The sequence below is a fragment of the Lepisosteus oculatus genome, chromosome 13 (genome assembly GCF_040954835.1).
Source record: "Lepisosteus oculatus isolate fLepOcu1 chromosome 13, fLepOcu1.hap2, whole genome shotgun sequence".
NCBI lineage: Eukaryota > Metazoa > Chordata > Actinopteri > Semionotiformes > Lepisosteidae > Lepisosteus > Lepisosteus oculatus.
Window position 1 is genome coordinate 35714670 of NC_090708.1, and position 144179 is coordinate 35858848.

Below are 144179 nucleotides of genomic sequence, written 5' to 3' on the forward strand. Positions count from 1 at the left end.
GGACATCTGGACTGCATTCCTAAGTGTCAGGAGTAAGTGACTCATATCTCACCTTGATCAACCAATCAGGGACTGGTAGGGCCGAGTAACGCACGTGGGACTCTGATGCCCATGGAACTTTCAACCAATCAACGAGCTGAAGTTCCTCCAGGTAAAAACAGGCAACACAGAGGGCCTGAGAGGATTCTGAGGAGAATTCTGTGGACTTTTCTAAAGGGAATTCAAAGGAGAATTCCAGGGCAGGACGGCCCAGGAGCAGAAGGCTCCCAAGGGCAGGACATTCTCGCAGCGCGCCTCCTGACAATGCTGAGACTCAGCCCGGACAACCACGGAACGGCCAGTGTGTCCGAGTGCCAGAACTTTCCTTTGTTCTAAGAGTCTAGAGCGGAGGGTGCCAGAGAGTAACCAAAGGATCCACCCGAGGTTAGCACCAGCTGCAGGCCTCGTGAACAGGTCAGAACCGTGGACAGCTGAATCACTATTCAGAACTAGCTCTTCATCAGGAACGAACCGGTCCTCTTCCTGACTTGCTGGGACCCACAGTCATCTTTTCTCCTGTGCGCAAACTTTGCTAGTTAAAGCCAACACTAACTAGCCGGTCAGTGAGCATCAGCAGTGCACCGTCGCAAACCGCACAGCACAGCCTGGCACCTAGCCAGAGAGCGCGGATTGGACAGCAACAAACCTGCAACTGTTTCTTTGTGCCCGCAGGAGATCTGAATCCCCAGAGATTGGATGAGTATTCAACTTCAATGCATTACAGCTAGAGAATTATTCAATTGTAATCCCAACCAGTTGATATCAATTTAATTCCTAAGAGTTATGTACTTGTTTTGAGTATCTAATGTAGAAGTTATAACCAAGTTCATTTACGAAACGGTCTAAATGAATGATATTCTGAACGTATGTCCTCTTGATATATGTAACTCTTTGTAACTGACGGAATATATACCTTTTGTATTCTGATAACCCTCTCGATAAGATCTGTTAGGTTTATATGCATATTCTATGTATTAATAAATGTATCCTCGTGTATTAGTACCTGTGTGTGTGCGTTGTTTGAGTTATATCGCATGGTTGGATTCTGAAGCCATCAAAAAAATCAATGTTGTGATTTACTGCTACAATTAATAATTGTCCCAGTAAATGCTCAAACCCTGCAGAACCAGTGCCTTCAGAGAGCACACTACACCGGGATACATCTGCCAGGACAGGGTTGTAATCTGTAGTTTATATCTAGTGTTTTTAAACAGCACCATGTACTTTGTATTTAATGCTATGGTTCTACTTTTCCAGCCTTGACAAAACACATTTTGGATGATATACATGATGCTGAGGTTTCGGTGGTGTACGTATTTGGTAAAAGCTTTTTCTATCTCATTATTTTCACACGCAGACTCCATCAAATCATCAACTATAATCAAATTTACTCTATCAGGTGGCAGTAGCTGGTCGTCGGAAAATGACGTTGGTAGTCCTTCCATAAACTGAATGTATGGAAATTTCACAAGCAACTCAGCGTATAGAGGTTGCCAGCAGCTGTTACACCAGACTATGTTTTCGGGTTTAAAAGTCATAACGGTATCACCGTTCTCCAAGAGTTGTTTTATAAAATAACTTTAACCGCAATTCGAGGGTCCGGACAAAATGCACGAAAAAGGGTGTTTAAACTTGACATCCATCGTGTTAATATCCGTAGGGCAACAATGTCAAATTTTCTTGCAGCACCCGCTTGTTGTACACCACCTTCTTTTCTTAAAGGTCCGGGTCTCAATGCGCCAATCCTATTTAACACGCACGATCATCGGCTGTTGAATAGAAATGTGTTTAAATTCCTGGCACTCTGCATAAGGGTTAACGCCATAGTCAAAAACTAAGTCCCGCAGACTCTCAAAATTATTTTTTTCACAATTGTTCACATTGAGGTAATGCCTTTCACCTTTAAACAGGCTTTCCCACCAGACAGCTTGTACCCGTACGACCTGGGTCCTGTTGACACAAACTCGGTGATGTGTTGTCCAGCATCAATTTCGCTGGTCAGCTCACCCAAATAGTCACCCAGCCCCAAGCGGGCATAGGCGGTTGTAAATGAAAATGAAAATGTTAGTGTTTGAATGGCCTGTATAGTGGCCTTTAGTGTGTTTCCACGTAACAGGCTGTTTTCATCGATAAACTCGCAGGCTGAAACCACATGATATGGCGTAAATAAGTACCTGAACAATTCATAGGGGTTTCTCACAATGGTGGTCTGTGGTAAATTGTCTCTTTGCCCATACTTGCCCCACAAACTGTTCAAGGCAATTCTTGAAAGGTATCTTTTGGCTGGATTCTTTTTAATGTTCCCGGGGTCCAGCCGGACACCCTTCATAATATCGCTGATATATCTTTGTTGTTTCGGACATTTGTACACCACTCTGGAAACCCGGAAGCTTCCTGTTTCCCTTTCAGATGCAGTTTGATGTAGTCGGAAAAAAAATTGAGTGAGGCCTATTCGAAATACCAAATTTTATAAATTTTACACACTCTATACCCCAGATCTAAGTCCATCTGTAATTCAGGGGTGCACCAGACACGAGTCAAGGCGCGATCTTTATCACTGTGTTCACAGGAAGTGGTCTGTTTTGTTTCAGCACACATACGACACAGTGTGAAAAACAGTTTTTTGACAATTTTGGTTGGAAGAACTGGAAAGTACAAACCTCTGGGTGGATAAACTTTCACCTTCGCTAAACCAAAATACCGTTTTAAATCTCCAAATTTGTTATAAATTATTCGGGGGTGCCCCAGTGGGTATTTTTTAGTTTTGTTCGCAAACGGATACAGACTGGTGAAATCATAGTAATGGATTTTTTCACCGGGCTGCGCTGTGTAATGCAAACAAATAGCATTTGTTCTCCCCCCAAAAAGCGAATTGCGCAGTTACAGAGGCTCTGGTAACTGTGCAGCTGTTAGAAATTTACCCAAGTCTCCATTTTCAACAAGCATGTCTCTGAACTCATGTTCCCACAAAACACGTACGTTAAAACCTCTCATTTTGAGAAAATTAATTTTCACCATCGTCTTTCTGTACAACCAACCAAAAGTAGTGTTTGTCAGAGGATTAAAATTGTTTTCACAATAACAAACGCTACAACCATGAAAAAAGCAACCGTTGAACTCAAAGGCTGTCTGCACTCCGTCAATTACAGCATAACCATCCAGAAAATATGGTCCAAACTTGAACTCACCGGCCGTGGTTAACGCGTGTTAGATTTTAACGGGCTCTGTGTGTTCGATGTACATAAGCCACTGAATGCTGGGTGTAGAAAATTGTTTTTGCTGGCGGTGGTAATTGTCATGGGGACATAAGTCTGAATATGGCCATGCCTTCTCTTAGAATTGCCACATCCAGCTGGCAGTATCTTTTCAACTCTCTCTGTAAGTTAAACACACTTCCCTTGTATTCTTCATACCAAACCAAAAACTCTGCTTTCTCGCTCGGCAGCATGTAGTTAACGCCGTAAAGTTCTGGCGGCGGCATCGGGCCGACATAATTTTGGTTTTCTGAAGTGTTCATCAACTGTTGAAAATGACCCTTACCCCCGGGGAACCCCATGGCTGCTGGCAGTTTGCTAATTTCATTGGTAGAAAGTTAAGAGAATCGATAAATCTGATGTTCAGAGCTTTTACGGTCATACACATTATCTTACCACCATGATTAATTACTTCAACGTTCATCTTTTCATCTAACAACTGTCTGATTACTAGGTAATTGTCATATCCCTTGCCATTGTGCGATATGAAAATATGTTTTTTGAAACGTCTATTGATAAATTTACACACAAAATCCTCTAGACAAGTTTCACCATAAAATTCCCAGCTTCGTTTATTGTTAATATGAAGGGCGTGAACGTAATTTGGTATGTGTGTCCGTGTTTCTTGCATGCATTCAAAGTCGAAAAAAATGTACTTGTTTGAAATTTTGGGGTTGTCCAAAGGCAGTATGTAGCACAAATGTATGTCAGGGGTGTCGATCACGTTGTTACAATGCGAGCACAGCTTCTCTTTACATTTGTGACTTGCGAGGTTATAAACCCCACATTTCTCACAAATGACCCTGCGCTCACACTTATTAACATCCGTCGCCGCATTCTGAAAGTGTCTCACCAAACACTGAGAGCTACTACAAAAGACCTTACAGGCCGGGCAATTCTGAATTTCTGCATCAATTTCACAACACTGGGGATTTAAACAGGTTTTACAAGCTTTAATACAGGCGTGTGCATTCTTGTGGCTAGACGCCGCATGGCAGTTAGTGCAAAAATACACCGCCCCCACAAAAACTTTAATATTTAAAACCCCGTATAAATGCTCTTCATGCAGTAGAACAAAAAGTATTTTCGAATTTGATGGTGTGAGCCCCGTTGTAAAATATTTCTAATCACCCTGGTCGTGGTACAAAATTTTAATGACCACCTTTAAATGTTTTTCAAAAGCGGTAATGTCTGAAAACCTAATTTGTTTTGGAAAACCCAACTCACTGTGCATTCGTTTAGCGCCCTGTAACATTTCCCCATTGGTACAACCTTCATTCAACAAACCGTACACACTCCCGACGAAACACAGATTACCGCCCGTGTAATGTAAGTCGATAAGGTGCGCTTTTTTCCGCTCAATTACCCTGCTGTACAGAATGGATTAAAATCTTCTGCGGGCACCCCCCTGCATATTCCTAACTATCGTCACCACTAATCAGAGGCTGTCATTGGTGGGAACTTCTGTTTGGCTCTGTAAGAGGTCTGAGATGTGGCTTAAAAAATCGGCTGCATTTAATTCTCCGGGCAGTCTCCTGCGTGAGAACAAGGGTTTGTTAAAACCACCCACAGTCAAACGCAGCTGTACAAAATCATTCGCCCCGATGTTTGGAGAAAGTTAATCCAATATTCTCTGGACTGCACCATGCACAGCGTCTATAGCCTGTACATACGAGGCTATTCTGTCAAGATTAACAAAACAAAATTCTTCATAGTGCTCTGTTGTTCTAAAATTATTATAAGACCGGTTATAACTACGTATACGCTCCAAGAGGACTAAGGGGTCTCTATTCGAACCATCACCAACCTGATTCACAACATTCAGCACAACCGGTTCTTGGTTTTCAAAGTTACCGCCATCCTGTTCTGCCACAGCACCATGGCGCGCTAAGTTATATTCCACCAATGCATTCTCATTGTTTGGTTCGGTCTGCCCTTGTGAAATCTGAGGCCTCGCTCTGAATCTTTTACGTCTCAACAAACATGCTTTTGCCAGTTTAATTCTTTTATTAATGTACAAATGCTTGATGTTGGCAAGCGGTCGGTCTTTTAAACACTTTTTAGACCGCATACTTAGTCATTTATCACCAGAGATCTGCGCCAATGAGGCATGAAATATCATCATCATGTTCTGAAATCCTGAGCTTGGAGGACATCCTCTGTAGACATTACATCTAAGAGGTTAGCGGTGATAACCAGGATCGGTTTTGGAAACAAGGCCTGTACACCGGCTAAAGCCTCTCTTAGACGCTCTACAGCTCGTTTTTTAGACACCTCATTAGTGATTGCCGTTGATAGTGACTGAATCTACCACATCACTCAACACCAAGTCTTTAGTCGCGTTATGATTTATCTCGGAAGGCTTGACACGTCTGGCTTTGGTCGGCGTCTTAAAGGTCGACTTCGATGCTGTCACCACCTTAGAGCCCGACGTTTCCACCACACTTTTTTTATCGCTCGTCGATACAGTGGCTGTGTGAATAAAAATAAAATACTTTTTAATACCACGCCAATGCTCCATATCTCAAAATCAGAAAACTACACTGTGATAAAAATAAAAAACTTTTCAACACAACAATCAATGAAATCTAAACGGTCAAAATCAGAAAACTATGATAACTAGGATAAAAATGCCACACATGTGGCGCATCCTTACACAAAGGGCTGTGGGTGAATGGAACAAGTTACCCGGACATGTTGTTACACCGGTTTCCTTTAAGACTGTGGTGGTGCTACTGGGTCAAGCGGTATGCTTAACGGCATATAGACCCATGGCACAGACCAGTGGCTTTTAACTTTAAAGGCTAAGCAGTTTTAAAATAAGGCTTTTTAATAACCCCAAACAGAAAACTATGTGAACTAGGATCTTTCAACGAATTAATATTCTAACAAAAGAAGTAACGTTTGCCGTAAGTGGCTCATAACACATCTTGACCATAATTAAATTATATTAACCTTTGTTGATTTGAGATGTTTGGAGTTCGTTGATCCCGTTAACGTCTTGGCGTTGCGACGCAGTTTATTTTTTTAAAAGTTTCTGCACTGAGATGGAAAATACCATTAGTGAAAAAACTCAACACCGCAAATTACCAAAAAAATAGAAAAACGGTGGGAATTTTTATTATAGACACCTTTAAATGTGCATGCTAAAATAATGTTTTATATAAAACTGACCTCTTCTCCCAGGCGATCTGATAATATGCTCCGCACCCTCTGGTATAATGTGAACATCTGCATGTGTCTCCACAAGGTTTTACAGTGGTATTGTAAACCCCAAACAAGGTTTTTTAAACGTGTATTGACTTGTCCCTTTGCCCGTGAAGAGGTTTGATGGTTTTACTGAGACAATTATTAATTGTAGCAGTAACGAGGTGGTTCGTTGTGGCTTTTAGAAAATCAATCATCAGAACAACTAACAACACACACACATGGGTTCAATACACGAGATACATTTATTAATATAAATTGTGCACCAAACATATACTAATCTGCCTGGATACAAGCGGCAGACCTCACTGTGAGGGTTATCAATATACAAGGTATATAATCTCTAAGAGATGCAAACACAAAGAGATACACAACAGAGAATATATGTCAATATATATCGTTCGGTTACCAAATCGCTAATCAGTGTTATTTTCCACTGTTACTCTAAACTCGTAAGTAAATACATTACTCATGAATGAAATTGATAACAAGTTGTGTTGAGGTACAATTGAATTCTCGAGACGCAATGTAGAACATGGGGTTTACTTATCCACTGTGTATGGATTTGGAAATTCTCAGCACGAACACCAAACCAGCTGACAGGCTCTGTTACAGCTTCTGTTCCAGTAGTTGGCCAATGGGCGTTGTCCAGGCATCCTCTGGCTACCGGCCAACCAGTGGAGGTGCAGCTCAGAGTAGGACGGGCGGAGGAATCTAACTGCAGCGCGCAGGGCAGTCGAGTGTGACCGCGAGTCCTCACAAGTCACTCTTTTGCCCGGGAAGAAGCTGGTTCGTTCCCGGTCCAGTGTTGCTTCTGAATAAGCTATTCAGGTTGTTGACGAGAGTCCAACTGTAGGCTGCCATTGATCAAGCGGAGCATTCACATTGGTAGAATTCTGAGTACGTACGGGATCCTCGGCCTCGCGCTTAGAACAAAGCCCAAGTCCCAGTGCAGACAACAGCAGTTGTCATGTGAATGTCTCTGAGGATGCGCGAAAATGGCCAAGGAGAGCCCCGATCTGAGCTTGCGCTCACTTTTTGACCAAGACACAGATGTGTGTTGATTGGTTGAGAGTTTGGCGGGCATTGGAGACCCACGTGGTGTTACTACGCCCTGCCAGTCCTTGATTGGTTGATCAAGGTGAGATATGAGTCACTTACTCCTGACATGCAGTCCAGATGTCCATTTGGCACTCCCTAAACAGATAGGCGCCATTGGATGATCATGATAGCAAGGCTTAGCTAAGTGCATCCCCCTTTGGGGGCTGTCCCTTATCAAAGGAAACCTTAAATCAGCCTGCATGAATACTTTCTCTGTGGCTGCACCACAGAGATGGAGAGTGAGATTGGGCCTCATTTAGGAAAGCACAGCATTGCTTAATTCTGTCTTATTAACAAGCATTGCCGCTACACCCGCGTCTGTGGAATAGACACATACGTGTATTGATGTGGAGAAAGTAACCGTGTGTCTTTAAGACTCACATGGTCGTAAAGCATTTTTCAAAACATTGTCGTAATTACTCACCAGTGTTGGGTTGTGCCGTAACTGGTCTTTTTACAGCTGTGGTTTTCGGGGCTAATGGAAATGAATGGATACACACAGTCACGACCACATTACGGAACATCTCCCTGGTAATTCCATTATAATAATACAATATTGCCTAGTATACAAATATTATACAACGGTTTGCAACTATAGCTAACAGCACGTCAACATGAGACATGCACCGTGACGTTGTAATTTTATCTCACAATAAGCCAGATATACATACCGCTGTAATTCGTGAAGTCCTCATCTTCATCTATCAAATCGAACAGTGTTAAGTCTGTAAATAGATTATCTTCAGAATGTTGAAATTGATCGATGTGATCCATTCTGATGAGTTAATCGATAACGCAAGACTATAAGAATTGGAATCCAGCCAAAACCTTGCCTGTTACACCGCTTGTACTTATACCCAAACCGATAAACATTCTCTTCTAAGAAACACACATGGCCCCCATAAAACCATTAATCTTAGGTATCATTGGGGCGTGCACTTACTAGGCTGTAGAAATTATTTTAAGAAACATTTTAGAAAACATTTTAGACTGTTATAATGTTAAAATCTATATTATTTTAAGACATACTACGGTGTCTAAATTTCATAGCGGTTAAAACGTGGTGAAAATGTGCCCCAGTGTCTGTGTTTGATTCACCAACAGACCGCTAAGAATATTATAAAGCAAAATGTTTTTTATTAACGGTATCGCTATAAGAAAAGGTATCTATTCTTTATAGCGACGTGTTCACAAACCGAGCTTGACGTTTTGAGGTTTTATTTTTTCACAATGCGATGTTAAGAACATTTCTGCGTGAAATACATGTGGTGATTATATATTAGAAAACTTTACATTAATATAAAATGTATATACAAAACAGCATTTAAAACAAGTGAAAAACTATAAGTCCTATATCCGTCCATTTATTGTCATTGTTAATTCTACCTGCTTAAAATTAAAAAAATTTATGAACTTTCACTCTGAGGTCAATTTTACCATCCCCTTCGCTATGTGGTCAATTTTAGCATATCCATTCTGCATTCCAGAGCCTTTAACTACTTTGACGCCAACCCCCATTGCAAGTCTCCCAAATATCTCTAATACGTAAGTTTAAAACTTTAAGATCAATCCGTTAAAATATAAAGAACAACACCCCATAATTTGTTGCCTGTTAATACTTTAAAGACTTTTACGCGTGCGGTGACTGGAAATTCATTTCAAACTTTCGAAAAAGCTGTCGCGAATGTGTTATTAAAAATAAGCTGTGTCTTTTACATTATTTTAAAAACTTTAAGACTAACCCCGCATGTTTAAAATGTATTTTCTGGGCAAACACATCATTTGTGTTTGTGTTGTGTGTTAATACTTTTAAAGTTTAAAACTTATAAACTGATAAGTGAATACATTTCTATTTTGTTAAGCCTTCCTTTTCTTTTTCCTTTAATAGAATAAAGAGGAGGTCGATGCATCAATCTTCAAACTACCAGTGCAACTGAATGTTTTGTGTCCATGCTTGTGTGTTCGACCAAATGTTAATAAACCTGATGCCCAACCAGGTTTAGCTAACGATGTCCCTAATGAGCCCAATGTTGTGGCCCAGATTGTGAAAGCAGTAGTTTATTGTATCTTCAAACACTGTTTAAAGGGGGTTCTGATTGATGACAGCCTGGCCTGTTTGATTGACCATCCCGGTCAGCGGGGTCACACATGCCTGTCTGTCGGCTACACAGATGGGTTTGAAGATGTGACGTTTGCTGCTTTAGAAATGTATAAGTCTCTCAGTTTAGCCCAAATTTTATCAGCTGTTCTATACACCGCCAGGTGTCTGGGTTCGTGCATCATTACAAATAACACTGAGCGGGGCATAAAAGAGTTGCTGAAAAACATAATTGATGACATCTCCCCATACGCGCATGTACGCACCCTAGTTGAACAGCTGGATGAAAAATTAGTAGACGTGACTTTTGATGCGTTGCAAAAGAAACACTATTCTTATTTTTACAGAAGCAAAAAAAAAGATCTATGTAAAATGTGAATAAAGCTTTCACTCTGTTTTACAGACCTGGGTGAGCCATTGTCCGAAGAATGAAGAATTTCGAATGTATACATCTGAATTCTTACTAAGAGTGCTTTACACACTTCTCTCTACAAAGCTTGATATGAAAAACAGAGTCGAATGCTAATGTCCTTAAATTTGTTAAAGAGATAGATGTGTATGTCAAGAACATGAATGAAATTATTACGGATCTGATGTTTTCAGATCAGAAACGGAAGCCTTGGGGGTTCTACAGTGTGTATTCCAAAATACAGCATGTTTTGCACAGAACTTGTGGTAACACCATCCCGCTGATTACTCAGGCCAATTTTTTTGCTCTGCTAGATCGGATCGCACAGTGTGGTTCGCGTGGTTTTAGACACTGGGAGAGGAAGGGGATTATGAATGCTTTTTCAGATGCCTCAAAGTTTCTCAGCAATGTTGGGGTGGTGGTTACCTGTACCGAACTAATTTTCCGCACCAAAATTTAATTGTTGAATGCAAACAGGAGCCGGTAACACGTGTGTACTACAATGTTTCTGTGTTTGAAACCCCACTGTTGAAATAAAGCGGTTCACATTTCACATACTTGCAAACAGGAGTATGTAACTTGTGTAAAAAGTGTGTGCTGCACTGTTTCTGTATTTGAAAACCCACTGTTGAAATAAAGCGGTTCACATTTCACATGGTGTTTGTCCTGCCAGTTCTTTCCATGAGGCTTTACGCAGTCAGTGTGTGTGTTTGCTTACAACCCTGATGCTTTTGAGACACAGCTTGTGCAGCATATAAGCAGCCTGGCCACCTGGTCGGCTTGGGGCTTTTGGACCCTGAGGCTCTGGACCGACAGCCGGGGGGAAGGCGGGAGTTCTGACCCTTAACGACACACGATTGGCTCCTGAGGGGGCGGAACATGCCCCCATAACAACACACCATTGGCTGGCAAGGGGGCGGGACATCCACCCACCGCGGACTCCCATTTGCTGGAAAAAAGAGGCGTGGTACCTGTGAAAATTTTGACGAAAGGTGTCACTTTATACTACTGTACTGTGAGATGAAAAATTATAGAGGAGACACATTGAGTCTGTTCTTTTCATCTTGGAATTAACTTTTACATATTCCATTGAAGTCACTTCATGTAATGCAGCTCCGTACTTCGTTACCAAACAGTTTTCACAAAGGGTAGGAGTGTTAGATCCCACTGTGTTTGTTATGTAGAATAGACAGTTTTGTTTGGGGGATGGGGATGGAATATTCAGTAGCATACCCTCTGTTGTATTTGTTGCTCTTTGACATAAGGCAATCAGCAATCAAATGTCCAGTTGTTTCTAAACACTCATTTTTCTATATTACAAAATTTGGGCATTTCATTGCCTATTGCAAAAGTATTGACAGCAATGTAGTTAAAAGGAACATGTCAAAATGTTTCCAAAATAAACACAAGTGAACGGGTTGAGTTGAGTTGAGAGATTCAATAATAATAGACAAATTATAACAATCATCCCGAGTTGTTTCATAAAATCATTATTCAATGATTGTAGTTGCTGCAGCCGCCGGGCTTTGAGCTCTGAGCTTTGAGTTGAGTAAATAATACAGTGTGTATTCTTATAATTATAATCGAGAATAACAAAATGGTATTAAAAAGACAGCTGAAAGTGAAAAAGATAGAAACAGTTTGAAATTATTAGCTGTTATTAATGCATTCATATTGTTAATGATTATCAGATACGTTATTATAGTTCAGTCATTTGTTTTCTCCAGTTTTCATAACCTTCGCTTATTAAAATGCCTATGAGACCACAATTTTTCAGATGTTATTAACTGTGAAAAATTATACAGAGCCTTCAAACCACAGGCATTTCAAATATCGTAATTTGTGGAAATTTTTACAGCTTTTATTTAAACAATATCTAGTACCTGTTTGCATTTTTAGAAACCTTTGTTTGAATAAAGCGGATCCCAGGTGTAAGCAACTTCATAATGCAAGAACACATTATGATAATTTTTTAATGCATTAGTTGAAGCCTTCTTGAAGTCTCTAAAAACCTAAAAATGTAACGTAATTGTAAATGTAACCTCTATGACTAAAGTGCCAAGGAAGAATGGCTTAACCATTCCTTAAACAGAACAGAAACAGAAAATACAAGGTCAAAAACGTTTGGTGGTGTTTGTTTTTTTTGCTTTAAAGGTACCCTCATCGTTGAAGAATTTTGACTTTGAACGTTTGCCCACCAACTAACAGTCTCTGGTGCCGTGGCTCGGTGAAAGTGCGATGCATGGATCCAGCGATCTCATCCTGTCACTCAGATGGCAGAGTCAGTAGTTAGTGGCACTTGATATTCCCTCCCAGCAGGATCGCAACACCTGGCAGGGTATCTCTTCTTCACCTACACCCACTCGCCAGGTATTCGGTCGTGTCTCCCCTCTAGTGGAGGTCCCCAATCATCCATACCTGTTCACGAGCCCTGTGCACCACTTCAGTTAACAAACCTGCAATACTGTAATAGAGAGTTAGTAAATTCAACAGTCCGTTAGCCAAACTTGGCCTCCAGGGAGTTTCTTTGGCTGCCCGTGATGATCTCAAATGGGCTCAGTCTCACAGTTCCGTTTGCTCCAGCCTGCAAACTGCACAGGACCGCAGGTAGAGCATCTACCCGCGGTGTTCCTTCAGTTGATATTTCCTTAGTTGGTATTTCAGACTGTGGGTGATGGGAACAATGTGACTTCCACCTCACCCCTAGGGAGGCGATTACAGCCTGTCACACCTTCCCAGTGTAGTATGCCCCTTGATCAGTATCCAAGGGGCAGGGCAGTCAGTACCACGGGATCATCTTTGCCATACACCTGGGTGTCCACCAGCATGAATTTCTGGCTACAAAATGGCATTAAGCTGTGAGCGCATGCAGGGCATCTGGTGTGCTGACGGCCCCACACCCCATCATCATACAGCCCCACATTCTTTTCACATTTTTTCTACCCACATCTATTAGAGACCTCAACCTGAATTCTCCCTTTTCCCCAATAGAGGTTTCACAGGAGTCTCAGACTCCTGCTCTCCCAGTACCGCTTGCCTGGTATCTGCATCTGCTTGGTTGGTACCTTGAGTTACTGGAATTATTTATTGTGTTATTTTCACCTTACTTCAGCTGCTTCAGTCGGCAGCTGTAAAACTTCAAATCAATTCAGAGACAAGCCCAGTATTCTTAACTGGAGTCCCTGCTGTTGTGAGAGAATCCTATTTCTCCATAGCCATCAAGAATTGTGGCCTACATGCAACAAATACATACATTATAAACATATACAGTAACCCTTTAAACTGGCTCTAAACTGGCTTGCTGCGCTGAGGCAGTGGAGGGGCATTTTTCTGATCGTTAGCACCTCGAATTCTGTTGTAACAGCTCAGCCTGTTCTATGTTCTCCCTCATGCATTAGAGAGGACCCATCAGTTAACAGTATTACATTTTCTTAAATTTTCATGGTCCCCCACCTTTTGGGTACAGCATCTAATGGTATAATAGTGCCTACTTCCATGCTCCTGTGTCAGCACAGCTGCCCAGAACCCATTTTCTACAGTTACATACAAATTAATGGTTTCTGAGGAAACCCCAGTCTCAGCACCTGTAAGAGAGCTTGTTTCAAAGTATTACAGGCAGCTTTTGCTGCTGGACCCAAGGCAATCTTGTCCTTGGACTGCTCCCCCCTTAAGCAGATCTGTTAAGAGTTGTGCTCACCCCATAAAAACATTGCACCCAGGCCCTGTTAAAATTACACAATGCTAAACACAAAAGGTCCTTATCATAACTGCTTACTATTAGACACTCTAAAGCTGAAGCAACTCAGACTTGTGGGTTTCCTCGGCAGGGGAAGCACTCAGAATACCATCAACATACTGAGTGATCACAGTCAGATGAAGCCACGTGATACCCTGTTCTGGATAGTCATTCCTTGTAATGCATAATATTCCAACCCAATAGATCTGGGATAAAACCACCCACTTTCGCATGATAAGTGCACGTGAATGTAAAAATTTGGTACTCGGCAAGTAAAACTTGCTGCCCCAATACTCCTGCGGCCTCCTGCTGTCTCCCCATATACATTGATCTATAGCACACTGTGAAGTGAGACAAGCATGATAGTAGTGCTCCAGTATCCCATAACAGAGAAACCAACACACCATTAACAGTAGATTTTAGGTTTAACTCCTTTTACACACTGGACTGGGACAGACTTAGGGAGGCTACAAGATATTTACAGGATCTAATTTTCAGGTAAACAGATCTCTCAAAAGACTATTTATTCTCCCCAGACAAAGCTCTTAGCTGGGTGATAAATTTTTCACTGTTCTTCCCTGTCAGCCTGTTTATTTTGTTTCTAAGATTTATCCAATTTCTGTGGAATATACCCTATGTAAACTGCTCACACCTATTTACCTCACACCTGCATATATTTCTCCCTATCTGTTGGTGGAGATTATTCAGTCCTGCAATTCTCACAGTGGTGTTATCCCCAGACATGATTCTAAACATACAGCATTTCAGCATGTCTGGTTTCAAGACATTTGAATAAATCCAACTTTTGTTTCCATTATTACAACTAATGGTATATAAATACAGAAACTGTTTATCTAACTCCTTTTAAGTCCACCTGTACTGTACTGTACAATGTGCTGTATTTTGATTCACTTCTACATGAATTATTTTTAATTCCTGAAGTGCACTCCAGGTTCGCTGCATTCCTAATTTCGGATGCAGTACTTCTTTAGCCCACCGGTCAATATCTTCAGGTTTTGGATTTGATCGTATGGGGGAATCAGGGAAGGTAGGTGCAAGTGTGGACCCCCTTGACAGGGTGCGAGACAGTTAGAGTGATACTGTAATCAACAGCGCCAGCCCCCACTACATCAAGTCCTTTCCCACTTAGGGTGAGAGTATAGATCTGCGGGCACCCTGCCTTTAAGAGGGGAGTCCCTGTTCCGTCTCTATCACACTCGTACCATGTGTCATCCCACTCAGACCCCCCGTCTCCATATGGTTACCCTGGGAATTGATCCCAATTATTTTCATTTCCTGCCTGTCTGTTCCCCTATGGGAGAGCAGGTTATAATTTAGTTGACGGTTGTAACACATTAACTAGTGCAATGCGACCAGGAACTAATTCTTCCTTCAGTTTCTGATTCTCCTGCACTGCCTCTTTTCGCTTTTGTTCATACTCTTTCGTAGCGAGTAAAAGTATATTTTCTTTCATTTATTTTGTGTTTTTTTTTCCCCCGTAAACACACTTTTAAGTAATCACATCCCAATTTCTCTTTTTTTTCCTCATGTATCTGCCACCACTGGTGCCGGCCGCGCACCAGGGTGGCAGCTACATCCTTGTGCTTTTGCCAATACTCATATGCTTTCTTTACAGGCGTCTTCGCCCCAAACTCCCTCTGAGAGACTCAGCTTTCCCCATATTTTTCCTTCTTTCCCATCAACTTGCACTTTTCCGATATATAAACGGACCCTTCCACCACTTTCTCAAACCACCAGTTAGCACGCATGTTCGGTCTCTTTAAGAGTTACTTTGTCGTGTGTGAGGTAACAGCTCATACAGTAGGGGGATGCTTTCACTTGAAAAACCTATGCATTCCTGCACTTATTCAACTATGGGCGTCTGTTACCTCCAGATCTAAATGCCTCTCAGAGCCTTTAGAGAGGACTTACACCACACAGGCAAGGAATGAGACCTCGAAAACCCCCTTCCTTGATCAGTAATTCATCATCCCCAGAACGCCAACATCGCTGCTTTTGCTCCGGGGTGGACTTACACACTGAGCTCAATCAGGGTGATTCTCGGGTCTCAACGTCCTTTAAATCCTCTTAGTGCTTTGCTCTTTTATTATGAGGTGTGTTTATGTATTGTGCATGTGTATATGTTCACAGACAAGAAATACACCAGAAACATACATCTATATCTACATCTCTGCTGCTCCCTTTAAACGGAGGAAAACTCAAAAAACATACATGTATCATCTACGTCTTTCTTGTTCCCTTTAAAACAAACCACACCACGCCTATCTGTGCACAATCAAAGTGTAGCTACTCTCAGGACCCAATCCTGAATTATATGTGCAATCAAAGCACCACTCAAGCCTCAGAACTTCAGCGCAATTAAGGCCCACACCAGTCCTGGATTACTTGCCTAGCTTAAGGCACCACTCAATTTCAGAACCCCGGGGTACAATTAAGGCCCACACCGATCCTGAGCCTCACGGTAAAGGTCCAAACCCGTTCAAAAACCCCATGCAATTAAGGCATACACCAGACACCAGTTTCATACGTGGAATTAAGGCATACACCCGACACCAGTTTCGAACGCCTGTACACAATACCGCGAATCACCACCTGCCAGACCAAATTTTGGGCTTACAGCAAAACCACCCATTACATACACCGGTGTCTTCCCTGGGCCAGAGGTATCCAGGAACTCACGTTTACTCCGTCATCTCGGGAGATTCTCGCAGGGAGCAGAGACTTCCCAATCGGTCAGAGAGAGTCGGGACTTTTTTTTAAAAAGTCCTTACCTCTTAATGCTTGAAAAAATAAACTGCGATTTCTGTTTAAAGGTACAGATGCAGCCATTCAAAATGCACGGTACAAACCCGCGGTACGGTAAACTACCCACAAGCCACCGCAGGGCACCACGGTAAGTGATTGGCTGGCCAAAATGACCGACAGGGGCACTTGTGATGCATTGGTTGGTAGTGAAAAGATTTAATCATTTAATCTCTTTATTGTGCACATTTTAATCCACTTAGTATTGAATATTTATATGGAATTTAACCACTAAAGGGAAATTTTAGTAGCTGAGCATAAAAAAAGAGGAGCATAACGCATCTGAAGGTCATAAATGATATTAATTTAGGAACATAAACATTACCGTATGTACATAAACTGTACTGTGTATGGCTGGTCTTGGTAGTTTAAAGAAAAAATACACACCAGTCTTCCATTTCTCCCTAAACATTTTAAGCATGAAAGTTTTATTAAACGGAACCCAAACATGCGATTGCTGTATAGAATGAATTTTAATTTTAAAAAAAATATATTTAACACGAAAATTAAGCTGTTTACATCTTCCGCCTGAGAACAGTAATCCGTTGCTACCCAACGCAGAAACACAGCCACTAACTAGCAAAGAGAGGACATTAGCTAGCCAATATGATAAAGAAATAAATGATTATTTTGTTTATTTCTTTTGCACATTTATTTGAACATTTCCATCGATTGTACAAGTACTTGGAAACTGTCCAATCCCTAGTTCATCAGGCATTTTCTTTTACGCTGCGGGCATTCTCCCGGTCTGGCACCGGTCTGTGTCTTCTAGGATATAATGCCAGCGAACTCTTTATGTTCACTATAACAGACAATCTCCTTTGCTTTTAACCGAGCGTTTAATAATTTCCTAAGTTGAAAATGACTTACTTTATTTCCCTCACGGGATCAATAAAAGTATCTATCATCTATCTACATAAACTATCGGACAGAATTATGGTGTCTCCCTATACCAGAGATTATAGTAGGGCTTCAGAATGTTGATTGGCTGACACCATCTGACACCCCTCTGATTGGAGAAAAAAGACGTGCTGGTTTGCTATATATACTGTACCAGGAAGAGGATTTCTTTCTTTCAAAACATGTATTTTAAAAGTTTAATTAATAAGTAAAACCTTACAGCGTACACAGATTTCTAAAAAGATCAGGAAGAAGAAAAATCACCCGTGTTTCATGCATAAAAAGTGGTTATTAACTATTGAAACCTGTTTTATTTATTTTATTTTTATTTAGATTAAGAGTTCCCATCACCCCCATTCCCATTTAAATCACAAACCCGTGTTTAATTTAATGTCTTTTAACATAAATCGTTATCTTTGTCTTATGCATAATAATGTTCACCACTCTGTCCAGCAAATTAATAATAAACTTTATTTTATATAGCGTTTTAAACTAATAAGTAATTAGATTGCTCATAAACCTAATCACTTATTCTACATAAACACAGCATAATTGCTCTCTGAAAATGCTTTTTCTTTTTATTTAGGCTCAGATTTCAACTATAGATCGTATTATTAATAACCATAATAACGACCAACCAACAAAAACAACCATATAAACATAATACAAACCAAAAACATAGATAACAACCACAATACAAAATCAAATATATCAAAACATTAAACTCTCTCAAATTCCTCCAATTATCATAATCCCGCCCTTTATGCAAAACCAAACCCTCCTCCCATCCCAGTTTATCCTCTTTATTATAAACAAAATCCACCTCAATTTTCAACATAAAGCATTACACAAAATCAATACCTCAACATTCCATACTCAACAACGATAATTCACAAACAGCCAGAACATGTAACTCCACATTTCCAAATAGACCTCATTTCCATACCCACGCCCCTTATGCAAAACCAACATCCCTCCCCTGTTCTCTCTCTCCTCTGGCTTTTGTAATCGTTTTTATTTTTAAATAAATTTGAGCAAAGTCATGTATTTTAAAAATCTTAAGACTTCTATATTTATTGGTTTCATTAGTGACAAAGGCTTAACTTTCTTGGAAAAATGTATTTTATGTAAACCATGTTTGCTATTAATTCATTTAGAGCTAGAATATGTTCATTGTCTTCCAATGAAAGAAGGGTTCCTTTCGCCGTAGTCAAGTTGACATTAGAAGCTTTCCACGCCCGGACTGTTACACCAACGCATTAGCATGTTAAAGCGATTTCATTGAGGAGCCTAGCTTTCTTAACTAGTAAGTACTGTACTTACTAGGTTTTTGAGGGGGGGAGGTGTCTTTCGCAGGAAATCTCGCCCCCTTCTACTTTGAAAATACCTGTGAAACTGGTTTAATTCGTCACAGCCAGCACTCCCGCAGAGAGGGGGGTTGTATTTGCAGTGCATCAGTATACAGTAGAAGGGAAAGCCAGAGTCGACCGCTACGCCACCCACGTGTTATGCTCTTCGTTAATGTCTAAGCCGGAACACATCATTATATCTCATTTTGTATTTCTTAAAAAATAAATGTTTGCCCAGCCTAACAGTATTGTTGTTATTGTTTTTAACCTGTAAAGAGCTTTGAGGAGCCACCTTTAAAGGCGCCATATACAATAAAGTTCATTATTATTACTATTGTTAAGTTGCTGGACAGAGAGGTGAACATTATTACACAGAAGACAAAGATAGCGATTTACGTTACATTATGCATTGTGCTGCTGTAATACAGTTTAAAATAATTAAAACTCTAAACAGTATCAGCTTTATTTATGGGTTTTAAATAAAGGTGATTTAAACGCGATTTAAATCAATATAAATGTTTATATTGTAACGCATAGGTGACTATTCATTGTTATTAAAATGACTTAAATTCGATCATGTTGTGATATTTAGATATCTACATTTGTTTGGTGCGAGTGACGTTTTATTTAATCTCTGAGCCATACTGATTCTTATGGAAGCCAGTTTCCACCAGGGAGTAAAAAAAAAAACACACTATGGTATTCTCTCTGATGCAGCGCAGTTAAAAACATATCTCTGATGCTGTTCCTAAATGAATATCGTTTATGACCATCAGATGCTTTATGCTCCTTTTCTTTTTTCCAGTGGATTGAACAGGGAGAGGCATTTTATTATGTAACAATTCACTGATGAAACAACAGTGGCTCTGGAACAGTTTTCAACCATGTCGTTTTATAAAAAGGGGAGATATGTGAACAAGTAAAACCCAAAACAAACATGTATGCCATACGGCGTACGCGTTACTGAAGCTAAAAGTTTAGCCTTTGTCACTAATGTAACCACTAAATAAAGACATATAGAAATCCCTATGTTACAGACTGTATATGGCTGGTATTGGTAGTTTAATGAAAAAATGCACACCAGTATTCCACTTTCTCCCTAAACATTTTAAGCATCAGAGTCTTACATGTGGTTATTTCGGAAACATTTGTACGTGCTCCTTTTGACCATGTTACTGTTTACTGTTACTGACAATATTACGTTTAAGTGCCTGTGGGCACTTTTCCTGTCCGTGGGGGGGGTGGTGGACTGTCTTTCATTAGAAGGTTAGTCTGTTCTACTCTGAGAATGTAGAGGGGGTGGAAAGTGCCCACAGTCTTTTAATTAGTATTAAAATTTGCACTGATTCCCTTGTGAAGATAAGTACATAGAAATATTCATGCATGGTAAAAAAAATGGCATAAAAACAACAAAGTGAAGGCTGTGAAAACATTCACAATGTACTTTATACACAAAGCAAGTGTTCTCACAACTCTAGGAAGTTTCCTGAAAATGCTACAGGCGTGCCAAAATCATTTTTTTAAATTCAAGGTGACTTAACCGCGGTTTTCATTTTCAGATTGTGAATCAAAAAAGGCATTTAATTAAACATGCGATTGCGATTTTAATCAATTACTGTATTGATTGAAACACACATTCTGTACAGATACAGTCAAGTCACATTCTCCTGTCGTCTAGTGTTGTAAAACGAATTAGCAGGTGATTGAGATAACAATGCACCGCCCACTGAGTGGAATGTTCTCATTTGTTCTCAAGTGTAAAAAGAGGTGATAATTCTTAATAATTCCATGTCGCATTAACAAACTTCTTCAGTTTATTCCGCCAGACAGTACATTAATATAATTATATTGTTATTCATTTGTTTAGATACGCAATTCCATATTATATTCCCTGTTATTCAAATTCTAAAAGTATGCATTTGTTAGATAACAAGCGAATTCACAGAAAAGGTTAAAAGACTATCACTTTTCACAAAGTATATAATTTGTAAGACTTTGATGCTTAAAATGTTTAGGGAGAAATGGAATACTGGTGTGTATTTTTTTCTTTAAACTACCAAGACCAGCAATATACAGTACAGTTTACATACAGTAATATGTTTATGTTCCTAAATTAATATCGTTTATGAGCATGTGAAAGGCATGGTGAATCGGAAATTCTCAAGAACTACTTTGTATGATTGGAAACGAATGCGTGATCAGATCAACTAAATGCTGTGGTGTTACTTTTTGTCAATGAAAAAATAAACTCTTTTCGTTTACAAAGACAGTTACAAAGAATGTGGACCAGGGTAATACTTTGAGCTTACAGCTTGTCCAAGGTCATTCATTATTAATACTATTAGTAATATCTTCGGTAAAGACTTTGATGCATAAAATATTCCTGCATAATTAAAATATTTATGATAAAGGTGGTAGGTTGTGTACTTTTGTCCAACAGAACAATCTTGCTTTTATAAAATATACCGCCTTTTTAATGTTTAATGTTTAACATGCTATAATACACTGTTTAAATTTAAAAGTCTAAAGAGTATACAACTTAAATTCTTAATTGAATAAAGATTGTCCCTCAGCAGTGATCAGGATTCGAAACCGACGTTTTCTGGTGACAACTCAAATGCTGTACAGGAGAGGTTAACCTTTATTAGCTCCACCTGGCGGTTTTACAAGGTGATTCCGGATACTATTAACATAATCTAATTTGCATACGGTATGATGCGGTATACTGCGACTTGCCCACCGTGTTATACGGCAGCATACCCCGCTTGTTTTGAAGGGCTGCATCTGTTTCTCTTCTGTTTCTGAGGTACCTTAGGATTGTTGGTCTGGAGGTTCATTCATGTTATTACTTATTATTCAGATATGTGAAAAAGTTGACCAATTTACTTTATTTTCAGAAAGTGTTTATTATGCCCAAGGAGCAAATTGTTAAAACATAACTCTGGTTAGAGCTGGAATGAAAATCCAGATTCTATGGATGATAGGACCTAATCCTACCACGGAGCCACCAATATATTTAAAAGAACATTTCACTTTCCCCAGATAACTACAGCAAGTGACAGAGTTAAAGATGTTAATGCATAAAATGTTTATGAAGAAGGTGGAATACTAATGAGTACCTTATTTTTCTCTACTTTTAACTATTTACAGATCCATCCATGCCACTACATACTGTGGATTTAGTCTCATTTCATTACTGACTGCTACAGATGCAGCCATTCAAAATGCGCAGGCGATACCGCATTATTTTCCGGTACGCTGTACGCAGTCTACCGCAAGTTACCGGTAAATACCGCGAGTTACCGGTAAATACCGCTAGTTACCGTAAATTCTCCTATAATACGACAAGGAAAATAATAGTATTCGGAATTTCCGCAAGGTGGGGCTAATAAAGCTCAACCTCTCATGTTTGAGCTGTGGCCATCACAGTCTTTAACGAAGATATTACTAATATTATTAATAATGAATGACCTTGGAAAAGCTGTAAGTGTAAACTCAAAGTATTGCCCTGGTCAACATTCTTTTTTTCATTGACCGTCTTTGTAAAAGTAACACCACAGCATTTCGCAATCACGCATTTGTTTCCAATCATGCAAAGTACAGTAATTTTTGAGAATCAATTCACCATGCCTTTCACATGCTCATAAAAGAGATTGATTTAGGAACATAAACATATTACCGTATGCAAACTGTACTGTATACAGTATGTATATGTATATTTAATGTCTTAACTGTGCCCATTTAAGTATTGAATATTCATATCTAATTTTACCACTGAAGGGAAATCTTAGTAGCTGAGCATAAAAAGAATAGGAGCATACTGCAACGCGTGTGAAGGCCATAAACGATATTAATTTTGGAACATAAACATACAGCATATGGCTGGTCTCGGTACTTTATAGAAAACATAAACGAAACATGATTTCATTATGACCAGAATCGATCTTGAGATATTTTTAACTTGATTTACAGTATTTGAGAGGTATGTCTTAACACCGATACTACAGTGCGTAAATACTGCTCACGTATATGTTTCTTGGTTTATATTATGCATTTCATACAGTCAAATTACTTTTGAGCAACTAATAAGAAGCGCGAAACGGTATGCGTTTTAGTTTCGTTTTTTGCTGGGACTCTGCTTTTAACAATGTCGCCGTGGATTGATTAGAGATATCAAGTACATACAAGTCAATTTTTAAATGTTGTAGTTCGTCTTGTAAAAATGTTACGAGTACATCATCTATCAACAATTACACAGGTTCTGTTTCCATATTGCGGATTTTGGTTACATAGTATTTTTTTCTAGATTTCACGTTGTGAATATATGATTTGGGCAAACAGAGCCGCAAAGAAGTACATTATGGGTTGTTGTTTTTTTTTTGCAGTTTTATCTAGAACAAGCGATGCTTAAACCTTGTTTGATTCTTGTGAAACTATCCACACGACAGTTACCTAGGAGTTGACTTCAGTGATGTCACTGATGGGATGTTTCTAAAAATCCATCCTGTGTAAAACGTCTTCTCTATTTGTCCTGCATATGTATTCGCTAATGAAGCTGTGTGTTCTGAGCCTGGATCTCTACATTTCTGTATGAACCAGCTTAGAGGGCTAAAGACAGCTTGTGTTTAAATTGAGTGTAAGGTAATTTATGCTTCTAAAGTCATGGTCAGCATTTATTATTGTACTGTGCTGTAAACTTGTTCTGTGCCTAGTCACATTATTTTATAGCGTTTTTATAGCGTTGTCAAATCTGGTGGCGCTGTGTGTTAGTTTCCTGACTCCTATGTCACATGGTCTGTGATTGAATCCCATAAAACTATGACTTTATTTTTTAACAAACATTTCTTTGAAAAAATGAAACGTTTCCCTTGGTCAGAGATTAAATAAAACCTCACTCGCACCAAACAAATTTATATTTCTAAATATCACAACATGATCGAATTTAAGTCTTTTTAATAACAATGAATAGTCACCTATGCGTTACAAAATAAACATTTATATTGATTTGAATCGCGTTTTGATTTAAATCGTAAACGCGTGTTTAAATATATGTGTTTAAAGGCGATATACTGTATAAAAGTGCTGATTCTTATGGAGTGTGTTCCGCCGGGGATTCAAAAAATTTATTTTTTTTAATCGTGTATCTAAGGAAAATTGCAGTATAACTTTGTTCATGCACAAACAGTGGCATGTTACATTATAATTTGGGTGTCTCCTCTTGCCAGAAAGCTCTAAATTGCATTTTGAGTGCTGTTTTTGACTTTTTCTAAATTGCAACCCATAAATAAAGCTGATAAAGCTTAGACTAACTGTATTCTAAACTGTTACAACAGCACATTGGACAATGCAACGTAAATTGCAAAAATGCACTTGGAATCTGTCCAAGCCCTCCTACGAAAATTATTTAAACTGCGACACTGATCATTCATCTCTAAATAAACTTTATTTTATATAGCGTTTTAAGCGAATAGGTAAATAGATAGCTCATAAACCTAATCGCTTTTTCTACATAAACACAGAGTGATTGCTCTCTGAAAATGCTTTTCCTTTATATTTAGGCTCAGATTTCAACTATAGATCGTATTATTATAAACTTTCTTGGAAAAATAATTTTATGTAATCCATGTTTGCTATTAATTCATTTAGGGCTAAAATACATTCATTGTCTTCCAATCGAGTCGAGTTGACATTGGAAGCTTGCCACTCCCGGACTGTTAAACCAATGCATTAGCATGTTTACGCGATTCCATTGAGGAGCCCAGCTACCAGTTAACACTGTACTTCCTACTTTGAAAATACCTGTGAAACCGGTTTAATTCGTCACAGCCAGCACTCTGGCAGAGAGGGGGTTGTACTCGTAAAGTAGAAGCAGGCGAGATTTCCAGCGAAAGACACCTCCCCCCTCAAAAACCCAGTAAGCAGTAATGCTTTATGTTGAAAATTGAGGTGGATTTTGAGGATGATAAAGAGGATAAACTGGGATGGGAGCAGGGTTTGGTTTTGCATAAGGGGCCGGATTATGATAATTGGAGAAATTTGCGAGAGTATAATGGTTTGATATATTTGATTTTGTATTGTGGTCTTTATCTATGTTTTTGGTTGGTATTATGTTTATATGGTTGTTTTTGTTGGTTGGTTGTTATTAGTAATACGATCTATAGTTGAAATCTGAGCCTAAATAAAAAGAAAAAGCAAGTGATTAGGTTTATGAGCAATCTAATTACTTATTTGTTTAAACGCTATATAAATTAAAGTTTATTATTGTAACGCAACAGGGGCTCAGGCAGGCGCCCTTGCCACATTAGGTCGGCCCCCCACCGTCGGGGGCTCGAACCCAGGACTCCAGCATCTCTCTGCAGGGACCCAGCCCGATGAGCCAAAGAGAGATCTCTTTACAGCCCAGTAGCTGTAGTCCTGCTATCACAGGGAAGGGCGGTGACGTCACCTGTTCTGGTACGCTGGCTCTTACACAGTGCCTGTCGGACGTAAGCGTTACAATATTAATTTGCTAGACAGAGCGGTGAACATTATTATGCATAAGACAAAGATAACGAAATCTGTGTACGCTGTAAGGTTTTTACTTCTTAAACTTTTAAAATACAAGTTTCGAATAGAAAGAAATCCTCTTCCTGGTACAGTACTGTATGTATAGCAAACCAGCATGTCTTTTTTCTCCAATCAGAGGGGTGTCAGATGGTGTCAGCCAATCACCATTCTGAAGCCCTACCATAATCTCTGGTATGGGGAGACCCCAGAATTCTGTCCCATAGTTTCGACAGATGATAGATACTTTTATTGATCCCGTGAGGGAAATAAAGTAAATCATTTTCATTTTAGGAAATTATTAAACGCTTGGTTAAAAGCAAAGGAGATTGTCTGTTATAGTGGACATATAAACAAGAGTTCGCTGGCATTATATCTTAGAAGACACAGACCGGCGCCAGACCGGTAAAATGCCTGATGAACTAGGGATTGGACAGTTTCCAAGTGCTAGTACAATCGATGGAAATGGTCAAATAAATGTGCAAAAGAAATAAAACAAAATAATCATTTATTTCTTTATCATATTGGCTAGCTGATGTCCTCTCTTTGCTAGTTAGTGGCTGTAGTTCTGTGTTGGGTAGCAACGGGTGACTGTTCTCAGGCGGAAGATGTAAACAGCTTCATGTTCGTGTTAAATAATTTAAAAAAATTAAAATTCATTCTATACAGCAATCACATATTTGGATACCGTTTCATAAAACTTTCATGCTTAAAATGTTTAGGGAGAAATGGAAGACTGGTGTGTATTTTTTCTTTAAACTATCAAGACCAGCCATACACAGTACAGTTTATGTACATACAGTAATGTTTATGTTCCTAAATTAATATCGTTTATGACCTTCAGATGCGTTATGCTCCTCTTCTTTTTATGCTCAGCTACTAAAATTTCCCTTTAGTCATAAAATTCCATATAAATATTCAAAACTTAGTGGATTAAAATGTGCACAGTAAAGACATTAAATGATTAAATCTTTTCACTACCAACCAATGCACCACGAGTGCCCCTGTCGGTCATTTTGGCCAGCCAATCACTTACCTCGGTGCCCTGCGGGTAGGTTACTGTACCGCAGGTTTTTACCGCGCATTTTGAATGGCTGCATCTGTAGCTACTGAGCACAGAACATCTTTTCAGAACATTATTATCTGAATAAAACAGAGAATACCAGGGATCTGCTTTATTCAAACCTGTGAGTAATTGCGCATAAACTAAGGTTTCTAAAAATGCAGTCAGGTACTAGATGTTGTGTAAATAAAAGTTGTGAAAATTTTCACAAATGTAGATATTTAAAATGCCTGTGATATGAAGGTTCTGTGTGTTTTGGTCGCAAAGTTATTGACATCTGAATCATTGTGTGTCAAACTAGGCAGTTTAATAAGAAAACAAAGTTTGTGAAAACAGTAACAAATCACCCTGAACAAAATACAATATTATATTATTATTTATTATTAATACATTAATAAGAAGAGATAAGATAAAATCACTTTATTAGTCATATGAAATGTCTTGCATTAGGAAGTTGTCTTTTTCACATACCCCAAATTGCTCTCCATGAGACACACAGACAGGGAAAGAAGCTTGGGGTCAGAGTGCAGGGTCAGCCATTTATACAGCGCCCCTGCAGCAGTTGGGGTTAAGGGCCTTGCTCAGGAGCCCAGTGGAGTAGGATTCCTCTGTTGGCCATGGGATTTGAAGTGGCAACCTTCCAGGCACAGACCCTTACCCACAGAGTCACCACTCTACCCTATTATTGTCTGCCCTAACAGTATATTATGTTCATTATTATACTTCAGTTTCAGTGGTCCTTTTAATAATGCTTGGTAACAGCTAAAAAAGACACATCAAAATGTTTCCAAAATAACCAAAGAAATTTCAAAGATACTGATACAGATGTTTACAAAAAAAGTGGATTACAGTACTACTACCAGCTCTATAAGTATACAGATCCATTAAAAATAATAACATATTCCATATTATGTGGATTTAAAGATGATACTTGATGTACATGTACATTATGTACGTAGTAAAGTCAAAACATGTTTCACTTGTATATTGTATTTTTAACAAAACCTTGAAATAACACAAAAGTATTTTATTCTATTACATATGGCTTTTCTCGCAACCCTGAATTGGAAGAGGTCATTAGTATAGTTGTTGTATAGTAAAAGGAATTATAATTATTATTTCATATTTGACCTTAGGATGTTTCGAACCTCAACTGTAAAGAGGAATGGTGCTTTTGGTACTATAGGAAATCTACTGAAATACTAAATGTGTAAACCTGTCTGTTGCATATTTATAATAATTTGAGTTCCTTGCTGTTTTTCTTAGATTACTGTCCATTTTATACAGTATGTAAAATACATTGACAAAAATGGGTCTCCAAAACAGGAATCTGTTAGCTCCGATATCTTAAAACTGTATTCTAGAAAAACTCTTAAAGTCCTGTTTAATATAAGGTAATATGCTACTAAGTATTTTATTTAGGTATCAGAAGTAATTATCAATTTAAATTTTAATATTTTCCCAGGCTTTACTGTTCTTCTGTAGACTGTTCTTCATTACAACCATTACAAAAACCATCCATCTATGGAAACCCCAAAACGTAATGCACAGCTGCATGAGTTCAGCAAGGTTTACTAACTGCTGTATTCCTTTCTGAACCTATTTAACAATTGGTTTTCTTGCATTTGTTTTTATTGTATCACACACCCAGTTTTAAATCTAGGCTACAGTACACTAGCCAATGACTTATGATAAGTTTTTAATATAGCCATATTTTTACATATATATATATTTGTGTTTATTACAACTTACAAATAAGATTAACTTGCAACACCATGATAATTCACACAAGGGCAAAAGGCAAGTTATCAAGCATGAGTAATTCTTCATTCTTCTTATACACTAAATCAGGCATGCTTAGTAAAAATGAGTGCTATCAATAATTGTCTTTTTGTATCAAATTTAACATATATTTTACTTTTACATAGTTTATACATATAAATATTTTTCCTTTTTAAACTTAATTTTAATTTTACACATCTTTTTTTTAAGTGATGCAAGGCCAATAGCATAATTCTAGAAAACATTCACACACTGACGCCAGAGCCAATTTTCCCAAAAGCTAATAAACCAGTCTTTAGACTTTTGGATAAAACTGGAACACCTGGAGGAAACTCACAGAAACACGAGAGAAATTACAGAACAGATTGTACCAACAGAACTGAATACAGAATTGAAGGCTCCAGCGATGTGACACAGCAATGCTAGCCACTGCACCACCATGCTGCCTACAGTAGTAGCAGTAGTGATATTACAGCTAAATATGTAATATTAATGTGGAATTTTACAACTAAAGGGAAATATGGTAGCTAAGCATAAAAATAACAAGAGCATAATCTCTCTAAATGTCATAAAATATATATTTTACTCAGACACTTACTGAGCTTATTTTGGAAACGTTCTTATATGCTCATTCGACTATGTTAAGTTTATATACTTTGTAAATAGCTATAATGTTTTAACCTTTTCCATGAATCCTTACTGTTGTTATATCAGTTAAAACAAAATTATAATTTTAGAATCCTCTTTATAGGGAATATAACATGGAATCACGTAACTAAAGAAATTAAGATTTTAAGGATCTAGATATAACATACAGTATTTATATAGCTGGTAGCATTACCGTAGTCCACTTTCTTTGTAAACGTTTTATTTTTTCTTTGACTCATTCACTCATTACTTTCAAAACATTGTTTTCGAGCAGTCTGTTGGTGCAGCAGGTTTGTCAGTAGGGCTCTATCTAGAAGACCTGAGCTCAATACCCGCTTAGGGTATTCTTCTTAAAAACAAAGAATCCTTTAAAAAAATATTCAATTCAATTCAATTTATTTTTATATAGTGACTTTCACAACAAGGTCGCCCCAAGGTGCTTAAGAATGCAAGTGACCATACATTTCGTGAATACAGAACAGAAAAGACCAGTAAAACAACAGAGGAGAGAAAGTTCTTAGGTTAAAAAAAAACCTTTAGGGGTCCAAGGTCAACTGGCTGCCCAAGTTGCATTAGATAAACAGGTGCCTGACCTCTGAGAGCTTTATAAGGGGTTATATGGTCGTACTTTCTGCTCCCAATAACAAATGCAACTGTTATATTCTGAATTCGCTGTCAGGTGTTGAAAGAGTGATGGGTGCTCACTGATATTAGGGCATTACAGTACTCGAACCTGCTGCATCCAAGAGCATATATTCATTCCTCTGTGTCTTGAGTGGAGTGAAACTGCCTTATTTTTGCAATATTTCTTAACTGTAGGAAGCAGTTTTAACATGAGAGTTAAACTAGAGCCTTGTGTCTCATATGAGCCTTTGAGGCAAATTTTGTTTGAGGCAATTTTTTAATCCTCTGAGTTAAGTGCTGATGTTATAGTAGTTCTATCTATCTATGTAATCCTGAAAGAGGCACATTGTTTTATCAACAAGCTATAATAGTGGACTATTTTTATAAATTTGTCTATATAAGAAACAAACGTAAATTCTCTGATCAGGATTTGAACTCCTGGTTGCAGTGCACTACATTATAGTCCATGAGTGCTTCATTGTCCATTACCACTATAAGGACAATAAAGTTTTTTTATAGTAACAAGAAGTAGTATTCTTACTATGCATTCTTAGAAAAGGATAAAACATAATAGCTTTTTATGAAGTACAGTATATAAACTTTATAGTTCAAGTGGGTCAGCATGCATAGACTGCAAAGGAACAAGTAAAGATTTATTCCATGCTGAAAGGAGAAGAAAAGAAACAACGTTTTGGCTGTGGAGCCTTCAGACATCTGAAAAGTTGTGTTTCTTTTCTCTTTTTTCAACTTTATAATGTTAGAACAAGTATGTTAAAACCTTTCCAAAATACCCACCATAAGTAACCAAGTTAAAGACTTTGATGCATAAATAATTTATGAAGAAGGTAGAATACTGTTGTTTGTTTTATACTGTTGGTGTTTTTTAATATTTAGTTACCACAGTCATCTACTGCATGTCCATTAGGTATATATTATGTTTTATTTCTTTTTATTTTCCGCTACCAAAATTTACCTTTAGATATTCTCAATGCGGATGTAAAGCTTGAAAGACACAAATCATGCTCATAACAAACTATGGTATAATAATAAAATGTTTTTTATATCAAGTTCAACGTCAAGTTTATTGTTAATATACTCATATAGAGGTATATGGTATAACAAAATGCTATTTAGTTAGCTCTGAGATGGTAAGCAGTAAAAAAAAACAATAAAATTGTATAAGAAAAGAAAGACAAAGACAACAGGCAATGTGCAAAACAACAGGTAACAGGTAATGTGCAAAACAACATCAAAAATGTAAAATCGTACATCAACAGTATGAAATAAAGAATAGAAAATTATGGGGAGTGAACTTCTTGACATGTGAGGTAGAGCTAGATTTCAATGTGTGTTTCAGTTTTGATAAAGAGAGAAGGCACTGTGAGGGTTCGGATCATAGGTGAGTCTGGTAGTATGGGCCTGAATGCTCTGGTACCGTTTTCCAGATGGTAGAAGGTCAAACAGTCTTTAGCTGGGGTGTGTGGGGTCTTTGACGATGCTTAGAGCTTTCCTCAAACACCGTCTGTCATAAATGTCCTGGATAGACCGGGCAGTTTTCACTGTTCACAGTTTCACTTAGGCTTTAGGGTTATGCGATCAGCAATACTGCAGTTGCCATACCACACTGTGATTCAACCTATCATTGTGCTTTCTGTATTGCATCTGTAAAAGTAAGTGAGGATCTGGAGACATATCTTAGCCTTCTTTAACCGTCTTAGGAAGTACAGGTGCTGTTGCACTTTCTTAATCAGACAAGTGTTTTTGAGAGACCATATGAGGTCCTCGGTGATATGAACTCCAAGGAATTTGAAGTTACTGACCCTTTCCACTTCAGTCCCATTGATGTGGATAAGGGCATCACCATTTTGCTGTTTTCTGAAATCAACGATCAGCTCCTTGGTTTTGCTGACATTGAGGGTGACGTTGTTGTCTTCACACCACATTTTAAGGAGATTGACTTCCTCCCTTTAGGTCATCATACAACTGTAGTGTAATTGGCAATCTTGATGATGGAGTTGGTGTTATGTCTGGCCTTACAATTGTGGGTGTAGAGGCAGTAGAGCAATGGACTGAGCACACACCCGTGGGGGACTCCCGTGTTCAGAGTTAGTGTGCTGGAGGTGTATTTCCAAGCTTGACAGTCTGAGGTCTGCCTGTCAGAAAGTCCACATTTCTCTGGAATGATGGTGTTAAAAGCTGAGCTGAAGTCGATGAATTGTAGTCTTGCATATGTGTTCTTTTTATCTAGATGGGATAGGGCAGTGTGTATGGCAATGGAGATTGAGTCATCTGTAGATCTGTTGGACTGGTAGGCAAATTGGTATGGATCCAGTGTCTCTGGAATGGTGTCCTTAATGTGCCCCATGACCAGCCTCTCGAAGCACTTCATGATGACTAGTGTTAGTGCCACTGATCAGTAGTCATTAAGGCATGTCACTTTGGTTTTCTTTGGTATTGGGATAATGGTAGTTGTCTTGAAGCAGGTGAGGACTACAGCTTGGGCCAAAGACATGTTGTAAATGTCGGTGAATACACCTGCCAGTTGATAGGCACTCTGAGGACACGACTGGGAATGCCCTCAGGTCCTGCAGCCTTGCGTGTGTTCACTTTTAGAAAAGATCTCCTCACCTCATCTGTAGATACCTAGAACACCTGGTCAATTGTAGATGGTGCAGCTCTGTTGACTGGTTCTGTGTTGCTGGCTTCAAACCAAGCATTTAAGGTGTTGAGGCAGGGAGACATCATGGGCTGTGATGGCCTGTATACCTTGCCACATGCACCGTGTGTCATTAGTGGTGAAGTGTTCCTCTAATTCTTGTTTGACTTGTTTAATACCAATCTTTAGATTGATCCTGGCTAACTTTAGTTCTGATTTATTTCACGATTTGAATGCTGCATCACTTGCTTTGATGAGGATGCGAACCTCACTGTTCGTCTATGGTTTCTGGTTGGGAAAAGTTCTAATTTCTTTTGTGAGTGTAACATCATCAGCACATTTCCTGATGTAGCTAGTGACTGATGATGCATATACCTGTATGTCAGTGTGTGATCCCTGTGTGGCTGCAAGTTTAAACACATCCCAGTCAGTGCATTAAAAATAGTCCAGCAGGACTAATTCAGCTCCTTCAGGCCACACTTTCACCGTTCTGATTATTGGCTTCACTTGCCTGTGCAGCTGTCTGTATCCACATCACAGACCACATCACTCTGTTGCTCCTCCCGGGATCTCCCATATCTTCTATAACCTGAATAATAAACTGTTAATAAAACAGTGAAGGATCATGAAACTGTCATCATGAAACCACCCGAACTTGGTCCATAAACTGGTGTTGCTTAACTGAATTCCCTTGTAACCTTGATGGTAAGAGAGAAAAAGAAGGCTACTCCCTTCTAATATAAGTCAAATTGGAGAGTGTACAGAATTCTCCCATTTAACCTATTATCAGGACAGATAACCATTCTTGATCCACTTTAAACTGTTAACTATTATGGAGAGCAAACCATGCCTTTTTTAACCTAACAGGGAAAGCCATCTATTACCCATAGTCTAATTGTAACCCTAAGACCAGTCTGACTCCAAGAATAGATGATTAGACATCTGTGTATCTCTCTATTTAAAGAACCAAAAACTGCAGTGCAACTATATCCATGCTGCACACTTGCAAATGTAAATGGTCACAGTTTACAGAGACAGTTAGTCTAATAACATGAATATTTAATGAAAAATAACATGCAAAAAAATTCACATTATTTCAAAAAACATTATTATAGTACTTTATATGTCTATTCTTTTCTTACAATATAGATATAAATCTTTTTCTAATTGTAAGCTAGTAACTGTCATCTTTCTGAATTTGATCTCTGCATTAATCTCCGTGTGTATAATTTGTATCAACAAGAAACGATGCACAGTTTATTGTTTTTAGAAATGTTTTGCATCTTGTTTTTCACTCACTTTGTTTAGGAAACATTAAATCAACTGGCCTAGAATTTCCTGACCATCTTCTTTCACTTTTGTAACACTTCTTTTGTTGTTGGGATCAAAACATTTAGCTTTCATAGTTCAAACTTCTTGCTAGCTCTACACTCAGAGCTACTTATAATAATTCCTGTTCTCCTATGTTTGCTGATAGTAGCTCAGAATGATTTTTGATAAGTTGGGTCATTTTTGTATTTTTGGGTAACTTTTCCTTAATTTATTCTTGTTTTGAAAATCAGTGCTGTACTCTGTAGTTTTTCAATTGTTATTGTTTTCCTAATTTACGAATAAAACATTTGTAAGTTACTTTTCTATTATTTATGGTATAATAATCACCAAGGAATTCCATTATAGAATTATGTAATTTCCCATAATGATTATTTCAGAAATTTCTAACAAATGGGTTTAATTTAGTTATGTTTACTTTTCAAATATTTTTCTAAAGTGTTATATTACTTTTTATATATATTATTATTCATCTTGTGAATGTGTGAATGTCACTTAATATATGTATAAACCCATATAAATCTATCTAGGTTTGAGAGCAGAACTGGGGAGCTGTCAGCTTGTTGACCTCTTAGGAGCAAGTACAGGTTTCTCACACTGAAAAGTAGAAAGAAAAAATACAGTTTTAGCTGATACGTCATCTTAGGTGTGAGACAGTTCAATAGTTGAAATGTTTTTTTTTCTGTTTTACAACAAGGAATCAGCCTGCAAGTTTTTGTAGCAGTTTTTGCAGGGCCAGGTATCAATCCTATATGTCTTATTGACTATAGATTCTCCAGACTCTCATTCTTGAACCAGACATTAAGCAGGCTCTCTAAATCAGATTTGGCCACTTAATATGTGATGGTATGCATGGGGTTAAAATGAGGCTGAACCTAGTGCTTACAGGTGTGGCTGCTGAGCCATTTGAAATTTTGCTGAGCCATTAGCTGAAACTGTTCTTGCTGCTATTCTCTGTCGATCAGAGAGGGATGTTAATGCAAGCTATTATTTTTAGGTTGCCTGTGAGGTTATTTTCCCATGGATGAGACATACATACTACGCCTCTCTATTAATGCAGACCTTTTCCTGTCATTCACTAGGAATTCCTTCCTTGCTCCAAACAATTGGCCTGTGAAAGGCTCTATTTCTCCAGCACCATCCTGTGTGTTCAAATAGGATAACAAGATCAGTTCTCAGTCTGGTCACATATGTATCACCCTCCATTAAGCTGTACACAGAGCTATGTGCTCATTTTTGTTTTTAGGTATTCTCCTTCATTGTTTTGCTTTTATCATATATCATTTGTGTTGTAATTATTATTGTTTTGATGTTTACTAAAAGAATAACAGAAAATAGAGTAAGGTTTTTTTTTCTACAGTAACACCACCTACAACTGTAAATGAAAAAAAAATAATATATAATTTTGATTCTTTTATAACAACTGAAATAGGGGCATGAAGGGGTATTTTTTTAATTCTAATGAAGGAGTTAACTGTTTTAAAAAGTATTATACTATTATTTATAAAGTGTGTAAAATGTTATTTATATGTGTAGATTATGGCAAGTTTTTCTGCTTTGAACAGAAATCTAAAATACTAATTTATGTAGATTTGACTGTGAAATATAAAAAGGCTATACATGAATTTTTACGCCTTGCTTTGGGTGTCACAAACTCAAACTTGTGAGTTTCTTATTGTGAAGTATGAAATGAGTAAAGTGATTACAAGTTATGAATTATGAACTTTTCTTAAAAAAAGGGCAGTATATTACATGATCAGAAAATAAATAATATAAATCACAATCACATGATCTTTTGCAAGATTTGCATATGTTTTTATGTACTGGGAATACAGAAGTCAAATAGATGGGTCTTGCTGTCATGCTACTCAATAGATGCCATTCCACCCAGTATTGACTGCATGCTTGATTCAAACTTGTGATCTCTAGGCATTAATCAATTGAACTCCATAGTGTAGCTAGTATTTAGTTACAAACCTAAGGAAAAGCTAATAATTATAATCATTCAAATTTTCAAAAAACATAATCAAGTGCTAATAATTTGATTTAAAAAAATTGATATCTATTTGCTATTTGTGAACTTAACTTAATCAAATAAAAATATTTTTTAAATGAGAAAATAGTGAGACTGAAGGTAGTATGATCCAAATTAACATATGAACATTATTTAATTTAAGAGTTTGCCTCAAGTATCATCAATGTGATCTGTGATGATACATATTTGACACAAGTGTTGTAATTCTCAGCTCTGTGATGCAAGTCACATTCAACATCTGTTCACAAATTGTGGTGCTTATTTTTGATAATCGAAAACTTCACTCAGTGAAGTGAGTCATAATGACTTATAATAATAATAATAGTAATAAACTTTATTTATATAGCCTTTAAAGGGCTTCTCAAAGTGCTTTACAGATTGACAACAACAATAAATAAAAAGAATAAACAAGATAAAACACAATCACAATATACAGAGGAGACCGTGGATGGTGGTGATAAGAAAAGTAGAAGCAGAGGGGTAAAGAATGGAACCAGTTAAGTAAAGGCTCTTCTAAAAAATAAAGTTTTGAGCCACGATTTGAAGGAGTTTAGAAAAGGTGACTCTCTGATATCTTTGTAATATCTACCTATATAATGTATAGGGGCTTGGGGTACAGTTAGGAGACCTGAATTAGAAGAGCGAAGGTTGCAAGGTGGGGAGTAAGGCGATAATAGTTCAGACAGGTACTGAGGTGCCAAGCCATGCAAAGCCTTATACAGATGCAGCCATTCAAAATGCGCGGGCAATACCGCATTATTTTCTGGTATGCTGTACGCAGTCTACAGCAAGCTACCGGTAAATACAGCGAGTTACCGGTAAATACCGCTCGTTACCGTAAATTCTCCTATAATACGACAAGCAAAATAATAGTATCCGGAATTTCCGCAAGGTGGAGCTAATAAAGCTCAACCTCTCATGTTTGAGCTGTGGCCATCAAAGTCTTTAACGAAGATATTACTAATATTATTAATAATGAATGACCTTGGACAAGCTGTAAGTGTAAACTCAAAGTATTGCCCTGGTCAACATTCTTTTTTTCGTTGACCGTCTTTGTAAAAGTAACACCACAGCATTTCGCAATCACGCATTTGTTTCCAATTATGCAAAGTACAGTAATTTTTGAGAATCGATTCACCATGCCTTTCACATGCTCATAAAAGAGATTGATTTAGGAACATAAACATATTACCGTATGCAAACTGTACTGTATACAGTATGTATATGTATATTTAATGTCTTAACTGTGCCCGTTTAAGTATTGAATATTCATATCTAATTTTACCACTAAAGGGAAATCTTAGTAGCTGAGCATTAAAAAGAATAGGAGCATACTGCAACGCGTGTGAAGGCCATAAACGATATTAATTTTGGAACATAAACATACAGTATATGGCTGGTCTCGGTACTTTAAATAAAACATACACGAAACATGGTTTCATTATGACCAGAATCGGTCTTGAGATATTTTTAACTTGATTTACAGTATTTGAGAGGTATGTCTTAACACCGATACTACAGTGCGTAAATACTGCTCACGTATATGTTTCTAGGTTTATAGTATGCATTTCATACTGTCAAATTAATTTTGAGCAACTAATAAGAAGCGCGAAACGGTATGTGTTTTAGTTTCGTTTTGTGCTGGTACTCTGCTTTTAACAATGTGGCCGTGGATTGATTAGAGATATCAAGTACATGCAAGTCATTTTTTAAATGAAAAATAAAAATGTTACGAGTACATCATCTATCAACAATTACACAGGTTCTGTTTCCATATTGCGGATTTTGGTTACGTAATATTATTTTCTAGATTTCACGTTGTGAATACATGATTTGGGCAAACAGAGCCACAAAGAAGTACATTATGGGTTGTTGTTTTTTTTGCAGATTTATCTAGAACAAGCGATGCTTAAACCTTTGTCTGATTCTCTCGGGTCACCTGATCATTAGCCCGATCTTGTTACAGCATGTTACAGTTTACTATTATTAACCATATTAATTTTAAGTGCTTAATGCCATTTTTGGACCAGGCACGAATATTCTTAAGTCCATATCTTCGCAAGGGAATCAGTGCGAATTGCAATACTAATTAAATGACCGCAGGCACTTTCCACCCCCTCTGCGAGCAGGAACATTCCTATTCTTAGCTCAGCAGCTCATTACAATATAGAGTGTTCAAACCGGGTTTTTTTACACAGCGATACAGCTTTGCGTTGTGAAGCTGTTTTTCCGTGTTTACAAAGAAAGTGGAATACAGTGATACTACCTGCTATACAGATACATATGTTTAGATATTTAGACCCTTAAATTAATATCATTATTAATAATAATGATTATAATGATAATAATGATAATCGGCCAGTGAAAGCTCTGTTGTCCTTCACATCAATGCCTGAAACATTTTACCGAACCCACGATTTTACAGAGAGGGAGGAGGCGCGGAGCTCAGCAGTACAGAACGAACATTCTGCTGCCTGGACCGCTTATGGCAGCAATCGCGTCTGCATTTATAACTTAGTTTTTAAAATTAATCAAGCAATATGAAGCATCTCTTTTTACTTTTAAGTCCCTTAATTATCATTAAGCACAGCTTTCTCACCACTTAGACTACTTTGTGATACCATCCTTAGTCAAACCAGAAACGTGTTGTTCTGTCTAATGACATTACAAGTGGAAAGTTTACAGATTTTAATCGTCTTTAATTTTGTTACGTTATACATTTTAGAAACGTTTCATCCATACAAACACCACAAAACTATTTTCGATTGTATTTCTGAATAGTATGTAACACTTAGTTCACTATTTTAAATTAATCTAATTAAGAAAGTTAGGTGTTAGCATAAACTATTAGCGATCAATAATATTAAATTTAGCACTGTAATAAGTTGTTGCACTTTCCCCCGCATCTTGTAAAAATATATTTTCATTGCTCAAATATACATTAAGTCTGACTATCATATAATAAGTTAAATACAAAACTAAAGAAAAAATAGGGTTAAATATAATTCAAAATATTTTGCTAACAATGTTAACTGTTTATGAATAATAAAATGTATTAACTAAGGAGTAGGATGGCACAGTTGTTAGTATGTTTTTTGTTTTGTTTCTTTTTCATAAATACAACAGTAGTACCTGATGTCTCAGTGGCTTTCAAAATTAAATTATGCACGCAAACCTGTGAGCTACAAAGATAACTAAGATATCCATCCATTTATAATGGTGGCAAAGTGGTTAGCATTGCTATCTTGCAGCACTGGGGTCCTAGGTTCAATTCCTGCCATCCTGTGTGTGTGGGGTTTACATGTTCTCTCTGGGTTACATGGTTTTTCTCCATATGTGTGATATGACTCCCTCTGGCACTCCAAAACATACTGGTAAGTTAATTGGTTTAAGGGAAAACTGCCCTGGTGTGTGTGTGCTTGTGTCTGTCTGTCCTGTGATGGACTGGCGCTATGTCCAGGGTGTATTCTGCCTTGTGTCCGTTGCTTACTGGGATAGGCTCCAAATCCTCTGTACTGGATAAAGAGATTAGAAATGGATGGAAGTAAAGGCACTGTGTGGATGGAACTATACACAGTGTTAGAAACCCACTAAGAAATGGCAGCATCTCACTGAGAATAAAATATTTTATAGTGCTGGCTTAAGGAAACAGCCTTCCACCTCTCTTGCACATCAGTATCCATACCTGGTTATTTAAACAAATTGCCTCTAATTATAAACATCTTTAATGGCTCTGTGGATTATTGTACTTGACATGACTTCATTCAGCCTTTCCTGAACGTCTATGACAGGGAGAGAGAGTGCTGTTTCTGGTGCGATCTTTTGCAGCTGACATTTCACTGTTTTAAACGAATAAGAAATTAGATTGCTCATAAATCAGTTATTCTATATAAACACAGCGTAATTGCCCTCCGAAAATCCTCTTTTTCTTGTTCGTTTTAGAGACCTTGATCTTAACTGATTTTAGATGTCAGAAAGGATTTATTTTCTCTGTATTTCCTACATTGCTTTGTCAAGATTTTAACTTTATATCTAACTTTATATCTAGGCTCAGATTTCAACTATAAATCGTACAGTAATTAATAGCAGTAAATACTGATGTTTTGCGCCCTCTTACCACAAAAATATATGTTTTGTAGTTGGGATTAACTTTATTTTGTACGCGTAGCTACTCTGATTCGGACACCGAACAGTTAAAGATGGCGGCAAATCAGACACCCAGAGCGGGGGGGGGGGCGTCTTCTCGCCTCCATAACTAAAATGCCAAATAGGAGTGGCTTAAGCGACATACACAGTCATGTAACTGACAGTTTGAGGTAGCCTATCATGTAAATTTCGCTTTGTTGCTGATAGGTTAAGCTTTCGAAACTCTGCCCCAAAGTCATGTGACTGATTTTTCCCCCTGTTTTGTTGGTTTAACGCAATGATCACAAGCACCACCATGGTAACTGGGATGTGTAGTTTTTAATTCCGTTTTAATTATAACTGTACGTACTGTCTTCATATTTGGCCAGGGCTTTAAAGAGAAGGCGCGCCAAAAAATTTCGGTGCCGTCGTTTCCGCTTTAAAGGTACCCCCGTGCTGGAAGAATTTGACCTTGGAATGTTTGCCCAGCGTAGTGGACATAAAAACAAGAGTTCGCTGGCATTATATCCTAGAAGACACAGACCGGTGTCAGACCGGTAAAATGCCTGATGAACTAGGGATTGGACAGTTTCCAAGTGCTTGTACAATCGATGGAAATGTTCAAATAAATGTGCAAAAGAAATAAACAAAATAATCATTTATTTCTTTATCATATTGGCTAGCTAATGTCCTCTCTTTGCTAGTTAGTGGCTGTGTTTCTGCGTTGGGTAGCAACGGGTGAGTGTTCTCAGGCGGAAGATGTAAACAGCTTAATTTTCGTGTTAAATAATTTTTAAAAATTAAAATTCATTCTATACAGCAATCACATATTTGGGTACCGTTTCATAAAACTTATATGCTTAAAATGTTTAGGGAGAAATGGAAGACTGGTGTTTTTTTTTTTCTTTAAACTATCAAGACCAGCCATACACAGTACAGTTTATGTACATACAGTAATGTTTATGTTCCTAAATTAATATCGTTTATGACCTTCAGATGCGTTATACTCCTCTTCTTTTTATGCCCAGCTACTAAAATTTCCCTTTAGTCGTAAAATTCCATATAAATATTCAAAACTAAGTGGATTAAAATGTGCACAGTAAAGACATTAAATTATTAAATCTTTTCACTACCAACCAATGCACCACGGGTGCCCTTGTCGGTCATTTTGGCCAGCCAATCACTTAAGGCGGTGCCCTCCTGTTACTGTACCGCGGGTTTTTACCGCTCATTTTGAATGGCTGCATCTGTAGGTGAGCATGAACATTTTAAAGTCCACACGGAATTTGACAGGAAGCCAGTGCAAGGCCTCCAGGATAAGAGTAATGTGTAATGTGTAAGTAATCACTTGCACTAGACCTGGTCAGGATTCTGGCTGCTCAATTTTGGACATACTGCAGTATGTTCAAAGTCAATTTAGATACCCCAGCAAGTAGAGCATTACAGTAATCAGTTTGAGAGAACACAAATGTGTTGATCAGCTTTTCAGCCACAGTTAGTGATAACATAGGGCTTAGTCTAGAGATATTTCTGAGGTGAAAAAAAGATGTTTTGACAATATGCTGCACATGTGGGTCGAATGTTAAGCCAGAATCTAATATCATGCCAAGGTTTTTCAATTTAGGCTGAAGCTCAAGTACAGAACCATCTACATTTGGGGTTACAGGATTGGCTTTATGAAGTTAATGGGGGGTACCAATAAGCATAACTTCAGTCTTGTCACAATTAAGATGAAGTCATCCAAGTTTTTACGTCAGAGATGCAATTAATTAGAATAGAGACAGCCACATCTGTATCAGGTTTGGTATAAATGTATATTTGAGTATCATCAGCATAGAAATGATAGCTGAGGCCATGTGATCTTAAAAGCTGAACATGTGGAAACATATATACATAATGGTGGTGTTTCTCCCCTGGATCATCATAAATTAAGATGTGACATTGATAGAAAGAATATATAACTTTGCTTAGTTCTTAGTATTGCCACTAGAGTGAATTTTGTTATGAATGTTATTGTGAGATTCAGTGCCTGTATAAAATCTGCTTCTGTGTAACTAACAGCTCTGATTAAGATCAAACAGTCACATGTTTGACCAAATCCAAGTAACTGGCAACCAAAGTAAATGCCGTCTTCATGAATGGCAAAATTAAAGTTTTATTATTAAATTACTTTGATGGATCAGGTGAGGTTTGTAGGAATCGACTGTGACATAGAGGCACTGGTCAGAAACTATGAAACTTGTCTTCTTATTGGGAAACCAGGAGGGTCTGCCCTGCCTCCTCTTCTAGACTGTCTGACCAAGTCCTGGGATCATCTTCAGCTTGACATCTGTGAGGAACTGCATGGGTTTCTGACCCCTCAACACTTCCTCACAGTGGCCTATGACCTACATCCAAAATAGCCAGAAGCTGCATCCACAGAATCAGTCCCAATCCAGGCTGTCACAAACTTTCTGGACTCCCTCTTTGCCTGCTGGGTGCTGTCAATTGCCATCACCACCGACAATGGATCAAAGTTTGTGTCTTGATAGTTTGAGTCTTTCTTGGCTGAGAGGGCATTTGACATACCTGCACTGCATTCTACAACCCAAAGGTGAATAGGGGTGTTGAACGACTGAACCAGACTCTCAAAAATGGCATCATAGCTCACCTGGATGAGGGCTGCTCCTTATCAGTCACACTCCTCCACACACTTCTTCACTAAAGGGCCACACAGCACACTACTAGCAATAGATTTCCAGCCTTCCTCATGCTCAGTCATAAGTTACAGATACTTTGGAACAGGCTATGGGCACACCCAGCTTCAACCCTCTGGCATGCACCCACAGCAGTATGGGAGAACACCAGGCGCCAGATGAAATGGTGGTATAACAGGTCAAATGGGTGAAGCGACCTAGAATCACTATCCAGGATTAGGTCTGGATCCATCAACCTTATGACAGAGGAGCCTGTCACTAGGTACAGATAGCATGGGAAATACATTTTCATACACCTCCCGTTGAGCAGTTGCTAGATAAGTTCCTGAGGGTGCACACTCAGGGCTTGACTAGTAACTGCTATTACTTAAATTCATATACATTCACATACTTAAACACAGGTATGAGTGAGTACTGTGGTGTGAATGGAGAGTGCTCTCAAAATGGATGATACTCACTGTTTGTTTGGTGTCGGTACTTCAGGGGTGGGTCAGCATATGGTGGCCTCAGAAGGCCAAACCTAACCTTAGTTCTCAAGGCTTATTTAAGGAGATGGGAAAAAAACATGCATAGAATTAGAGAAATGGTTTGTTCCAGAGGGGGAGGGGCTTACAAGCTATTTAAGATGGCTCCTCAGCCTAAGAGGTTGTGGGTTGTGGGTTGTGGGTTGTGGGTTGTGGGTTGTGGGTTGTGGGTTGTGGGTTGTGGGTTGTGGGTTGTGGGTTGTGGGTTGTGGGTTGTGGGTTGTGGGTTGTGGGTTGTGGGTTGTGGGTTGTGGGTTGTGGGTTGTGGGTTGTGGGTTGTGGGTTGTGGGTTGTGGGTTGTGGGTTGTGGGTTGTGGGTTGTGGGTTGTGGGTTGTGGGTTGTGGGTTGTGGGTTGTGGGTTGTGGGTTGTGGGTTGTGGGTTGGGGGTTGGGGGTTGGGGGTTGGGGGTTGGGGGTTGGGGGTTGGGGGTTGGCGTGACTGAAAACAGAGAGAAAGCAATAAGGAGGATTTATCTTCATTTCAAGAATCAGTTCTGTTTCTTTTTGGGGTTTTGTTTTCTGGTGTGGGGGACTGGGAGCACTGTAAATAAACTGCACTTAATTTACTTGAGTGTTTTGCGGCAGAGCCATTTTGTTATAAAATGGACCTACTTTGGCCTTCCTCAGGCCATTGTGTGACAAACCTCATTGGAAGCACAAGCTCCAGTCTTTTTGGTCTTTTCCTTTTCAGGTCACAGAGCAGTTGGGCCTCTCTACTTTCCACCTGTCTGATGTACCACAATGGCAGGCCAGCTTTCTCTGCAGAGTGATGATGCCCACACACTCTGTCACTGAGGCTGAGGCTGCCCCTTCTGGACTGCCAATTAAGGTCGATTTCCCTATGGGGCCAGCTGTTCCTGTGGGAGAGCAACCTGTAGCCCATTCTCCACAGCCAGCCAGTGTCTAGTCTAGACCAGCATAATTTCAGGACTTCGTCACTGAGTTTTAATATATTTTGTTATTTGCCTGATCTACTTCCAGCGGTCTGGGTTTTTGGCCATTTTCTGAGAGTTATAAGAGATCCACAATAAAGAGCAGACATCTGCAAAACCTTTCTGCCTCTGTTCCTGGTTTTCTATGTCATAACAGTAGCTACATAGCCTATGCTTTTCAGTTAACATTTCAACAATCTGCTATGAAAGACTTGTCAATTTTATGTTGATTAGGGTTGTAATGTAGAAGCTGACTATGAATAGATAACAGCAATTAAGATGATTTAAAGAGACATATTTTGAATATTTTGTTTTCCAGAGCTCTAACTTTCTGGATTTTATTACGACTGCTTTTTAAACATATCCACAATTACAACCAAAAATAAGTTTTCTCAATTTATTTTGTGATAAGGACTCTTTTTTGTTTGTTTTTTTTCTGATCCACTGCAGATTTTTCTCAGAGATGAAGAAACAGTACCATATTTGCAGTATCTTGTCTGGTCACAGATCCTTAGCTTATATCACCATCAAAGAGGATTTCAAAGTTCTTTTTGCACATATCTTTTTTTCTAGCTGTAAGCAAGTTTAGTTAGTAATACATAATATACAATTTTACCTTTTCCTAACACGCAATGTTTACACACTGTAAAAAATGAAACTTAAAACTTTGAACATTACTTTTGATTTTATTAAATGTGTATTTCAGTGTAAATATAATCAATGTCCACTTGTCTGGTACTTAGTAAGGTTTAAGATTATATGTTATTTTGTTATTAAGAAGCCAAAAAGACAAATCCACTTTTATTTTCCATTGTAGGCAGGCTAGCATAATTTACTGATTCTAAATATACTACTGGTAAAGAAACAATCATATAAAACTGACAAGCTTACAGAATGCAGAAAGGGCTTCCAAGTGAAACAGCAATAACAAACCCACTGCAGGACATACTGATAAGATTTCCAAATAATAACATGGTAACTGGCAATGATGCATTTCTCAAAGTAGTTTATAAAGCTTTCTCTGAAAGAGGGACAATGTTGCAGATTATTTTAGACCTTGAATTCTTGTGATGTTTGTAATCAAATCACCACTTTCCATTCCCAGTGGCATTGAGCTAGAAAAACGTTGTATTTGCTTAACATATAAAATGTGACTGTTAAGGTAATTGTGACAGGCCTACAGCCTGCAGGTGGTTGGCGTGGCCGGAGTACATGAAAACCACATAAGAAAGAAAAATACTGTGCAATGAAAGATTATTTTGCAAACATTCTTGTAGATAACTAACAAAAACCTACTTTCAGCAACTCATCACCAGGAATCATTTTGTATAACAAACTAGTCTAAATTACCCATATGGTAATGTGATTCTCTGTATTTCACCAATTATCTAATAATCAACTAGTTCACCACATGTTCTTATCCAGTTTAGAAAACGTAATCTGTGCTCACCACTACCTAGCCTTCATTTTTCAAATGTCTGCTCTCTATCAAAACTTGTTTATTCTATCAAGATAGGATTGCACTAACTGCTCTGTGCTCTGTCTCACTGAAAGTTCAGGACTCTGCAGTGGATCTGCAGAGTTACTCTTTACTACGGGTGGGCTGGACAGCTGATTCACTTAAGTTAAAGGCGGAGGTGTGTGTTTCCATGTGAATCAACGATTGTGCTACGGTACTTCTATAATACTGCTTATCATAAATTGAAAGCTTTTTTTATCTGCCCAGAGATTTTACCTCAGTTGTACTAGCATCAGTTTATATTTCTAAGGATACAAATGCAGCTTCTGCTATCCAACAATTAGTGGTGAATATCACTGAGGTTGAAAATTCCCGCCGTTTTGGGGGGAGATATTTAATTATGGCAACACGAGGATGTTCTCCTCAGATATAAACAGCAGGTATAAAAGTAGCCACTGAGAAAAATAATACACTGGACCTTTGCTACTGCACCATCTCTGAGACATATCTAGTGTTAGTTCATGTCCCTCTCAATCAGATCATAAAGGAGTACTTCTTGACCCAATATAAGAATAGAGATCTAAAGCATGTAAAACAGCCAGCTGAGCTGGTTATAAACCAACTGAGACTAAGGAAGTGATAACGGATTGTTTTAAGAGCACAGATGGGAGCCTGTTTAAGGGGGCCTGCCTTGATCTTAATGATGTCACTCATACAGTGACGTCATATATTCTCGTCTCTGAGACCATATGTGTTCTTTGCAAATCAGTCTCTGTGAACTAAAATAAAAAGCCTGGTTCAACAGGGAAATTAAAACCCTGTGGAAAAATAAAAATAGGGCTTTCAAAGGAGGAGATGATGCCAACTTCAAAACCAGCAATTATGAATTCCAACTTTCAGTAAATAGGGTCAAAGCTGAATCACACATATTAAACTAATAAAACTAATTAACAATGAACACCTTAGAATGTCAGTGGGGTCCCTCCAGCCACCTTATAACATTCAGGACCATGATGGAAGATGATGTTTCCACAACCTGAACAGTACAGAAGCATCTGGGCTTGGCATTGTATCAACACCTACAGTGAAATCTTGTGCCACTCAGCTTTCTATTCTTTAAGCAGGCAAAGGTACCACACTTTGTGATGGCTACCATAATGCAAGCACCTACGAAATCCACTATGAGCTGTCTCAACGACTAAAGACCAGTAGCCTTAATATCTATAATGTAGGTTTTCGAATAACTCATAGCCATTTTCCCTTCTGATGTGCAATTGAACCCAAGCCAGTTTGCCTTCACAGCAAACAGATCAGTAATGCAGTCTCCCTGGGGCTCCATGATACATCAATGGCTAGGAGCACCCAGCACATATGCTCATATTGTTACGATCCCTACATCTCGGCAACGAAAGAGGCAGAAGAAGGCGTAGCCTTAGTTCATCAGTCCACCTATCAGTGTACGCTTTCACCACCACACCTCCTTCTCATCTGGTATTTAAGCATTAGTCTTTCCCTACCCCCTCACTCAGTATTGGTTTCCCTTTCGAGTTACTTAGTTGTGCTACGCCTTCTACCTCCTCGTACTGTTCTGGTTCCGACTTTGGTTTATCCCCTTTTACTACGTCTTTTGGATTACGGCTCGGCTTCGGTTAGTTTCTCCTAGTTTGGTTCTCTGGCTTCCCCTGGACTCTCGGCTCTCTCCTTTGTCTACGGTTTTGGATAACGGTCTGGCTTTGGCTACTCTCTCCCTGTTTGGATCATTGGCTTCCCCTGGACTCTCGGCTCTCTCCTTCGGCTACGGTATTTGGATCACGACTTGTCTCTGTCGGCTCCCGCAAGTGGGTTCACTACTTGGTTTCGGTTTCACTGGCTGAAACCGTAACACATATCCTCTTTATTGACAACTGTTCTGCTTTTAACACCTACTCCCCCCTTGAGCTTTGTGATAAGCTAGGAGAGATGTGTATTAATCAGACTCTGGAAGCAGGTGGTAAAGCTGAAGGACACCATCGTTAAACCTCTCACTCTGAACACAGGAAGCTCCTTGGGTCTGTGTCCTTCACCTTTTCTTTGCACTCTGTACACAAATAACTATTTTACATTCAGATTCAGTCAACATGTTCAAGTTTGCTGATGACACTACTCTCATAGCGCTCATCGTAAACAACAAGGAGTATATAAGTATATGGTTATATGAAGTAAATGAATTAGTTAAATGGTGCAGCCTAAATAACCTAGAACTTAATTAAAAAAGGCAAAAAACTTTGTGGTGGATTAATTAATTAATTATTAATGGAATTAATGTATTAATTGTAACAATAGATCACAAGGTGATTATTTTATGGCTATTAGATGATCAATCGTCAAAACAATCAGCAATGCACTACCATTGCACTACACACACAGATTCAAATACACGGAATACATTTATTTATACATATAACTGTGCATATAAGAACATATAACTGCCTGGATACAGATGGCGGATCTTACTGTGAGGGTTACCAAAATGCAAGATACAGTATATAATCACGAAGAGAAAATAATATACAAGGAATACAAATACAAACAAGGAATATATTTCAGTATATTATTCAAATATACTATATTATTAATCAATCTTAAGAATATAACTTCTACATTAGATACTCAAAAGTAAATACATTACTCATATGAATTAAATTGATGTCAACTTTTGTTAAGGTAACAATTGAATTCTCGAGATGCAATGTAGAATATTGAGTTACTTATCCTGATACGGATTTGGATTTCCCAGAAAATGGACACAAAAGACTAGCTGGCAGGTTCTGTCACAGTGACATCCAATTGGCATCCTCGGGCCTAGAGTCGTGGGAGAAGGAAGGAGAGATTTCTGCCACAACAGCATGCTAGACAGTGTTCTCTCCAAGGACCTCTCTCTAGCTAATGTCTGGGTTGGGCTAGGATAAAAAAAGTCTGTTCACAAAAAAGTGACTGCAGTCCAGGGCAAGTCACTCTAAAATGGGAAGAAGACCAGTTAATTCCTGGTAGAGTGCTACTGCTGAATAAAACTTATTCATATTGCCGACAACCGTATGTCGCTCTGGTGTCCAGAGGCATTCACGGTGGTGCCAGGAAATTCACAAGGTCTTTTGTTGCAGGCTCGACCTCGAGCAGATCTGTCTTTACACAGGGGCTTCCCCCTGGCACGGCTTGGAACAATTTTGCAAATCCCACACTCAGACAACAGTAGCAGTCACATCATTAGGTCTGAAAGAGTGCAAGAGTGGTTGGAGTAATGAGGTTTGAGTACTGTGCATCGCCTTTAAACGGGGAACAAGGTGGCTGTTGATTGGTCAAGAGCTTGGCGGGGATTTGAGACCCACATGGGGTTACCACATCCTGCAGGTTCCTGATTGGTCGGTCAAATGTAGGAAGGAGTAACATTGACCTCTTGACCCTAGGACCATAAACCAGGTGCTTGTAAGGTGTGAGTGGGCCTGAGCAGACATCCCGGTGCCAGAAGTATCCCATCTATTATGATAGCTAGAGAATCCCTAATGCTGGGAACTTTTCCTTATCAGTTAGAAAACACTTTAAATCAGAAACCTTATGGGATGGCCTCTGTGTGTCCTGTAGATAGAGAGAGACCTCTCTGGAAAAGCACAGCAACAATTAATTCTGCTTCATTAATAAGCATTGCTGCTACAGTGGTATGGCAACACTTTTGCCAAGGACAAAAAGCAGCTAGAGAGTATACAGTATACTGCTTTGAAGAGTTTTTTAGGATGCCATCTTCCATCTGTTGACACACTCGATCTCTCCAGACTGAAATTCAAAGCTCTAAATATCCTTGCTGATCCTTCCCACCCTGCCCAAACTACTTTCCTCCCCTCTTGATAGATCTATCAAGACCAGCAGTACCAGGTTTTGGAACAGCATCTACTTGGAGAATCCTAGGTGCTTAATGTTTAATTTCTACATTTTTGCATGGCTCATTGGTATTCTGTCATACCCCACTGTAATTTATCTCACTGTTATTTATTTTATGAGTTGTGTGTGTCTAGTGTGGCTTGTGAATGCATTAGGTGGATGATTTATTGGTGATGTATTGGATGTTTGTAATTGTATAAGGTTACCAAACAGAATTCTATGTGTAACCAGGTGATAAGGTACGGACACAATCAGATTTAGTGTTTTACATGGGCTGGTAATTAGACCCTCCCTACCAGCTTGCTGTATTCCCAACTTGTAAATATCTCTTAAAACCCTCCTATTTTCTTTTTTAGGAAAGACCAGTAAACAGGAAGTTTACTGGAGTAATAAGGTATATTAAAGATCTGTAGTTTTATGTTAACTGATGTCACTGATGTCTCATTGTTTCAGTTCCAAGTGTTTAGATTTGTTTTTAAGGTATACAAAGTGTATTTGGGGGCTGCAGGTTGTTGAGAGACAAATACGAGCCTTTTTAGCTAAATATGTTAAGTTGCTAGGTTTAAGATAGTCACAGTGTTTTGAGTTAACTTTATTGTGATACTAATGTTAGAAATTAGTATTTATTTATTATTTAGTTATTATTCACACATTTATGGTGTGCTGTGTTTAAATGTGTTAAATAACACTTACAAAGGGGTAGTGAGAACCTTGCTACAGATGCAGCCATTCAAAGTGCGTGTCTGTACCGAGACCAGCCATATACTGTATGTTTATGTAATTGGCTACAGCCTCGCGCAAAATACCGCGGTACGTGATTGGTTGACTGACAGGGGCACTCGTTGTCCGTTGGTCGATCGTAGAAAGATTTAAATGTCTTTACTGTGCCCCTTTTAGCATTGAATATTTATATGGAATTTTACCACTGAAGGGAAATCTTAGTAGCTGAGCATAAAAAGAATATGAGCATACTGTAAAGCATGTGAAGGCCATAAACTATATTAATTTTGGAACATAAACATACAGTATATGGCTGGTCTCGGTACTTTAAAGAAAAAATACACACCAATATTCCATTTCTCCCTAAACATTTTAAGCATCGAAGTCTTTAACTAACATGATACCAGAGTCAACAAGCATACTTTTAGAATTTGATGAAAAGGGAATATAATATGGAATCGCGTATCTAAAGAAATTAATAACGATATAATTATATTCATGTACTGCAACACAAGAATAGTACACGCTGTACAATGTCTTTTGATAATGTTTGTAGGGCTTTTTCAACACTCTGCATGTGACCTTGCTGGTGGAGCTGTGGGTTAGGTTCCTGACTCCCACATCACACGTTGCGTGTTCGAATCCAGCCGAAGTTATGACTTTTTTTTTAACAAACATTTCTTTGAAAAAATAAAACGTTTTCCTGGGTCAGAGATTAAATAAAACTTCACTTGCACCAAACAAATTTATATTTCTAAATATCACAACATGATCGAATTTAAGTCATTTTAATAACAATGAATAGTCACCTATGCGTTACAATATAAACATTTATATTGATTTAAATCGCGTTTAAATCACCTTTATTTAAAACCCATAAATAAAGCTGATACTCTTTAGACTTTAATTATTTTAAACTGTATTACAGCAGAACAATGCACAATGCAACGTAAATCGCTACCTTTGTCTTCTGCGTAATAATGTTCAGAAATAAGAAATAAGATTGCTCATAAATGCGCCTTATGATAAGGTTATTTAATGACAAAGTATTGTTTATTTATGGCTAAATAGTCAAGTCTAGCCAAAAAGAGAAAACTGTTTCTATTTACACTCCAGCGAAAGTGTTAATGGTTTTAAATTACCATACTTTTATGGTACATGACTTTGCTAAAATGTATTTAAAAATAAAAATGATTACAAATGCCAGCGGAGAGAGAGAGACACACACACAGTTTTTCATTGTCAAAAAGTAATTGTTTTTAACTTTGTCAGCACCCAGACAAATGCAAACGCGTTTTTAATAAAATGACTTTTATTCATTCTTAATCAGACTCACATTCCCGAATGTCCCCCGCCCGTCAAAAAAGGGAAATTTTAGTAGCTAAGCATAAAACTCAGAGGAGCATAACGAAGATCATAAAGGTCATAAACGATAGTAATTTAGGAACTTAAACATATTATGTAAACTGTATGTTGCTGTTATTGGTATTTTAAAGAAAAAATACACACCAATACTCAATTTCTCCCTAAACAGTTGGAGGGGGGAACCCCACCGCTGGAGGGTACCCACCACCACCGGCGCAGCACCCCGTCCCTCACGCCCAAGTCAAGGCAACCACCCACCTGCTGCAACCAGTCCAATCCCAGGATACAGTCCTCATGGACTGGGGCAAGGTAGAAGGGGTGTTTCACCATCACAGCCCCAAAGTGCACAGTGAGCGCCCTGGGGGTCCGGCTGCCACGGTGCCAGGCAGGACACCAGGCCGCAGCAGGGTGATGGTCGAACCGGTGTCGATGAGGGCCTGGGAGGGTCTGCCCTCGGTGAGGCAGGGAAGGTATAAGCCAACTCTTCCCACAGCAGGCAGGGTGAAGCGCTCCTTGCTTAGAATAGCAATATTATGGACAATCAATTGAAAATAAAATATAGAAAAGCACATATTAAATTTGGGAAATTTGGTTTCAAAAGCTCTCATATCAACGATGCCTGTACTGTTTTCCTCTACAGTATGCTAATCTATTGTAGTGCATTCGTCCCCCTCTTAGGCTGCGCAAACGATCTTTTCAATTTTTATAGAGAAATAGAGGTTGTACAGTATGCGTTACAATATAAACATTTACTGTTAACCTTTAAATCAACAATTGACTTATGGACTCCCGGTCCCGCCAGGGATTAAAAAATAACATGGAATTGCGTATCTAAAGAAATAACAGTATACAGTTACTATGTTCATGCACAAACAGTAGCATGTTACATTATTAATTTGGGGGTCTCCTCTTGCCAGAAAGCGCTAAATTGCATTTTGAATGCGGTTTTGGATTTTTTTTTAAAATTACAACCCATAAATAAGCTAAAACTGTTTAGACTTTTTTTTTACACAATTACAGCAGTACAATGTGCTTTTTCACGAAACCTCCTAGAGTAACAAAATGTTTTGCGTTGTACAGCTTTTCAGCTAAATACTGTATATTTATCGCTTATGCCTGACATAAGAGGTGCCAGATAAAAAATGGTTGAACAGCTCTGTTATGCTCTTCGTTAATGTCTAAGCCGGAACACGGATCATTATATCTAATTTTGTATTTCTTTAAAAAAAAAAGTTTGCACAGCCTAACAGTATTGTTGTTATTGTTTTTATCCTGTAAAGCGCTTTGAGGAGCCACCTTTAAAGGCGCCATATACAATACAGTTAATTATTATTACTATTGTTCATTTGCTGGACAGAGAGGTAAACGTTATTACGCAGAAGACAAAGATAGCGATTTATGTTGCATTGGGCATTGTGCTGCTGTAATACAGTTTTAAATAATTAAAGTCTAAACAGTATCAGCTTTATTTATGGGTTTTAAATAAAGGTGATTTAAACGCGATTTAAATCAATATAAATGTTTATATTGTAACGCATAGGTGACTATTCATTGTTATTAAAATGACTTAAATTCGATCATGTTGTGATATTTAGAAATATAAATTTATTTGGTGCAAGTGAAGTTTTATTTAATCTCAGACCCAGGGAAACGTTTTATTTTTTCAAAGAAATGTTTGTTAAAAAAAAAGTCCAAAACCGCACTCAAAATGCAATTTAGTGCTTTCTGGCGAGACACCCAAATTAATAATGTAACATGCTACTGTTTGTGCATGAACATAGTAACTGTATACTGTTATTTCTTTAGATACGCGATTCCATGTTTTTCTTTAACTCCTGGTGTAGTGTGCTCTCTGAAGGCACCAGTTCTGTAGGGTTTGGGCATTTACTGGGACAATTATTAATTGTAGCAGTAAATCACAAAATTGATTCTTTTGATGGCTTTAGAATCCAACCATGCGATATAACTCAAAAAACGCACACACACAGGTACTACTACACGAGGATACATTTATTAATACATAGAATATGCATGTAAACCTAACAGATCTTATCGTGAGGGTCATCAGAATACAAAGATATATATTCAATCAGTTACGAAGAGTTACACATATCAAGAGAACATCCGTTCGGTATATCATTCATTTAGACCGTTTCGTAAATGAACTTGGTCACAACTTCTACACTAGATACTCAAAACAAGTACATAACTCTTAAGAATTAAATTGATATCAACTGGTTGGGATAACAATTTAATTCTCGAGCTGTAATGCATTGAAGTTGAATGCTCATCCAATCTCTGGGGATTCAGATCTCCTGCGGGCTCTCTGGCTCCGTGCCAGGCTGTGCTGTGCGGCTTGTGATGGTGCGCTGCTGATGCTCACTGACAAGCAAAGTTGTGTTCAGGAGAAAAGATGACTGTGGGTCCCAGCATGTCAGGAAGAGGACCGGTTCGTTCCTGATGAAGCGCTAGCTCTGAATAGTGATTCAGCTGTCCACAGTTCCGACCTGTTCATGAGGCTTGGTGCTGGTGCTATCCTCGGGTGGATCCTCTGGTTACTCTCTGGCAACCTCCGCTCTAGACTCTTAGAACAAAGGAACTCGGACACACTGGCCGTTCCGTGGTTGTCCGGGCTGAGTCTCAGGATGGTCAGGAGGCTGGCTGCGAGAATGTCCTGCCCTTGGGAGCCTTCTGCTCCTGGGCCGTCCTGCCCTGGAATTCTCCTTTGAATTCCCTTTAGAATTGTCTGAAATAGTCTCAGAATAGTCTTGGAGCTCTGTGTTGCCTGTTTTTACCTGGAGGAATTTCAGCTCATTCATTGGCTGAAAGTTCCATGGGCATCAGAGTCCCACGTGGATTACTCGGCCCTACGAGTCCCTGATTGGTTGATCAAGGTGAGATATGAGTCACTTACTCCTGACACCTAGGAATGCAGTCCAGATGTCCATCTGGCACTCCCTAGACAGATAGGCACCTATGGATGACCATTGATCATGATAGTCAGGCTTAGCTAAGTGCATCCCTAATTGGGAGCTGTCCCTTATCAAAAGAAAACATCTTTAAAACAGCCTGCATGAATAGCTTCTCTGTGGCTGCACCACAGAGATGAACAGAGAGATGGGGCCTCATTTGAGAAAGCACAGCAACACTTAATTCTGTCTTATTAACAAGCATTGCCGCTACACTGGTGAGAGCGGGCGTCCATAAGAATCAAGTTATAGGTTTCATTGCGCTTTGACAGAAACCAAATTATATCGTTATTAATTTCTTTAGATACGCGATTCCACATTATATTCCCAATTAATCAAATTCTAAAAGTATGCTTGTTGACTCCGGTATCGAGCATATTCGCAGAAAAGCTTAAAACTACCACTTTTTATACACGTTATTTCACGTTAGTTAAAGATTGCGATGCTTAAAATGTTTAGGGGGAAATGGAATACTGGTGTGTATTTTTTTTTTAAATTACCGAGACCAGCCATATACTGTATGTTTCTGTTCCAAAATTAATATCATTTATGGCCTTCACACGTTACAGTATGCTCCTATTCTTTTTATGCTCAGCTACTAAGATTTCCCTTCAGTGGTAAAATTTTATATAAATATTCAATACTAAAACGGGCACAGTAAAGACAAATCTTTCTACGACCGACCAACGGACCACGAGTGCCCCTGTCGGTCAACCAATCACGTACCGCGGTATTTTGCGCGAGGCTGTAGCCAATTACCTCCAGTACGTGTCTGTTCCGCGCACTTTGAATGGCTGCATCTGTAGCGGGGTTCTCACTACCCCTTTGTACGTGTTATTTAACACATTTAAACACAGCACACCATAAATGTGTGAATAATAACTAAGTAATAAATAAATACTATTTTCTAACATTAGTATCACAATAAAGTTAACTCAAAACACTGTGACTATCTTAAACCTAGCGACTTAACATATTTAGGTAAAAAGGCTCATATTTGTCTCTCGACAACCTGCAGCCCCCAAATACACTTTGTATACCTTCAAAAAACAAATCTAAACACATGGAACTGAAACAGTGAGACAGTGACATCAGTTAACATAAAACTACAGATTCCGAGTACCGAGATCAGCCATATACAGTTTACATACTGTATGCTTAGGTTCCAAAATTTATATCGTTTATGGATTTCACACACTTTATGGTAAAATTCCATATAAATATTCAATACTTAAACAGGTACAGTAAAGACATTTAATATACATATACATACTGTATACAGTACAGTTTTGCATAAAGTAATATGTTTATGTTCCTAAATCAATATCTTTTATGAAGATGTGAATGGCATGGTGAATCGGAGATTCTCAAAAATTACTGTACTTTGCATGTGTAGCGGCGAGGCTTAATAATAAGGCAGAATTAAGTGTTTCTGAGCTTCCCAAATGAGGCCCCATTTCTCTGTTCATCTCTGTGGTGCAGCCACAGAGAAACCATTCATGCAAGATGTTTTCTTTTGATAAGGACAGCTCCCAAAGGGGGATGCACTTAGCTAAGCCTGGCTATCATGATCAATGGTTATCCATTGGCGCCTATCTGTCTAGGGAGTGCAAGTTGGACATCTGGACTGCATTCCTAAGTGTCAGGAGTAAGCGACTCATATCTCACCTTGATCAACCAATCAGGGACTGGTAGGGCCGAGTAACCCACGTGGGACTCTGATGCCCATGGAACTTTCAGCCAATCAATGAGCTGAAGTTCCTCCAGGTAAAAACAGGCAACACAGAGAGCCTGGGAGATTCAGATTGAGATTCCGATTCAGATTCAACAAGATTCAGTAAGATTCTAAAGGGAATTCAAAGGAGAATTCCAGGGCAGGACGGCCCAGGAGCAGAAGGCTCCCAAGGGCAGGACATTCTCGCAGCGCGCCTCCTGACCATCCTGAGACTCAGCCTGGACAACCACGGAACGGCCAGTGTGTCCGAGTGCCAGAACTTTCCTTTGTTCTAAGAGTCTAGAGTTGAGGTTGCCAGAGAGTAACCAGCAGCAGGCCTCGTGAACAGGTCGGAACTGTGGAAAGCTGAATCACTATTCAGAACTAGCTCTTCATCAGGAACGAACCAGTCCTCTTCCTGACTTGCTGGGACCCACAGTCATCTTTTCTCCTGTGCACAAACTTTGCTAGTTAAAGCCAACAATGAGCATCAGCAGCGCACCGTCGCAAGCCGCACAGCACAGCCTGGCACCGATCCAGAGAGCGCGGATTGGACAGCAAAAGCCTGCAACTGTTTCTTTGTGCCCGCAGGAGATCTGAATCCCCAAAGATTGGATGAGTATTCAACTTCAATGCATTACAGCTCGAGAATTCAATTGTTATCCCAACCAGTTGATATCAATTTAATTCCTAAGAGTTATGTACTTGTTTTGAGTATCTAATGTAGAAGTTGTAACCAAGTTCATTTATGAAACGGTCTTAATGAATGATATACTGAACGTATGTCCTCTTGATATATGTAACTCTTTGTAACTGATTGAATATATATCTTTTGTATTCTGATAACCCTTTCGATAAGATCTGTTAGGTTTATATGCATATTCTATGTATTAATAAATGTATCCTCGTGTATTAGTACCTGTGTGTGCGCGTTGTTTGAGTTATGTCGCATGGTTGGATTCTAAAGCCATCAAAAGAATCAACTTTGTGATTTACTGCTACAATTAATAATTGTCTCAGTAAATGCCCAAACCCTACAGAACTGGTGCCTTCAGAGAGCCACTATGATTACATAGTTGGCGTCCCTGAACCGGCTTAATCTACATTATTTGGCGTCCCTGAGTCGGCTTAATCTACATTATTTGGCGTCCCTGGGTCAGTTTAATCTACACATGATTGGAAACAAATGCGTGATTGGATCAACGGAATGCTGTGGTGTTACTTTTACAAAGGTGAATGAAAAAAAGAATGTGGACCAGGGCAAGACTTTGCGTTTACAGCTTGTCCAAGGTCATTCATTATACTGTAAATACTATTAGTAATATCTACGTTAAAGACTTTGATGGCGACAGCTCAAACATGAGAGGTTGAGCTTTATTAGCTCCACCTTGTGGAAATTCAGGATACTATTATTTTACTTGCGGTACTATACGAGAATTAACGGTAACTCATGGTAGGCTGCGCAAAGCGCACTGCAAAATAATGCGGTATCGCCCGCTTGTTTTGAATGGCTGCTTCTGTACGTGCTTGCTGTACTGTAAATACTTGTAAATATCTCTGGAACCCCTCACATGTTTTTTTTTAATATTGTTTTAGAAAACAAAACTTTAAAAAAGGAATTCCATGTGAGTTTATCCTGTATTAACCGGAGCCGATCAACTGCGATGCTGCCAGAACTGTGAGAGACCTGCTCGATGTTACCACAGCCAGGCAGAATAGGTACTGTGATGTAGATGCTGTCAGGAAGTCGCTCAGTGCTTTTATGGGAATTGTAGTTCTTAAACCAGCACTACATCTGTGAACAATTATAGCCAGTTTTAATACCCTGCTCCCCTTCTCTTCAGAAGACATTACATAATCAGGCTCCCTGACCTTCCAAGATTTGGCCTGGGAGGTGCAGTTGCTGGAGTAGGAAAGCTGGGAGGTTGAATACTAAGCTACAGCCAGTGCCACCATCACCACACTCCCCCTGGCCTCCTCATACCCAAAGAGAATTGCAGGATTGCCTTTCATAGAGAGTTCCAAGAGGAGGTACAGGATTTGGCAAAGTTGCTATATTAGTAACAGAAAAAGCTCCAGTAAGAACAGAACGGGCCAGTTCACTCAGAGGTTGAAATAACAAACAGCAGAAATCACACACTCACCAATTTGAGAGGATTGGAGGGATTCCTTCCGTTGAGAAGTCCGACAAGAACTATAACAAAAGAAAGCTAATCTTGGTCAATCATTGGGGGGAGGGATGCGGAGAGTTTTTTCTTCTGTTCCTTCTAGGGCCCTACAGAATGCTGTACACAGGAGACACCAGCAAGGACTGACTATAGTGTCTCGTAAGCAAGCACAGTGGGACAATTTAGGCCACCTTATCTGTCTGCCCCCCAAAACAGACACCAATCTGATCCTTTAAACTACCAGGCCCAGTCACAGTAGGGCACATAGATGGGGAGATAGAGGCAGACCTAACTGGAGCAGAGCAAAGTCCATGTGTTGAAGTGGAGGTGGATGGCATCATAATCCCTTGCATGCTGGATACCAGATCCCAGGTAAACTTGTTAAGTGAAAGATTTTTTTTTTTCAGAAACACTTGGGCTGCCGACTGCAAGAGAAGGAAAGCGAAGAAACAGAGTGTAGCAGTGGTCTGCAAATGGACTGCAGATTCCACATATCAATTACTGATTATAACCCCCTAATGCATTTGGATACTGCCCAGCTTGGTTCCAAATGATGAGTGGCTCAATTGTTATACCGATATGTTGTCAAGAGGGCCCATTGGTATTCCCATGGTATCAGCTCTAGCACAGCAGGCAAGTCCAGAAGAGGCAAGAGCAGAGATTGAATTACTTTTAGATTTCTATCCTTAAGGGCCCTGACAACAAGAGAATCCTACTCTAGAAGGGATATGGGAAGGGATTGAGTGGGATCAACCCAACGAGGAAGTAAAGCAACTGAGCTGTCAAACACAATTCCAGAAATAACTGAAGGTTTGATGGGGGAGTGCTGCTGGGAGAGACAAAGGGGACTGGTGGGACTGGTAAGAGTCTGCAAGATATAGACCAGGGGTTCCCAAACATTTTGGGTCTGTGCCTCCCTTGACCTGTCAAATTTTCCACATGCTTCCCCTGTGTCAATAATAAGTTCTATGGCAGTGTGTTATTTCACAAAATATTATAAATTTGAAAAGGAAATGATAGGTCAAAATAAAAACAAAGTGATCAGTTTTTATTATTTTTAATCATTTACAAAACCAAAATATTCGTAAAAGCTCAATCAAAACAGTAAAAATACTTGACAAAACATTTTATTCAAATTATTTTAATGTGAAAACAATAAAAAATAGTAAACATCTTCATAAAATACAATTGACTGTTAGAAAAAGCAAAAATTTAACATGAATGTTATTTTAGAAAGGGGAGCATACCATTGCCATATAAATCATGGAACATACCAAAGGGGAACAAAAAGAAACATAATTCATCAAACCTGGGTAGTGTTTTTGAAATGGCAATGCGCGTCCTTCTAAACAGTTACTCTTGATCTGTATTTGGATTTGATGACCACACATGCTCAAAACCCAGCCTCACAAAGGTAGGAAGTTGCAAAAATGAACAATTTGGAATAAATTAATGAAAAAAATATCCATAGGTGTAATTACTAATATGCCAAGACTAGGTCACCAAAGAAAAAAAAATAAATGCAATTGATGACAAAAAAAAAGCTGTCACAGAAAACCCTATAATAACTGTCAATGAAATCACCAACAGGTGAAGGCATCAAAATCCACAGGTCTAAGACAGAGATAGCAGATTTACATAGGTAAATAATATAGTAAAATACTATAATACTATAGTAATATAGGTAATACTACAAGACATAAAGTTCTCATTGACACCAAGAACAGAAAAAAGATATTTGAACCTGTTGGGAATTAGCACAATATGCACAATAAAAGTTTAGCTTCAGTAAGCAAGCATGCTTGCAAGCGTTTCCTCCAATTCATGTTAATTCTCATTGTAGATATAAAATGGAAGGCCCGCATGTTTCCTAAGAACTCAAAAAAATCATACATAGATAAAAAAGATGACAAACATTTGTGTTTTCTTACCCAAGAACTTTCATTATAGAAATACTACTTTTTATGAGTCCACTTTTTAATATTTATTTTTTCTCTTTAACGTGGGTATTTTGCAGAAGTTAAAATCAGAGTAGTGTGTTCACTTCATCCACCAATGACGTTCTGTGGGGAGGAGAAATTTAAAGAATAGCAAAGGATAAACGGTGACAAAATAATTCGTAATCTCTCTCCTGGTTTTCACTTATAAATATGCAACTTTTTAGTTTATTCTCCTGGCTTGCAGTTTCAAAAGTGATAAAAGAAACCTATAGTTGGTAATTCACAGTGGTTCTCATATGTTGTAACATGTTGTAGACTAAAACATGTTGTAGACTAAAGTATTTCTGATCTGTTACTGAAAGTGGTGATAGTTTATATTTTTTAAAACAACAACGAGATCCAGATGCTGTCCATATATCTAATCTTTTAGAAGTTCATAATGGAGAGAATATACAGATGCAGCCATTCAAAATGCACGGGCGATACCGCATTATTTTCCGGTACGCTGTACGCAGTCTACCGCGAGTTATCGGTAAATACCGCAGGTTACCGGTAAATACCGCTAGCAAAATAATAGTATCCTGAATTTCCGCAAGGTGGAGCTAATAAAGCTCAACCTCTCATGTTTGAGCTGTCGCCATCAAAGTCTTTAACGAAGATATTACTAATAGTATTAATAATGAATGACCTTGGACAAGCTGTAAGTGTAAACTCAAAGTATTGCCCTGGTCCACATTCTTTTTTTCATTGACCGTCTTTGTAAAAGTAACACCACAGCATTTCGCAATCACGCATTTGTTTCCAATCATGCAAAGTACAGTAATTTTTGAGAATCGATTCACCATGCCTTTCACATGCTCATAAAAGAGATTGATTTAGGAACATAAACATATTACCGTATGCAAACTGTACTGTATACAGTATGTATATGTATATTTAATGTCTTAACTGTGCCCATTTAAGTATTGAATATTTATATGGAATTTTACCACTGAAGGGAAATCTTAGTAGCTGAGCATAAAAAGAATAGGAGCATACTGCAATGCGTGTGAAGGCCATAAACGATATTAATTTTGGAACATAAACATACAGTATATGGCTGGTCTCGGTACTTTAAAGAAAACATACACTAAATATGGTTTCATTATGACCAGAATCGGTCTTGAGATAATTTTAACTTGATTTACAGTATTTGAGAGGTATGTCTTGACACCGATACTACGTAAATACTGCTCACGTATATGTTTCTAGGATTATATTATGCATTTCATACGGTCAAATTACTTTTGAGCAACTGATAAGAAGCGTGAAACGGTATGCCCAGGGCGTTTTAGTTTTCGTTTTGTTTTAAAGCAGTGCAGGGACTCTGCTTTAACTATATCGCCGTGGATTGATTAGAGATATCAAGTACATACAAGTCATTTTTTAAATGTTGTAGTTCATCTTGTAAAAATGTTACGAGTACATCATCTGTCAACAATTACACAGGTTCTGTTTCCATATTGCAGATTTTGGTTAGGTAATTTTATTTTGTAATTTCATGTTGTGAATATATGATCTGGGCAAACAGAGCCGCAAAGAAGTACATTATGGGTTGTTGTTTTTTTTTTCAGATTTATCTAGAACAAGCGATGCTTAAACCTTTGTCTGATTCTTGTGAAACTATCCACACGACAGTTACCTAGGAGTTGACTTCAGTGATGTCACTGATGGGATGTTTCTAAAAATCCATCCACTGTAAAACGTCTTCTCCAGTTGTCCTGCATATGTATTCACTAATGAAGCTGTGTGTTCTGAGCCTGGTTCTCTACATTTCTGTATGAACCAGCTTAGAGGCTAAAGACAGCTTGTTTTTAAATTGAGTGTAAGATAATTTATGCTTCTAAAGTCATGGTCAGCATTTATTATTGTACTGTGCTGTAAACTTGTTCTGTGCCTAATTACATTATTTTATAGCTTTATCAAATCTGTACATTGTTTGTCGATAATGTTTCTGTAGTGCTTTTTCAGCACTCAGCATGTGACCGCGCCGGTGGCACTGTGGGTTAGGTTCCTGACTCCCATGTCACACAGTCTGATTGAATCCCATGGAACTATGACTTTATTTTTTAACAAACATTTCTTTGAAAAAATGAAACGTTTCCCTTTGTCAGAGATTAAATAAAACCTCACTCGCACCAAACAAATGTATATTTCGAAATATCACAACATGATCAAATTTAAGTCTTTTTAATAACAATGAATAGTCACCTATGCGTTACAAAATAAACATTTATATTGATTTGAATCACATTTTGATTTAAATGGTAAACGCGTGTTTAAATATATGTGTTTAAAGGCGATATACTGTATAAAAGCGCTGATTCTTGTGTTCCGCCGAGGATTCAAAAAAATTATTTTTTTTATCGCGTATCTAAGGAAAAATTGCAGTATAACTTTGTTCATGCACAAACAGTGGCATGTTACATTATAATTTGGGTGTCTCCTCTTGCCAGAAAGCTCTAAATTGCATTTTGAGTGCGGTTTTTTACTTTTTCTAAATTGCAACCCATAAATAAAGCTGATAGAGTTTAGACTTACTGTATTCTAAACTGTATTACAGCAGCACATTGGACAATGCAATGTAAATTGCAAAAATGCACTTGGAATCTGTCCAAGCCCTACTACGAAAATTATTTAAACTGCAACACTTATCATTCATCTTTAAATAAACTTTATTTTATATAGCGTTTCAAGCGAATAGGTAATTAGATTGCTCATAAACCTAATTGCTTTATCTACATAAACACAGCGTGATTGCTGTCTGAAAATGCTTTTCCTTTATATTCAGGCTCAGAATTCAAATATAGATCGTATTATTATAAACTTTCTTGGAAAAATGGCACAGAACAAGTTTACAGCACAGTACAATAATAAATGCTGACCATGACTTTAGAAGCATAAATTATCTTACACTCAATTTAAACACAAGCTGTCTTTAGCCCTCTAAGCTGGTTCATACAGAAATGTAGAGAACCAGGCTCAGAACACACAGCTTCATTAGCGAATACATATGCAGGACAACTGGAGAAGACGTTTTACAGTGGATGGATTTTTAGAAACATCCCATCAGTGACATCACTGAAGTCAACTCCTAGGTAACTGTCGTGTGGATAGTTTCACAAGAATTAGACAAAGGTTTAAGCATCGGTTGTTCTAGATAAATCTGCAAAAAAAAAACAACAAAATCATATATTCACAACGTGAAATTAGAAAATAAAATTACGTAACCAAAATCCGCAATATGGAAACAGAACCTGTGTAATTGTTGACAGATGATGTACTCGTAACATTTTTACAAGACGAACTACAACATTTAAAAAATGACTTGTATGTACTTGATATCTCTAATCAATCCACGGCGATATAGTTAAAGCAGAGTCCCCGCACTGCATTAAAACAAAACGAAAACGAAAACGCCCTGGGCATACTGTTTCACGCTTCTTATCAGTTGCTCAAAAGTAATTTGACCGTATGAAATGCATAATATAAACCTAGAAACATATACGTGAGCAGTATTTAAGTAGTATCGGTGTCAAGACAAACCTCTCAAATACTGTAAATCAAGTTAAAAATATCTCAAGACCGATTCTGGTCATAATGAAACCATATTTAGTGTATGTTTTCTTTAAAATACCGAGACCAGCCATATACTGTATGTTTATGTTCCAAAATTAATATCGTTTATGGCCTTCACACGCGTTGCAGTATGCTACTATTCTTTTTATGCTCAGCTACTAAGATTTCCCTTCAGTGGTAAAATTCCATATGAATATTCAATACTACAACGGGCACAGTAAAGACGTTTACTGTAAATCTTTCTACGACAGACCAACGGACCACGAGTGCCCCTGTCGGTCAACCAATCATGTACCGCGGTACCCCACGTCATCTTGCGTCACGATGCCCGACACTGTAGCCAATTACCTCCAGTACGTGTCTGTACCGCACACTTTGAATGGCTGCATCTATATATAGAATGAAGTAAAAGAATAGTTCTAAGAGAGATTTTCAGTCAGAAAATGCTGAAGCAGCCTGTCCATTTGTATGTGTTGAGACATTAAGAAATAAACAACAACGTTGCTTGTTCACCTATATATGCAACCTATATATGCCAGCTGGAACTTAGATTTAATATTGTGGTTTTAATTAAAAAATGAGTTTGATTTGGACTCACAGAATAGGTTATTTTTAAACATTTTAAGTGAACCAAAGAGGGTCATGCTGTGATTGATCTGAACATCATGAAGCAAATGGTATACAAAGCATAAACAGAAACCAGTATGTCAGTTTGAATACCATGTACATGTTTATTTTAAATGTAAGAGTTTTATTTATTAATCACTAAACACTTGGCATGAGTGTTTAGTTTTCTGATGAAAACATAAAATGGTACTTGACATTCGTGATTCACTATTCTAATCTGATATATGTATATATTATAGAGTATGATATGATGCGTAGTTCTGGACCCTTTGCAGACGACATAATCCGGAAGTAGGTGGAAAAGGACAATGGGGAAGAGACGAGGATAAGGGCAGATTAACAAACAGGGGGGCGTGACGATGGTGAACTGGTGCTCGGGGGGCATGACCATGGCAAACAAGTCTTAGGGAGTCCAGGGGGGAAATCCGGGGTGAAGTCCAAGAGTCCAAAACTGGGAAATCCAGACGAGATGGAAACAAGACACAGGTAAAACCCGGAACAGGATCCGGTGCAAGGAGAGGGAATAAAAATGGGATGACAGAGCCAGGCACTCTGAGCCCCATACTCAGCTGGGTCAGAACTCTGTTAGGAGGCCTGTGCCCTCAACCCGCTGGCATAGGGAGACTTTGGTGGTTGGCGGGCCTCTGGGCATCTGTCTTTCAATGTAGAGCTGGGAGTAGCAAGAGCGACTGCCTTAAATAAGGAGAGGCAGGATTGGAGGCAGGTGCATATAATCAATTAAAATGTGAAAAAGCCTGAGCGCCCTTTAGAGTAGGGATATACTGGTGACAGTATACCTACTGTATGTATCTACAAAATTGAATCAATTTAAAGTATTTTTATACATTTGGAATTTTTCAAATATTTTGTTTTTCCTACCTGATTTGAAATAGTTGTACTATATGGGATTCAATGTTTCACCCGAATCGCAGGTGGATTCTGTTTTTTGGTCTGTTATGGTCTGTAGCTCAAATCCTGCTTAACTAAAAATGAGACACGAGAAGAGTATTATTGGACAATGTTGTGAGGCTCTGGCGGAATTTCTCTGTAAACTGAAGAGTTATAGAGGAGACAGGTTGTGTATCGCTTCTTTTGACACTTGTAAAAAAAACATTCCAATGTTAATGCGACACGGAAGATAATGTGGTGTATTGGTCATTAGTGAAAAGATTTAATAATTTAATCTCTTTACTGTGCACATTTTAATCCGCCTAGTATTGAATATTTATATGGAATTTGACCACTAAAGGGAAATTTTATTAGCTAAGCATAAAACGCAGAGGAGCATAATGAAGGTCATAAAGGTCATAAACGATATTAATTTAGGAACATAAACATTATGTAAACTGCATGTTGCTGTTATTGGTATTTTAAAGAAAAAATACACACCAATACTCAATTTCTCCTACAGTATATTGACATTTTTTATATTTCAAAATAACACATGTTCGTACTGTATGTACAGTACACAGCGGTACCGGAGGTTGAACTGTAGGGCGCAAATCCACCCGAGCCCAAAAGCCCAACATATTAATGTGCATTCGCCTGGCGCTGCGCGGTTTTCATCACTCTCTGCAGGAGTGCTGGCTGTGACAAATGAAACCGGTTTCACAGGTGTTTTCAAAGTAGAAAGGGGCAAGTACACCCCCCGCCAAAACCCCTTTTTTGCTTACAGTAGTAGTACTTAAGTACAGTACAGTAAGTACTTACTGTACAGAACTTACTAACGGTAGTACTTCTCGCGTTAAGGTGTTAACATAAACTATTAGTAATCAATAATATTAAATTTAACACTGTAATAAATTGTGCTAATAATACATTCTATTCTGCTCTGAGAATGTAGGGGGGAGGAAGAACCCCCGTGGACTTTTCACTGATAAACTTGTGTCAAGCTGTCAACAAAAACCAGCTGTCAAAAAAATGTTTTTTTAAAAAAAAGACAATTGTGTGTCCATAATACTGCTATTTTGATATTGCTAATTGCTATTGCTACTGAGTCTCTTTGTCTACAGTACATTGTTTGTGAACCAACCAGTTTCACAGGTGTTTTCAACCCCCAGCTACTGTTGTTTCATCGGTTGTTATCCTGTAAAGCGCTTTGAGGAGCCACCTTTAAAGGGGCTATATAAAATAAAGTTTATTATTATTATTATTAATATTGATCAAATTTTTCCTCCCAGAACTTGTAAATTGTTGTTGTTATTGTTTTTGTTATCCTGTAAAGTGCTTTGAGAAGCATACTGTCCAGCTTGTCAGGTGCATTCTCTTGAAAAATAATAAGTAGAGCTTTGGGCTTATTAGTGCTCCACTTACAGCAACCCAATGTTAATACGTTTTGTCTCCAAATCCACCACCACTTGGATGAATCATTGCTCTGCCAAACGATGCAACTTCCGCTGCAATTGTTGTGTGCAGGAATTATTCAGTATGGCATCTCCATGTAAACACTGCTCTGTGTGCAAATGCAAATGCATTTAAAAAAGTTTTTTTTTAAAAAAAGCCACCTTTAAAGGCGCTATATAAAATAAAGTTTTTTATTATTATTATTATTATTAATATTGATGATATTCTTCCTCCCAGGACTTGTAAAATTGTTGTTGTTATTGTTGTTATCCTGTAAAGCGCTTTGAGAAGCATACTGTCCAGCATATTATATTTCATTGTACTTTGACAGACCGTCTTATAATCACTCGTTGTTAGAATATCCCACAAGAGGATATTCCCCCCAAGAGGATATAGAGGATATCCCCCAAGAGGTATCCAGGTAACAGTGAAACGGGCGTACAGTCTGGGGAGATTGCCCGTTTTCCATGTAAATAGTTCCCTTGTTCTGCACCCCTTGGTGTCTCTCTCTCTTCGTTCCCTTCTCCCGCAGCAAACTATCACCCAGCTTCAATCTTCACCCCAACAGCTCACTAACCAGTCGCCTGGCTTTTTTCTTGCCCTGTTTCGCCAGCTTCAGCACCAATTCCTGTAACGCCGTTTGTGCAACACCTGCTCCAACCCTCGAGGCCCCGCCCACCACTCACTCAACCTTACCATTTGTCCTCCCGGAGAAGTATGATGGCAACCCTGCAGGCTGCAGGGGCTTTATTGCTCAGTGCTCCCTGGCTTTTCAGCTGCAGGCTGAGCATTTTTCTACTTACCTACCCTCTTGGTGCCCACCCTTCCACATGCACCCCTGTCCTTGGAGGAAAAGGAAAGGCGTCGTCAGGAGGGGCTGTGTCCGTACTGCTCTGCGTCAGGTCACCTGCTCGTTACTTGTCCTTCGAGACTCCCACATCCAACTCGAGCTCCCTTACTGCCTATTGTTAGAGTCAGTAGTGCTGTTTTTTCACAATCCTCTTCGGGGCCTTTATTCCCAGCTGAGATTTCTTGGATGGACACGCACCTTCCCCTTTTGGTTTTGGTGGATTCAGGGGCAGCAGGGAACTTTGTGGATGCCTCTTTTGCTAAGAAGTGGGGTATTCCTCTTGCTCCGGTTTCACCCCCAGTCTGCATTCAAACTTTGGATGGGTCACCGATCGCTCCTGGACGCATTACCTGGCAGACCATTCCCCTATTCCTTACTGTTGGTGCCACTCACATGGAGGACATTTCACTCGTTCTCCTGGATTCCCCTGCTTAACCTGTGATCCTGGGCCTTCCCTGGCTCAAGAAGCATGATCCCCACATCTCCTGGGCCAAGAATGAGATCATCGTCTGGAGCCATGCCTGTCGAGACAACTGTTGTCGCCTACCGCTCAAGGTTGCTACTGCAGTAAACCCCTTGGAAGAGCACTCTGTTATCCCCCCCCAATATGTACATCTGAAACAAGCCTTTGACAAACAGAAAGCTCTATCACTCCCTCCTCACCACACCTGCGACTGTGCAATAGATTTGCTTCCAGGAACACTCCCACCCAAAAGACGGATCTAACCTCTCACTCAGGCAGAGAATGAAGCCCTGCAAGATTATATTAAGGAGGCCCTGGATTACGGTTTTATTCATCCCTCCTCGTCCCCAGCCTGTGCTGGGTTTTTCTTCATAGGGAAGAAGGACGGCTCCTTCAGGCCCTGTATTGACTACAGAGGCCTGAACTCCATTACAGTCAAACATCCCTACCCCTTGCCTTTAATCCCAGCCACTCTGGAGTCCATACATGGAGCGTCCATCTTCTCAAAACTAGATCTACGGGGGGCTTATAATTAAATCAGGATCCATGAAGGGGATGAGTGGAAGACGGCCTTTATGACCACGCACGGCCACTATGGATATCAGGTCATGCCTTTTGGACTTGCTAATGCCCTGGCGGTCTTCCAATCCTTCATGAATAACATGTTTAGGGACATTATTGGAAAGTTTGTTTTGGAATACTTGGACGACATCCTCATTTTGTCCGCCGACCCTCAGGAACATGTCCATCACGTCCAGGAAGTCTTGTCCAGACTCATCGACAAACAGCTCTACGCTGAGCTCGAGAAATGCATTTTTCATGCTTCTAAGATTCACTTTCTGGGTACATTATTTCTCCCCTTGGAGTGAAGATGGAGTCAGCTAAGGTCGCAACTATCAATGATTGGCCTGTGTCTCGCAATTTAAAGCAAATCCAACGCTTTCTAGGTTTTGCCAACTTCTACAGGCGATTCATCCAGAACTTTAGCAACGTTGTGGCGCCCATCACGGCTCTGACCCGCAACCTACGTAGCCAGGGTAAATGAAATCCGGAGGCTAACCAGGTATTCCTGCGCTTGAAACAACTCTTCAGCTTGGCTCCTCTCCTACGGCATCCAGATCCCTCCCGGCCTTTCATTGTTGAGGTTGACGCCTCTGCCCATGGGGTTGGTGCAGTCCTCTCCCAGCGTCTCGAAGAGGATCGCCTTCCACATCCATGTGCCTTCTTTTCCAAGAAGCTCTCTCCTGCCGAGGTTAAATACGATGTGGGCAATCGTGAACTCCTAGCTATCAAGCTGGCCCTCGAGGAATGGAAACACTAGCTGGTGGGGGCTCATCACCACTTTTTCATTATCATGGACCATAAGAACCTGTCCTATATTCAATCTACCAAGCGCCTAAACTCGCGTCAGGCCCGTTGGTCACTTTTCTTCTCTCATTTCAATTTTGTTATCACCTACACTCCTGGCTCCAAGAACGGGAGGGCTGATACACTCTTTCGGCTCCATGACCCCCCAGACCTGGACTACATGCCTGAACCAATCATCTCTTCCAACAGAATTGTGGCAGCGATCCATTGAAGATCAGGTCAGACGTGCCCTAAACGGAACTATGGTTCCTCTATGCTACCCCCCGGATAAGCTTTTTGTACCGAACAACTTGCGTTCTGCTGTCTTGCAGTGGGGGCACGACTCCCGGTTTGTCGGCCACCCTGGATGTAGACGCACTCTGGACCTCGTCACCAGGGACTTTTGGTGGCCTTCCATGCGATCTGATGCAGAGTACGTCCGGGCTTGCCCAGTCTGTGCCAGGAGCAAGACTTCGCGCACTAGGAAGGCCTTCACCCCCTTCTGATCCCACACCACCCTTGGTCCCACATAGCTGTTGACTTCATTGCAGACCTTCCTAACAGTCAGTGTTATACGGTAATCAGGGTGGTCTCCGATTGTTTTTCCAAAGCAGCCCATTTTGTCTCCCTCCCAGCATTGTCTACAGCCCAGGAAATGGCGTCTTTGATTGTGCAACACGTCTTTAGGATACACGGTTTGCCCGACGATGTGGTCTCGGACAGGGGACCTCAATTTGTCTTGGCCTTTTGGAAGGCTTTCTGTCAAGCTCTAGGGACCCATGTATCTTTGACTTCAGGTTATCATCCTGAGGCCAATAGTCAGGTGGAAAGGACCAACCAAAGCCTCCTGACCTTTTTGAGAGCCTTCACCTCCAGCTCACAGGATGATTGGTCATCGCTGCTTCCCTGGGCAGAATATGCCCACAATTCTCTTACCTCCTCCTCCACAGGTCTCTCTCCTTTCCTCTGTTCATTAGGTTATCAGCCCACTCTCATCCCTGTCACACCTCCGGACACGGCAGTGCCATCAGTGCAACAATATATTTCCAAGGTACGAAGGACATGGAGAATGGCAAGGACAGCTCCACGCCAAATTCGCCAACCGATACCTCAGACCAGCCCCTCGTTTTCGAAGAGGACAGTTTGTTTGGATATCTAAACAGAACCTACCTCTACATCAGCCTTCCAAAAAGCTTGGGCCTAGATATGTCGGCCCCTTCCGGATTCTCTCCCGGATCACCCCGGTTACCTTCCACCTTGTTCTCCCCCCTACCCTCAGAATCCACCCCTCATTCCATGTCTCCCTCCTGAAACCCTTTTACCCCTCGCCCCTTGTGGTTCCCCAACGTCGCCCACCACCTCCTCGTTGCATTCAGGGGAGCCCGGCATGTAAGGTCCACAAGATCATCGACTTGAAATGGAACCGGGGTACCCTTCAGTATCTAGCCGACTGGGAGGGTTTTGGCCCCGAAGAGAGATCTTGGGTTCCGGAGAAGGATATTTTGGACCCTACACTAATCAGCGACTTTTACAGGGACTATCCTGATCGGCTGTCTCGGGCATCGGGAGCCGCCCGTGAAGGGGGGGGGGTACTGTCATGACCGCCAGCCAGCAGAGATCAACTAGTAAGCGAGCTAATCAGCACCAGCAGCGGGTTACTATTAACAAGTGCCACCGCACCATTCTAACCTGCTTCCTGTTGCTTGGTATTGAGTTAACTTAATGCTCTACCTAGCGTTTCTCTACCTTTTTGCCTTCCTGGAATTTTGGACTACACCTTTTTGCCTTTGGACTGTGGATCTCGCCTTGCCCCTCGGATTGCTTGCTATCAGTGTCTCTACTGGATGTCGACCTACCTTACACCTTCTGACTACAATTCAGATCCTAGTTTCGGTTTGTTCACTTACTTACCTCTCTACGACTCCTGCATCTGCATTGGATCCTTTTCACCTCTTCAGCATTACATTTACAAGTTCTGGGAGGAAAAATAAGATCAATATTAATAATAATAAACTTTATTTTATATAGCGCCTTTAAAGGTGGCTCCTCAAAGCGCTTTACAGGATAACAACCAATGAAACAACAGTGGTTGGGGGTTGAAAATACCTGTAAAACCAGTTTGTTCACAATGTATTGTAGACACAGACTGTTACACCAACTCATTAACATGTTAAAACGATTCCATTGAGGAGCCGGGCGTGATAATTGTTTTGTTCCTTGATTTTCTGATCAGCAAGACCATTTGGATGTAGCAAATGTGATTTCTGTCTGGCATTACCAGATTGTGAAAAAACAAAAGTATTTTAATCAAGAATCCCTTATAAAACGTGAAACAAAACAAAAACTAAAAATATGGTACAATCTACAGACATTCACAACATAAACATATCTTAAAACATTTACATATATTGTTAAATTATTACTTTAAATATATACTTTAAAGTGCATTTTGAATGGTTGCATCTGTACCTGTATATGAGTATAATGACAATGAACTTGAACTTGACCTGCAAGACTCAAAAAAGCAGATTTCTGGGAGATGTCGTTTTTTGGGCAGGTTCCCAATCAGATTATCTACTGGATTTTTTACTGTGTTATTTTAGAATTATCTGTTCCTTCTCTGATCAATTAACTTCTTAAATAATAAGCCCCTAATTACAGATGCAGCCATTAAAAACAACCTGGCAATACCGCATTATTTTGTGGTGTGCTTCTCACGGTGTAATGCAAGTTACCGTATATTCTCCTATAGTACCGCATGATACCGCAAGTAAAATAATAGTATTCGGATTTTCCGCAAGGTGGAGCTAATAAATCTCAACCTCTCATGTTTGAGCTGTCGCCATCAAAGTCTTTACCGAAGATATTACTAATAGTATTTATAATGAATGACCTTGGACAAGCTGTAAACTGAAAGTATTGCCCTGGTCCACATTCTTTTTTTTTATTGACCATCTTTGTAAAAGTAACACCACAGCATTTCGTTGATCCAATCACGCATTTGTTTCCAATCATGCAAAGTACAGTAATTTTTGAGAATCTCTGATTCAACATGCCATTCACATGCTCATAAAATATATTGATTTAGGAACATAAACATTTTACTGTATGCAAAACTGTACTGTATACATTATGTATATGTATATTTAATGTCTTTACTCATTTAAGTATTGAATATTTATATAGAATTTTACCACTGAAGGGAAATCTTAGTAGCTGAGCATAAAAAGAATAGGAGCATAACGTGTGTGAAGACCATAAACGATATTAATTTTGGAACATAAACATACAGTATTACAGTATGTAAACTGTACATGGCTGGTCTCGGTACTTTAAAGACAAAATACACACCAGTATTCCATTTCTCCCTAAACATTTTAAGCATTGAAGTCTTTAACTAACATGTGAAATAACGTGTATAAAAAGTGGTAGTTTTAAGCTTTTCTGCGAATACGCTTGATACCAGAGCAAACAAGCATAATTTTAGAATTTGATTAATAAGGAATATAATATGGAGATGCGTATCTAAAGAAATTAATAACGATATAATTATGTAACGCAACGGGGGCTCAGGCGGGCGCCCTTGCCGCATCTGGTCGGCCCCTGCACCGTCCGGGGCTCGAACCCGGGACTTCCGCGTCTCTCTGCAGCGACCTAGCCCCGTGAGCTAAAGAGAGATCTCTCTACAGCCCAGTAGCTGTAGTCCTGCTATCACAGGGAAGGGCGGTGACGTCACCTGCTCTGGTACGCCGGCTCTTACACACAGTGCTTGTCGGCCATAGGCGTTACAATTATATTCATGTACTACAACACAATAGTACAAGCTGTACAATGTCTGTTCATACTGTTTGTGTAGGGCTGTTTCACCACTCCTCATGTGACCTTCAAGGTGGTACTGTGGTCTTTACTGTGGTTCAACCACACGGCTGGGCAGCTTGTTCCCCCCTCCCACCCGTCTCTGTGTACAGCGTCCTGTCCTGACTGGTGGAGCTCATATACAGTGGTGTGAAAAAGTGTTTGCCCCCTTCCTGATTTCTTATTTTTGTGCATGTTTGTCACACTGAAATGTTTCAGATCATCAAACAAATTGAAATATTAGACAAAGATAACACAAGTAAACACAAAATGCAGTTTTTAAATGAAGGTTTTTATTATTAAGGGAAAAAAATCCAAACCTACATGGCCCTGTGTGAAAAAGTGATTGCCCCCCTGTTAAAACATAAATCAACTGTGGTTTATCACATCGTTGGAAAGCTGAGTTCAATTTCTCTAGCCACACCCAGGCCTGATTACTGCCACACCTGTTCTCAATCAAGAAATCATTTAAATAGGACCTGCCTGACAAAGTGAAGTAGACCAAAAGATCCTCAAAAGCTAGATATCATGCTGTGATCCAAAGACATTTAGGAATAAATGAGAAACAGTAATTGAGATTTATCAGTCTGGAAAAGGTTATAAAGCCATTTCTAAAGCTTTGGGACTCCAGCAAACCACAGTGAGAGCCATTATCCACAAATGGCGAAAACACGGAACAGTGGTGAACCTTCCCAGGAGTGGCCGTCCGACCAGAATTACCCCAAGAGCGCAGCGACGACTCATCCAAGAGGTCACAAAAAAACCCACAACAACATCCAAAGAACTGCAGGCTTCACTTGCCTCAGTTAAGGTCAGTGTTCATGACTCCACAATAAGAAAGAGACTGGGCAAAAATGGGCTGCATGGCAGAGTTCCAAGACGAAAACCACTGCTGAGCAAAAAGAACATAAAGGCTCGTCTCAGTTTTGCCAGAAAACATATTGATGATCCCCAAGACTTTTGGGAAAATACTCTGTGGACTAACGAGACAAAAGTTGAACTTTTTGGAAGGTGTGTGCCCCTTTACATCTGGCGTAAAAGTAACACGGCATTTCAGAAAAGGAACATCATACCAACAGTAAAATATGGTGGTGGTAGTGTGATGGTCTGTGGGTGTTTTGCTGCTTCAAGACCTGGAAGACTTGCTGTGGTAAATGGAACCATGAATTCTGCTGTCTACCAAAAAATCCTGAAGGAGAATGTCCGGCCATCTGTTCATGACCTCAAGCTGAAGCGCACTTGGGTTCTGCAGCAGGACAATGATCCAAAACACACCAGCAAGTCCAACTCTGAATGGCTTAAGAAAAACAAAATGAAGACTTTGGAGTGGCCTAGTCAAAAGTCCTGACCTGAATCCGATTGAGATGTTGTGGCATGACCTTAAAAAAGCGGTTAAGGCTCGAAAACCCTCCAATGTGGCTGAATTGCAACAATTCTGCAAAGATGAGTGGGCCAAAATTCCTCCACAGCACTGTAAAAGACTCATTGCCAGTTATCGCAAACGCTTGATTGCAGTTGTTGCTGCTTAGGGTGGCCCAACCAGTTATTAGGTTTAGGGGACAATCACTTTTTCACACAGGGCCATGTAGGTTTGGATTTTTTTTTCCCCTTAATAATAAAAACCTTCATTTAAAAACTGCATTTTGTGTTTACTTGTGTTATCTTTGTCTAATATTTCAATTTGTTTGATGATCTGAAACATTTCATTGTGACAAACATGCAAAACAATAAGAAATCAGGAAATCACTTTTTCACACCACTGTATCTTATACTAAAAATAAGTTACACTCTACAACACTCTATAAGTTACAACAGCGACTGTCAGAAGATAGGACACACCCCACTGCACCCACGCACCAGCAGAGAGAGACACACACACAGTTTTTCATTGTCAAAAAGTAATTGTTTTTTACTTTTACTTTTACTTTGTCAGTGTCCAGACAAACACAAACGCAGGAATAACACAGCCACATCTTAAATCTTGTCAGTCAGTCAGCTCTTTTTTCTCTATTTGAATTGTGGTTAATTGTGGTGATTCAAATAACTTGGGATAACAAGTGGTCTCAAAGTCACCGAGCTCACAGAGCTCTTTGTCAAAGAACCAAAGATATCATTTCGCTTTCAAAGGACAGCACAGACTTTCAAAAGGCCCCAAAGGTACTAGCAACGGTTAATTGTTAATTGCACTGTACTACACAAAGAAATGTAAAATAGTCTTCTTTAGGTGTGAGGGCAGGAGTAGATCGCAGCAGGCATACACAGCAAATAACAGGAAAACAAAGAACAGGGAAGGTGAGACGAGTATCCAAACAGTGAGTGATCAGAAAAAGGAAACAATTGTTACGCCCGTCTTTTCAACGCAATTTTTTTTAACTTGCTAATGCATCAGACACATTGTCAGGCATAAGCGATAAATATATTTAGCTGAAAAGCTGTACAACGCAAGAAATTTCATTACTCTAGGGGGTTTCCTGAAAAAGCACACTGTGCTCCTGCAATACAGTTAAAAATAATTAAAAGTGTAAGCAGTATCAGCTTTATTTATGGGTTGTAATTTTAAAAAAGCACTCAAAATGCAATTTAGCGCTTTCTGGCAAGAGGAGACACCCAAATTAATAATGTAACATGCTACTGTTTGTGCATGAACATAGTTATACTGTTATTTCACATGTTAGTTAAAGACTTTGAAGAAAGATGTGAAGACGGGGGTTTGAATTTTATCCTTTCTGTATGGGGTTTAGACTTCTAAGTCACAAGCTGGGGTTTATGGCGGGAAAAGGGGTTAACTGATAAGGATTGCAGATGCAAGAACCTTATTCCTTCTGTTACAACAAATTTGGCGTAGTCGGCGGATGCTCCAGAAGGCGCAGAACTTCCCATCTGCAGGAGAGACGGTCAGCGCGCACATTACTCAGAGGTAAGGACTCCTCTTTTATTTAAAAGTCCCGACTCTCTCTGACCGAGTGGGAAGTCTCTGCTCCCTGCGAGAATCGCCCGAGTTGACGGAGTAAACGTGAGTTCCTGAATTCCTCTGGCCCAGGGAAGACACCGGTGTATGTAATGGGTGTATGTAATGGGTTGTTTGCTGTAAGCCCAGAATTTGGTCTGGCAGGCAGTCCGCGGTATTGTGTACAGTCGTTCGAAGCTGGTGTATGCCTTAATTGCGCGTGAAGTTTTTGAACGGGTTTTGGACCCTTACCGCGAAGTTCAGGACTGGTGTGGGCCTTAATTGCGCCCGAAGTTCTGAAGGTCAGAACTGGTTTGGGCCTTAATTGCGCCCGGAGTTCTGAGGCTCAGGATCGGTGTGGGCCTTAATTGCGCCCGGGGTTCAAGAGCAAGTGGTGCATTAAATGCACGTATTTCAGGACTGGTGTGGGCCTTAATTGCGCCCGGAGTTCTGAGGCTCGGGATTGGTGTGGGCCTTAATTGCGCCCGGGGTCCTGAGATTAGCTACGCCTTGATCGTGCACGGATTGGCGTGGTGTGGTTTTTGTTTTAAAGGAAACAGGAGTAAAAGAGATATATATGTATGTATGTTTTTGGTGTTTTCCTTGTTTGTGAAATACATATACACACGCACGACACTAACATAAACACACCTCATAATAAAAGAGCAAAGCATTAAGTAGCAGGATTTAAAGGACGTTGAGACCCGAGAATCGCCCTGATTGAGCTCAGTGCGTAAGTCCACCCCGGGGCAAAAGCAGCGATGATGGCGTTCTGGAGATGGTGAATTACTGATCAAGAAAGGGGGTTTTCGAGGTCTCGTTCCTTACCTGTGAACAGTGCGGTGTAAGTCCTCTCTAAAGTCTCTGAGAGGCATTTAGATCTGGAGGTAACAGACGCCCTTGGCTGAATGAGTGCAGGAATGCACAGGTTTTTCAAGTGAAAGCATCCCCTTACTGTATGAGCTGTTACCTCACACACGACAAAAGTAAAAGACCGAACATGTGTGCTGTAGCGGCAATGCTTGTTAATAAGACAGAATTAAGCGTTGGTATGCTCCTAAAAGAGGCCCCATCTCACCCTCCATCTCTGTGGTGCAGCCACAGAGAAAGAATTCATGCAAGCTGATTTAAGATGTTTTCTTGTGATAAGAAACCAGCTCCCAAAGGGGGATGCACTTAGCTAAGCCTGGCTATCATGATCAATGGTCAGCCATTGGCGCCTATCTGTCTAGGGAGTGCGAGTTGGACATCTGGATTGCATTCCTAAGTGTCAGGACTAAGTGACTCATATCTCACCTTGACCAACCAATCAGGGACTGGCAGGGCGTGGTAATACCACGTGGGTCTACAATGCCCGCCAAACTCTCAACCAATCAGCACACATCTGGGTCTTGATCAAAAAGGGAGCGCAAGCTCAGTTATGGGCTCTCCTTGGCCATTTTCGCGCATCCTCAGAGACAATCACGTGACAACTGCTGTTGTCTGCAAAAGGACTTGGACTTTGTAAAAAGCGCGAGGCCGAGGAACCCGTACGTACTCAGAATTCTACCAACATGAATGCTCCGCTTGATCAACGGCAGCCTACAGTTGGACCCTCGTCGACAACCTGAATAGCTTATTCAGAAGCAGCGCTGGACCGGGAACGAACCAGTTTCTTCCCAGGCAAAAGAGTGACTTGTGAGGACTCGCGGTCACACTCTGTGCATAGAGACTTTCTACTAGCCAGCCGGACTGCTGGTAGATCCCCTCGGAGCAACGACTGCCCTGCGCGCCGCAGTCAGATTCCTCCGCCCATCCTACTCCGAGCTGCACCTCGACTGGTTGGCCGGTAGCCAGAGGACGCCGTCACAACGCCCATTGGACAACCGCTGCAACAGAGGCTGCAACAGAGCCTGTCAGCTGGTTTGGTGTTCGTGCCGGGAATTCCAAATCCCAACACAGTGGATAAGTAAACCCCATGTTCTACATTGCGTCTCGAGAATTCAATTGTACCTCAACACAAGTTGTTATCAATTTAATTCATGAGTAATGTATTCACTTCCGAGTTTAGAGTAACAGTGGGTAATAACACTGATTAGCGATTTGGTAACCGAACGATATATATTGACATATATTCTCTGTTGTGTATCTCTTTGTGTTTGCATCTCTTCGAGATTATATACCTTATATATAAGGCAGACTGGTATATGTTTGTTGCACAGTTATATTAATAAATGTATCCCGTGTATTGAACCCGTGTGTGTGCGTTGTTAGTTGTTCTGACGATTGATTTTCTAAAAGCCCCGACGAACAACCTCGTGATTACTGCTACAATTAATAATTGTCTCAGTAAACCCATCAAAACCACTACATTTAATGGCGTCCCTGGGTGGGCGGAGTTAAGAATGAAATAAGAATCAATCGCACAGAATAACTGATATTGCTGTGAGTTCAAGTTCAGCACAGCGCCGCGGCTTCTATACGCGAATACCGGGTGTGCTGATAACTGCGCAAAGAAATCCCCCTGTTTTCTAGCGTTTAGTGTAACGTGTGCTGATTGGAAATCCATCTGCTCGGGTGTTTAAATTTCATACTGTATTTTAGTAAAAAGGAAAAAAAGTAATACTCTTAACGTTTCTCTGACGTAATCACAATGGCTGCTAAAATGTCTGAAGTGGAGTCGCTTATAAGTACTATTTCTAGCGACAACAATCCTGGTTACTGGAGCGGTATCGAAAAGTTGAACTTTGATGATATTGAGAAGCTGCAAGTAGATTTAGTAGCTAAAGTAGCGAACCAGCTTAACACAGGAGGGTCCGTGAACGCAGTTCAGGTCCTATCGAGTTTCGCCTTAAATCTAGCTAAACAGCTGGAACTGTCTTTGTCCGAGCTGACAAAGTTTCAAAAGCTACAGGGAAAGCTAGAAAGATATAAGGCGGAGCGAGTTGAGTTGTTGGATATAATCAGAGAAAAGAGAGTGAAAAATGAGGAAAGTGAAGACAGACTCAGGGAAGTTTTAGGTAAATTAGATGACCTGTCTGCCAGAGAAACTGCGGCTGAGGTAGCTAGGAGAGACCTGGAAGCGAGCTTGAAAGAAAAAGAAAAAGAAATTGAGAGTTTAAATGAACTCAGCCAGGAAAGGCAAAAGGAGTTAGATGCTTTTGTACTGGAAGCAAAACAGGCTAGATCCCACTTGCATGCCAGCCCACCTAGCAGCCCGGAGCGCTCACCCAGCGCGCCGGGAGGAGGTTTCTCCCGGCCAGGGTCTGTGGTCGGATCGGCATGGGGGAGATCGCCGAGTCCTGCGCGAGACGCAAGGGCGATGCAATTCAGGCAGAGACCCCCTGCTCCTGATCACGGCCGTCCCCCTGCCCGCGGAGAAACCGTAAAAATTAATCTCCACTCCCTGAGGCAGTTAGCCAAAGATGTAGAAAGGTTTGACCCGTCAGTGTCGGGGAATAATGTGGAAACCTACATCGATGAGCTGAGACATACTTTGCAGTTTATGCCCGGAGCGTCCGAACAGGAAAAGGCTTTGCTAGTAAGGAAAACTACTAGCCGAGCGGTACACGAGTGGATGTCCAGACAAGGACCGGAGGTCTGTAATAGCTTTGAGGAGCTGTGTCAGGCAATGATCGGAGAATTTTCGGCTTTTATCGATCCCATAGCTGCCGTGGCCGCTGCGCACCATATTAAGCACGAAAAAGCTGAAGCCCCTCGCGACTATTATGAGAGGCTTAGGCGCACTTATTTTGCAGGGCGGAATGAAGAGGGTTGCGAAGAGAATGTGAATTTCAAAGGTTTATTCATTGCTAATCTGCATCCCTCAGTCAGGAAAATGATTGTGATGCACACAGATGCAAAAGCGATGAAAATGGCTGACATTAGAAGGTTGGCTCAAAAAGCCTGGGGAGCTGAAGTCTCTGCTTCCTCAGAGCGAAAACCTGCTAAAACGGCCGTGTTCGCCACTAAAGCCAGCAGGGTTGACGACTCGCCTCAGCTCGAGGGAGCTGAGGTTCCTGAGCCCTATAAGCCCCGGCGCAAAATAGGCAGGCAGGACCGCACTAAGCGTCAGAGCCGCCGTGAGCGCTACGGGGAAGGCAAGGGCTCAGGCAGAGCCTATCATAAGGCTGGACGAAGGGAGTCGACTGCAGCCCGCTTGGCCCGGCTTGAACAAGCCCTGCTTGAGAAACCAGGACAGGGTAAACCTTCCGCACCGAATGCCGGAAGCGTGAATGAGCTTAGGGGGACCACGCCCCTTCTCACTGGAGGAGGCGGGGATCCACCCCAAACCCCTCCCTCAGTCTATCTGATTGGGTGGGAGGGTTCCTGCCTGAAAGAAGGCTGTGACTCTGAGTTGGGCGCTGACCCCGCCCCTGAAGTCAAAGGAAAGGCAGGCTTCCAACAATTCTTAGGGAATCTCAGCCAGAAAGGCAAAGCAAGGCGTATTTATATCAAGGTTTCTCTTGAAAGCGTCTTAGATAGGGAAGCACTGATTGACACTGGGGCTGAAATTAGCTTGATGTCAGCCGATCTACTCAGCGAGCTCAAACGAGTAGCGAAAGGAAAAGGCATCAGACTTAAGGTAGAACCGTGTAAGATAGATATTTCCAGCTATACCCAGGATCATGCCAGGATCACACACCGAGTGTGGGTGGCTCTTAGGTTCGGGCCAATGGATGTGGTGCATCCTGTTTACATCTCTAGGTTTAAAACGGAGCCACTACTCATTGGCCAAGACTTGCTTGACAGGCTGGAGCCTCTCGTGGACTGCCAGCGTGGAAAATTGTGGGCTCAGGTCAAAAACCCTAAGCCTGTCGTACAGCAAAAAGGGGGGTTCAGTGGTTATGCTGTGACCACACAGTGCCCACTGAACACTATAGCTGAGTTGGAGGTTCCACCTGGCTCCTCTGGACGAGAAATAAATGTCTCTTCTTGCTTTCCAAAACTACAGGGAAGTCCTGCCCAGGCCAGCACTCCCACGGTCTCCCAACTACAGGAGCAGTGCTCCGAGCAGCTGCTTGACCCGCCAGGTAAAGCACACCCCTTTTTCATCCCTGAAGAAGAGTGGATCTCCCTGTCTGGTAATGAATGGGAGTCCTTTCTGTGCGCCCTGGTGCCTCAGGGGGACCAGGACTACCACCCCATGGTGGTGGGAGGGGTCCGGGTGGCAGAAGTGCAGGTTGATGATGTAATTCTCAGCCTCAGCTCTGAGAAGTCCATAATCAGTGAAGGTCTGTTCAAGGACCTGTCGCGAAGCCGTCAGGTGACCCTGGTGATGCAGTCACAGGTTCTGTGGTGGGCACCCCCACCTCATAGGTCCATTTGGAGCAAAGGAAGTTGTGTAGCTTCCATCTCCATCGGAAAAAGGAAGTTTGCTCACTACTTCCAGGTAGCACCTCAGCTGGCCCATTCGGTCTGTATTGGTGCAGACCTGTTGGTTCGACTGGGCGCCCAGCTGGACACAGTAAACAGTGTGCTGTGGACACGGGTGAACCCAGATGCCCATTCTCTAAGCGGCGACCCCGAGAACATTCGGTCAGGTCAGACGATTCCTCAGGCCTGCCAGGTAGTAAACGAATCGGACCTGATCGTTCCTGCATCAACAGCAGGGTTTCCGGTACGCCTTGTCCTGAAGAAGGGACAGAGAATGGATGCCGAGATGGTTTTCTTCCAACCATCAGCTCAGTTTATCAGACTGAACCTAGCAGTCTGTGGTACCCCCAGACTGGAACGGAATGGCCGAGCCACCTGCCTGTTGGTGCAGAACATAGCAAAACAAGATGTCAAAATCCCTGCTCGCACTGACATGGGACTGGTAATTGACAATGGTTTCTATGATTTCGAACTGGCTATCCCAGTACTGGGGCAGCTCCCTGGTCCCTTGGCCAGGGAGGGGGGAAACGAGCAGGTGTACTACACCTACCCCCAGCGGATGATCGCAGTTATGCCAATAGAGGGATTCTGCAACCAGGAGGTGTGCAGAGTGGACCTTAGCGATAAGGATGAGATGGTTGTGTACACAGTACACGCAGGTGTTCCGACGGACCACTCAGCCAAGAGTGCGACCCGGGATACCGCCATGCCGTCAAAAGCGGGGTTCCTAGAGCAGGTACAGGAACAGGTTGGTAAGGCAGATGCCCTGGAAACGGAAAGCCAGCGTCAGCAGCTGCGTCAGATCTTCCAGGATTTCCAGGAAGTGTTTGCACGGGACGCCTATGACTGCGGGGTGACGGATTTGCACACAGTGCGCATTCCCACAGCCCCTGGCGCCCGCCCAACCTATGTCAGGCAGTATCGCATTCCCCTCACAGCATACGAGTCCATAAAGCAGACGTTGGATGCTCTACTAGAGCGTCAGATCATAAGGGAGTGTAACTCCACTTATAACTCCCCACTGTGGCCGGTGCTGAAACCCAATGGTAAGTGGCGTCTGACCATTGACTACCGGCAGCTGAATAAACAGGTTCCTTTGTCACGATGGCCAATGATCTACTTAGATCAGGAGTTAGCCAAGGTGACAACAGCGAAATATTTCACCACAGTGGATGTGGCCAATGGGTTCTGGACCCTTAAGGTAGAACCGACAGACCAGTACAAACTGGCGTTTTCCTTCGGAAACAGGCAGTTCACCTGGAATCGATGCCCCTTTGGGTATTCCAACTCCCCAGCGGAGTTCAACATATTTCTGTACAAAGCCATGAGTGATGCAGCCGCCAGGGGCAACCTGGTCTATGTGGACGATATTCTGATGCGGAGTCAGACCTGGGAAGAACACATGGCCGAGATCAGGCATGTGTTGACCCAGCTCTCCCGTGCAGGGGCCAAACTGTCTCTGGCTAAGGGACAGTGGTGTAGGACCCAAGTGGAGTACGTGGGACTGTTGGTTGGAGCCCAAGGCATACAGCCACAGTCCAGCAGAGTCCAAGCTATCCAGAATATGAAGTCGCCCACTAACCTGTCTGAACTGCGCAGCTTTCTGGGAGTATGTAATTATTCCCGGCAGTTCATTGAGGATTACGCTGAAATAGCAAGGCCCCTCCACAAGCTGTTGCAGAAAGACGTGCCCTTTGAGTGGGGACCTTCCCCAGAACAGGCTGTGATGGAGCTGAAGCGCAAACTCGGTAGTGCGCCGTGCTTGGCCTACCCTGACAAAAATAAGGTCTTCTACCTTGAAGCAGGGTTCTCAGAGCACTGCCTTGGGGCTGCTCTGAGTCAGGAATATGACCAAGAGCGAAGGGTGGTGGCGTATGCCAGTCGAGCCCTGACCCCAGTGGAGCAAAAGTTCTTGGACTGCGAGAAGGCCCTGTTGTCTACGGTCTGGTCGGTAGAACACTTCCGTAGTTATGTTGGGGGACAAAAGATCATCATCGAAACCTGCCACCAACCTGTGACATTCCTGCATAGCCAGAGACTGAAAGCAGGCAGGGTGTCAAATAGCAGGATTGTGGCATGGATGATGGCCCTACAAGGCTATGAGATAGAGGTACGTTATGCACAGAGCAAGAAAATGTACCTGGGACAGGGCCTGGCTTTGGGCCAAGTGTGTCACGGCTGTGACACTGACATGGAAGCTTCAGAAATGATACCCGCTGCTGAGCTACCGAACAATCATCGGTACTACGATGAGAATGTGGGCCAGGGCTTACCCATGGCCTATGTTGACGGTTTCTCTTTTCGCCACGAACAGCAGGTGCTAGCAGGGGTAGGTGTAGTCTGGCAAGACAATACTCCCTGTGGGCCGACCCGCTATAAGCTAGGACCAAAGACTAGTCAGTATGCGGAAGTAGCTGGGGTGCTGATCACCCTCCAGCAGGCCCTGACAAATGGCCTTAAACAATTTGTCATCTGTAGTGACTCCAACTACGCCCGACATAGCTTCGTGTCCCATCTTCCGTATTGGAAGGGTAACGGCATGAAAAATGCCCGGGGCAAGGAAGTAAAGAACAAAGAATTGTTCCTGGCCAGTGACAAGCTCACGACCGAGGCTGGAATGATGGTTTACTGGAGGAAGGTGAAGGGACACTCCCAGGTGAAGGGACCCGACAAAGACGGGAATGATGAGGCCGACCGGCTGGCCAAATCTGGCGCCTTAGAGGGTGATCCCTGGCAGTTCCAGCAGGAATGGCTACCCCCAGAAACCGTGGCTGAGGTCAAGGCGGTCACCCGAAGCAGGGCTAGACAGGATGTCGGAGCCGACCCTCAATCTGTAGTGCTTGGGTCACAGGGTTTTAACACCGATCTTGCGGAAATACAGAAACAGGACCCAGCAATTGGGCAAATGTATCAGCATATCGCTGACCCAGTGCGTCAACCTCTTTCAGAGCAGGTGCTGAGCCAGTCTCCGGAGCTGAAGGAGCTGACAGAGGTGAAAGACAACCTAAAAATTCTAAAGGGGTTGTTGGTTTGTGTACCAGTTGCACAAGGTGTCCCAAAGTGGGTAGTTCCCCGCTGTCATCGGGGGGTCATGATCCAACACGCTCATGACGAACCCTGTGGGGGTCACCGGGGAATCAAGGCCATGTACGACACTATCCAGCAGGTGGCATTCTGGCCTCACATGGGCCAAGACATCGCCGCGTATGTAAAGGGGTGTCTGACGTGTAGCCAGTTCCAACCATCGCGGCCCCTGCACCGCGCACCACTCCAGAAAAAGGGCATGACATTCCCCTGGTCCAATCTACAAATGGATTGGGTGGGGCCGCTGGTGAGGTCATCCAGAGGGAACAAATATTTCCTCACTGTTACGTGTGCATTCACAAAATGGATTGAGTGCCTCCCAGCACCCAACGACACGGCAGAGACAACTGCAGTGCTGTTGGTGAACCATGTGTTCAGTCGATGGGGACTCCCCCTGACCGTGGACTCGGATCGGGGAACCCATTTCACAGCTACAGTAATGGCAACCCTGTGGAATATGCTTGGGGTCAAGGCCCAGTTGCATATCTCCTACCACCCTCAATCCTCGGGCCAGGCAGAAAGGGCAAACCGAACGGTGGTTAGTATGCTCAAAAAGTTTGTCTCCACCAACAGTAGGGACTGGGACATTAAGCTGCCCCTGGTTCTGATGGCCATCCGAGCCACGCCCCACTGCTCTACGGGGGTCCCACCTTTTGAGATGATGACAGGTCGGAAGATGACTCTTCCCCTACACTGTCTCTATGGGGTGGAGGACCTGAGCACGACGGGGGCTGCTACGGCCCATCAGTATGTTTCAGACCTGCGAGCACATCTGCAGGCAACCTTTGCTTTTGCCCAGAACAATCTGGGAAGGAGTGCAGAGGGTAGGAAAGCATACTATGACCGAAAGGCAGTTAACCAGGAACTCCAAGTAGGAGACAAGGTCCTATACTTCCAATTTGCCAAACCCACAGGGGTGGCCCGGAAGTTCTTACCCAGTTGGACAGGACCCCACGAGATTGTCGATAAGGTATCACCGGTAGCTTATCGAATTCGGATTGAAAAGGGAAGGCAATCTCTGGTCTACAAGTGGGTGCATCGCAACCACCTCCGGTTGTATCGCCCATCTCAAATGGCGCCAGAGGACACAGAATAGGGTTAAAATCTAAACCCGATCAAAGAGGGGGGTGCCCCTTTGTAGTTGCAGGTAGTTAGGTACTGTAGTGTAGGTCCTGTTAGGAAAATATATTCAAAAATATAGTGGAACTGTACCATGTGCCTCATCTGTGTTCCAGAATGGGAATCCTAAAACTGCCACGGCTGGTCCTGACAGTACTGTGGATCGCCTCGACACAGCCCCTTGAAGTTGTGGAACCCGGTCCTCCTACCGGCATAGTCCTGCAGGACGCTCCCGGATTGTTGTTAACAAATTGCAGAACATATACTCAGCGAGTGTATGTACGGCTGGACCCACATGATGTGTTTCGGAAGCACATCAGCATGAACAGTAGGGTGTCCTATCATGGTAGGCAGTGGGCTGGGGATACTGTATGGCATGCCCAGCTAGACACTATACACATGCTCCGCCAGCTGAGGAAGGCAACAGTCACCCAGGAGGAGATGACAGGCCTCAGCCGCCCCAAAAGGTTCTTGGGGGGTCTGATTGCTGCGGCCTCCGCCGTGGGTTCGCTATTTTCAGCTGGTCTGTTTGCTGCTAACACTGTCACCCTGACCACCCTGAGAAGGCAGGTGTCTGGGTTCCGTAAGGAAATGCCAGAAATTTATGACAAGCTGTATCAACAGCAGCAGCGGCTGGAAAGCCTAGGGAAAACCTTACAGGGCACAATTTTAGCAGTAAACCTTCATGCAGCACTGTTAAATAACACCCTCCACACCGTGGGCAGGATTGTCGACGTGTTACAGTGGGACTATGCTTATGTGCAACAGGTCAGAATGCTGATGCAGGATCTGCTTAGGGAGCTTAGTGCCACAGTAACTAGCCTAGCCATGGGACAGATTCCAACCTACTTGGTTCCACTGTCCTTAGTAGAAGAAGTACTGAAGTCAACCACTTCCGAGATGGTGCAGCCATTGCGAGTACATCTTGCATACAGTCTAGGCAGTGCCATTCCCATACATGTCAACCCCGAAGCCAAGGAAATAGGTTTCCTGTTGAACCTTCCCATCGTGAGTAGCAAGGATATCTATAGACTCAAGTCTATATTGAACGTTGGCTTCTGGAGGGGGGGCATGCATGTGAAGTTGACCACCCCACCGCTCGTAGCTTACCAGGAGGATGATCCAAATTTGTACCTTGTTCCAAACCTGGAACTGTGTATATCAACCAAGGATATCCACTGGGTATGCCCAAGTAAGCCATTCCTTAGGGACACAACTCAGAGGTTGTGTGGTATCAGAAAGGGGGCTGCCACTGAAAAGTGTAAAGCCACAGTGACGAGCAAACGTGAGGTTAACGAACCCCAGGTTGAGCAGGTGGGAAAGAAATGGCTGGTCAGCACACCACAGTTAACGGTTACAATAACCTATGACAGACATGATACAGCTACCGAAGTGCAGCTACCCAACCAAACAGTTTTTCTACAAGTTCCTGAAGGAGCTATAGTGCATCTCAACGATTTAGCACTGTATCACCTGGAGTCAGAACTGTATGAAACGGAACTCGAGATTGTGGACGCTTTCAGAGGACACAGCGTTGACTTGGATGAGAGAATCCAAGAGACAGTAAGTCTTGAGGGTGTACAGGTAGTCGAATTTGTTCTCAACGACACAAACTTAAAAACTACACTGGTAGGTCCCAAGCACAGTCGTTGTGGATCCTCTGGGGCGCTAGGAACAGTGAACGTGGTCATCTTGACACTGCTGCTGGGTAGCTGGATCATGGCTGGGGTAATGTGTTGGATGCTGTTCTCTTGTATCAAAGCCTTGCGGGGTAGTTTGAATGAGACAAAGGGAGCAATGGTTTATCACCGAAATCAGGTAACCACGCCCAAGCGTCTGCCTGCTGCAGAGCTATCCGATACTGATAGTGAACTGCCGGAAGTTTAAGGTCTAGGGCTAATGATGACGCCCGATGCCTCATTTCTATGTACCTTATAACTGAGAGCAGGTATACGCAATGTTCTTTCCAACACTATTTCCTGTACAAATTCTCGAGAGGTAATGTGAATATTGGGTGGTAGAATCCACCGGGGTACAACAGACATCACTTAACTCTGTTTTTGTTTTGAAGGCAACAACGCCTCAGGACCTCGTGACCTTCAAAAAGGGGGGATATGTAGCGGCAATGCTTGTTAATAAGACAGAATTAAGCGTTGGTATGCTCCTAAAAGAGGCCCCATCTCACCCTCCATCTCTGTGGTGCAGCCACAGAGAAAGAATTCATGCAAGCTGATTTAAGATGTTTTCTTGTGATAAGAAACCTGCTCCCAAAGGGGGATGCACTTAGCTAAGCCTGGCTATCATGATCAATGGTCAGCCATTGGCGCCTATCTGTCTAGGGAGTGCGAGTTGGACATCTGGATTGCATTCCTAAGTGTCAGGACTAAGTGACTCATATCTCACCTTGACCAACCAATCAGGGACTGGCAGGGCGTGGTAATACCACGTGGGTCTACAATGCCCGCCAAACTCTCAACCAATCAGCACACATCTGGGTCTTGATCAAAAAGGGAGCGCAAGCTCAGTTCTGGGCTCTCCTTGGCCATTTTCGCGCATCCTCAGAGACAATCACGTGACAACTGCTGTTGTCTGCAAAAGGACTTGGACTTTGTTCAAAGCGCGAGGCCGAGGAACCCGTACGTACTCAGAATTCTACCAACGTGAATGCTCCGCTTGATCAACGGCAGCCTACAGTTGGACCCTCGTCGACAACCTGAATAGTTTATTCAGAAGCAGCGCTGGACCGGGAACAAACCAGTTTCTTCCCAGGCAAAAGAGTGACTTGTGAGGACTCGCGGTCACACTCTGTGCATAGAGACTTTCTACTAGCCAGCCGGACTGCTGGTAGATCCCCTCGGAGCAACAACTGCCCTGCGCGCCGCAGTCAGATTCCTCCGCCCATCCTACTCCGAGCTGCACCTCGACTGGTTGGCCGGTAGCCAGAGGACGCCGTCACAACGCCCATTGGACAACCGCTGCAACAGAGGCTGCAACAGAGCCTGTCAGCTGGTTTGGTGTTCGTGCCGGGAATTCCAAATCCCAACACAGTGGATAAGTAAACCCCATGTTCTACATTGCGTCTCGAGAATTCAATTGTACCTCAACACAAGTTGTTATCAATTTAATTCATGAGTAATGTATTCACTTCCGAGTTTAGAGTAACAGTGGGTAATAACACTGATTAGCGATTTGGTAACCGAACGATATATATTGACATATATTCTCTGTTGTGTATCTCTTTGTGTTTGCATCTCTTCGAGATTATATACCTTGTATATTGATAACCCTCACCGTAAGGTCTGCCGCTCGTATCCAGGCAGACTGGTATATGTTTGTTGCACAGTTATATTAATAAATGTATCCCGTGTATTGAACCCGTGTGTGTGCGTTGTTAGTTGTTCTGACGATTGATTTTCTAAAAGCCCCGACGAACAACCTCGTGATTACTGTTACAATTAATAATTGTCTCAGTAAACCCATCAAAACCACTACAGTGCTAACTGATGGTTTGAGAAAGTGGTGGAAGGGTCCGTTTATATATCGGAAAAGTGTAAGTTGACGGAAAAGAAGGAGAAAATATGGGAAAAGCTGATTTTGTTAGAGGGAGTTTGGAGCGAAGACGCCTGTAAAGAAAGCATACGAGTATCGATTGGCAAAAGCACAAGCATGTAGCTCCCACCCTGGTGCACGGCCGGCACCAGTGGTGCCAGATAAATGAGAGAAAAAAAAAGAAATTGGGATGTGACTTAAAAGTGTGTTTACGGGGAAAACAAAAACCCGGAAGAAAAGATACCTTACTCGCTACGAAAGAGTATAACCAAAAGCGAAAAGAGGCAGTGCAGGAGAATCAGAAACTAAAAGAAGAATTAGTTCCTGGTCGCACTGCACTAGTTAATGTGTTATATCCTGCTCTCCCATAGGGGAACAGACAGGCAGGAAATGAAAATAATTGGGATCAATTCCCACAGTGACCATATGTAGACGGGGGGTCTGAGTGGGATGACACCTGGTACGAGTGTGATAGAGATGGAACAGGAACTCCTTTCTTAAACAGAGGGCGCCCGCAGACCTCACCCTAAGCGGGAGAGGGCCTGATTTAGCGGGGGCTGGCGCTGTTGATGACAGCGTCACTCTAACTGTCTCGCACCCCGTCGAGGGGGTTTGCACTCGCACCTACCTTCCCTGATTCCCCCATACGATCAAATCCAAAACCGGAAGATATTGACCGGTGGGCTAAAGTACCGCACCCGAAATTAGAAATGCAGCGAACCTGGAGTGCGCTTCAGGAATTAAAAGGATTAATGTAGAAGAAAAACAAGAATACAGCACATTGTAGTACGAAGAGAAAAATATATTCTCGATGTGTATGTGTGTTTTATGAATTTGTGTGCCGGCATGTATGTGTGTAACTGTGAGTTTTGGTCTACTAAATGACGGTGTGAGTGTGTTTAGCCAGCGGGACTGGCTAGAGACGTAAGTAAAGAAGACTTGACGAAAATCAACTTAAGGAGATTGAAAAATATAAGAGCGTCTGAAACGTGTAAGTACAATACAGGTGGATGTAAAAGTAGTTAAACTTTTTAGTATTTTTATACAATTAGTTGCAATAGTGGAAACAATTTCGTTTTATTCGAATGTCTCGAAACCAGACATGCTGAAACGCTATAGGTTTAGAATCGAGACTGGGGAGAATAACGTCTTGTGAGAAGATCTGTTTACCTAACGATTAGATCCTATAAATCCCTTGTAGCCTCCCTAAGTCTGTCCCAGTCCAGTGGATAAAAATGTACTGTTAATGGAGTGTTGGTTTCTCTGTTAGGGGATACTGGAGCACTACTGTCATGCTTGTTTCACTCCTCAGTTCAACAGTGTGCTATAGAGTAATGTATATGGGAAGACGGCAGGAAGCCACAGGAGTATTGGGACAGCAAGTTTTACTTGCCGAGTACCAGATTTTAATGGGTGGTTTTATCCCAGATCTATTGGGTTGGAATATTATGCATTACAAAGAATGACTATCCAGAACAGGGTATCACGTGGCTTCAACTGACTGTGATCACTCAGTATGTTGATGGTATTCTGAATGCTTCCCTGATGAGGAAACCCACAAGTCTGAGTTGCTTGAGCTTTAGAGTGTCTAATAGAAGCAGTTATGATAAGGCCCTTTTGTGTCTAGCATTGTGAAATTTTAACAGGGCCTGGGTGCAATGTTTGTACAGGGTGAGCACAACTCTTAACAGATCTGCTTAAGGGGGGAGTGCAGTACAAGGACAAGATTGCCTTGGTTCCCGCAGCAAAAGCCGCCTTTAATAATTTGAAACAAGCTTTCTTACAGGTGTTGAGACTGGGGTTTCCTCAGATGGATCAACCGTTCCTTTGTATTATTGCAAGTTGCTGACAGAGGCCACCCAAGGAGCCCTCGAGCAGGTCATGGAGGCGTGGGGACCACCACCTGAAGGAGGGCACGACCTCATCCCAGGAGAGTGGGTGTGGATCAAGAAATTTCCCTCACAGGTTCTCCAGCCCAGGTGGGACAGACCCTACCAGATCCTGTTGACAACCGAGTCTGCTGTTCGAGTGGAAGGAAAAGATCGCTGGATCCAAGCGTCACACTGCCGACGAGCCTCATCCCCAGTTTCAGACTCAGAATGAAATAATTTCTGTTAATAACGATAATTGTTGCTGTAGGACTATGTTCCGCAGGGATTAATGATCATCTCTCCCACAAAGGAGAACATGGAATTAATTCCTTTTTAGGCCTCTCCTATCTGACAGCTAAGAAAAACAACCAAAGTGCCTGCTGGGTGTGTGCCGCATTACCCAAATATGTACAGGGAGGACTTCCTATGGGGGCCATTCCTTGGCGTCTCGAGGAAGTCATAGGCATGATCATTTGGAGGGATAATTTAGGAGATTTTAATATGACAAACTATTGGGGTTGCCATAACACGACTTTAACCTGCACAACATTACAATATCTATAGGAGCGAGGCTTAGAGCCCACGAGTTTCACAGGCTCTTACGCTCCTAAATATAACAGAAGCCATACACCACCATACCTGACTCTAAATAAGGAACGTGAGGGAAACATGTTTTCAGCACACTAATGGTCTGCACTTGGTTGGATGGAGTCGTTGCAACCTTACCATCGCTGCAAATATATCCACCTCTACCTTCCAAATTCCAGGATGGGATCAGCACACCCCACAATTCGGTATAAGCTTCTTATTTTCAGAGGCATGGGGAGCGCCAAACGGAACATATTTCATTTGTGGAAAACGAGCCTACCCATGGTTGCCAGCCCAGTGGTCTGGCTAATGTTATTTAGGATATGTGGTTCCTCATATTCGTGTTCAAACCCACAGCCCCTTCGGACCTAACCACAGACCACAAAGAAAATTGGCTGATTGGGAATATTATTTAGGTATAATATTTCCACAAGCCGGCATGAACTTTCTGAGTCGAGAGTTAATTCAAATGGCCTCGACTTTAGAAGAATTAGCAAATTCTACCTCATCTAGTCTGAAGGCTGTTAATGATGAGATAGTAGCCCTCAGAACAGTGGCCATGCAGAACCGACTAGCTTTAGATTATGTACTGGCGGCCCAAGGAGGAACTTGTGCAGTAATTGGCACTGAATGCTGCACATATATCCCTGATAATTCTGAGCACATCTCAGATCTGGCCCAACACATTTACAATGAGGGACAGAAATATCAGGACTATTATACTGAAAATTGGGGAATTGGATCTTGGGTAAAGTCTGTGTTTGGGGCCTGGGGCGGAACTTTTTTACAGTGTTTATTTGTAGGAATAGTATTGTTTATATGTATAATTGTAATCATCACGTGCACAAAAACATGTATCACATCTTGCTATAACCGTGGAACGTACAATGTCATGGCAATACATACCTGTTCGCCAAGAAAGGAAAGATCTGCCCTGACATTGTATGTATAAAAATAGGCTACACTGACGTATGCCATATTTTATAAGGGGGGAATGAAGAAAGATGTGAAGACGGGGGTTTGAATTTAATCTTTTCTGTAGGGGGTTTAGACTTCTAAGTCACAAGCTGGGGTTTATGGCAGGAAAGGGGGTTAACTGATAAGGATTGCAGATGCAAGCTAGGAACCCCCCTGGGTGTAATCTTAAACTGACCACTTGTCCAGAACATCGTAAACTGGCCAAATACCATGAACCCCCCTCTTTACCATTAGACCGAGTGACGTCAGAAACGGAGAAGAAGACCCTATATAGCCCAAAAGTTTGTAACAGTACGGGGAACAATACATCGGTTTTGTTGTTTCTTGTGGGAAACAAGACTTCGGCTTTATTGTTCCTTGCATGCGATAAACTCATCTGTTTTACTTCATCTCGGGATCAAAAACCTTATTCCTTCTGTTACAACAACTTCGATGCTTAAAATGTTTAGGGAGAAATGGAATTCTGGTGTGTATTTTGTCTTTAAAATACCGAAACCAGCCATACTGTATACAGTTTACATAGTGTAATACTGTATGTTTATGTTCCAAAATTAATATCGTTTATGGCCTTCACACGCGTTATGCTCCTATTCTTTTTATGCTCAGCTACTAAGATTTCCCTTCAGTGGTAAAATTCCATATAAATATTCAATACCTAAACAGGCACAGTAAAGACATTTAAATCTTTCTACGACCGACATACGCACCATGAGTGCCTCTGTCCGTCAACCAATTACGTACCGCGGTATGACACGTTATGAAGCGCGATGACGTAGCCAATTGCCCGCGATCTGTGTCTGTACCTCACACTTTGAATGGCTGCATCTGTATTTTGATTAATTTGAATTATTTTAAAATAAATTATTATTGTTCAGTATTTATTTGTAACACATTCCACCTTTTTTCTCCCTAGTATGAATGTGTGTGTGTGTGCTGTGCCCCAAATCAGAACATTCTGCTGGCTTTTTTAAATCCAGATCATTCCACATAATGCATTGTAGATATCTTATTCATTTTAATCAAAATATGTTCTCAATGTAATATCTGCTACATTACATCCACCATACAAATGGTGATGCAGAATACAATAGTGATGAAATGCTTCTGTGAGTGTAATGCGTTTTAATGGATGCTGCTATTTAATATAGTTTTCACTGGGATGTTATTTTGTTTAATTTTTTATCTGTTATCTACCCGTAGAGACTACATTCAGTTTTAATTGGTAATTTACTACTTATGTCTTTGAAACAAAGCGAGAGGGACATCCCGTTGCCTTTCCTCATTTGCACTAGGAGCCACTGATGAGACTGATTATTTAATAATTTCCCTCTTCAGGGCCACTACGTGAGCTGGGCAGCAACTAATTTAAGTCACTGAAGCTTTTTTTCACTGATTTTTACTTTGAAAATGTTTGGTTGTATATTAACAGTCTAACAATGTATAACAATTTGTCTTAAAGTATGTAAGACAAAAATTGCCATGAATATATAAAAAATGCATATTAGGTCCTCAAATCCTCAAATATTACCTAATTTTTCCCTGGCCTCCTCTGAAAATGGTCCTACATACTTTTATTGTGTAAATCGATATTAGAACCTTTATTCTAATGGATCATTGTCTTTATGTCTTAAGAAATATTCCCTGCTATATGGGTTGTGATATTTGTAGTATCTGCTATCCGATGGAAATTAATCAAGGTTCAAAATCGAAAATCAAAATCTTCCAATCTAAAAAATCTTTTCAGCAGGTGTAGCGGAGCTAGTTTGGGAAAGGTGATGTCATCGCCATTCCTACATGTAGAAGGGACCTCAGCCACCTGGGTTGAGGGAGGTCTCCTTTAGCTCATTTGGCTGGTTCCCTGCAGCTTTACACCAGAGACCCTGGTTCGTGCCCAGGTTAGGCGGGACTAACTGATGGGGTGGAGCGGCGAGGGCATGAGCCAGTGTGGGACCGCGGCGGTCACATTGGTGCCATGACTTGGACGGGAGTGTCTTTTGCCGAAGCAAAGTCAGCAGGGGAGGGTGTAGCAGAGCTAGTATGGACACGGTGATGTCATCGCCCTTCCTGTGAGTAGCAGGGACCTCAGTCATCTGGGATAAGGGAGGTCTCCTTTAGCTCATTCAGCTGGTTCCCTGTTGCATTATGCCAGAGACCCGCAAAGGTAATGTGGGACGAACTGGCGGGGTGGAGCGGCGAGGACATGAGCCTGTGCAGAACTGCAATGGTCACACATGGGTTTGCACAGAAGCTAACGTGATAAAATAACCACAGCAGCTGTATATTTTTTCATTGTGAAAATACTAAGACAGAATTAGTTTAATAATATTGTACACCCAGTCAAATCACTGGGTCAACACATGTATATGACTTACAATATGAGAGGATAAATGGTAGAATCTGTATTAAAAGTTACAACAAATACAAATCTTTTAATCTTTTAATCTTTTTAACCTTTGTATTAATATCACTTGCTAGTGAGATCAGGGTATGTCCAGAAGGTGTTGTGATTAGATTACTGAGGGTATAAAGATTCAATGAGCACCATGGAGCTGTTTCACAAATCAAGATTACTTATCTAGGCAGATAGCTTTGCTTGGCAACAATATGTTCCCTATTAAGCAGATTCTAAAAAGTACACATTTTTTTACTGCGATAACAACAGCAAGCATTCATGGAAAACGTTAAACCGTTGTAGTTTTTTCAAGTACAGATGCAGCCATTCAAAGTGCGCAGCACAGACACGTACCGGAGGTAATTGGCTATGACCTCGCGCATCATGACGCGTGTTGACGCAAAATACCGCGGTACGAGGGGAACTCGTGGTCTGTTGGTTGGTTGTAGAAAGATATAAATGTCTGTACTGTGCCCGTTTTAGTATTGAATATTTATATGGAATTTTACCACTGAAGGGAAATCTTAGTAGCTGAGCATAAAAAGAATAGGAGCATACTGTAACGCGTGTGAAGGCCATAAACTATATTAATTTTGGAACATAAACATACAGTATATGGCTGGTCTCGGTACTTAAAAGAAAAAATACACACCAGTATTCCATTTCTCCCTAAACAATTTAAGCATCGAAGTCTTTAACTAAAATGATACCGGAGTCAACAAGCATACTTTTAGAATTTGATTAAACGGGAATATAATATGGAATCACGTATCTAAATAAATTAATAATGATATAATTATATTCATGTACCGCAACACAAGAATAGTACACGCTGTACATTGTTTGTTGATAATGTTTCTGTAGTGCTTTTTCAGCACTCTGCATGTGACCTTGCTGGTGGCACTGTGGGTTAGGTTCCTGTCTCCCATGTCACACAGTCTGTGACTTTTTTTTTAACAAACATTTCTTTGAAAAAATGAAACGTTTCCCTGAGTCAGAGATTAAATAAAACCTCACTCGCACCAAACAAATTTATATTTCTAAATATCACAACATGATCGAATTTAAGTCATTTTAATAACAATGAATAGTCACCTATGTGTTACAATATAAACATTTATATTGATTTAAATCGTGTTTTGATTTAAATCGCAAATGCGTGTTTAAATATATGTGTTTTTTGATTCACAATCAGACAAATGCAACATAAATTGATATCTTTGTTTTCTAAGTATCTTAATAAACTTTCAGCATAGCTTTCTCCCCGTTTAGATTTATTTTTCTTGGGATCTTGGGATCAAACGTGGAAAGATTAGATTGTAATTTATTATTGTTTTTATTTTTTAAATACATTTTAGAAAAGTGTAATCTATACTAAAAATCTGTACACCACCTGCTATAAAGATACATATAGTAATACTTTCGGGTTCGGATAGGACAGACACAAGAACAGACTTGCGGAGTTAAAGCAAGTTAAAGCCTTGATTTTAAATATCACCTTTAAAAGTGGCGTCTCAAAGCAAAGTAAATACCCAACACTGATTGTACCCATCTGTCATGCTAATAAAGCACCTTGAATTGAATTGAGAGAGCGAGAAAGCACGGCCAGGACAGACTGGCAAAAAAGATACACTCCACAGACATTCACAACTTCGACATATCATAAAACGTTTGCACATATAGTTAAGTTATTACTTGGTTTTCAAAGTGCAATGAAATACAATATTGTTGTTGTTGCTGTTATTGTTGTTTTTATCCTGTAAAGCATTTTGAGAAGTCACCTTTAAAGGTGATATATAAAAGCGCTGATTCTTATGGAATGTGTTCCGCCGGGGATTCAAACATTTTTTTTATTTTTTTTAATCGCGTATCTAAGGAAATAGCAGTATAACCTTGTTCATGCACAAACAGTGGCATGTTACATTGTTAATTTGGGTGTCTCCTCTTGCCAGAAAGCGCTAAATTGCATTTTGAGTGCGGTTTTTGACTTTTTTAAAATTGCAACCCATATATGAAGCTGATACTGTTTAGAGTTTTAATTATTTTAAACTGTATTACAGCAGCACAATGCACAATGGAACGCAAATTGCAAAAATGCACTTGGAATCTGTCCAAGCCCTACTTTGTCAGGCATTTTCTTTTACAGTAACGGACACAAAAACTCCCTTGCTTTTAACAGAGCGTTTCATAACTACGAAAATTATTTAAACTGCAACACTTATCATTCAACCAGAGCTCAAAATATCACAAGGATCCTCAAGAGCACAGCAAAGAGTGTATTAAAAGACATTTGTATTTATTAACGCTTTCTTTTCCATATACCATACTCTCTCTGCTGAATGAATAAAAGCATTTTATTAAAAACGCGTTTGCGTTTGTCTGGGTATTTACTTTGTAATCTGTGGTTTACATCTACTGTATTGCTTTGAGATGCCACTTTTAAAGGTGATATGTAAAATATATGTAAAAAATATAGTTTTTATTATTGTTATAGAGAAACATGATCAGATTTTCACTGGTTCTGAAAAAAGACGATTAAAATCTGTAATCTTTCCACTTTTATGTCATCGGAAAATACAAGAAGTTTCTGCTTTGTGTAAGGATGGCATCAAAAAGTAATCTAAGTGGTGAGAAAGCTGTGCTCCTAAAAGCGCTTTACAGGATAAAAACAGTAAGAACAATAGTATTAGGCTGGGCAAACGATTTTTTAATAGAAATACAAAATGAGATATAATGATGTGTACATTAACGAGTACAACCCTCCTCTCTGCGGGAGTGCTGGCTGTGACGAATTAAACCGGTTTCACAGGTATTTTCAAAGTAGAAGGGGGCGAGATTTTCAGCGAAAGACACCTTCCCCCTCCAAAACCAAGGAGTATAGTACTTACTAGTTAAGCTAGGCTCCTCAATGAAATCGCTTTAACATGCTAGTGCGTTGGTGTAACAGTCCGGGCGTGGCAAGCTTCTAATGTCAACTCGGCTCGATTGGAAGACAATGAACATATTCTAGCCCTGAATGAATTAATAGCAAACATGGTTTACATAAAATACATTTTTCCAAGAAAGTTTATAATAATACGATCTATAGTTGAAATCCAAGCCTAAATAAAAAGATAAAGCATTTTCAGAGAGCTATTATGCTGTGTTTATGTCTAATAAGTGATTAGGTTTATGAGCAATCTAATTACTTATTCGTTTAAAACGCTATATAAAATAAAGTTTATTCTTAATATGCTGGACAGAGCGGTGAACATTATTATGCATAAGACAAAGATAACGATTCTGATCAGTTTAGAAATCTGTGTACGCTGTAAGGTTTTTACTTCTTAAACTTATAAAATACACTTTTCGAATAGAAAGAAATCCTCTTCCTGGTACAGTATGTACGTATAGCAAACCAGCACGTCTTTTTTCTCCAATCAGAAGGGTGTCAGATAGTGTCAGCCAATCACCATTCTGAAACCCTACCATAATCTCTGGTATGGGGAGACCCCAGGATTCTGTCCCATAGTTTAGACAGATGATAGATACTTTTATTGATCCTGTGAGGGAAATAAAGTAAATCATTTTCATTTTAGGAAATTATTAAACGCTCGGTTAAAAGCAAAGGAGATTGTCTGTTATAGTGGACATACAAACAAGAGTTCGCTGGCATTATATCCTAGAAGACACAGACCGGCACCAGACCAGGAGAATGCCTGCAGCGTAAAAGAAAATGCCTGATGAACTAGGGATTGGACAGTTTCCAAGTGCTTGTACAATCGATGCAAATGTTCAAATAAATGTGCAAAAGAAATAAACAAAATAATCATTTATTTCTTTATCATATTGGCTAGCTAATGTCCTCTCTTTGCTAGTTAGTGGCTGTGTTTCTGCGTTGGGTAGCAATGGGTGACTGTTCTCAGGGGGAAGATGTAAACAGCTTAATTTTTGTGTTTAAATTAAAATTCATTCTATACAGCAATCGCATATTTGGGTACCATTTCATAAAAATTTCATGCTTAAAATGTTTAGGGAGAAATGGAAGACTGGTGTGTATTTTTTCTTTAAACTACCAAGACCAGCCATACACAGTAATATAATAATAATTAATAATTGCTTACACTTATATAGCACTTTTCTGGACACTCCACTCAAAGCACTTTACAGGTAATGGGGACTCCCCTCAACCACCACCAATGTGCACCATTCACCTGGATGATGCGACGGCAGCCATAGTGCGCCAGAACACTCACCACACATCAGCTATTAGTGGTGAGGAGAGCAGAGGCCATGATTGATAAGGGCCAATGGGAAATTTGGCCAGGACACCAGGGTTACACCCCCACTCTTTCCGAGAAACGCCCTGGGATTTTTAACGACCACAGAGAGTTAGGACCTCGCTTTTACATCTCATCCGAAGGACGGCGCCTATTTACAGTATGGTGTCCCCGTCACTATACTTGGGGATTAGGACCCACATGGACCGCAGGGAGAGCGCCCCCTGCTGGCCCCACTAACACCTCTTCCAGCAGCAACCTTAGTTTTTCCCAGGAGGTCTCTCATCCAGGTACTGACCAGGCTCACACCTGCTTAGCTTCAGTGGGTTGCCAGTTGTGAGTTCAGTTTACATACATACAGTAATGTTTATGTTCCTAAATATCGTTTATGACCTTCAGATGTGTTATGCTCCTCTTCTTTTTATGCTCAGCAACTAAAATTTCCCTTTAGTGGTAAAATTCCATAGAAATATTCAAAACTAAGCGGATTAAAAGGTGCACAGTAAAGACATTAAATGATTAAATCTTTTCACTACCAACCAATGCACCATAAGTGCCCCTGTCGGTCATTTAGGCCAGCCAATCACTTACCATGGTGCCATCTGGTGCTCTGGGCTTGTGGGTAGGTTTCCGTACCGCGGGTTTGTACCGCGCATTTTGAATGGCTGCATCTGTATATATTCTATGGAGGGAAGCAAACTGAAATAAAAGCAAATGGAATATGACCCTTAAGTGTGTTCAGTGACATTAAGATGTCACAGATATTTTTCTTCATTTTTTAATTTCATGGGACGTATACTCGTGGTTCTTTTATAGGAACAGCAATATTGAGGAATAGGTGTACAATGGGTAAAAAATGTTTAACTGTATGCTTAGATGCTGCCACCCAGTACATGCAGTAATACTTAGTGGTGCATTTGACATGTTGTGGGTCAGTACAGTGTAGCGACAATGTTTATTAATAAGACAGAATTAAGCATTGCTGTGCTTTCCTAAATGAGGTCCCATCCCTCTTTCTCATCTCTGTGGTGCAGCCACAGAGAAGCTATTCATGCAGTTCTGATTTAGGGTGTTTTCTCTCAGAAAAGGAGCAGCTCCCAAACGGGGATGCGCCCAGCCATGCCTGGCTATCATGATCAATGGCATTCCTGGCACATGTCTGTCTGTGAGTTTCTTGGGAACATCTGGACTGTGGTCCTGGATGTCAGAGGTCAAACTCATTTAATCTATGATATGGAGAAATAATATTCCCAAGGGGCTCAGTAGTGGCCTGGTGTAGGAGGTTAGGAGTTTTTATTTGCCGTAAAATTTGTAGGGGTCTTGACTGCTGTCTGTGGAAAGATCTTCCTGCAATCTTAATCACTCCAGTCAGAAACTGTTTACTGATAGGACAGTGGTCATTCACTAACAGTCAGTGTGGATCACCTTTTCTCCCTCCCTTTCCCCTCCTGGGGATTTGGAACCTGGAGAAGTGTGTTCTAGGTTAAAGAACTTGCTATCCATTGGCAGACCCACGTCTGTGTAGGTAAAGTCCCTGGCACCCTCCTTTCCGATCTGTACCAGCAAGTACAGGACTTGATCCTGCTATTCAGGGTTCAGGATGCTGCAGACTGTTAGGTTTGATGTTACAGCCTGTTGATGGCCTGACAATTGCCTGTTCTGCTTGCATACTATGTTCCCTACTCTCTTACAGGTAGTACATTTGATTTGGCAGTTATTTGGGGACCATTAGGTCATCCTCATTTACAACCTGGCAGGTCTGAGGAACAATTTATCCTAAAAGATATTTGTCATGTCATCATCCAGGAGACTTCCTGCTGGATTCACATGTATCTGTACACGTGGGCTACAATAACCTTCTAGACACCAGGTCTCACTACCATGTCTGCACCTAGATAAACTAAGTGAGACAGCTGAGATGCTATCTGGGGGTAGTGGACTAACTGACTCACTAATATAGCTGGAAGCCAAAAAGATTCATTAATCAGTATTGGATTGCGAGAATAAGGGGCTACCTAGAGTTTGTGTGACTGCTGCACCAGACTCACCAGTGTGACTTCAGGACACGTGTTCAATGAATTCTTCACTAGTGTCACATTTGTCAGTGAGAGCTGCATTGTAAGTCTGTATTCCTTCCTTCTCTTCCTACTTCCCCTACAACTAGGGGGAGGTAGTCCTGGTCCTCTTGAGGTATCTGGCCAGGGCTCCCTCAGATTCTGAAAGGAAAAGGGGATCAACTTAAAATCAGTGGTTTCCCTCTGATTCTGAAAGGACATTGGCTAAACATGACTTGGTTGGTCAGACAACCGGTCTGAGCGCTGCTCCTATAGCTTTGAGGCTATGGGGGTGTCAGCCTGGACAAGGTTTCCCTGCACACCAGGGAGGCAAAAATAAATATTTGTTATTTTTCCAGGAGCTTGTAAGTAAAACTCAACATCATTAACTACATTTTGCATTTTCTGCCTTACTCCCCCCCTTTCCCGTGTGAGACAGCTTTGGGAAATTTGACTTTTCTGATTCTGATTTAAATCTGGAAATATAAACAGGATGTTTCACTGTCATTTTTAAACCTTAACCACACCCTCTGTGTGATTTTGAAAGTGTCTTTCATGTCATTACTAACTGTTATATAACAAGTTTCCACATTAAGACTTTTCAGGCTTTTGTGTTTTTCATTCAATCTTCACAAGCTGGTAGGATGGACTTAAGCAATCGGTAGACCCAGTATCTAGCAATGCTTCACACTGCAAAATGTTTTCAATAGTGACACTGACATATAGGCAATTCACTTTCAGCTTTCTTTGTCACAATGCCTAGGGACTGCTTGAAGGCACATCCCATTCACTGAACTCTGGTGTGGAGTCAGTATCCGTAGCTTCAACTGCGATTTACAGGCCTCACTCTGCCTGGGATCCTCCCACCAAATCAAATGGGCTGACAAAGGGAGAGGTGTTGGGTCCTGGCTTGGTGACATACAAGAGGGTGTGCCCTGCTCTCCCCAGAGGATGGCCTTGAGCTCAGTTATGCTTTTGGGTTTTGAAAGATGAACTTTTCTGCTACTTAGTTCAATCAGTTATTCGATCTTGGCCAGGCATGCAGCATTAGAGTTACCTTGGTTACTCCTAGGCTTTAGTTTGCCCACCTCTGTTCCCTGGTTTTCCATCATGTCTTGGATGCCTTGCACTGTCTTGCTGATGGGGAATGGGGCTCAGTTTACCACACTTTGGTCTTTTACCCACCTCAGGGCTGAATCAGCCTGAACTGCTTTCACAGTGAGCACAGGCTTGTGTTCAGCAGGTTTATGAACCTTTCTCCCCTCTGCTTTTTGCACCATATTTCTGATAGCAGACAATCTCATTATCGTTGCATCTGTGAGCAGAACAATCATGCTCCTGATCAGTGGGTGAAGGTTTGCAATGAATGAACTCTTAAAGTGAACATCATCATCAGATCCCTAATAATTCTGCCCTGTGAAATACATGCATCTCAGTCTCTCGCAGAATACATGAGGAAATTTGGATTTTGCCTGATTTATTTGGTAGGGAGCAATCACAAAGGAAACAATATCAATGCCAACAGCATATTTTTCTATCAACTCCCTGCACATTTCTTTGAAACTACTACAAATAGTTGGTGTTTGCCCGTTACTTCATTAATATACAGAATTCATCACTGTTTATGAACTCACAAAAGCTTGTCTTGTTCACTAGCATTTGGCATGAAATTTAGCGCTTAACTCAAGTCTTTAATACAGGTTTCCACAGTACAATCTGGAGCAGCCGGATCAAAGGTCTCCTCAAACTCTCTGAGCTGACAGTGGCGATTGCAATTACAAACATTAGTAACACTAATCTAATCACCCTGAATCTAAATATTTGAATTATGAATGTGCCATGTTTTGTTTGGGCCAGTGGATTGGGGAACCACTTCAAATGGTTGGGTATTCCAACCAGGAAGGTTTACAAATAGAACACTCTATCATAGGTGGATTGGCTGAGCGCTAACTTGGAGAGAGTGAAAGCTGGGAGTGGTCTTTGCTTTGCCCTAAATCAGAAGATTCAGACAAAATAATCTCCCTTTCTTGAAAACACCTGAATGTCATCCTTGACCTCCTTGGCTACCATTTTATCAGACACCTTTTTGTTAGTAATGCTTGATGATTTGGTTTGCTTATTTTTAAACATTTCAGATTCACTCTGAAGCTTTTGAACTTTCAACAACTCCTTGCAAGTCAGTTAAAGTTGTCTGGAAAGATTTAAAGTGTAGCTGCACAAAACTTTGACTAAATCTGGAGATAGCCTTCTTTACTAAATTGCTCTGTCATTACAGTTAGCATTTCTGCTTGCAACTTCTCAATCTGATCAAGTTTCTCAATACTGTCTCTGGATTGTGTTTGATTGGTCCATTTCAATCTTAATCTTCACCACGGAGGGCCACCATAAATAAATGTAGGAGGTTCAAAATTGCCAATTGTAATATTAAATTACAAAGAGTATTTGACGACTTTTAGGAACCAACCAAAGACAACAATTTAGTCTCACACACTGATTATAAACATACAATATACAATTTATTAATCTAACCAAGACTTGCATAACAAACAACAACATAATAGAATATATCGCTGATCGCTCACTCAGGGATTAAAAAGATCAGTTAATAACTTCTGAGTCAAAATAAAAATTGACTAGAATGTGATACAATCTGGCTCATAGGTTTTATCAGACTCATTTCACTAAATCACATTTATATTTTCAAACACCAAGTAAATGAACATTAACTGTTGTGAACTGAACATCAAACATGAGTTCGAAATTATTGTTCAACTCTCAAGAATTATGATGTGATTAATAAAAAAATACTCAACAATCTGTTAGTCCAATGTCCTTAATGAGTTTAAACTTTGAGCTGGTAATAACAGAGTTGGGTTTTTGTAGCAGCTTCTCTGTGCTAGAAGGATTTTGGTGGAGGAGAGAGAGAAAGCTTTAGCCTTGCTTTGCTTAGCAGCTTGCGTTGGCCTTGGGTATATCTGCCAAAGTAGTGCCCTGCTGACTTTGGTCTTTAGAAGAGTCTGTGCGCAGTTTGAGGCAGACAAAAGAGGAACTCAGTTCGTTCCATATAGCATTTTTCAGAATATTCTGGAAGTTGACAAAAACAAATACAGCTGTCTAATTTTGTTAATCAGGAGAAATTAACAGTTGGTTCTTCTGTTAATTAACAGTTCTTCTGTTTTAGGAAAAATACCTGGGGCAGATTCTGTACTTTACTGACTCACTATCTTGTCCTAATGTCTTGCCTAAAGGTTTAAGCTCTGACTTGGACCGCTTGCAGTTATGTTGACATAGACATTAGTTTACCAGTTTAGTGAGAGATTGAGAGAGAGATTTGTATTCCAGTTTAAATGGGGAAACATCACAAGTTGGTATAGTTCTGGTATCCACCCTGCTAATCACTTCCTTTGTATAATGGCCCACAACCTTTGACCACACTCCTCTGCACTTAGGGAATGGCACCAGTCTGTTTTGTAAAGGCATATAAAGGTTATTAGATTTTTTTTTAAAAACACTTAATTCCAATTGAAATAATAGGCCTCATCATTACACCTTGTCCCTAAAGTCCTACTAGATTTCAGTAGAGTGCAAGAACAACATTGGTTCTGTCTCTTCAGTACTAGACATTGTGTGTAATAGCTTAATGAAATATCCTAAATCTTATCCTAAATGTCATTAATTTCACTGAAAAAAATATTTTAGGAATATGTATTGCTATGTTGCAAGTGACAGGAATTTAAAAGGTCTCACCTTAAATTAGTGTGCACATACACCGTCTTTATCATCTGTCTCAATGCAGTGTTAATACCTTGTAGTAGTATGTCTGTATTCAAAGCTGAAAGCTACAGCAGTGAAAATCTATAAAAAATTGACAATCAGAGCCCATTGTGTATTGGACATTGTGTTTCTATGAATGCTAATACACCCTTTGACCTTAAAAGTCCCATTATCTATGTAAGATGAATGCCAAAGCATAAAAGGGCAGTCAATTGTATTGGGAGAAATCCAAGACACACCAGGAGAAAAATAGTTTTTAAACATCAGTATACTTATCTCTTTAAACTAAAGCTTTTTAAGGCAACATTTAAAATTAAAACATTATAAGCATATTAAATGAATAGCAGATATGAGCACAACAGGTAGTGTGATATAGTTTAGGTGGGTAGCTCCATCAGCATGTGTAGGCTGCAAAGAACAAGTAATAGGTTTATTCTATGATGAAAAGAGAAAAAAAAAACGCAACGTTTCGGCCATGGAGCCTTCTTCAGGTGTGAGACAACGGACAACTAAAACATTTCTTTAGATGTGACCTTGGAAACTCTTTGTATTATTACTATTAGTGTAGACAGAATGTATTTGTATATTTAGAAAGCAGGCATAAGAATTATTAGGGTTAATACTTGAATATTTGTATCTTTGTTATTCCGAGTACACAACAAACATTCCTAACCACTGTGGCCTCCAGAGGGAAAGGTTTATGTAATGTAGAAAAAAATACTCATACCACACTTCTCTTCTTTAATTTTCATGGAGCTTTTAGCCGTTTCTGCAGTTCGTCCGTCTTCCAAGCCAGTTCTTAATCCGTTCTCTCAATCCTGTTCAGTCCAAGTTCAAAAGTCCATAAAGTTCCACAAATCCGCGTCGTATCCAAATCACAAACCGTAAACCGTACTCCTTTATTTCTTGCTCAGGTCTAAGATCGGGAAGAGGATTGCTACCGAAGCGACGACCAACGGATCAGGTTTTTTTGTCTGTGGATTACTCTTTGGATTGCTTGGACTTTGGGGATTGCTTTGAAGTCTTCATTCCTTTGGATTGGAGTGGACCCTTCGGAGAGCCAGTCTGGAGGGTTCTTCCAAGATGGCGGAAGGGTTTGACTCCTAAGACCGGCCTGGGGAGGCTCCCAGGCTGAAATGGACTTTGCGGTTCCACTGGATGAGTGAGGGAGGACCACCTGGATGGTGTGATTTTGAAGATTATGTTTTGTCTGAGGTTTTGGGCTTTACGTCCAATGATGTGTGGTATGTGCAAGGGAATAGACCCTTGAAGTATATTGATGTTTCTTTGAGAGATGAAGAGATTTATAAGAGAGCATCTGATAGAGTTACAGACAAGAAAAATGAGAATTTTTTGAGAGACTGACCGGCTAGTTAGTGTTGGCTTTAACTAGCAAAATTGTGTTCAGGAGAAAAGATAACTGTGGGTCCCAGCAAGTCAGGAAGAGGACCGGTTTGTTCTTGATGAAGCGCTAGTTCTGAATAGTGATTCAGCTGTCCACAGTCCACTGCTGATGCTAACCTCGGGTGGATCCTCTGGTTACTCTCTGGCAACCTCCGCTCTAGACTCTTAGAACAGAATAAAGTTCTGGCACTTGGACACACTGGCCGTTCCGTGGTTGTCCGGGCTGAGTCTCAGGATGATCAGGAGGCGCGCTGCAAGAATGTCCTGCCCTTAGGAGCATTCTGCTCCTGGGCCGTCCTGCCCTGGAATTCTCCTTTGAATTCCCTTTAGAAAAGTCCACAATAGTCTCTCAGGCCCTCTGTGTTGCCTGTTTTTACCTGGAGGAACTTCAGCTCGTTCATTGGCTGAAAGTTCCATGAGCATCAGAGTTCCACGTGGGTTACTTGGCCCTACCAGTCCCTGATTGCTTGATCAAGGTGAGATATGAGTCACTTACTCCTGACACTTAGGAATGCAGTCCAGATGTCCATCTGGCACTCCCTAGACAGATAGGCGCCAATGGATGACCATTGATCATGATAGCCAGGCTTAGCTAAGTGCATCCCCATTTGGGAGCTGTCCCTTATCAAAAGAAAACATCTTTAAATCAGCCTGCATGAATAGCTTCTCTGTGGCTGCACCACAGAGATTAAGGGAGAGATGAGGCCTCATTTGGGAAAGCACAGCAACACTTAATTCTGTCTTATTAACAAGCATTGCCGCTACACTGCAGACATCATGCGGCCAAGTGTAGGGAGAATGTGTGTACAATATGCGATGAGACCGGGCATGTTGTGAGAGAATGTCGAAATAAGCTGTGCACTCGTGGAAGGACACTTGTTCAAGGGCTATAATTGGAGAAACATACAAATGGCATGGGAATATGACCAAGGCGTACTTAGAGTGGACGGAGAGGAGGAGGGGGCCTCTGAGCAAGTGGAAGAGGGGACTAGGCCAGAAGTGGGTGTGGCTCCAGTTAATGAGGGAGCACAAGAGGTTGAGCTTCAGCAGGAAGCAGGGCAAGGCCCAGATGGTCAGGATATGGATGACAAAAACATCACAGTGCCTGAAACTGTAGAAAGCGAGCAGGAACCTGGGAAAGTGATAGTTAAAAGACGAAGAGTAGATGAGGATGAGGGTGATTCCGGTGCAGAAGAGGAGAAGAATGTGTGTGAGGAACCAGTGGAAGAGGGCCAGGACGAGGAGATGGAGGATCAACCAATGCCAGGAATGGAGGTCGAAGCAGAAGAATCAGGTGACCCTGTTGAGGAGGAATCTCCAGCTTTGGCCAGGAGGAGGGAGAAAACTTCCATAAGGTCCCTGTCGATTGCCCCGAACATCATTGACACAAAGTCCGGGGAAGATAGTTCGCACTATCCCTCTATGGGGTGGGATTCACCTGTGACGGATATTTCAGAGGATTCCAGCTCTGACCAGTCAGATGGCATGGAGAAAGAGACAGGGCTGGAACCACCATGAGTGTCCATATCTGTACGGTCTATGCAAGAGGTCTGAAAGACAGACTAAAGAGGACTCCAGTTTTTGAAACTTTGATGAAGCACAGGTTTGATGTGTGCTCTGTACAAGAAGTTCATTTAGCTGGGGAATATGACATTTACAGGTTCACAAAGGATTTGATTAGTTTGAAGTAATGGTATAGTGTGGGGGGAGTGCATTCGGCAGGGATTGGAATTGTTTTCGGTAGCACATTGGTGGAGCAAACAGAGTATTTTGTGGTAAGTCCAGAAGTGATTGTGGTGGATGGATTGTGGGCGGGCACCAGAGTCCGTTTGATATGTGTGTACGCACCAGCAGAGCGCAGTGCGTTGAGGGGTTTCTTTGCTGAGCTAGCGCCTTACAAACAGGCGGGTCTTTCTTGGGGGGGTTTAATGAAGACATTTTGGTTCTGACAACAGGGGCAACCAAGATTAATCAGCTGTTGCGTGACTTTGAACTAAAAGACAGTTTTAAAGGTTTCTTCTCAAACTTTCCGGTCACGTGGCAAAATACTAGGGGAGTGGGGAAAAGATTGGATTATATGTTTGTATCCTCGTGCATTTCAATCCAAAGTGACGGTACATGGTTTTCGGACCATGTAATCATTTGCGTGGAAATCGGTGACTCTTGCACGTGTTTTGGAAGAGGGGTCTGCAAATTAAATACAGCCATTCTGCAGGAATATGATTACATCCAGCTTATCAGAGACAAACTGCAATTATGGGTAACCCAGAAAAGCAGCTGGCCAGCTTTAATTGAATGGTGGGAAGATGTGAAACGAGGGCTTAAAAGGATCTCACAGCAGTACTTGCCAAACGCCACAGAACAGGAGAAAGTGTTTCTGGTCAGGAAAACTACCAGCAGAGCTGTACATGAGTGGATGGCTAGGCAGATGAAAGAAGTCTGTAATGACTTTGAGGAGCTGTCTCAAGCACTTATCCAAGAATTTAGTATGTTTATTAACCGGTCTGCCGCGATAGCCGCCGCCTTTAACATTAAGCACAAGAGAGCAGAGCCCCCTCACGAATATTACGAGAGACTTAGACTAACTTATTTTGCAGGGCGAAATGATGAGGGTTGCGAAGAGAACACACATTATAAGGGTTTATTCATTGCGAATCTCCACTTATCAGTCAGAAAGATGATCTTAATGCATACAGATGCACAGACCATGAAAATGACTGATATTAAGAGATTTGTGCAGAAAGCCTGGGAGTATGATGTCCAAAGTCGCTCTGAGCAAAAAGCTGTTAAAGCGACTGTGTTCGCCATCAGAGCCTGCAGAGTTAATTCCCCCCTGCTCGAAGGAGCACAGGCTCCTGAGCTGGCTAAGCCCCGTTCCAAAGCAGGCACACATGACTGCACCCAGCGTCCTAAGTGCCATGAGAACACCGGGGGAGGGAAAGGGCTAGAAAAGGCTGAACAAAAGGATTCAGTAGCCGCCCACCTGGCCAGGCTTGAACAAGCTTTATTAGGACAGGGACAACTGCTCCCCAAGGCTGCCGGAAGCGTGAATGAGCTGATACTCTCCTCAGTCTATCTGATTGAGCGGAAGGGTTCCTGCCTGGATGACGTCAGCCACTCCCAAGCGAGTGCTGACTCCACCCCTGAAGTCACAGAGCAGGCAGTAAAACACAGAGGAAAAGCAGGAAGCTTTTACCTCAAGGCTGCCATGGGAGATGTCTTACACTGTGAGACACTGATTGACACTGAGAAAAGAAAAAGGCATGCGACTCAGAGAGGAAACTTTGGTGGATCACCAGAAAGGCAAGGTGTAGAAACAGGTCAAGGCTCCTAAGCCTTCTGTACAGAAGGAAAGGGGGGCCAAGAGGCAGACTGTGCTCACACAGTGCCCACCGAACACAGAAGCCTATGTGGAGATTCCTTCTGTTCCCTCTGGACAAGAAATAAAAATATTTCCTTGTTCCCCGGATATACAGGGAAGTCGTGTCCCGGCCAAGGTCCCAACAGCCTCCATGCCACAGGAGCGGTGCTCCGAGCAGCCGCCTGATCCACCAGGTAAAGCACACCCCCTTTACATCCCTAAAGAGGAGCAGATCTCCCCACCTGGGAGCTTTCCCTGTGCACCCTGGCACCCAAGAGGGGTCAGGAACACCACCCTGCTATGGTGGAAGGGATCCAGATGGCAGGAGAGCAGGTTGGTGATGTAGCCCTCACCCTTAGCCCTGAGAGGTCCTCTATTAGTGAGGATCTGCTTGAGCAGCTGTCACAGGGCCACCGCCAGGTGCCCCTGGTGCAACATTCACAGGTTAGACAGGAGGTCCAACTGGACGCTGAAACTACTGCGCTGTGGACACACCTGATCCCAGATGCCGATTCCCTCTGCTGTGACCCAGGGAACCTGCAGTCAGGTAACATTATTTCTCACAACTACCAGGCAGTGAGTGAGACTGACCTGATTGTTCCTGCCTCAACGGCAGGGTTGCCAACACACCCAGTCCCCCAGAAGGGACAGGGAATGAAAGCCAAGCCGATTTTCTTACAGCCACCAGCTCAGTCTGTCAGTCTAGGTCTGACCAACAGTGGTTCAGCCAGACTGGAGCTGGATGGTCAAGCCACCCACCTGTTAGTGCAGAACACGGAAAAGGGGGGTGTCAGAATCCCCGCCTGCACTGACATGGGCCTTGTGGGTGATAGTGAGAGCAAAGACCGTGAACTAGCTATCCCAGTGCTGGGGCAGCTCCCCGAACCCCTAGCAAGGGAAAGGGGGAGCGAGCAGGTGTCCTACACCCACACCCAGCGAACGATTGTAGACATGCAGATAGAGGGATTCCTCAATCAGGAGGTGTGCAGGGTGGACCTGAACAGTGAGAATAGGGTAACAATCCCAGATCACTCAGGTGCTCCAGATGACCACTCAGCTGAGGGTCAGGCATGCTCCACCACTGCACTGCCCCCTGCAGGGTTCCTAAAGCACAGGCATGAACAAATCGAAAAAGCAGATGCCCTGGAAACGGAGGAGCAGCATCAACCGCTGTGTCAGATCTCCCTAGATTTCCAGGATGTTGGTGCTGTAGAGGTTTGATGGGTTTACTGAGACAATTACTAATTGTAGCAGTAATCACGAGGTTGTTCGTTGGGGCTTTTAGAAAATCAATCGTCAGAACAACTAACAACGCACACACACGGGTTCAATACACGAGATACATTTATTAATATAAATTGTGCACCAAACATATACTAGTCTGCCTGGATAATAGCGGCAGACCTTACTGTGAGGGTTATCAATATACAAGGTATATAATCTCGAAGAGATGCAAACACAAAGAGATACACAACAGAGAAAATATGTCAATATATATCGTTCGGTTACCAAATCGCTAATCAGTGTTATTACCCACTGTTACTCAAACTCGGAAGTAAATACATTACTCATGAATTAAATTGATAACAACTTATGTTGATGTACAATTGAATTCTCGAGACGCAATGTAGAGCATGGGGTTTACTTATCCACTGTGTATGGATTTGGAATTTCCCGGCACGAACACCAAACCAGCTGACAGGCTCTGTTGCAGCCTCTGTTCCAGCTGTTGTCCAATGGGCGTTGTCCGGGCGACCTCTGGCTACCGGCCAACCAGTCGAGGTGCAGCTCAGAGTAGGGCGGGCGGAGGAATCTATTTAACACTGCTGCATGAAGGTTTACTGCCAAAATTGTGCCCTGTAAGGTTGTCCCTAGGCTTTCCAGCCGCTGCTGCTGTTGATACAGCCTGTCATAAATTTCTGGCATTTCCTTACGTAACCCAGACACCTGCCTTGTCAGGGTGGTCAGGGTGACAGTGTTAGCAGCAAACAGACCAGCTGAAAATTGCGAACCCACGGCGGAGGCCGCAGCAATCAGACCCCCCAAGAACCTTTTGGGGAGGCTGAGGCCTGTCATCTCCTCCTGGGTGACTGTTGCCTTCCTCAGCTGGCGGAGCATGTATATAGTGTCTAGCTGGGCATGCCATATAGTATCCCCAGCCCACTGCCTACCATGATAGGACACCCTACTGTTCATGTTGATGTGCTTCCGAAACACATCATGTGGGTCCAGCCGTACATACACTCGCTGAGTATATGTTCTGCAATTTGTTAACAACAATCTGGGAGCGTCCTGCAGGACTATGCCCGTAGGAGGACCGGGTTTCACAACTTCAAGGGGCTGTGTCAAGGTGATCCACAGTACTGTCAGGACCAGCCGTGGCAGTTTTAGGATTCCCATTCTGGAACACAGATGAGGCACATGGTACAGTTCCACTATAATTTTGAATATATTTTCCTAGCAGGACCTACACTACAGTACCTAACTACCTGCAGCTACAAAGGGGCACCCCCCTCTTTGATCAGGTTTGGACTTTTAACCCTATTCTGTGTCCTCCAGCACCATTTGAGGTGGGCGATACAACCGGAGGTGGTTGCGATGCACCCACTTGTAGACCAGAGATTGCCTTCCCTTTTCAATCCGAATTCGATAAGCTACCGGTGATACCTTATCGACAATCTCGTGGGGTCCTGTCCAACTGGGTAAGACCTTTCGGGCCACCCCTGTGGGTTTGGCAAATCGGAAGTACAGGACCTTGTCTCCTACTTGGAGTTCCTGGTTAACTGCCTTTAGGTCATAGTATGCTTTCCTACCCTCTGCACTCCTTCCCAGATTGTTCTGGGCAAAAGCAAAGGTTGCCTGCAGATGTGCTCGCAGGTCTGACACATGCTGATGGGCCGTAGCAGCCCCTGTTGTGCTCAGGTCCTCCACCCCATAAAGACAGTGTAGGGGAAGAGTCATCTACCGACCTGTCATCATCTCAAAAGGTGGGACCCCCGTAAAGCAATGGGGCGTAGCTTGGATGGCCATAAGAACCAGGGACAGCTTAATGTCCCAGTCCCTACTGCTGGTGGAGACAAACATTTTGAGCATACTAACCACCGTTTGGTTTGCCCTTTCTTCCTGGCCCGAGGATTGAGGGTGGTAGGAGATATGCAACTGGGCCTTGACCCCGAGCATATTCCACAGGGTTGCCATTACTGTAGCTGTGAAATGGGTTCCCCGATCCGAGTCCACGGTCAGGGGGAGTCCCCATCAACTGAACACATGGTTCACCAGCAGCACTGCAGTTGTCTCTGCCGTGTCGTTGGGTGCTGGGAGGCACTCAATCCATTTTGTGAATGCACACGTAACAGTGAGGAAATATTTGTTCCCCCTGGATGACCTCACCAGAGGCCCCACCCAATCCATTTGTAGATTGGACCAGGAGAATGTCATGTCCTTTTTCTGGAGTGGTGCACGGTGCAAGGGCCATGATGGTTGGAACTGGCTACACGTCAGACACCCCTTTACATACGCGGCGATGTCTCGGCCCATGTGAGGCCAGAATGCCACCTGCTGGATAGTGTCGTACGTGGCCTTGATTCCCCGGTGACCCCCACAGGGTTTGTCATGAGCGTGTTGGATCATGACCCCCCGATGACATCGGGGAACTACCCGCTTTGGGACACCTTGTGCAACTGGTACACAAACCAACAACCCCTTTATAATTTTTAGGTTGTCTTTCACCTCTGCCAGCTCCTTCAGCTCCGGAGACTGGCTCAGCACCTGCTCCGAAAGAGGTTGACGCACTGGGTCAGCTATATGCTGATACATTTGCCCAATTGCTGGGTCCTGTTTCTGCATTTCCGCAAGATCGGTGTTAAAACCCTGTGACCCAAGCACTACAGATTGAGGGTCAGCTCCTGTCTAGCCCTGCTTCGGGTGACCATCTTGACCTTAGCCACGGTTTCTGGGGGTAGCCATTCCTGCTGGAACTGCCAGGGTTCACCCTCTAAAACGCCAGATTTGGCCAGCCGGTCGGCCTCATCATTTCCGTCTTTGTCGGGTCCCTTCACCTGGGAGTGTCCCTTCCTCCAGTAAACCATCATTCCAGCCTCGAGCGTGAGCTTGTCACTGGCCAGGGACAACTCTTTGTTCTTTACTTCCTTGCCCCGGGCATTTTTCATGCCGTTACCCTTCCAATACAGAAGATGGAACACGAAGCTATGTCAGGCGTAGTTCGAGTCACTACAGATGACAAACTGTTTAAGGCCATGTGTCAGGGCCTGCTGGAGGGTGATCAGCACCCCAGCTACTTCCGCATACTGACTAGTCTTTGGTCCTAGCTTATAGCGGGTCGGCCCACAGGGAGCATTGTCTTGCCAAACGACTCCTACCCCTGCTAGCACCTGCTGTTCGTGGCGAAAAGAGCAACCGTCAACATAGATCATGGGTAAGCCCTGGCCCACATTCTCATCGTAGTACCGATGATTGTTCGGTAGCTCAGCAGCGGGAATAGTTTCTGGAGCTTCCATGTCAGTGTCACAGCCGTGACACACTTGGCCCAAAGCCAGGCCCTGTCCCAGGTACATTTTCTTGCTCTGTGCATAATGTACCTCTATCTCATAGCCTTGTAGGGCCATCATCCATGCCACAATCCTGCTATTTGACACCCTGCCCGCTTTCAGTCTCTGGCTATGCAGGAATGTCACAGGTTGGTGGCATGTTTCGATGATGATCTTTTGTCCCCCAACATAACTACGGAAGTGTTCTACCAACCAGACCGTAGACAACAGGGCCTTCTCGCAGTCCAAGAACTTTTGCTCCATACGCCACCACCCTTTGCTCTTGGTCATATTCCTGACTCAGAGCAGCCCCAAGGCAGTGCTCTGAGAACCCTGCTTCAAGGTAGAAGACCTTATTTTTGTCAGGGTAGGCCAAGCACGGTGCACTACCGAGTCTGCGCTTCAGCTCCATCACAGCCTGTTCTGGGGAAGGCCCCCACTCAAAGGGCACGTCTTTCTGCAACAACTTGTGGAGGGGCCTTGCTATTTCAGTGTAATCCTCAATGAACTGCCGGGAATAATTACATACTCCCAGAAAGCTGCGCAGTTCAGACAGGTTAGTGGGTGACTTCATATTCTGGATAGCTTGGACTCTGCTGGACTGTGGCTGTATGCCTTGGGCTCCAACCAATAGTCCCACGTACTCCACTTGGGTCCTACACCACTGTCCCTTAGCCAGGGACAGTGTGGCCCCTGCACGGGAGAGCTGGGTCAACACATGCCTGAGCTCGGCCATGTGTTCTTCTCAGGTCTGACACCGCATCAGAATATCGTCCACATAGACCAGGTTGCCCCTGGCGGCTGCATCACTCATGGCTTTGTGCAGAAATATGTTGAACTCCGCTGGGGAGTTGGAATACCCAAAGGGGCATCGATTCCAGGTGAACTGCCTGTTTCCAAAGGAAAAGGCCAGTTTGTACTGATCTGTTGGTTCTACCTTAAGGGTCCAGAACCCATTGGCCACATCCACTGTGGTGAAATATTTCGCTGTTGTCACCTTGGCTAACTCCTGATCTAGGTAGATCATTGGCCATCGTGACAAAGGAACCTGTTTATTCAGCTGCCGGTAGTCAATGGTCAGACGCCACTTACCATTGGGTTTCAGCACCGGCCACAGTGGGGAGTTATAAGTGGAGTTACACTCCCTTATGATCTGACACTCTAGTAGAGCATCCAACGTCTGTTTTATGGACTCGTATGCCGTGAGGGGAATGCGATACTGCCTGACATAGGTTGGGCAGGCGCCAGGGGCTGTGGGAATGCGCACCATGTGCAAATCCGTCACCCCGCAGTCATAGGCATCCCGTGCAAACACTTCCTGGAAATCCTGGAAGATCTGACGCAGCTGCTGATGCTGGCTTTCCGTTTCCAGGGCATCTGCCTTACCAACCTGTTCCTGTACCTGCTCTAGGAACCCCGCTTTTGACGGCATGGCGGTATCCTGGGTCGCACTCTCGGCTGAGTGGTCCGTCGGAACACCTGCGTGTACTGTGTACACAACCATCTCATCCTTATCGCTAAGGTCCACCCTGCACACCTCCTAGTTGCAGAATCCCTCTATTGGCATAATTGCAATCATCCGCCGGGGGTAGGTGTAGTACACCTGCTCGGTTCCCCCCTCCCTGGCCAAGGGACCAGGGAGCTGCCCCAGTACTGGGATGGCCAGTTCGAAATCATAGAAACCATTGTCAATTACCAGTACCATGTCCATGTAAAGGGGTGTGCTTTACCTGGCGGGACAAGCAGCTGCTCGGAGCACTGCGCCTGTAGTTGGGAGACCGTGGGAGTGCTGGCCTGGGCAGGACTTCCCTGTAGGTTTGGAAAGCAAGAAGAGACATTTATTTCTCGTCCAGAGGAACCAGGAGGAACCTCCAACTCAGCTATAGTGCTCAGTGGGCACTGTGTGAGCACAGCATAACCAATGAACCCCCCTTTTTGCTGTGCGACAGGCTTAGAGTTTTTGACCTGAGCCCACAATTTTCCACGCTGGCAGCCCACCAGAGGCTCCAGCCTGTCAAGCAGGTCTTGGCCAATGAGTAGTGGCTCTGTTTTAAACCTAGAGATGCAAACCACGTTCATTGGCCCGAACCTAAGTGCCACCCACACTCGGTGTGTGATCCTGGCATGAGCCTGGGTATAGCTGGAAATATCTATCTTACACGGTTCTACGTTAAGTCTGATGCCTTTTCCTTTCGCTACTCGTTTCAGCTCGCTGAGTAGATCGGCTGACATCAAACTAATTTCAGCCCCAGTGTCAATCAGAGCTTCTCTATCTAAGACGTTTTCAAGAGAAACCTTGATATAAATACGCCTTGCTTTGCCTTTCTGGCTGAGATTCCCTAAGAATTGTTGGAAGCCTGCCTTTTCTTTGACTTCAGAGGCGGGGTCAGCGCCCAACTCAGAGTCACAGCCTTCTTCCAGGCAGGAACCCTTCCACCCAATCAGATAGACTGAGGGAGGGGTTTGGGATGGATCCCCGCCTCCTCCAGTGAGAAGGGGCGTGGTCCCCATAAGCTCATTCATGCTTCCGGTATTCGTTGCGGAAGGTTTACCCTGTCCTGATCTCTCAAGCAGGGCTTGTTCAAGCCTGGCCAGGCGGGCTGCAGTCGACTCCCTTTGTCCAGCCTTATGATGGGCTCTGCCTGAGCCCTTGCCTTCCCCGTAGCACTCACGGCGGCTCTGATGCTTTGTGCGGTCCTGCCTGCCTATTTTGCGCCGGGGCTTAGCGGGCTCAGGAACCTCAGCTCCCTCAAGCTGAGGCGAGTCGTCAACCCTGCTGGCTTTAGTGTCGAACACGGCCGTTTTAGCAGGTTTTCGGTCTGAGGAAGCAGAGACTTCAGCTCCCCAGGCTTTTTGAGCCAACCTTCTAATGTCAGCCATTTTCATCGCTTTTGCATCAGTGTGCATCACAATCATTTTCCTGACTGAGGGATGCGGATTAGCAATGAATAAACCTTTGAAATTCACGTTCTCTTCGCAACCCTCTCCATTCCGCCCTGCAAAATAAGTGCACCTAAGCCTCTCATAATAGTCGTAAGGGGCTTCAGCTTTTTCGTGCTTAATATGGTGCGCAACGGCCACGGCAGCTATGGGATCGATAAAAGCTGAAAATTCTCCGATCATTGCCTGACACAGCTCCTCAAAGCTATTACAGACCTCCGGTCCTTTTCTAGATATCCACTCGTGGACTGCTCGGCTGGTAGTTTTCCTTACTAACATAGCCTTTTCCTGTTCGGACGCTTCGGGCATAAACTGCAAAGTATATCTCAGCTCATCGACATAGGTCTCCACATTATTCCCTGACACAGACGGGTCAAACCTTTCTACATCTTTGGCTAACTGTCTCAGGGAGTGGAGGTTAATTTTTACGGTTTCTCCGCGGGCAGGGAGACGGCCGTGATCAAGGGGCAGGGGGTCTATGCCTGAATTGAATTGCCCTTGCGTCTCGCGCAGGACTTGGCGATCTCCCCCATGCCGATCCGACCACAGACCCTGGCTGGGAGAAACCTCCTCCCGGCGCGCTGGGTGAGTGCTCTGGGCTGCTAGGTGGGCTGGCATGCAAGTGGGATCTAGCCTGTTTTGCTTCCAGTACGGCAGCATCTAACTCCTTTTGCCTTTCTAACATAGCCTTTTCCTGGCTGAGCTCATTTAAACTCTCAATTTCTTTTTCTTTTTTTTTCAAGCTCGCTTCCAGGTCTCACTTAGCTACCTCAGCCACAGTTTCTCTAGCAGACAGGTCATCTAATTTACCTAAAACTTCCCTGAGTCTGTCTTCACTTTCCTCATTTTTCACTCTCTTTTCTCTGATTATATCCAACAACTTATATCTTTCTAGGTTTCCCTGAAGCTTTTGAAACTTTGTCAGCTCGGACAAAGACAGTTCCAGCTGTTTAGCTAGATTTAAGGCGAAACTAGATAGGACCTGAACTGCGATCACAGACCCTCCTGTGTTAAGCTAGTTTGCTACCTTAGCTACCTTAGCTACTAAATCTACTTGCAGCTTCTCAATATCATCAAAGTTCAACTTTTCGATACCGCTCCAGTAACCACGATTGTCGTCGCTAGAAATAGTACTTATAAGCGACTCCACTTCAGACATTTTAGCAGCCATTGTCATTACGTCAGAGAAATTTAAGAGTGTTACTTTTTTTCCTTTTACCAAAATACAATGTGGAATCTAAACACCCGAGCAGATGGATTTCCAATCAGCACACGTTACACTAAACGCTAGAAAAAAGGGGGATTTCTTTACGCAGTTATCAGCACACCCGGTATTCGCGTATAGAAGCCGCGGTGCTGTGCTGAACTTGAACTCACAGCAACATCAGTTATTCTGTGCGATTGATTCTCATTTTATTCTAAACTCGCCCACCCAGGGACACCATTAAATGTAGGGGTTTGATGGGTTTACTGAGACAATTATTAATTGTATCAGTAATCACGAGGTTGTTTGTTGGGGCTTTTAGAAAATCAATCGTCAGAACAACTAACAACGCACACACACGGGTTCAATACACGAGATACATTTATTAATATAAATTGTGCACCAAACATATACTAGTCTGCCAGGATACAAGCGGCAGACCTTACTGTGAGGGTTATCAATATACAAGGTATATAATCACCCTGACTGCAAGAAGGCAGGTGTCAGAAATGCCAGGGGGTAGTGACAGACTGTATCAACAGCAGCAAAAGTTGGAAAGCTTAGGGAAAACCCTACAGGCAACTTCCTATGCAACAGGGTTAAACCTTATTCCCCAACCAGTGGACATGATTGTTGGTGTTATACAGTGGGTTTATGCTTTTGTGCAACAGGCCAGAATGTTGACACAAAACCTGTCAAGGGAGTTTAGTGCCACTGTAGCCAGTCTAACCACGGCACAAATTCCCAAACCCACTTGATTCCACTCTTCTCAGTAGAGGAGTATGTGACATTAACCCCATCGCTCATAGCTCACCCAAAAGGCAATCCAAGATTGAATTCGGTTCCAAATCTTGAGATGGGTATGGCTACCAAAGCTATCCATTGGCTGTGTCTAAACGATTCACCAATGAAGGGTGTAAAGCTACTAACGAGCAGAGGAAGGTTAATGAACCCCATGAAGAGCAGGTGGGAAGTAAATGGCTGGTCAGCACACCACATTTAACTGTCACTATGACTTGTGACAGGCATGATACAGCTACCACAATGCAGCTACCTAATCAAACAGTTTTCCTGTAAGTTCCCGAGGAGGCCATAGTACAGCTTGGTGACTTAACACTGTACGGTCTGCAACCAGACAATATAAGACCAAACTTGAGGTCTTGGATGCCTTCAGGTGCCACACTATTGAATTGGATAGAAATCCAAGAAAAGTAAGCCCTGAAGAGGTACAGGTAGTTGAGTTTGCTTTAATGGAACAAACCTCCAAACCACCCTAGCAGGTGCCCAACACAGGTGTCGTGGTTCATCATGGGGGCTGGGAACAGGAACTGGTGTTATTGTAACACTACTGCTGGGTAGCTGGATCATGACTGACAGTGTACTCTGAATGCTGTACTCTTACATCAAGATGTACTCCGGGTAGCACAAATGAGTCAAAGGTAGCATGTCAAAAGAAAGGAAGTTACTTCTTCCCAAATATCTGCCTACAGAGGTATCAGATATTGACAGTGAACTTCCTGATGTGTAATTCCTAAACTGAGATAATGTCTCCTACCGTGTTTATACATACTCCAGATGTTATTCATCATGTTTGTTCCCAATGCTGGTTCCGGTATGAATTCTCGAGGAGTAATGTGGACATTTAATGTTAATGTTCTAATGACAAGGGATATCACTTAACTCTGTTTTGTTTTGAAGGCAACAACGCTTCAGGACCTCGTGACCTTCAAAATGGGGTATATGTAGCGGCAATGCTTGTTAATAAGACAGAATTAAGTGTTGCTGTGCTTTCCCAAATGAGGCCCCATCTCTCTCTTCATCTCTGTGGTGCAGCCACAGAGAAGCTATTCATGCAGGCTGATTTAAAGATGTTTTCTTTTGATAAGAGACAGCTCCCAAATGGGGATGCACTTACCTAAGCCTGGCTATCATGATCAATGGTCATCGATTGGCGCCTATTTGTCTAGGGAGTGCCAGATGGACATCTGGACTGCGTTCCTAGGTGTCAGGAGTAAGTGACTCATATCTCACCTTGATCAACCAATCAGGGACTGGTAGGGCCGAGTAACCCACGTGGGACTCTGATGCCCATGGAACTTTCAGCCAATAAACGAGCTGAAGTTCCTCCAGGTAAAAACAGGCAACACAGAGCTCAAAGAACTATTCAGACTTTTCTAAGGAGAATACTAAGGAAAATTCCAGGGCAGGACGGCCCAGGAGCAGAAGGCTCTCAAGGGCAGGACATTCTCGCAGAGCGCCTCCTGACCATCCTGAGACTCAGCCCAGACCACCATGGAAAGGCCAGTCTGTCCGAGTGCCAGAACTTTCCTCTGTTCTAAGAGTCTAGAGCGGAGGTTAACAGAGAGTAACCCAAGGATCACTTATTCCTGACACCTAGGAATGCAGTCCAGATGTCCATCTGGCACTCCCTAGACAGATAGGTGCCAATGGATGACCATTGATCATGATAGCCAGACTTAGGTAAGTGCATCCCCATTTTGGAGCAGTCCCTTATCAAAAGAAAACATCTTTAAATCAGCCTGCATGAATAGTTTCCCTCTGGCTGCACCACAGAGATGAAGAGAGAGATGGGGCCTCATTTGGGAAAGCACAGCAACACTTAATTCTGTCTTATTAACAAGCATTGCCGCTACACTTAGATATGCGATAAAAAAAAAAAACATTTTTTGAATCCCCGGCGGAACCGGGCATCCATATGAATCAAGTAATAGGTTAATTCCATGCTGAAAAAAAGAAAAAAGAAAACACATTCCATAAGAATCAGTGCTTTTATACATCTCATTTAAAGGTGGCTTCTCAAAATGCTTTACAGGATAAAAACAACAATAACAACAACAACAACAATATTGTATTTCATTGCACTTTGAAAACAAAGTAATAACTTAACTATATGTGCAAACCTTTTATGTTATGTCGCTGTTGTGAATGTCTGTGGAGTGTATCTAATTTGCCTGTCTGTCCTGGCTGTGCTCTCTCATTCAACCAATCAAGTACTGCGGTATTTTGCGTCACCGCGTGTCACGATGCGCGAGGCTGTAGCCAATTGCCTCCAGTACGTGTCTGTATCGCACACTTTGAATGGCTGCATCTGTACCATTCCATTTCTAGTCTGGTTAGAATGTCTTAATTTCCTATTTTTTTCAGTGTCAAAGTTCTTTAACCCCAATCCGAGAGTAATGATTATTTCTATAAATGAATAAAAATGTGTGTAACAACATCTAGATATATTTTTTCACATTTTGCAATCAATCTTCTCGATAATTCTTATATGACATATACAATAATGCCTCATTAACTCCACAGATGTGAAAACAGAAGTCACTATTTTAAGCAAGGGACTGTGGGAATATGAAACAAAAAATACAGGGAGGCCTTATTCAGAATTACTGAATGACTGAATTACTGAATTTGAACTTAAAAGCCTTATTTGGAACACAATTCGTGTACGATTTTTGACATTGCATTATAGAAAAGATACTTCTGATACTAGATACTACTCGGTCCAAAGAAGAAGTCCTAACTAGAGTGTACAGATACATTGCTGGGTTTAAATGAATTTCCTAAACTGAATGTACTTAAAATAGTACACTATAAGGGTGCTTAGTATTATTATTCAAATTCCTCAAGGGCACTGACAAAGTCAATACAATATACTTTTTCAGATTGAAGAAAATTGAAAATTGAGTACACTTAAAACTGACGATAGGAGGCACTTATGTTTATGAAAGTATGGAACAAGCTACTCAATTCAAGGTGATACCCTGGCTTTCTTCACAAAATACCTGGATGAGATCGTTTGCTGATTAACTACCAATAACCAAACAGATTAAATGGGCTGAATGGTTGAATTTCCTGTTCTAAATCAGGGGTGTCAAACTTATATGCTACGGTGAACTAGATTTGTTTGAAATGAATTTCAGGCAGGCCATGCAAAAATGTATTTCAAGCAAGCCATAATTTATCAAAATACAAGTCAATAGTACAATTTATTTTATTTTTGGGTTTTTTTTACATAACTTCTTTGTGAATGCAAGTGACAATAATTTCTTAAATCTCTTTCGATTATGACTTTTTTGATATTGTAATTATGTATTATTATTTATATTAATTAATGTACAGATGCAGCCATTCAATGTGCGCGGTACAGACATGTACCGGAGGTAATTGGCTACGGCGTCACGCATTGTGACTCACGATGACGCGCAGTACCGCGGTATGTGATTGGTTGACCGACAGGGGCACTCGTGGTCGTTGGTCTGTCATAGAAAGATTTACAGTAAACGTCTTTACTGTGCCCGTTGTAGTATTGAATATTCATATGGAATTTTACCACTGAAGGGAAATCTTAATAGCTGAGCATAAAAAGAATAGGAGCATACTGTAACACGTGTGAAGGCCATAAACGATATAATTATATTCATGCACCGCAACACAAGAGTAGTACACGCTGTACATTGTCTGTTGATAATGTTTCTGTAGTGCTTTTTCAGCACTCTGCATGTGACCTTGCTGGTGGCGCTGTGGGTTAGATTCCTGACTCCCATATCACACGGTCTGTAATCGAATCCCACTGTGGACTGTTTTTTTAACAAACATTTCTTTCAAAAAATGAAACGTTTCCCTTGGTCAGAGATTAAATAAAACCTCACTCGCACCAAACAAATTTATATTTCTAAATATCACAACATGATCGAATTTAAGTCATTTTAATAACAATGAATAGTCACCTATCCGTTACAAAATAAACATTTATATTGATTTGAATCGCGGTTTGATTTAAATCGTAAATGCGTGTTTAAATATATGTGTTTTTTGATTCACAATCAGAAAAATGCAACATAAATTGATATCTTTGTCTTCTAATTATGTTAATAAACTTTCAGCACAGCTTTCTCCCCGTTTAGATTTATTTTTCTTGGGATCTTGGGATCAAACGTGGAAAGATTAGATTGTAATTGTTTTTATTTTTTAAATACATTGCGGAGTTAAAGCAAGTTAAAGCCTTGATTTTATATATCACCTTTAAAAGTGGAATCTCAAAGCAAAGTAAATACCCAACACCGATTGTACCCCTCTGTCATGCTAATAAAGCGCCTTGAATTGAATTAATTTGAATTGAGGGATAGACATGCAAATAAGATAAGACACACCACAGACATTTACAACAGCGACATATCATAAAACATTTGCACATATAGTTAAGTTATTGCTTGGTTTTCAAAGTGCAATGAAATACAATATTGTTGTTGTTGCTGTTATTGTTGTTTTTATCCTGTAGAGCGTTTTTAGAAGCCACCTTTAAAGTCAATATCTAAAAGTGCTGATTCTTATGGAATGTGGAATGTGGAATCTTATGGATTCTTATGGAAAAAAAAAAAAAAATTAATCGCGTATCTAAGGAAAATAGCAGTATAACTTTGTTCATGCACAAACAGTGGCATGTTACATTATTAATTTGGGTGTCTCCTCTTGCCAGAAAGCTCTAAATTGCATTTTGAGTGCGGTTTTTAACTTTTTCTAAATTGCAACCCATAAATAAAGCTGATACAGTTTAGACTTATTTTAAACTGTATTACAGCAGCACATTGGACAATGCAATGTAAATTGCAAAAATGCACTTGGAATCTGTCCAAGCCCTACTTTTTCAGGCATTTTCTTTTACTGCAACGGACATAAAAACTCTTTTAACAGAGCGTTTCATAATTTCTAACTACGAAAATTTTTTAAACTGCGACACTTATCATTCATTCCATTCCATTATCAGTCTTCCATTTCTCCCTAAACATTTTAAGCATGAAAGTTTTATGAAACGGTACCCAAATATGCGATTGCTGTATGGAATGAATTTTAATTTTAAAAAATTATTTAACACGAAAATTAAGTTAGAAATCTCCCCCTTCTACTTTAAAAATACCTATAAAACTGGTTTAATTCGTCACAGCCAGCACTCCCGCAGAGAGGGTGGTTGTACTTGTTAATGTCTTAGCCAGGACACATCATTATATCTCATTTTGTATTTCTTTAAAAAAATCATTTGCCTCGCCACTATTGCTGTTATTGTTTTTATCCTGTAAAGCGCTTTGGGGAGCACAGCTTTCTCACCACTTAGATTACTTTTTGATACCATCCTTACATAAAGCAGAAACTTCTTGTATTTTCCGATGACATACAAGTGGAAAGATTACAGATTTTAACCGTCTTTTTTCTGAACCAGGGAAAATCTGATCATGTTTCTCTATAACAATAATAAAAAACTTTATTTTACATATCACCTTTAAAAGTGGCATCTCAAAACAATACAGTAGATTTAAACCACAGAATACAAAGTAAATACCCAGACGAATGCAAACGCGTTTTTAATAAAATGCTTTTATTCATTCAGCAGAGAGAGAGCGTAAAACCTGGGTGTAACAGCTGTTCCTTTTTCTGATCACTCACTCTCTGGATAAACGTCTCGCCTGTCTTGTTCTTTGTTTTCCTAATTTGCCGATTATGCCTGCTACGATCCACTCCTACCCTCACACCTGTAGGGAAAACCGGTTCAGGGACGCCAAATATGTAATCATAGTGGCTCTCTGAAGGCACCAGTTCTGTAGGGTTTGGGCATTTACTGAGACAATTATTAATTGTAGCAGTAAATCACAAAGTTGAATCTTTTGATGGCTTTAGAATCCAACCATGCGACATAACTCAAACAACGCACACACACAGGTACTAATACACGAGGATACATTTATTAATACATAGAATATGCATATAAACCTAACAGATCTTATCGAGAGGGTTATCAGAATACAAAAGGTATATATTCAATCAGTTACAAAGAGTTACACATATCTAGAGGACATACGTTCAGTATATCATTCATTAAGACCGTTTCGTAAAGTGAACTTGGTTACAACTTCTACATTAGATAAACAAGTACATAACTCTTAGGAATTAAATTGATATCAACTGGTTTGGATAACAATTGAATTCTCGAGCTGTAATGCATTGAAGTTGAATACTCATCCAATCTCTGGGGATTCAGATCTCCTGCGGGCACAAAGAAACAGTTGCAGGCTGTTGCTGTCCGATCCGCGCTCTCTGGCTCCGTGCCAGGCTGTGCTGTGCGGCTTGCGACGGTGCGCTGCTGATGCTCACTGTTGGCTTTAACTAGCAAAGTTTGTGCACAGGAGAAAAGATGACTGTGGGTCCCAGCAAGTCAGGAAGAGGACCGGTTCGTTACTGATGAAGAGCTAGTTCTGAATAGTGATTCAGCTGTCCACAGTTCCGACCTGTTCACGAGGCCTGCTGCTGGTTACTCTCTGGCAACCTCCACTCTAGACTCTTAGAACAAAGGAAAGTTCTGGCACTCGGACACACTGGCCGTTCCGTGGTTGTCCGGGCTGAGTCTCAGGATGGTCAGGAGGCGCGCTGCGAGAATGTCCTGCCCTTGGGAGCCTTCTGCTCCTGGGCTGTCCTGCCCTGGAATTCTCCTTTGAATTCCCTTTAGAACAGTCCACAGAATCCTCTCCAGAATCTTTTCCGAATCTTGTTGAATCTGAATCTGAATCTGAATCTGAATCTCTGTGTTGCCTGTTTTTACCTGGAGGAACTTCAGCTCATTGATTGGCTGGAAGTTCCATGGGCATCAGAGTCCCACGTGGGTTACTCGGCCCTACCAGTCCCTGATTGGTTGATCAAGGCGAGATATGAGTCACTTACTCCTGACACTTAGTAATGCAGTCCAGATGTCCAACTGGCACTCCCTAGACAGATAGGCGCCAATGGATGACCATTGATCATGATAGCCAGGCTTAGCTAAGTGCATCCCCGTTTGGGAGTTTGTTTCTTATCACAAGAAAACATCTTAAATCAGCTTGCATGAATTCTTTCTCTGTGGCTGCACCACAGAGATGAACAGAGAAATGGGGCCTCATTTGGGAAGGCTCAGAACACTTAATTCTGCCTTATTAATAAGCCTCACCGCTACACACCTAAAGAAGACTATTTTAAATTTCTTTGCGCGGTCCATTGTTCAATTAACCCTTGTATGTGCTGTCCTTAAGGTGATATCACATAAAGGTGATATGTAAAATAATGTTTTTTTATTACTGTTGTAGAGAAACATGTGATTGTGATATAGATTGTGATATCTATATTGTGATATATGTACATGTACAGCGTTTACTATTTTTGTGTTGCGGTACATTAATATAATTATATCGTTATTAATTTCTTTAGATACGCGATTCCATATTATATTCCCTTTTAATCAAATTCTAAAAGTATGCTTGTTGACTCCGGTATCACGTTAGTTAAAGACTTCAATGCTTGAAATGGAAAACGTGTGTGTATTTTTTCTTTAAAGTAACGAGACCAGCCATATACTGTATGTTTATGTTCCAAAATTAATATCGTTTATGGCCTTCACACGCGTTACAGTATGCTCCTATTCAGGTACTAAGATTTCCCTTCAGTGGTAAAATTCCATATAAATATTCAATACTTAAACGGGAACAGTTAAGACATTAAATATACATATACATACTGTATACAGTACAGTTTGCATACGGTAATATGTTTATGTTCCTAAATCAATCTCTTTTATGAGCATGTGAAAGGCATGGTGAATCGATTCTCAAAAATTACTGTATGATTGGAAACAAATGCGTGATTGCGAAATGCTGTGGTGTTACTTTTACAAAGACGGTCAATGAAAAAAAGAATGTGGACCAGGGCAATACTTTGAGTTTACACTTACAGCATGTCCAAGGTCATTCATTATTAATACTATTAGTAATATCTTCGTTAAAGACTTTGATGGAGACAGCTCAAACATGAGAGGTTGAGCTTTATTAGCTCCACCTTGCGGAAAATTCCGGATACTATTATTTTGCTTGCAGTATCATAGGAGAATTTATGGTAACTAGCAGTATTTACCGGTAACTCACAGTAGACTGCGTACAGCGCACCGGAAAATAATGCGGCATCGCCCGCGCATTTTGAATGGCTGCATCTGTATATATCTGTTAACAACAAGATATCTTTGTAACATCAACAACAACTCATGAAAAAAATGCACAACACTATCCTTTACCAATTTGTAAACTGCAGGACTGAAATGTGAGTAGAATGGGCTAGTGTTCAGTAACAACTGTAAACTCTACTCAGGGAAGTGGTAAGACAATAACAATAATAATAATAAAAAACAGCTTGCTTCATTTTATAATTTGTTTTAGTGTTTTTAACTAGAAAAATAATAATATTAGAGGGACATTGCATAAAAAGAGACTTCCATAAGTATTGTTATTGGTTTTTGGAAACAGATAATTTTCTGCACATTAAACTTTAACTTCTCTTGAACCACACAACCATCTTATGTATCATTTCTTCAATGAAATTGCAATGCCATTCACAGCTGTAACTCATATGTGAAAACAATACTGCAGCAGTGTAGTTTCAATTAAACCAGTGGTTGTTCAGTTGCTGTCACTCTCCTTCACGGATTTTCCTGGTTACCGGACTCATTGCTTCTCCAATCAACCAAGCCCCTGGATTACATGTTTTGGATTGTCCCTGTGCTACTTCACATTCTGCAGGATTCACGGTTATGCATAAGGATCCTCCTATTCTACTTATCAATTCCCTGACAGTTGCTTAGATTGAGGAGTATATACAGTATAAGCCTCAAAATGTCAGCATGACACTGAATGGAAAAAGAAAACCATAGTGAGGGCTATGTATGCGACCATTTGGTTTGTGGGCTATGCAGGCTCAGACATGGCACAAGACTCTGATTATACCTGCTAAATCCAGCAAACAAATGTGCTTGGCAAGCTGAAACTTGTCCGGGCCATGTTGAAGACTTTTAATACTTTGCAAGCAACAAGACAAGGACAATAATACAACTTTAAAGTATTATATTTACATTGAGGTAATAGACGTTACTGGAGGTGTAGAAACTTGGCATGTTCCTAATCATTCAGAATATTTTGTTACCTTGCACAGACAAAAAGGTGAGGAATAACTCACATTGTGGTGGCAGCTCAGGAAATTAAGACCATATAACTAACCTAGATGTACAAAAAAAGTTTAAAGTACTGCATAGAAATAACTTACATCCTGAATTCAGCAAATGGATGAAAGTGAACTGGATTTCAATTGACAAGATAGGTCCATATCATTGCTTTGACTATTCAATGTCTTTCTACAGACAATATAGGGAAATGATTTAAAATACAGCAGGAACCTTTAACACAGACCTGTTTGCAGTCCTGTTCATGTCCTTGTTTTTCTCTATATGAGTTGTCAGAGTTATCTATTGTTATGTAATGTTATTTATCCAGTTTTCAGATAATAAACATTACCCATAAGCCTTTAATTATTAAACAATAAATGCATGGTGTTTGCATTTAAATATTGTGTCTCAAAGGTAATTTAAAATCTCCAACTTTCCTGTAGGCAAAATACTTGTAAAGGCTAAAGCAGTTTTTAAACTCTATTGGAAGTTACATTAAGCAAAAATAAATGTTTTAGTTATTTAAGGCAAAAAAGAAAACAATATTTCTGCCACGTATATTCTGTGCTTACATCAAAATATGGTAAATTATATCTAGGTCTGACTAGATTCTAGTTGAAAAGAAACATGGAACTGAAAACAAAAAATTTGAAAGTGAAAATAAGCACAAGTAGATGTAGGTCAGGGATAGCAAATCTCTGTGCACTAGTGCAGTTGTCCAGACCAAAATAAAAAAAACAGTTTTAATTCAATGAGATACAATTATCCTAGAAGAAACTGTCTGAGATTTTTTTGGACAAAGAATATATTCAAGATGAGGTAAGTCAACTTCACATTGCAACAAAAGAGAACAACTACATGAAGGGATTAACAACTGACAATAAATACCAGTAATAACACTGTATGTTGAGTTGATAGTAGTTTACAATTAATTTTCTTTGTCTTGAGAAATCTTTTGTGGTAAATCATTCATTCTTAGAAGTAATATCAAGAGAACTTGAACTTGAAGAAACACTTCTTTAACCGAAGGAGGAATGAGTGTGGAACAATCTACTCAGTCATGTTGTTGAAGACAATACTTTGACTTCTGTCAATAAACTGTCAATAATAGATGGATAAGCTCATTGGATCAATTAGTTGCTACCAAATGAGTGGATTTACCAAATGACCTCCTCTCATTTGTAAGGTCTTACATTGCTCTTATGCAGATGGCCTGCCTAATGCCTGATATCTGGTTCTTGAAATAGCATGGCTTCATGCGTGCAAAATTGGAGTTTCTGTTATGATAGATAAACAGTAGTATAGTATCTCAAAGATAAAATTAAGAATGTTTAATAATAATTTAATAATAGAAATAATAATAATAATAATAGAAATTAATTTTTTTATTTACAATGTAGCAGAATTTTTTTATTATTTAGCCACATAATTATTGTCACTGTAGATGCCTCCATGAGGCTCCTCTCTGTGGTCCCTACCACAGAATAAAGAATGATGTTTGTGTGCATAAATGTAGGGAGATGAAGTTGTTCATGATAAATGTCATCTCTAAGGACAGCAACACCCACCAGTACCAGCACTCCCCATCATGGAAGACTGACCCTGGTGCCTGGAGATGTGGCACAGCCATATCTATAGGATGGTTAAAGTTACAAGTCGTGATCCAAGAGGTGACCATCCTATGAGGTATATTAGGTACTTCCCATGTTACTTTCCATGTTCCCATTCACACAACCATTAATTCAGCATTTTATCAGAAGATTCTGAAGGAGAATGTGAAGCTTTCTAATTATCAGCTTAAGCTGAGCTGAAAGTGGGTCACAGAGCAAGACAATGATCCTTAATATACAATGATCATACCTACAACAGGACAGCTGAGGAAGACAATTTATTTCAGTTTGGACTGGCCAAGTCAAAGTCTGGGTACAAACCCTATTGAAATGTTATGGCAGGTCCTGAAGTGAACAGCTCTTCATTTGTTCATGCAAGGAAACCCTTAAATTTCACCAACCTACACTTCTTCTGTAAGGAACAATGAGTCACAGTTCTTAAAAGCCGATGCAAGAGACCAAACATCTAATTTAAGTCATTGCTGCTCAAGTTTGTATCACCATTTTGCGGAACCTATGGTTTTACAAACTTTATTCACACAAGGATATTTATTGTAGGATTATTTAATTAATTAAATAATTTAGACATATCCTATGTCTTTGCGTTACACATTTAATCATGTTCTAATTTAGATTTTGGTGTCAAACATGTTACCATGCAGTTTCACCTTTTTCTGGTTTGTGTTTCATTCTTAATTCTGAAGGAGTCTATTTGGTACGTGAATGCACTTCCACGTGAAGTTTAGACCAAAACGTTCAATGTTAGTTTTATCTTACCATAGAACCTTTTGCCACATTTCTGCAATGTATCTTATTTAAGATGATTGTTTTTTTCTTTTTTCCTTGCCACTAAACTACATAGTCAGCTAAACCAGGATAGTATTGATCTTTGGAGTTTGAAAAATAGAACTTTACAGCCTAATCTACAGATGTAGCCATTCAACATGTGCGGTAAAACCCCGTACCCCGGCAAATAACCAGTATGTGACTGGCTAGGCAAAAATGACCAACAGGTGGTACCTGTGGTGCATCAGTGGTGAGTGAAATGATTGCTTAATTTAATCTCTTAACATGCATGTTTAAATCCGCTTAATATTGAATATTGATGTGGAATTTTACAACTAAAGCAAAATTTGGTAGCTAAGCGTAAAAATAAATGGAGCATAACATCTCTGAATGTCATAACCTGTATTTAGGTATATTCGTAATTATATTATACAAACTGTATATTGCTGGTAGTGGTAGTTTAAATAAAAAAACAGTATCCCACTTTCTTCATAAACATTTTTTGCATCAAAGTCTCTCACTAGGTCACTTACTGTGGTTACTTTCGAAAAGTTTTGACGTGCTCGTTCTGACCATTTTAAGATTATATACTTTGTAAAAATTATAATTTTAACATTTTCTATGAATACTTGCACTCATTATCAGGGTGTTCCAGACTTCTCTTTATTTTTGTAAAACTCCCTCTCTTTATTTCCTGTTTTCACACAGATAAGAATAAACTACATATGCAAATAATTTCACAGGTGGAAAGATGTTCTGTGCTCATTGGCTCTTTCACCACAGTACGCATTATGTTACATTTTTAAGCATTAGTTGAGGCATACAGAAGTCTGTCAGAATCATAAAAATTGTAATTAATAGTGTAGGTGAGACTGCCATCTGTCCTGGATAAATCGGATATAAAATAGATAGACTGGTGGATTTATATTACTTTGAGTCCTTTCTTTTCTGTTTGGAATTAACTTTTATGTATTGCAGCCACTTTATTTAACACAGCTCCGTACTTCTTTAACAAACATCTTATTTGTCGAAAAGGCTAGGAGTGTTATGCCCCGCTGTATTTGTTATGTAGAACAGACAGTTTTGCTGGGGGGATGGGAATGGAAAACGTTCATGTTCTCATAGCAGTGTACTGGGGACCCAACCTGCACTGACAAAGGTGATAAAGATGTTAAAAATTCAAAGGGGTGCTCGTGGCAGAGTTCAGCGCATTTTAAATATTGAGAGGCTATGAAAAGCAGCAGTACCTGTGTCGATGTTAGTCATTTTATACAAAATAATACAATAATAATTATAATTATTAACTTAGATTGAATTTCTCCATAAGTGTCTGAACAGTTAAATGAAATAAACTTCAATACAGTCGGACAGTCAGATTTTAAAATATTCAAGCAAAATTAGCTCTATAAGGTTTGTCAAAATCAGATTCTTTGCAATCAGTACAAAACATCTCAAAAGATAATGTACCCCTTTCTCTCATCCAAACATTTTTTTAAAAAAATTTCAAAACCTTGGATGGTATGCCTAAGGGATTCACAGTGTAATCCAGACAAAAGAGTTGCTAGGAGTAGTATAAAGCGACACCTTTCGTCAAACTTTGACAGGTACCCCGCCCCCAGCCAATGGGATTCAGCGGTGGTTGGATGTCCTGCACCCTTGCCAGCCAATGGTGTGTTGTTATGTGTGCATGTCCCGCCCCCTCAGGAGCCAATGGTGTGTCGTTAAGGGTCGGAACTCCCGCCCCCCCCCCCGCCGGTCGGTCTGGAGCCTCAGGGTCCCAAAGCCCCAAGGGGGAGCATCCCTCGCTTTAGGTGTGTGAAAGTGTGTATTGGTTTGGAAGGGGACCATGTCTGCAGCGGGGTTGAGTGCGCTCTATTATAAACCTAGGGAATCGGGTAGTTACGGTGGTGCGGGGAGTCTGGTGAGGGCCGGGTGGCCGAGTGGTTGTCCGGCCAGGCTGCTTATACACTGCACAAGCCGTGTCTCAAAAGCTGCAGGGTTGTAAGCACACACACACACACTGACTGCGTAAAGTCTCACGGAAAAAACTCGCAGGACAAACACCTTCCCAAAGTGAACCGCATTATTTCAACAGTGGGTTTTCAAACACAGAAACAGCGCAGGACACTTTTTACACAAGTTACAGACTCCAGTTTGCAAGTATGTGAAATGTGAACTGCTTTTATTTCAACAGTGGGTGTTTCAAACACTGAAACAGCGCAGCACACACGCGTTACCGGCTCCTGTTTGCATTCAACAATTACATTTTGGTGCGGAAAATTAGTTGGGTACACGTAACCACCACCCAACATTGCTGAGAAACTTTGAGGCATCTGAAAAAGCATTCATAACCCCCTTCCGCTCCCCAAGTCTAAAGCGATGCGAACCACACTGGGCGATCCGATATAGCAGAGCACAAAAATTTGCCTGGGGAATCAGCGGGATGGTGTTACCACAGGTTCTGTGCTGTATTTTGGAATACACACTGCAGATGCCACCAGGCTTCCCTTTGTGATCTGAAAACATCAGATCGGCAATAATTTCACTCAAGTTCTTGACATACACATCTATCTCTTTAACACATTTAAGGACATTAGCATTTGACTCTTTGTTTTGCATATCAAACTTTGTAGAGAGAAGTGTGTAAAGCACTCTTAGTAAGAATTCAGACGTATACATTCGAAATTCTTCATTCTTCGGACGATGGCACACCTGGGTCTGTAAAACAGAGTGAAAGCTGTATTCACATTTTACATAGATCTTTTTTTTTGCGTCTGTAAAAATAAGAATAGTGTTTCTTCTGCAACGCATCAGAAGTCACGCCTACTAATTTTTCATCCAGCTGTTTAAGTATGGTGTGTACATGCTCGTATGGGGAACGGTCCTCAATTATGTTTTTCAGCAACTGTTTAATGCCCTGCTCAGCGTCATTTGTAATGGTGTTCAAACCCAGATACCTGGCGGTATACAGAACAGCTGATAAAATTCAGGCTAAACTTATAAATTTCGAAAGCGGCAAACGTCACATCTTCAAACCCATCTGTGTAGCCGACAGACAGGCATGTGTGACCCCGCTGACTGGGATGGTCAATCAAACAGGCCAGGCAGTCATCAACCAGGACCCCCTTTAAACAGTGTTTGAAGATGCAATAAACTACTGCTTTCACAATCTGGGCCATAACATCGGGCTCATTAGAGACATCGTTAGCTAAACCTGGTTGGGCATCAGCTTTATTAACATTTGGCCGAACACACAAGCATAGACACGAAACTTTCAGTTGTGCCGGTAGTCTGAAGATTGACCCGTCCACATCCTCTTTATTCTATTAAAGGAAAAAGAAAAGGAAGGTTTAACAAAATAGACATGCTTTATACCTAAAATATCGAGCATTTAACGCACTTTTGAGCTAAGGTTTTTCGTTAATATTTACCATTTGTAGCATGGTATCATCGCTAGCACCCGGCAGTTCTTCATCATCTGGTACCCCAGCTGAACTCACACGCCCGCCGCTGTCACATGGTGCAGAGGGCGGGGTTGGGTTTTCCTAAAAAGAAGACCAAGTATTAAAATGACATACGCTAAGCGCCGATACAACAATTCCACGATCAGAAAAAAATATTTTAGCTGCCTACCTCTTCACTTTGTAGAGTAGTGGACCCCAATGTTTCTCCACACAAAGAACCCATCTTTGCATCTCCCAACAAGAGGCGGTGTCTGACAGCTCCAGGGACACGCTGCGACCCTGTCAGGCTGGAGCGTTTAAGAATATGCGCCAGTGGTGTAATCACGCCTACATAACACAAGACATTTTTCAATTGGTTGTGTTTTTTAAAAACAACCCCCCCCACCCCCATTGTTTTATCGAGAGCGAAAAGTATTCATATATCAGTTTATAAGTTTTAAACTTTAAAAGTATTAACACACAACACAAACAGAAATTATGTGTTTGCCCAGAAAATTAATTTTAAACACGCGGGGTTGGTCTTAAAGTTTTTTAAATAATTTAATAAGACACAGTTTATTTTTAATAACACGTTCGCGACAGCTTTTTCAAAAGTTTGAGATAAATTTCCACACATCGCAAGCGTTAAAGTCTTTAAGGTATTAAGGCAACAAATGATGGAGTGTTGTTCTTTATACTTTAATGGATTAGTCTTAAAGTTTTAAAATCACGTATTAGAGATAATTTGAGATGTTTTGGAGACGTGCAGTGTGGGGGTTAGTTAAAGGCTCTGGAATGCAGAGTGGGGGGGAGGGGGGCTAAAATTGACCACAGGGAAAGTTTATAAACATTTTATATTCATGTAAAGTTTTCTAATTTATAAGCACCACATGTATTTCGTGCAAAAATGTTATGTTCTTAACATCGCATCATGAAAAAATAAAACCTCAAAACGTCAAGCTTGGTTTGTGAACACGTCGCTATAAAGAATAGATACATTTTCTTATACCGTTAATAAAAAACATTTTGCTTGATAATATTCTTAGCGGTCTGTTGGTGAATCAAACACAGACACCGAGGCACATTTTCACCACGTTTTAACAGCTATGAAATTTAGACACCGTTGTATGTCTTAAAATAATATAGATTTTAACATTATAACGGTCTAAAACGTTTTCTAAAATGTTTCTTAAAATAATTTCTATAGACCAGTAAGTGCATCCCAAACGATACCTAAGATTAGTGGTTTTATGGGAGGGGCCATGTGTGTTTCTTAGAAGAGAATGTTTATCGGTTTGGGTATAAGTACCAGCGGTGTAACAGGCAAAGTTTTGGCTGCATTCCAATTCTTACAGTCTCGCGTTATCGCCTAACTCATAAGAATTGATCACGCCAATCAATTACAACTGTCTGAAGATAGGCTATTTACAGACTTAACACTGTTCGCTTTGATAGATGAAAACGAGGACTCCACGAATTTCAGCGGTATGTATATCTGGCTTATTGTGAGAAAATTACATCACGGTGCATGTCTCATGTTAGCTATAGTTACAAAACATTGTATAATATTTGTATACTAGGCAATATTGAATTATTATGATGGAATTACCAGGGAGTTGTTCCGTAATGTGGTCGTGACTGTGTGTATCCATTCATTTCCATTAGCCCCGAAAACCACAGCTGTAAAAAGACCAGTTACGGCACAACCCCAACACTGGTGAGTAATTACGACAATGTTTTGAATGACGCTTTACGACCATGTGAGTCTTAAAGACACAGGGGTACTTTCTCCAAACCAATACACGCATGTGTCTATTCCACAGACGCGAGCAAAGGGACAAGTCGCTACACGTTTAAAAAACCTCATTTGGGGTTTACAATACCACCGCAAAACCTTGTGGAGACACATGCAGATGTTCACGTCATACCAGAGGGTGCGGAGCATATTATCAGATCGCCTGGGAGAAGAGGTCAGTATTATATAAAACATTCTTTTAGCATGCCCATTTAAACGTGTCTATAATAAAAATCCCCACCATTTGTCTATTTTTTGGTAATTTGCGGTGTTGATTTCTTTCACTCATGGTATTTTCCCTCTGCGTGCAGAACCTGAACCTTCAAAAAATAAACTGCAATGCCGAGCCAACATGTTAACGGGGTCAACGGGCTCAAAATGTCTGAAATCAACAATCAGAGGTTAATATAATTTAAGCGTGGTCAAGATGTGTTATGATCCACTTACGGCAGACGTTACTTCTTTTGTTAGAATGTTAATTTGCTGAAAGATCCTAGGTTGCATAGTTTTCTGTTTGGGAGTGTTAAAAAGCCTTATTTTAAAACTGCTTAGCTTTTAAAGTTAAAAGCGACTGGTCTGTGCCAGGGGTCTATATGCCGTTAACCATGCCGCTTGACCCAGTAGCGCCACCATAGTCTTAAAGGAAACCGGTGTAACAACATGTCCGGGTAACTTGTTCCATTCACCCGCAGCCCTTTGCGTAAGGATGTGCCACATGTGTGGCGTTTTTATCATAGTTATCGTAGTTTTCTGATTTTGACCGTTTAGATTTCATTGATTGTTGTGTTGAAAAGTCTTTTATTTTTATAACAGTGTAGTTTTCTGTTTTTGAGATATGGAGCATTGGCGTGGTATTAAAAAGTCTTTTATTTATTCACACAGCAGCTGTATCGACGAGCGGTGAAAAAAGTGTGGCGGAAACGTCGGACCCTAAGGTGGTGACTGCATTGGAGACGGCTGTTAAGACGCTGACCAAAACCAAATGTGTCAAGCCTTTGGAGAGAAATAATAACGCGCCTAAAGACTTGGTGTTTGGTGATGTGGGAGACTCAGTGCGGTACATTGCACAGTTAGTATCAAAGGTGGGCACTAATGAGGTGGATAAATGAGAATCTTAGAGCCGCTTTAGCAAGTGTACATTCAGTGTTTCCAAAACCAATCCAGGTTTACGCCGCTACCCTCTTAGACGTTTTTTCAAAAGAGGATGCCGATGTAATCTCTGGATTTCGTTACCTGATAATGCTATTTCATGGTGCATTGGCAAAGACCCACCGGGATAAATGACTAAACATGCAGTCTAAAAAGTGTTTAAAAGACCGACCGCTTGTCAACATCAAGCGTTTGTACATAAATAAAAGAATTAAACTGGCAAAAGCATGTTTGTTGTGTCGTAAAAGATTCAGAGAGAGGCATCAGATTACCCAAGGACTGCCCAAAAAACGCAATGAAAATTCAGTGGTAGAAAATAACTTAATGCCCGAGGGTGCTGTAGCAGAACAGGATGGCGTTAACTTTGAAATCCGAGAACTGGTTGTACTGAACGATCTGAATCAGGTTGGTGGCGGTGCATACGCCTGTGTTAAAGCTTGTAAAACCTGTTTAGATCCCCAGTGTTGCGAAATTGATGCAGAAATTCAGAATTGCCTGTAAGGTCTTTTGTCGTAGCTCTCAGTGTTTGGCGAGACACTTTCAGAATGCGGTGACGGGTGTTAGTAAGTGTGAGCGCAGGGTCTTTTCTGAGAAATGTGGGGTTTTTAACCTCGCAAGTCACAAATGTAAAGAGAAACTGTGCTCGCGTTGTAACAACGTGATCGACACCCCTGACACACATTTGTGCTAGATACCGCCTTTGGACAACCCCAAAATTTCAAACAAGTAAATTTTTTTCGACTTTGATGCATGCAAGAAACGGGGACACACATACCAAATTGCGTCCATGCCCTTCCTATTAACAATAAGCGAAGCTCGGAATTTTATAGTGAAACTTGGCTAAAGGATTTTGTGTGTAAATGTATCTGTAACGCTGCTCTGTAGATGTGAAAAGGATCCGATGCAGATGCAGGAGTCGCAGGGAGGTAAGTAAACGTACCGAGCAAATCCAGGAGCTGAGTCGTAATCCGAAGGCGAAGGTAAGTCGAGATCCGGTAAGGGCACTGGTGGCGAACAATCCAAAACGTGAGACAGAATCGTAGTCGAAAAGAGAGCTACAGGGTCAAATCCAAAACAGGCAATGAAAGCAAACAATCCAAGGGGCGAGACGAGATCCGAAGTCCGAAGGCAAAAGGTGCAGGCAGAATTCCAGGAAGGCAAAATAGGGGTAAGAACGCTAGGCTGAGCAACAAGTAGAGAACTCAATACCGAGCAACGGGAATCAGGTACGAATGGTATAAATAACCCGGCGTGCCGCACGGTAGAGCAATTGCAGGTGTGTTAACTCGTGCGGCGGCGCTTGTTAGTAGTAATCCGCTGCTGGTGCTGATTGGCTCGCTTACGTGTTGATCTCAGCTGGCTGGTGGTCGTGACAGTATCAATAGACGTTTCAAAAACCATACGTTCATATCGCACAATGGCAAGGGATATGACAATTACCTAGTAATCAGACAGTTGTTAGATGAAAAGGTGGACGTTGAACTAATTAATCAGGGTGGTAAGATAATGTGTATGACCGTAAAAGCTCTGAACATCAGATTTATCGATTCTTTAAACTTTCTACCTATGAAATTAACTAAACTGCCGGCCGCCATGGGGTTCCCCGGGGGTAAGGGTCATTTTCTACACTTGATGAACACCAAAATTATGTCGGCCCGATTCCGCCGCCAGAACTTTACGGGGTTAACTACATGCTGCCGAGCGAGAAAGCAGAGTTTTTGGTTTGGTATGAAGAATGCAAGGGAAGTGTGTTTAACTTACAGAGAGAGTTGAAACGTTACTGCCAGTTGGATGTGGCAATTCTAAGAGAGGGCTGTGTCAGGTTTCGGGACGAGGTCAAGAATATGACCAGACAGACACGCGTGACTGAGTCAGGGGCCGCCTGCGTTGTGTGCATCGACCCCTTTCAGTTTGTGACCATCACTATTGTCTGCATGGCCTTGTTCAGACTTATGTTTTTACAGGAAGAGACCAAAGCGTTGCTACCCCATGACAATTACCACCGCTAGCAAAAATGATTTTCTACACCCAGCATTCAATGGCTTATGTACATCGAACACGTGTTAAAATCCAACATGCGTTAACCACGGCCGGTGAGTTCAAGGTTGGTCCATATTTTCTGGATGGTTATGCTGTAATTGACCGAGTGCCAACAGCCTTTGAGTTCAACGGTTGCTTTTTTCATGGTTGTAGCATTTGTTATTGTGAAAACGATTTTAATCCGCTGACAAACACTACTTTTGGTTGGTTGTACAGAAAGACGATGGTGAAAATTAATTTTCTCAAAATGAGAGGTTTTAACGTACATGTTTTGTGGGAGCACGAGTTCAGAGACATGCTTGTTGAAAATGGAGACATGGGTAAATTTCTAACAGCTGCACAGTTACCAGAGCCACTGCAACCATGCGATTCACTTTTTGGGGGGAGAACAAATGCAATTTGTTTGCATTACACAGCGCAGCCCGGTGAAAAAAATTCATTACTATGATTTCACCAGTCTGTATCCGTTTGTATACAAAACTAAAAAATACCCACTAGGGCACCCCCGAATAATATATAACAACTTTGGAGATTTAAAACGGTATTTCGGTTTAGCGAAGGTGAAAGTTTACCCACCTACACGTTTGTACTTTCCAGTTCTTCCAACCAAAATTGACAAAAACTGTTTTTCACATTGTGTCGTACGTGTGCTGAAACAAAACAGACCATTCCCTGTGAGCACAATGATGAAGATCGTGCCTTGACTGGTGTCTGGTGCACCCCTGAATTACAGTTGGCCTTAGGTCCTGGGTATAGAGTGTGTAAAAGTTACTAAATTTGGCATTTCGAAAAGGCCTCACACGATCTTTTTACCGACTACATCAAACTGCATCTGAAAGGGAAACAGGAAGCTTCGGGGTTTCCAGAGTGGTGTATAGATGTTGCAAAACAACAAAGATATATCAGCGAATATGATGAAAAAGAGGGTGTCCGGCTGGACCCCGGCAACATTAAAAAGAATCCGGCCAAAAGACAGCTTTCAAAAATTGTCTTGAACAGTTTGTGGGGGAAGTATGGGCAAAGAGACAATTTACCACAGACCACCATTGTGAGAAACCCCGATGAATTGTTCGGGTACTTATTTACTTCATATCATGAGGTGTCAGCCTGCAAGTTTATCGATGAAAACACACCCTGTGTTACGTGGAAACACACTAAACACCACCATACAGGCCATTCAAACACTAACATTTTCATCGCTAGCTTTACAACCGCTTATGCCCGCTTGGAGTTATACAATCTGCTAAATGCTTTGCAAGGCCGCTGTCTGTACCACGACACAGATTCCGTTATCTTTGTGAGCCGGGAGGGTGAGTGGAATCCGGGGCTGGGTGACTATTTGGGTGAGCTGACCAGCGAAATCGCTGCTGGACAACACATCACCGAGTTTGTATCAACAGGACCCAAATCGTACGGGTACAAGCTGTTTAAAGGTGAAAGGCATTACGCTCAATGTGAACAAATGTGAAAAAGTTAACTTTGAGAGTCTGGGGGACTTGGTTTTTGACTATGGCGTTAACCCTTATGCAGAGTGCCAGGAATTTAAACAGATTTCTATTCAACAGCCGATGATCGTGCATGTTAAAAAGGATTGGCGCACTGAAACCCGGACGGTGGTGTACGACAAGCGGGTGCTGCAAGAAAATTTGTAATCGTTGCCCTACGGATATTAACATGATGGATGTCAGGTTAAAACACCCTTTTTCATGCGTTTTGTCCAGACCCTAGAATGCGGTAAAAGTTATTTTATAAAAAAGCTCTTGGAAAACAGTGATACCGTTATGACTCGTAAACCCGAAAACATAGTCTGGTGTTACAGCTGCTGGCAACCTCTATACACTGAGTTGTTTATGAAATTTCCATCCATTCAGTTTATAGAAGGACTACTGAAGTCATTTTCCGACGACCAGCTACTGCTGCCGGGTAGAGTAAATTTGATTATAGTTGATGATTTGATGGAGTCTGCGTGTGAAAATAATGAGATAGAAAAAGCTTTTACCAAATACGTACACCACCGAAACCTCAGCATCATGTATATCGTCCAAAATGTGTTTTATCATGGCTGGAAAAGTAGAACCATCGGGTTAAATACAAAGTACATGGTGCTGTTTAAAAACCCTAGAGATAAACTACAGATTACAACCCTGTCCCGGCAGATGTACCCCGGTAAAACCAAATGTTTTTGGGAAGCGTTCGATGACGCTACTAAAAACCCTTTCGGTTACTTGTTGGTGGATTTAAATGCCGACACCCCAGATGACTATTGCTTGCGAACAGGTCTTTTCCCCCCAGATGTACCCACGGCTTATGTATTTAAAAAATCTAAAAGTCGACGATCTTGCAACCACAGACTCAGTCGAAAAAACACGTTCGGGACGTCGTCATGTCTTCACGCGTTCGGAGAAACCTGACTCTCTTACATTTTCTGGTAAAAGTCGCCCCCAAGCAGCGGAAAGCTATTCTCTGCGGGGCTACAAATGATCTTGTACAGGCCATAGCTGAAATCGCCTTGAATACCTTGAAAGGGAACATACCGTTATCTGCTAAGCAGTTTGGGACCCTGAAGAGAAAGCATAAACTTATAAAGACTTTGAAAGTTGAAAGGGTCTTTCTCTTAAAAGAAAGAGACTCTTGGTGAACCAGTCCGGCGGTTTGATCGGGACCCTGTTGAGTATTGCAGTACCATTGATTACGGGGCTTTTACAACGTCAATAATGGAGCACGCTGAAAAAATGTACCTGGTACCTCAGAAACAGCTCGATCGACTCCGAGAGCAGTCTGGGTTCGAAAGCGATGTAAGAAAATAATAACCCGTCGGTTGGATGATGAAATGAGAGACATTCTTCAGAACTCGCATCTGGCCAAATATGAAAAAGTGAAATTGTACAGTCAGGTGTTACAACGGTATTTGACATTAGTACGCCAGGAGACTTCCGAAAAGGAGACTTTAACTGTTGTACTACCGGAAAATGCACCCGTCGAGCTATCACGCACGTTAGCACAACCGCCAACATTGAGCGACGCTGACTTTGGGTATATTTTTGACAGCGTGTCTCAGCGGTTCCGGAGAAATGCTGATATATTGTTAAAGACCATGGCCCGCAATGAACCATTAACAGCCTGGAATGAAAAAGGGGAATTTGTGTACAAGGGGACACCCGTTGAGGGCTCTCACATGATTGATCTTGTCAGGGCTCTCATGAAGCAGCAAGAAGCCAAAAGGTTGGGATGTGTTCATGGAGGCTATGGCAGAAATCAACGTGCCTTGCTAGCCAACACTGGTAACCGAGAGCTACTTGAAAAACTCAAGGCTGCCCCACTGGGGTGTGCAGCGTCGATCAAAACTTTAAAACAACCAGTAGAGTTGTCGACGGTCGACCCAGTCTCTAAGATAACTGCTGAAAGGAGACGATCATTAATACCTAGACCCACATGGTTGTCTTTGTAACAGTTTTTCTCTGGGTTTGTTTGTTTGTGATAAATGACTTGAAATGTATATTAAAAAGCGTGAGCAATATAGTTAAAAATGTTTGTAAGAAAATGGCTTGGATGTAACATGTATTAAAAAAGCTTGAGTGCTATAACAGCGAATGTATAATAAAAATATTGTATTGATTTTAATTCATGTTTTGTGTTCTTTTTAAATAATAACCACACAGACGTCGAAATGGTTCGATTTCATTTTTTTTAGACGGTCGATTAACATTTATGACATGTTTTAAATTGTCATAAAAACACCCTCATAATTGAACATTCGTATTTTCAAATGGCTTAAAAGGGTACAGGGGTCTCCATCTCACACGGCGTCGGTTTTTCAGAAACATTTCCACCATGCGGTCATTCTGGATTGCATTCATAGAATAAAGTTCTAAAATGTTTCTAAAAGATAAACCTTTACATCTATGGTATAGAAAAAAGACGCAGTGTAGACCCCATGTCACCGCAAAAGAATCTTGCAATTGTTTGTTGTTGTAAAATATGGAATTAGCATTTCTGTTTAAGAAATCAATAATGTTCTTGGGAAAGTAAAGGTTTCTGGTTAAAATCCATAGGAGTCGAAAAATTCTACGCCCTCGTCGTCGGGTAAGTAAATAGCAAGCCAGTGTTCACCGGGGCGGTCGTGTGGGTGATTATTAACTATTAAACTCAGAGGGCGCCGCGCCAGTCTCTCGCACGGTAGGGCATCACTGGGGAACACGCCTAGAAAACTGTCTCAGGTGTAGCGGTCTCGGGTTAGAATGTCTTCCTGCTGTTTTGTGTTCATCTTTATGTGCAGGTTGTGTGGCCTCCCGTGCTTTTTAGCGGAAGTCGTAAATGACTTGACGTCTCTTATCCAGCTCTATCACGTTGTCGAACAGCGCGTACACAACCATGTTAACTGTAGTGGGTAGCGGTAGCGCAAAGCGTATTTCAGCTCTCAGATTACCCGTTTTGATAAGTGAATAATGGCCTGTGCACTCGTTGTCGGGGCTGAGGTTGAAAGCGAACAATGTGTAACCGCGGGCATACTCCTCACGGTCCACCAGAAGTGTTTTGTCTTTCAGATGCTTCCCAGATGTTTCCACCAGATTAAAATATTCACGGACGCAATGTCCATTCTGGAAGTCTGGTTGAAGAGGTTTAATGGGGATTTGTTCACCGTCTACGTAGAGAGCCAGAAAGTTAACGTTGTAGTGTTTAAAA